This window comes from Apus apus, chromosome 15 (assembly GCF_020740795.1).
Source record: "Apus apus isolate bApuApu2 chromosome 15, bApuApu2.pri.cur, whole genome shotgun sequence".
Taxonomy (NCBI): Eukaryota; Metazoa; Chordata; class Aves; order Apodiformes; family Apodidae; genus Apus; species Apus apus.
This window is the reverse complement of record NC_067296.1, coordinates 6231178-6346487: the sequence shown is the minus strand read 5'-3', so window position 1 is coordinate 6346487 and position 115310 is coordinate 6231178. Positions and strand designations below refer to the sequence as shown.

At 48.6% G+C, this 115310-nt stretch overlaps 5 protein-coding genes across 6 annotated transcripts; 4 read left to right on the top strand and 1 right to left on the bottom strand.

Moving 5' to 3' along the window:
• Nucleotides 1-36354: 36354 nt before the first annotated feature.
• On the bottom strand, nucleotides 36355-41952 carry SLC2A10 (solute carrier family 2 member 10). The gene is made up of 5 exons (XM_051633327.1): nucleotides 41856-41952; nucleotides 38413-39783; nucleotides 37867-37989; nucleotides 37332-37467; nucleotides 36355-36732 (listed from the first exon to the last, which is right to left on the bottom strand). Exons 1-5 carry the CDS (start codon nucleotides 41857-41859, stop codon nucleotides 36636-36638), a joined length of 1731 nt encoding a protein of 576 aa, XP_051489287.1. The 5' UTR covers nucleotides 41860-41952; the 3' UTR covers nucleotides 36355-36635.
• A 5631-nt stretch (nucleotides 41953-47583) lies between these two features.
• Nucleotides 47584-49059, top strand: TP53RK (TP53 regulating kinase). The gene is made up of 2 exons (XM_051632960.1): nucleotides 47584-47957; nucleotides 48462-49059. The coding sequence occupies exons 1-2, from the start codon at nucleotides 47591-47593 to the stop codon at nucleotides 48938-48940; spliced, it is 846 nt and encodes a 281-aa protein (XP_051488920.1). The 5' UTR covers nucleotides 47584-47590; the 3' UTR covers nucleotides 48941-49059.
• Nucleotides 49060-56066: 7007 nt separating this feature from the next.
• On the top strand, nucleotides 56067-82879 carry SLC13A3 (solute carrier family 13 member 3). 2 transcript variants are annotated; one of them, XM_051632905.1, is made up of 13 exons: nucleotides 56067-56204; nucleotides 66279-66544; nucleotides 66905-67068; nucleotides 71234-71300; nucleotides 72014-72199; nucleotides 73043-73168; nucleotides 75571-75666; nucleotides 77122-77226; nucleotides 78243-78340; nucleotides 79570-79682; nucleotides 80044-80205; nucleotides 80513-80650; nucleotides 81262-82879. In XM_051632905.1, the coding sequence occupies exons 1-13, from the start codon at nucleotides 56094-56096 to the stop codon at nucleotides 81445-81447; spliced, it is 1818 nt and encodes a 605-aa protein (XP_051488865.1). In that variant the 5' UTR covers nucleotides 56067-56093; the 3' UTR covers nucleotides 81448-82879. The 2 variants fall into 2 exon arrangements, with proteins under 2 accessions (XP_051488865.1, XP_051488866.1); XM_051632906.1 differs by lacking the exon at nucleotides 73043-73168.
• A 4596-nt stretch (nucleotides 82880-87475) lies between these two features.
• On the top strand, nucleotides 87476-92087 carry OCSTAMP (osteoclast stimulatory transmembrane protein). The gene is made up of 4 exons (XM_051633038.1): nucleotides 87476-87504; nucleotides 87680-87813; nucleotides 88708-89752; nucleotides 90732-92087. The coding sequence occupies exons 2-4, from the start codon at nucleotides 87770-87772 to the stop codon at nucleotides 91068-91070; spliced, it is 1428 nt and encodes a 475-aa protein (XP_051488998.1). The 5' UTR covers nucleotides 87476-87504; nucleotides 87680-87769; the 3' UTR covers nucleotides 91071-92087.
• An 11415-nt stretch (nucleotides 92088-103502) lies between these two features.
• On the top strand, nucleotides 103503-114499 carry LOC127390926 (thyrotropin-releasing hormone receptor-like). Its single transcript, XM_051633083.1, has 2 exons — nucleotides 103503-104288; nucleotides 111140-114499. Exons 1-2 carry the CDS (start codon nucleotides 103503-103505, stop codon nucleotides 111518-111520), a joined length of 1167 nt encoding a protein of 388 aa, XP_051489043.1. The 3' UTR covers nucleotides 111521-114499.
• Nucleotides 114500-115310: the final 811 nt, after the last annotated feature.

Sequence of the window (115310 nt, the reverse complement as noted above, 5' to 3'; positions counted from 1 at the left end):
TGCCCACAGGGAGAGTCCCCAGGTGTGTGTTTCAGTCACCACATCTGTGGGAAATGTTCTTCTTCCCCATGTCTTAATACTTAGGAAATTAAGAGATACAGCAAATGATTTAGAAAACCTGGAAATGTGAGTGGCTTAATACATCTCTCTACTACTTTGCTCCCAGATGTCTGCTAAGCCTTGTAAAATGGTTTCCTGAGTAGCCTGGGTAATAATGATGATGGAATTTAGCATTATCACAACTCTGACAATTGCTAGCTTGAGCTTCATTATTTCTCATTTTCTTTGAGCCTTCTCACCTTCTTTCTTTCCAGGAGGTCTGAGTCTAGACAGTGAGCTGGGAACCCTGGAGAACAGGAGGCAGAGGGAGTACCTTCCTGGTACATCTGCTCCACCTTGCAGACCAAGTTTTGCATGTGTGCTTTATTCTGCTCCAGGTCTCAGATAGGGAAGCTGAGTACTCGAGTCAACACTTCACATTTATTGATGTCTTGCACAAATATTTATGGGGCCATTTCCTCCCCCAGTGGCAGGCAGAGAGCCAGCAAGCTTGCTAATTTATGGCATGCTATTTATTGACAGAAATGTATAGTTGTTTTAGGTTTAAGGAGAAAACCGTGGGTGCTGGGTTGTGGGGAGAGGATATGTGGGTTGAGCTCAGGGTGAGGGAGGGACCCACAGGGGCTTTTGCAGAAAAGTCCTTGTGCAGCAAGTCAGGGGCACTGTGTGCTGTGCCAGTGCTGGGACCCCTGGGAGCAGCCAGGTCCATCAGTGCTGCGCTCTGCTGTCATTCCTCTTTGTTTTCCTTCCTCCAGCAAACTGATGTTGAGAGGAGTGTGAAGGACAGTTTCAGGATCCGGCTGATAACCCTGCAAAACTCCAGCCTGCAAGGCATGGACACATGCAGCATCTCCTGGACTTGCTGTCCAGGTTATTTGACAGAAATAGCAATGCTGAATTTCTCAGGTTTTGTATTCCCAGCCAAGATCTCTCTCTAGACTGAGAAATGATGGCCCTCAGGTTTGGAAATAGAAGTTTAAAAACCAGAGGAAGCTCATACCTGTAGGGTCCCGGCTCTGAAGCAATGCCAGGGAGTTGTCTCCTGTCACAGCCTGTGTGGCTGCAACCAGTCTGAAGCCAGGGCAGCATCACACACAGGCTCAGCACAACTGGAGTCCCACAGCCCTGGTCCTCAGCCTCCCTAGAGGTCCATGAGTGAAAGAGAAAAAAAAAAAATATTGCTAGACCGTTTCAAACTCAGTAAACTAGAGGAAGCAAGAAAGCTTTGCCAGGCAGATGACACAAGCACATGGAGGTTTCCTCCCTTCTTCAACCCTGGGGTGAGAGGATGGGCTTTTTGAACACAACGTGGCTGTGTCTTCTCCTTGGCAAAGCTTCCTCTCTGGCTGGATCACCAGCACAGGCAGGGTAGTGGAGTAGAGCAGTGGGCAAGTGAGGAGCCACGTTACACTCCCAAGCTCCAGCAATGCAAATCCCAGCAAATTTGCACCAGGAAGGTGCCAGCCCATCATTAAGGCATGGATGGAAGGATGCCAAGGGGACTAAAGGCTACCCTTATCCATCCTACCCCACCACCAAGCTCCCTGAAGCCTGGCATGGAGTCTAATCAAAGTGTTGCCCGTTCACGTGGACCCGATCACACAGAGAAGTCACCAAACCTGTATGTCCCATAATTCTATTGTAAAAAAGGCAATAAAGTCAAAGCACCCTTGCAATGCTTTGACACTGTCATGTAAAAAAATAAAGTAAAAGAGCACAAGCATTAATTTAAAACAGAAACGACATTACAGTAACTCTGTGTATAGTGAGAGTTTCAATTTTAATTTTGGTTCATTATCTTTTTTCCTTATTAAGAAAGGTAAATCTGTTTTGTGTTTTCATTATTTCATTAGCTCAGGAAACCTCATCAGTAACCATGAAAGCTGCCAGCATAAATAGCACAGTTTTCATATGTGAGATGGAATAATTTGCTTAACCACCTATTCAGCAGAGGCTGGAGCTAACAATTAGAGAAAGCAGCGTGATTTGAAAATAAGTTACAATTGATTGTGTTTCAGTGGAAATGAAGTTTGGAATCTGCTAATTGGGTTTCACGTACACATCTGAGCCACGGTAAGTTGACATGAGACTTGGGACACCTCGTGAAAGAAGATTCTTCTTAGGAAATGTACAAAAAAATTGTTTAATATAATATTTAAAACACAATTAAAGCAACATGCTAATGACAACTTCACTTCTCAGAGCTGACTAGTGACATCTTCTAGGATTTACTCCCAGAAGGAAAATTTAAGAGACGCTCTGCAGGTTGAGACACCACGTGCTCTGAAAGTGCTTATGAACTTTAGAGTGGATGTTGGATGTTTTAGGAACATTCATTATTTCAGTACTTCTTTGGCCAGAACGTCCCTCTCTAAAAATAGCCCTTTGGGCCTAATTAAATCCAAGAGAGAAAGAGTAACCTCTGATAGTCCACACAGTGAACTGCACACTAGAATCAGTTAATTTTCACCTTTCAAAGAACCATGGAGGCAGGAAAGAAAGTTTCAAGAACCCAGTTGGTCATTTCAACAGCTCCATGAAAGACAACACTTGTTCATGGGAATGCAGAGCAACACTGCTTGGTGTATCTCTGCCCTGTCTTCTCATCACTGGTTATCCATCTTCACATGCAGGAGTGTCCATGCAGTGGAATTGAGGGAGGCTGTGGCCACTTGTTGGCCACGTAGCTGGGAGCATGTGTGGCTTAAAGCCTCCTCTGTCCCTCCCAGCTCTGCCCAGCAGGTGTGAGCCTTCATAGGCAGGTGGCTCCACTTCCTCCAGAAGCCTGTCATCTGCTCGATTTTTCAAGCTTTTGCAAAATATCATTATATTCTCTTTAGTGTGTGATTAAGGTGAGAAAAGTGATATGGCATAGCCAGCTCCTAGATCTGGAGATGATCAGCTCTCTATGGGTTGGCCAGAAACCTGAGCTGGGTCACTGGAAGGGAGCTATCCCAGCACCATCCCTCTGGCCATCTGGTGTGTAGACACTGCCTCTGCCTGCCCTGCACCACCTCAGCTACTCTCTCCTTTCAAACTTGGTTGCTCCCAACTCTTTCCCTGTTGCCCAACATGACTGCCAGAAGGATCAGGAATGTACAGAGAGTAACAAGTTACTGTGCTCCTGGTCACAGTGCCAGTTGTGCATCTGCTCCCTCTGGCCAGGCTGTGTCCATCCTCTCAGCTTTTAATGCCTTCACACCCTTTTTTTCCCCTTTTGAAGGGTGCTGTTTGGTTCTCCTCACTCATGGGACAGGCTTTGGACTCAGGACCCCAAATATTTACTTTTTTCTATCATTACATTTGCTGCTGGTGTGTCTTTCCACTCAGAGCCTGGGACCAAGAGTCACAGTGCCTTCCTGAACACTGACAGTCTCCCGTGGCTGCAGGTCTTTTATTACCCTGACCCTGTCACTTAACAGATCCAAAATGTTTGCTGAGATGTGACATAACCCATCACGTTTTTGCTTCTGCAAAAGTCTGTATTAAACTTAACATATGCATACATCACTCACCCCAACAGCCAGTTGGTATGTGGCTTTAAATTATTGGGCTGCTCCTGATAGTCATAGCACCTGTGAGCAGGCTTGGAGTTAGCACCTTGATGGACAAAGCAGGGAACCCATACTTTAGATTCCCTGCAGGTGTGGGAAGATGTGGGCATATTGCTTACCCCCTGGGTGTGGTTTCACAATGCAATTAATGCAGGTTTAAAGCTGGTTTAAAAGGTTTCCTGACCCTCTTGGCAGCCTTTCTGCTGACTCTGTTCCTCATGCTTCTCTTCACCTTGATGTGCTTTATGCAACTGTTCCTTGGGCCAGACTCCACATCACAAGGGGAATGTTGTTCAGGTTAAACTGAAATAGGGAAGTTTGAGGTGATATTTCATAGCCTTTTTGAAGAAACCTTAGACTGAAGAGGCTCTGCACTGCATCTGTGGTCAAAGCTGGTAAGTCAAGCAGGCAACTTCCAACTGGCTGTAGGGGTGTCTCCATGTATCAAAGGAAAAGATGTTTTAATTACATTTTCTACCCTGTTCTGGTTTGGCTTAATCTGGAGATGTAATGCTATGTCAGAGCAGAGGGTGGGTCAGGGTTTTTTTTTTGTTATTTTACACTGAAAAATTTCTACATGTAGTTCCATTTTGAGTGTAAATCCTACTGGACTTCCCAGACCTGCACAGGTGGGACTGCAGCCTGTGCAGCAGAGATACATGAAGTGCTGCTCTCTAGGCAGTGAATCCTCTTGTGCACTAACTCTTCTTCATAGGCAGAGGCTATGGAGACAAAAAGCCAAGGAGGTGTTTGTTACTCCTAGCTATATATGTACTGTAGAAACCCATCTGCTAACCAGAGGACCACCCACAGATCATTGTTTTGGACACTTAAACTGTAATTTTCTTTTATAGATGTCCTGCAGTACAGACTCCACTAGGATTCTGGTCTCTGGCACATACATATGTATTGAGCACGCTGACAGAAACCTAATGACTTACATGGCTCAGCCATTAATGAAATATTTCAGAGGTTTTTAAGGGAGAAGTCCTGAATTGTTTATGGAAACCTCCTTGGATCTCCTTTTCCAGGAATGCATTATTTATTGTGCTGGTACCACGAAGGGGTAGGGAGGGCATAGACCCTGAGGAGGAGAGGCAAAGCTCCCTGCTGCATGTTGTAACAAAGCACTAGGGCCTGGTTCTGATATTATGCATTTTGGTGTAAATCCTGAACAATGTGGCTGTGGACACGTGTTCTTCTCTTGCTTTAGTGCCACAGAAGGTGGCTGCTTTTTGCTGCTTTCTTGCTACAGGTTCCCACTTTGCCAGTCACAAGGTGCTGTCCTGATGACCTGCTCCTGCCAATAAGATGACCTGGCTGGGTGCTGTGGGCTGCTCTTTCCTTCTGCATTCCCCCAGTGCCCTCTTCCCCCAGAGCTGCACAGAGAAGGAAGCCAGGAGCACCACCTATGAAACACACATTCGTTTTGCCAAGCCAGGCATAGAGGTTCACTTTAAATAGGAGACTTGAAGCTTAAGCCTCAAAACAGCTTTGAAAAAATCTGTCTGTACTCAGAAATATTCATAGTGTGGCAAATTATCTGGTGTGCCCACAAATTGATGATTCTATTCACTATCCCATCTCTGTGTGCAGCCACTCCAGCCAGCTTTCCACCTTGTGTCCTTTTTGCTGCCTTTTTGGCTCCATCTTTGCTTGCAGGCAGTAATTCTTCATCACAAAGGTGCAGGGAGCCCAACCTTTTTACAAGTGTCTGCAGAATGGGCTGGGTGGGTGAGTCACCTCCTGAGAGATGAGCTTGGCATCAGGAGGGGCTGAGGAAGAGAAACTTTCACTGGTAAATAGGAAAGAGAGAAAGGCAGAGCTCAGCCCTTGTTTGTATCTGCCTGAAGAAAAGAGGGTTGTTTCCTAGCAGTGTTACACCAGTAAGACTCTGTGGGCATTTCATCCTTGCTGGCAAGGGGCTCTTTGGGAGAGAGAAGTCATTTCAGTCATAAGCTCATTGGTGTTACTGGTCTATTAAAATGTATTCCAGAGCTTTAAAATTGCACAGAGATGTGGACGGGGATGGAGGGGAATTCCTGTCAAGCTGTGGGACAGGTGTGTCCCCAAACATGCTAGGTCCAGTGATAGGAGAGAGGATGCTGAATGGGACAGATTTCAGCAGCGTGGTGCCCTGCTCCGTGGCAGCTCTCCTGAGAACCTCCCTGCAACTCATGGGTGACCAGCTCTGCTGCTTTCTGTGTCCCAGCAAAGCAGGCAGCAGCAGCAGACCATGAATATGCGCAACGAGTTTGCTCAGGTGGATGAACCAGAAGCCACAGCCAAGGGGAAGAGCGTGAGCCTGGCCAGGCTGCCTGCTGCAGGGGAGGGGGTGCACAGCAGGAATGTGCACAGGTTGGTATTGCTCTCCTAAACCATGCTCTGGGGTCAGAAATTTGCTTTCAGTCTCAGAAGCTCTGTCGAGGCTATAAACTGGCTGCTTGCTTCATTTCACTGCTTTCTGGCTGCCTGGTTTATAAATTGCCATTATTCCTGCATCAGATTTATATTAAGGGAGCTGCAAGGAGCTTCAGCTGAGGAGCCTAGCTCATTTGTTCTGTGTTTCTGATCCAGGGACTGGATTTTAGCAGGACAGACAGAAACATTAGCAATGCTTTACAGTTTATGGGGTGAATTTGAGCTTGTAGGAAATCCCATCATTCTTCCAGCACGTGCATTCATTAGAACTAAGGGCAGTTATACAGATGTTGTGATGGAGGAGGTCACCTCATAATGTCTGTCACAGGGCATCCTTTTGCAGTGGGTGTAGCTCTAACTCAGCAGAAAGCTGAGGTTTTAATCAGACTGTGACACTCTGGAGTCATGGAGATTAAAGGACATTTGGCTTCATTATTTTTTTTTTTTTGCCTGGTATTTTGTACTGAAAATGTCATTGCTAAGTACTTTAGGGCCCTGTTTTGTCACTACATTATTTTTATTCTATGCCAGTGGCACTTCATTGATTTCTGGTTGTAAGGCTGGAGGGTTCAATACACCATGGAAATTCTGAGGTTGGCTTTGAAATGAAATCTGGGATTCAGCTCATTTGTTGTCTTGGGGAGTTTCCAGGCTGTGGTCACACTGTGTGTGTTCGTGTATGCAGAGAATGAAAATTCTGCCAGTTCGAGGTTTCTTCCCAAACTACTGACAAATATCACTGCTGAGCCAAGGGTCCCATGGCTCATCCAACATCAGGTGCCTTCAGGATTAGCCAGGCCAGATGTGGCCTATTAGGAAAAATCACTATTTTCATTATATTACTTAAAAAATTGTTTTGTGGAAAAGAACAGGTTTTGGCGTCTTCAGTAGAAAACACATAAAAATAAGAAAAATTACTTTGAAATTATGGATTTGGTTCTGATTTTGGTTGATTTTCTATCCTTTCTTTCCTGCTGTCTTGTTTCTCTGCTTTCTCATCTTTTTGCACTGAGGAGGTGAGGGAAAGCAGCAGAAAATTTGGAGCACTCGTGCGCAGAGTGAAAAACGATAGGTTTTAATTTTGAAATCTGAGGGGGTTTTAAAGAAAAAATTGAGGTTATCTAAAAAATATTAGGAAAACTGCCTTCTCAGAAGGAAAAGTTTCGGAAGTTGCCAGTCAGATCAGCTTGAAATAAATGCTTGGGAAGTTGACAGTGCATGGCTAGGAAATGCTGGATTCATCTTTCCGAATTATCTTGAAGTATTGTGCAGAGAACTGGATGTCACAGAAAGTGGAGATTCCTCCTGTGGGGAAGCTTGGGCAGGCATGGGTCATCCAGACATCATGAGCACAGCTTGGGGCTCTCTTCCCTTTGGCTGCCTCTGGCCCAAGGGATGGGGCCCATTCCAGATCCTGGGATGCACAGTGCTCTCCAGGCTGGCACAGTCTTGGGCTGCTCCTGGCTGCTCTAGCACTGTGTTGCTTTCCCTCCAGCAGTGCAGCAAGGGGCTGCAGTGTCTTTATTCTTACACACTGCAAAGACCTCCTGCAACTGGTATGGGAGGCAGGAAAGCAAAGACAAACTTTGTAATTATTACTGTCTGCTTTGTGATGTGCACAAGAGCAGACCATGAGGATCTCCAGTTTAAATCTGATGGTGTTAATCGATGGTCCAAATAATTTACAGCTCGGAGTAAGACTCTGCAACTGCTCCTGGGACACGGGAAGTTCCCAGGACCAGCGAAGAGGAAGGGAAAATAAACCTGTTAGTTTCAAATACATACTTTGTGGTAGGAACCACATGGTTACCATATGTCCATGTGCTGTATCCAAGTGCATGTATTGGTGTAACCCATGTGCTTCGCCCCAGCTTCTCTGAGCACACAGGGTGTGCAGGTGCTGGACACATGCTTCTGTCCTGGGGTTATGCAGTTGTTTATGAGGTTATGGCTGTGTGCACTGTCAGTACATGGTGTAAGTACGTGAGTCTCTTTGTGGGTGTGGTGGATAGATGGGAATGTCCAATCTGTATGGTTAGGAGGACATAAATTTTTTCCCCCAAGAATTCTGACAGTTCCTCAGCTCAGCCTTTGTTCCGGCTTCAGCTTCTGAATCTGGTTTGGGAGTTTATTCTTTGTAGCACGTAAGGGAGGAAAAGATGTAGTAGCTAATCCATGTATGCTTGCAGACCTTAAGCAAAGACAATGTCCTTCCTCTTTGGTCCTTTGTGTTCTTGATCGGGCATCATTTTAAAGAAGTAGAAGAGTTGACATTTTTGTATTCTGACCTGTCCTTGTGTTTCCTCTGGAGAGCCACTGAGAGGACCACCCCTACAGGGACAATAGCAATAGGAAGTCTGATTTGTAGCCTCTACATGGCCAGACTGCTCTTCACGTCTTTAAAGCCCAGGAACAGTGTTACATGTGTCTTGTGAGCATTCTTCCTGAAAGAAATGCAAGCTGATGAGCTGCTTCCTCCCCCAGCTAGCGTGGCTGAACCTAGCTAATAAAAAAAGATTAAAGATAAAGGTTCTGAATTCAATTCAAAGTGTCAATACTTAACTTTGTAACAAATGAAACATTTTTCAATTACTGCTAATGTGAAACAAACTAGTGGGAAACAGAAATGGCAATCTTTTTAGGTAACCTGAAGGCCATTTCCAAGAGGCCCTGTGCATTAACCAAGCGGGGAACATTTTTACATCACTATTTTCCCCTGTGCCCATAATAGCATAAAATAAAAAGATTTTAGATAAGATTTCATTCAGTGAATCAATTGCAAAACCACACAGAGCCTTAGTGGGCATTCAGTCCTCAATCTAATGGAAATTTTTACGAGGATGTCAATGCTAAGTTGATTCCTATAGCGGAAAGCACATACAAAGGATCCAATTACCTTTTGCTTTCTAAGAGATTTTATTAACCCCTAAAGCACTGAATATACAAATGGTTAGTGAAAAGTTTGCTGATGAACTGGATGATGGTTTACATCTTACTGCTTCCACTCCCATCAGCTCTTTTTCCTTATTCCTTCTGTGAATAGGAAATAAACTGCACTTGCGTTAATTAACAGTCACACTGAAGCCTGCAGTGAATATATTGGATCCTAGAGGAAAGTCACAAGCTGGTTACATTGACTGTAGGAATTATGCACATAACAGATTTTAACCTTAAAAAGGTATCATGCCATGAAAATGGTCAGCAAAGGAGAAAGTCCTTGTTAACCCTTCTGCCAAGGAGTTCTCAATGCCTGGGGAATTTGTAAGGCAGGAACGGGACCAGCAGCAGCAAAAAGGGGGAAGAAGAGTGACAGCATCACCTCCTGAAACCTGGGCCAAGGTTTCAGGTTTTTCCATCAGGTACTCTGGGCTCCCATGGTCCAGGAGACAGTGCATTGGTCCTCTGAGCTCAGCATTTCACGGTGGTTTTGTGGCAGATTGGGGAGCATCCTCCAGTTCAGATTCTGCCCTCCATGGCATCTGACCTGCAGAAAAGCTTTACAGTAGTTTTCAAAGCTACGTGTTTGGAGCCAGGACGTGCAGGTTTGGAGTTCTACTATTACAAGCCCATAGGCAGCTTTTCTTAATTTATGTTAAAATGTTTAGTATTTCATTGACAGCAGAGAAGCACTTTGCCTGGTGAAATCTCAAATGTGTGACTCCTGCCTGCTCTGAGCAACCAGCAAAGCTCAGGAGCTGAATTTTCAGTGAGGACCTCATGGGTGAGAACATTTGGAGGGGGCTGAGGTAACAGGCACTGGAGTCTGCAGCGTGTGCTTGCTGCACTGCTGCTGGTGATGATCATTTGGCAGGAGAGCTAGATGAATTTTTACATCTACTTCTGAGCACTTGGTGTGCTTCTGCTGGCTGTTTGTCCTGCTTCATTTCACCTCCTCCTGCCAAATGTGCTGCAGTGCTTTCTCCCAGCACTGTGTGCACCTTGTACAGATGTATGAGCCACTGTCCCTAACTGTGTATTTTACCCCAAAATGAAAAAGTGAAAAGGTACAGCTGGTTATTTGAGTAAACTCCACTCTGTTCCCACTTATGGTCAGCTCTAACTTCATTTCATAGCAGTAACTCCTGATTCATGGTGGGGTAAAGCAGAAAAAGGCATTGGCAGAAGTGTTTATGAACTGAACTCCTAACTGAAACCCCAGAGATGAAAGTCCAACCACAAGCTTCAGATCTGGATCCAGATTTCAAATGCCCCAAAGTTTCAGTGGGTTGGGATCCAGGCTTTTGTTCTGGGCCCATAAGAGCCCAGTGAAAAGTCAAGCATGGTGTTTGTTCAACACCCTGACAGTGTTTATTCACTGCTCTGCTGAGACTGCAGATATGAAAACAAGCCCAATGTGCCCTGGGCAGCCTGGCTGTGCTCCAGGGGGCAGTTTCATCCCTGGAAGAGATGGAAAGAAGGCCTGAGCCAGGGTGATGGGTGAGCGTGTGTGCGTGGTGGACTTCTGGCTTCTTTTTTTTTAAAGAAAGGCAAGGGGAATAGAGGGTCAAAGTTCTTTTAATCTCCACTGATTTTGTTTGTGTTTGAGCTGCGGACATTTGAGACATGTGGGAATGTCAAAAATGCCTTGTGCAAGCCAAACTTTCTCATTTATCCCTTGCATATTTTGAAAGACTTATCGTTGTCCCCCAAGTCCAAACCTGGTCTCAGATAATGGGTAGTGAAATCAGTTTGTGTTTATCCTTGCAGGGTGAGCTGTGCAGATAAGTGTTGGTACTGAGGGTTCCCTCCAGTTTTTCCTCAAAGAGAGGGATCCTCTAAGGACAGAAGCTTTATATTTTTGTTACTGTAGCAGGAGAGAAAGGGAGGCCACTGGGAAGGAACGTGTTGCTCAGACCCTGGTTGCCCCAGGCTGTGGGATGCTGGCAAACACCACTGGCTTTTCCCTGAAGGAAAATGGATCAGACTCCAGCTGTTGTGTTGTGACTTCCCAAACCAATAGACATCCTGAGAGTCTTTCATGAATAACATATTAGTGTCTAAAAATAGGCCAAGCCAGAATGCAGCTCTAGGGTTGGCTTTGTCCCTGCCACCCACTGCCCTGGAGGGGAAGGGACACTCATGGGGGGGCTGATTTGGTTCCATGGGGACTGGTCTAGATCTTATTTCTCAGCCCCACATTGCTTTGTCTGGATCTTGCATTTTGGGTCAGCCTTGCTCCTGTGATTGAAATATATGTAAAACAATCTTCAATGTAGCAACTATCTGTGAACTTGATTTCTCTGTTCAAAGTGAATCAATATTTTATGTCAAGCCACTCATCCAGCTTTACTTGGGCCAACTTACATGGCCCAGCTTTGCAGCTTGAAGCTTCAACAGTTCAGGCAGTGCTGTCTTGGGTGCACCAGCAGCATCAAAGTCTCTGTCAGCACTCAATAAGTAAGATAGCACACAGGCTGTAACTTCTAATGAGAAATACTGCCAGGATCCTGTGATTTGCTTTTTTGGGGGAGTGATGAAGCAAATTGCCATTGTATACAAGGAGAGAATATCCTGTAACTAAGAGCAGCTATATTTAGAAGATGGACAACTGCAGCGGGCAATGGGGAGTGCTGAGGTGGCTGTAACTGATACCCCAAAATGGAGGTCAGTAATTTGACCTTTCAGCTTGGCAGCCAAACAGCTGAGCCTTGGTGTTATCACTTTGGATAAATTACAAGAGCAGAGGAGAGCTGCTGCCTGTTCAGAAATGCTCTAAACAAATTGCTATCAATTACCAAAAATAGTATTTACAACAAATTTGGGAAGTTTATCACATGCTAGGCAGATGACAGAGTTTCTGCTGAAGGGGCAGGCACAGCTGTATTTTTTTCCCCACAATGTGAAAATAAGCACAAATGTGAAAAAAACCCACTTTATTGTGGGATAAGACCAAAACTAGACATTCCCAAGCAAATACTGTCTTTCAAATGTTCTTTGAATATTATTTGTAATACCATGAAATACTATTTTAAACAAAATGTGTTTTACAAAGTTTAACTGCTTTGGTTTTTCTGCCCAACTTTAAATTGAGTGATTGGACACAGGTTTTTTAGAATTAGCTTTTCAAGCTAAACAACAGTGGCAGTTCTGATTGTAATAATAATAATAGGAAAGCATCCTTCTAATGTGGCCCAGTCCTAAAAGTTCTCCAAGGGATTTGAAGGGTCCTTGGGCCCACAACAGACAGAGAGAGCAGTAAAATATCCTTAGCAAGTTTCTCACTGAGGATGGTCAGTTGCTGCCCAGCCCAGGGGCTGGTGCCATAGGAGAGAACAGGCACCAGGGCTTGTGCCCTGTACATGCAGTCATCAGCAGGGTGATGTGGTTGTTCATCCCCTGTGCTGGGAGTAGAAAGGCAGGGATAAATCAGAAATAATATTTTTGAGCTTTTGTTTGTGTCTGGACAACTTAATTGCTGCTCTTCTTCGTGATGTTATTTTGAGAGTATTGTAGAAGACCTGTTTTTGGGGACAAGGGGTACTCCACTCTCTACCATTCCCAGTCTTTAACTAACATGATTCAGACACATAGAGATAGTAAATGTTCAAAAAAATCAGGGTGACAGGTGTGCAAGGATCACAGGTATGTTCTCAGAAGAAATATCTTCTCTGCTCCCATCGCACACCTTGTACTTTGGCTTTTCACTTACACGCTGCTGCTGGTTTTATTGGCCTTGTCTCTCCTGTGCTTTAAATGGACTTCAGCTCTGATTTCTTGCCATGCTCCTTGTGCTGCAGCTAATGCCACTTCCCTGTCATTAATTGCCTCGTTTGTGAGCCCTACATGAGTGTCACTTTGTTGAGCTGCCAAGGTATGTAGGATATAACACATCCAGCTTATTTTCTTTTCCTACCCTCCTGGCCCTGAGCCAAAGAAATGCCATCACCTCATCACCTGCAGCTCTCCCTTCTAATATCTCTCATTTTAAATTAAATCTCACATTTTATTTCTCAGGCATGGCAAGAATTTTACAGCACTAGCACTTTAAAGAGGTAGCTTTGGCCATACTATGCAAGGACATGACTTTCCAGATGTCCGTGGTCTCTTTGCTTCCTTTCTGCTGTGTGTGCATGGGTGGACAGGCTGATTCCCTATGGATTTTGCAGGGGGATGTGCTGGCACAGGAGAAGCTGTATAGGGCAGTAGTCTGACCTGGCTAATCTGAGTGGTGTCCAGCTCCAGGGGTGAGAAGCAAGTCATGTTTGCTGTACAATTTCAGCAGGTCTTCAATGTGATCTGACAAACACTTTAAGAGACCTTCAGGGTATTTTTCTCTGATTCATGGACTCCTGTGAACCCAGGGAAGGCAGAGCTGGTGCCACAGCTCAGCATTTCTCTTGCCTGTGCACACTGGCTGCTCTCTGGGCATCTTTACCTTCCTATTTGATAATCCAAGGAAAAAATGTGCAGTGAACAGAAGAGCAGATCACTGCTGGCTGGGTTGTGGTATTAGATATTTTTTTAATGCAGAGATCTGGGACTGGGCTAGATTGAACTTGGGTTTGGAAAGTTTTTCTGTACCATGCTGGGCAGATATATGTTTGGATTCTCTTCTTGTTTATGTATTTTTCTTGGCCCCTGCAACTGCGTCTGCTTTGTGATTAAAAAGTATTTAATTAACATACAAAAATAAAATTAAAAAGTGTAATAGTTATTGTAAAAATAAAACTGTACCAAACCACTCAGGCAAACAGCACCCTGGGGAGTTGGTAAGCTTGGAAAAGCTGGAAAAATACAACTACAACTGTAACAACTTCTCCCAAGAGGGGTACAACAAGCTAGAAAAATAAAACCCACCATCTACTGCAGCCAACAACCACCCTGAGGGCACCAAGGGAAGGAAAATAAAACACACACCCAAAGCTAAAGCAAGAAAAGTGCCTTTCCCCACACTTGCTCCCAAAGCTGGGAGTGTGACCAGCCAGCAAAGCCAACTGGGCTTGTCCTGGGGTTGCAGAGTCAGGAGATGCAGAGGTTGAGTGATGGGCTTCTGAGCCACTGGAGCGCCAGCTGCTCCTGCCAGTGTTGTGTTGTCCCTGGTTCGATGTCTTGGTATCAACCTTTTTTTGTCCTCAGCTCCTCTTGTCTACAGGTTGGGTGCAGCTGTCCCTGAGCTGCGGTGGGACAGCCCCTGCAGGCAGCAGGAATGAGGTGCCCCGGACCCTCCCAGCCTGCCAGCAAATCTTTGTCAGCAAGGAACCGAGCCTGACAGTGTTGTAAGAGGTGTGTGACACCAGGAGGCAGCTCCAACAGTTGTGGTGTCGAACCCAGGCTGCAGAAAGTGGCAGCATCTCCCCCAGGCACCTAAGGGCAACACTGGGAGTCCAGGTCAGGGGCCCTGGGACCCTCTAGAAGCAGAGGTCACAGCTCTTACACACCAATAGCTCTTCCCTCACCATGTTTTATTTCCAAATAGTGACTTCTTACTTTTCTGTCCTGGTAGTAGGTGGGATTAAAATGCTTGAATGAAATTAGCAAGTAAATATGAGAAACAGAGAAGGGCTTAAAAATGGGAACCCCAGGTCAGGGAGATGGGCTTTGCAATTAGTCCTGCATGCTCTGAGGCTGGGGCTTGTCATTATCTCTCAAAGACCCTGTCTTATCTTGAGCCCTTTGAAAGTGCTCTCCCTCCCAGGCCTCCACATCCTGGAGGTTTCGTTGGCCAAAGGCTCCTGGGTCATCCCTGGGGACCACAGCTGTGGGGCAAGGGACCTCCCTGGTGCTGTGAGAGTGGGTGATGCAAGGAGCTGCTCCAGGGAAGCTGTGGGTTGTGAGGGGCCCTGACCAGTGGTGTGTGGGGTGGAAGGGACGTGGTGGGAGTCGGGAGGAGGTTTGAAGGTGGGGTGTGAGGAGCTGCAGTCCACCACACAGTTGGGCTGGGAACCCCTTTTGTGGGCAGAGCTAAATTCAGAGCACTCTGCCCGGAAATGCTGCTGGCATAGAATCTCTTCTGGCTCTTGGCATTGCCAGCAGGCTCACTAATGCACCAATGCATCCTTCTTAACTGAGTGATTTAAACCTCTCCAAGGCCTGAAGGCATAAACTCTTCTAAATTGCTACAGCCACATTTTTACTCCCTTTAGAAAAACAAGTGTAAATTCCTCATGGCCAGCCACTTTTTATGGATCCCTTCAGTGCTTTTGTGAATTGCAAGGTCCTTGGGCCCCAGCCACAAATATCAGGTTTGCAGCAACTGAATTATTTTCATGATTAAAGATAGTAAAGGGGTTACAGGCTTTTTTTTCTTCTTTTTTTCATAGAAATCTCTCTTGGTTGCAGTTGTCCTGAGCTCTGTTGTATTTCACAGAAAATGAGATGGGAATTCATGCCAAAGCAAAAGGTTCGTTTTGAAACCACAGTAGAACAGTGACTATAATGGCATGGGGTTAGGCTTTTTTTCCTCCTGGTACTTCTGGAAGCAGAGTCCCTGTCTTTTGTGCTCAGAAACTCACCCTAACGTGACCAATGAGAAAATACTTCTGCCAGGGGAATGAGTGTCTTTCCCCCACAAAAAGGGCCATCACCTGTCTATGTCCAACCCTCTTCTCTCCACCACGTGCACTGGAAATCATGCTCTGTTTTGTATGTTCTTTCCCCACAGTCTTTGGACAGATCTTGTGCTATTAGTTTACTTTGCAAACTTTTCTGCAGGCTGGGATGGTATTAGGGAAAGGCTGAAGGAGGCACCTGCCTGATGCCTGAGGACACAGTAAGTTTGGATGGGGTAAGAACTATCCTGGTCTACTGACCAAAGCAGATCAGTTGTTTGATGTGACAAAACCTTTTGGTGGTAAATGTCAGTATTTATTCTTGCAGCCTCAGATAGTTCCTGGTGCTGGTCCCAGGATGGAAGCTGATGTCCCATGTGCTGGAGAGTTCATACAGAAACAGCCAAAGCCCTCTTGTCCCCTGGGGCTTGACATCACCCTGCGGGGACTGAGCTGCTTCTGGGAAGCTCTGGAAAAGCATCCTTTGGATGAAGCTGCATCCTTTCCAGACAGGTGCTAAATTTGGCCTTCCTACTATCTGCTACTAGAAAGCAGAGATTTATGAGCCACCTCATGATATACAGCATTTGATCCTGGTTCTGATGGCTTGCAAGGTCTTGGACCTTGAATTGTTTTGGATCCCTTGGCCTAGCAGTGTTCTGCTGGCATGGCTCCAGGGCAGAATTTAGCAAGTCCTGCAGCTCAGGCCAGTAAAACTTTTTGACTACTGACAAATGTGATCTTCCTTTGCTCCTTACCCTTGATTTGCCTCCATTTATCTTCCTGTCACTGAAATCCCTCATTACTCCCAGTTCAAGCTGTTCATGAACCTTGCTGAATTTCTGCAGCCATTTTCAAATATTTTTTTACTTCAGGCTGAAACTTTGGTCTGGCCTTATAATTACAGTATTATTAATGTCTTTTTATCATAGTTAATTATTTTTACATGCTGAAATTGATTCAATATGCTTGGAGCTGCCATGCTGGAACATGCCTTGATTCTCTTCCAAGCTGGAGCCCTTGTGCACCAAATGTGGAGAGTTCCAATGGCTTTAAATCACTATAAACCTCACTGAGTGATTTAAGTTATTGGAGTATATTCAAGTTTTTATAAGCCCTCAAATGTGAACTCTGCTCATATTCTGGGTATGTACAGTGCAGCAGAATCTAAAATGATTGGAGTGCTCGACATAGTTTCTAAGCCCCTGACTGGCTGGGGAATAATCAAGCTTGTTGGGCAGTGCACTGTGCAGGGATCGTGCCATGGGAACCATCACATTGTAAAGATGCTTCTAATTCCTTTAAATTGAAACATTCCTACTTCATTTAAGGGACTTCGGGTAGAACTTTCTGTGTGTCTTGGAGGGTTGGCAGGACGGTGAAATGTGCTTCATCCAGGGGTGGATGGGTTGAGTCCTCTACAAGGTCAGTCTCAAGGCAAGTCATCAGCACCCCAGCTCTGGTGACAGCCCAGCAGAGCTGTCACCTGTGCCAGGGCCCCAGGTGTCAGGTGAGCAGAGGGCTGAACCCTCCTCTGATCTCCAGGTCAGGTCCTAAGTCCAAGTCAGGTGGTGTCCCCCCAGATCCTGGTTCAGCAACGTCTGTGCACCAGACCCTGCAGCCCCTCAGGCATGTTTTCTAACCAGGGGAGTGCAGGGACATCAGAGGCTAACAGCTGGACGTGGTCAAACCTTCAGTTCCTTTTTATTTTAAGAAGTCCCAGGTCAGGAAAAAAGTGGTAAGAGTTTAGGTGAGAGGATGACCATGCAGTGGAAGGAGCAGACCAATGTGGGTAGGGGAGAGAGCGTGGCAGAAAAGCCTGCTCTCCCCAGTACCCACACACCATGTTAAACTTTCTTGGGTAACCTTGTCATTGTGGTGACCAAGTGCAGAGTCCTGAGATACCTGCTGGAGCTTGAATCCTACCTGAAGCTGCAGCCCCAGCTGTGCCCGTGTGGCTGGTGATGCCCCAGTCCCTGCAGGAGCCTGGCCCAGGGAGAGCTGCAGATTTGGGGACACTCATCTGCAGTTCCAGCAGGCACAAAAGTAAGTGAAAATAGAAAAATCTTCTGAAAGCTGAACTTGGAGCTGAGGTGTCACTGCAGAGCAGTGCAGGTCCCAGCAGCTCTGACAGGCTGATTTCAGGCTGGGTGGGTTTGAGACAGCAGAGAATCCACAGTCCTGCAAAACAGTAACTCCTTTTACATTTCAGTTTTTATGAACAACTGCATAACATCTCCCCTGTAATTCCTTGACCTTGCAATCCAACAGCAAACTCCTTTTATATTCACAAGTGCAGCTGCTGAACACATTGCTGTAGTTTGGAGTTTCACCTTGATGAATTGTTTGATATCATGAGGTGTGTATTGTGTGTATGTGAACCTGGGCAGTAAAACATCTAAGGTTTGTACTCATAAGGCTAATTCCTGCTGCTCCTGCTCAGCAAATAATGACAGCCTTGAGACCTGTGAGTGCTGAGGACCTCAAAATTCAGATGCTTTTGGTTATGTGCCTATATGGATTTAATAGTCTCAGTTCATTAAAAAGGTAGGTTTTTAATCCTGATGAACTAAATTCTGCCCTAAATTACTAAAATGCAAACCCAAAGTACCTTTAAATAAAACAGAAAACCTGAGTTTACCCACCTATCAGTGGGGGCAGAATTAGGCCCATCCTACTACTCAAACCAAATGTTAATAGCAAGAGATAGGTTTATTAGTCATCTTAATGACAGTGCAAACCCCAAGCTACCATACATTCAAGGAACAGGTTCTTGTATTTTAAACAACATATAATTCTCCTTAAGACCTCTTTTATTAAAAAGTTTTAAGAATAATATTAAATACATAAACAGCCATGTTAATTAGATTACATAGTTAATGTACATTGGAACTATGACTTATTGCAGAGTTACTGACCATGAAAGCACATTTTGATCATTCCAGGCTGTAATCCCCACTTAATCCATCCCCAGTCTGTCAATCAGTGGAATACAATCAGGATATTTATGATCACATCAGACCAGAGATCTGGAAGAATTTAGCAACTTTGCAGAGCTGAATCCAGAAGAGAAAGGGGAAAAATGTTTCCATTGGCAAAATGAACGGTTGCCAGGAAAAACATTATTGTTGACTTGGCCCATGTAATTGAATTTTCTACTCAGAAGTACCTTACAAACCAGCAACTAGGAGAAATTGTCAATACTGGGGACTCTCAGAATAACAAAGCAGAGGAGTTTTACCTGGCCCAGCATTTTTTAAAACCATGCTTTCCTTTTATTAACACAGTGCTCTGGTTTTTTTCCTTTTCTAGTTTTTGCCACTGTGAAATAATTCAAATCACTAAGAGTAGCAGGAAAAAGCCCCTTTCTTGGGCCCCCTCCCTCCCAGCATCCCCCATGGCCCCTGTTCCAGTGATTCCCAGCAAGAGCTGTGTGTCCGTGGACAGGGGAGACCTGAATGCACCTGATCCCCTGCTCAGGTTAGGGAGCACTTCAGGATCCACATTACTTTTAAACACCCAATTCACCTCTAGGTATTTCTTTAAGGAATGTGCAGTGTGACAGCAAAAATACTTGGCAGTAGTGAAGGTTTTGTATAGGCCAGTGACACCTCTTGCAGCCTAAGAAACATGGGAACATTGCCTTTTGGGGACTGGAATGACTGTCTTGTGGGTTATTGCAATACCCTCCAGACTTGAAAATGTTTTCCATGGGAAAATATGGAGAAACCAAGACCATTAGGAAGAAAGATGCATCAGAAAGTAGGCAAGGGACTCTGGGAAACCAGGTGATGAACCAACACTGTTCAGCTTGGGGTGGGGAAAATAGAACAAAGTGTTACAGATGAGGTGTATGTGGCCACTCTGCTTTCCACCAAGCCCAGGATAACCCTTCTGTATCTGGGCATGAACCTACCTCAGTGACAGGGTGGAGTAAATAACTTCCATTATGCACATGTTGGTCTTTCAAACAGCAAGAGAGCTTGACCTGGCCATTTCTGCCTTAATGTGAAGCAATATCATGAAGCCTTTTGCCTACTACCTGATGTGCAGCCACTGTCATCAAATTCAAGGAGTAAGTGCCTTTTTTCCTCCTGAGCATGAGTGAATGTAAGCATGTGTTTCACACTTTGTCATTTGGTTGTGGTTTGGTCCTTTGCCTGGATGGCAAAGGGCAGGATTCCAAAAAATGTTTCTTCCGTGAGCTTCAGTGATTGGAACTGTGCTGAGCTTGGCTGGGCAATTCTCTGATGAACTTTCCAAGTTCCAGTTGGCTTTTTAACAGCCTCCCCCTCTTTAAGCTCAGAGGGCCATTGGAGATGGTGCTCAAAGAATGGGCTTGCTGGGCTCTTGATGTTGAGCCCTCCAAGGCACATTTTTGTCAGCTACTATTTTATCGCCTGTCTTGGAACAATCTCAATAACATTTTCAGTATGAGAAGAGGACAAATATGTCTTGGGGTTTGTTTTGGTGGTGTATTTTTTTTGTGTTGTTGTTGTTTTTTAAATTATTAGAGAAATTAAATTATTAGAGAAATACAAAATAGAAAACAGGATAATCGATAGTCCCTATGGTTCATTAGGATCAATCTGATGTAGAGATTCAGTCAACACCCTTTCCCTGCTCTGATACCAATAAAGTCCTTGGAATGGAGCATTGTCACGGGATTAGTCTTCTGCTTGTAAAAGAAATGCCTCAGCAGTTAGTTAGCAGCATGATGCCATTATCTTGTTGACAGGGCTCTGTGTCATTGATACTGCCTCTCATGCAGCTTCTGTTCAACCACCATTTGTTTTCATTAAGCTTTCATCCAAGCTCTCCCTTTTATAAGACATTTTCCTTCATTTTCTTGCAGGTGCTAGAGCATCTCTTGGTAACTGTGTGAACTAAAACTGCACAGAGGGTGTTTAATTTTCAGTGGGCATGAAAAAATAACCAGCAGCTCCGGACCCTTTGCCCATAGTGCAACATGGCTGCTTGCTTGAGAACTTGAAATATGTCACTTGTAGTTTGCTTCTATCAGAGTAATGTGGTAGTTGTATTTATGCCACTCTCCCAGGAATGTAAATGCTTCGTTAGTTCTGTCCCTGTCCTGAAAAAAATCTAATATGGCACAAATAAAGTGTGGGAAATGGCTTCATGGAAAGCAGATGTGAGTGGAAGCCTAGAGTCCTACCAAAGCTTTAGGGGACTTCAAAGACTGAAAGAAAGAGCTGAACAAAATATTGAGCTGTGCCAAATTTTCACTGTTCTTGATGAAAGAGCAAAAGTGAAGAAGAAAAAAAAAAAAAAGAAGAAGAAGAAAATCTGGCTCCTTGTTTTAATTTTCTACTAGCCTAGGGCAAGACTTTTAGGAGGAATAAATTACAAGCAAACAGGGAGAGAGACTGAATGGAGCAACTGCTGAACAAAGGGCATTCTTGGAAGGGTCTCTGGTTTTAGAGAACCTAGAAGTTGTCAGCTCAGTTATCAGGAGGCTGCCTCCCTCCCTGCTGGCTTTTGAGCAGCCCCTCAGCTCCCCAGGAGCTGCCTGCATGCAAATGCTGCAGGGCTGGGAGCTGGGGAAGTGTCCTCTGCAGAAGTGTTTTGGTTTGTAGGACAGCCAAAGGGAGAGGGCTTTAAAAATCTGGCAGCAGATGTGACTGCTCCATAAAGGATTGCAACCTCTTCAAGTTCTTTTCCAGAACAAGCCATTTGGGCTGGATTTGGAAATGGTGTGGAATATAGATGATGGTGTTCAAGAGGCTGAAACATGCCAGCTTTAAACACTAGGATAATTCATTCCTTTTGTTTTGGGTATCATGTACTACATAAGGATAAAAAAGAAAACAGACACAGAACTTTTTAAATGATTTTTTTCCTCAGTTGCTGTGTGGCATTAAAGGCTGTGACTTGACAAGAGCCCATCAGAAAATGGAGAAAGCAACTAAGCCATGTTGCTTGAGGCAGTTTTGCAAAACGATGCCTCATAGTGGCCTTCCAGTACCTGAAGGGGCTACAGGAAAGCTGGGGAGGGTCTTTTTGCAGGGCCTTGCACTGAGAGGACAAGGGGCAATGGTTTTGAGCTGAAAGAAGAGAGATTTAGGTTAGAGATCAGGCATAAGTTCTTTGGTGTAAGGGTGGTGAGACCCTGGCCCAGGGTGCCTAGAGGTGTTGTGGGGGCTCCATCCCTGGAGGTGTTGAAGGGCAGGTTGGATGGGGCTCTGAGCAACCTGGTCTGGTGGGAGGTGTCCCTGCCCATGCAGGGGGTTGGAACTAGATGATCTTTAAGGTCCCTTCCAACTTCAAAAATTCCGTGATTCACCTGTTTAAGATAGCTTCCATCTCAAATCCCTTCCAAAGTGCTCCATAGGCTCCACCTCTGGTGAAGATTTGGCTGGCACAGCCTCACTGGTAGGGGCTGTGAAGCTTTGACTGTCTTCTCCACCAGGAAGCATCTTTGTTGTAGGTGCTATTTATGTTGGTCAGCTCTGCTTCCCTCATTCCATGTGGGAGTAAGCTGCTGGAAGGTTTTTATGTGACCAAGAAGGCATGATTTGAGCTATGCTATCTAAGGGAATTACTGTTCTCCCTACTTTTCCTGCTGCCTCTGTACTTCCTTCTCCAGCTCCTGAAAGGGAAATACCTTTTAAGTAGTACCGATCCACTCTTAGTTGCACAATTTAAAGCTTAAATCATACAGATGTTCATTGTGACTACACATGACAATGAGTTAATGGGTTGCAGAAATCATTTAGCAGATGGACACAGCTGTAAATTAGCTGCAGGACCTCAAGGCACATTTACCAAATACAATTGTGCTGCTTGATCTGAAAACAATTACATTTGCTTGAGTTTAGGCCAGGCTGCCTAAGGATTCTCCACGTTGTAATGAGCTGCTGGTGACCTGGCCTGTGGTTTAGGGGTAACTATGGGGCTTTTTAAAATGTTGATGGTATTTTTTTAGTGGTCGTGTAGCACAGGAAAAATATAGCAGCTGAAGTAGATGAGCAGTGATAAAGGAGAAGAAAAACCTGGTGCTTGCTAACTCTTTGGCTGATGTGCCACTCATTTTTCTTGCAGTAGCCCAAATACCAGGCTGCATTTGCTTGCTGCTGCCTGCTGAAGCCTTCGACCTCAGCCTGCCCTTCTCCCCCAGTGCTGACAGTTAAGTGAAGAAATGCTAAATTCATTCATCTGCCCGAGATCCCTTTGAAGTCCACCACTAAAAGCTCTATTGTTTTATTAGCTGTTAATGTGGCACGGGGGAATTTGGCTGCGCACAGCAGAGCTGGGGTGCGGGGGGAGCCCTTCCTGGTAATTTGTCACTCTTTAGAAGTGTGACACACTCTGCTCTGTGGACACTGCTGGCGAGTTGGAGGGCTCAGGGCTGGGGCTGCTCTGTGCAGGGAGTTCCCACCACCATCAGGCTGGAGGGGCTGAGGGGTCAGGACGGGCTGAGGTCGCACACCTTGGCACTCTGCTGGATGCCGTGCAGGCCAAGGTCAGGGCTAAATGAAAGATCATGGTCTTCTGCAAAGAGCCAGCTGTGCTGGCTACAGGCTGGATACTGACTGTTTGCTTGTCAGAGCAGGCAAATTGGGGGCAGGTTGCCAGAGGGGAGATGGCTGTGGATGCCTGGATTGGGGTACGTTGCTTCTTCCATTCCCTGGATGGAGATGGTTTGGTAATGAATGTTTAAGTGCAGCTAATCTAAATGCCTTTCCTGCCCTTCCTGTGACACAGGGCTTGTGAAACTGTGAGGTGGTGCCAGTCCCCTGGAGAATCCATGCTGGCAACACAGGCCTGGGAGACTGGCTGGTGGCTCTTGGAGGTGATCTGATGTCTGAGCACCAACACGGCTTCCCAATTCAGTGCAAACACCTGCTGGGAATGCTGCTAAGCTGCAAGGTTGTCTTCCCTTTGCACCCTGTACAGGCGAACGGTCAGTGATCCACAGGTAACTGATAAAGCAGCCACTGCTTTCTCCTTTTGGCTTTCAGCTCCTTCCATCTCGCCTCCCTCCCGAGACGGAGGGAGCTGCAGGAACTTGCTGGTGTGCACACACCAACACTGAGCAGCTCCAAGCTGGCTCCTGTGCCTGATCTGAGAGCAGGGCACAGTGTTCCTGCGTGTTAAGGAAATGAAGTAGATGCTGCCCCGGGCTGTTTATTGCTCAGCCCTGTTGGCAGGTACAAAAGATCTCGGCAGAAGCCATCCATCACATGAGCTGCTGCTCCCCCAAGCACAATGGCAGGAGCGGTAAACACAAACAGGAAGGCAAGCACAGCTCCTGCCCCCGCTGCCTGCGGGCAGCCCTCGTGTTTGCTTTGCTTTGCTCTGATTGCTTCTCACTGCCTCAGCTTGATCAGTCCATCAGCAGAGCCTTTCTTTCCATCCGTTCTTCCCAGTGCCTTCCGTGGCACTAAACCTAAGTCAACAGAAATGCAAAACTCCTGGCTTGTTTCCTCAGTCGGGTGAACCTTGGGAACCTTGCCGGGGTGGCTGGGTGCTTTGCATGACTGCAGAGCGTGGCCGTGTGAGGCCCCGCGCTCCCCGGGTGCTGCTTCCCTGCGCTGCCAACCCGCCGCTGTTTGCTGCTGCAAGCCGGGGGAGATGAGCCTCCCAACGTTTTCCCATGGCAGACAGGTGAGGGGTGACAAGGGCCTTGTTCACTAACACCCATGCACAGCAGGGTGCAATCGATTGGAGCTGCTGTGCCCTCAGCGCTGGGCTTGGACAGAGGGCAGCAGCAGAGCAGAGGGGACAGGTCTTGTCAGTGGTGGGACCAGGGTTCATTTCTGGTAGGGTCATTTAAAATTCAGTGCCTTACTAAAGCAGTGGTAGAAAATAACTCCCACTTTAAGGACCTGATTCAGCAAATCACCTGTGAGCCTCCTGTGTGTGTCCTGCATCAAGCACATCCCTCCCTGCCCTGGAGCCACCAGGTTTGAAATGTATATCCATGGTGAAGCCTTTTTAAGGTTTATTGCTGCTGATAGCAGCTTTGCTGAGAGGTAACCTTGCAAGGCAGTTATTACAGAATTAAATGCACAGTGCACATTAAGCTGCTCTTAAGTAGCCTGAAACCCAGTGGCCTTTACAGACTTTCTCCTAACATTGCTAGTGGGTTTGACATTCTTATCAAAATCTTTGCAACCAGCTTGGTCCAATGTAAGTCTTTATAAAGGACAAAATATACAATAATAATGAAATTATAGTTATTAGACTATTTATGATGCTGTAGAATTTTAATATTTTTATTTTTAGAAATGGAGGTACCAATTAATCAACAAGATGTGTGTAACTACGTGCAGGCTGGGCAGCTGGAGCAGGCAGGGACAGCACCCAGTGAGCACCTGCAGCTGCTGTGACCCCCTCTGCAAATCCCAGCCCCTTTGGAGCAGGTAACCACACACTGGTGGGGAGGAGACTCATCCCTGTCACTCCTTTAGTAATTAATGTTTTCTGAGATGCTGTGGGGCACCACACGCTGCTCCAGAGCACTTCTGGTTTGTAAAGTCTACACCAGGAGGAAAGTGCACCCTGATCCAAGTCACTGTACTTTCAAACCCCAGTTCTTGGCCTGATGGTGTGATGGGAATTAGGGGTGCAGTGTGCTCCCACGCTCCCTGATTGCCTAATCAGGGGAGCTGTATGATGACAGCTTTCCCCTCAGAGGCAAAAAGTGTCAGTCAGCTTTGAAAAGGCCTTATTCTGGGACAAATCCCTGTGGGCAGTGAACACAGAGTTTTCAGGGATCCACGATGAGTTTTGGGGTTCTTATTGTAGCAAGCGTGGATGCTCTGTTTCCCTGCCAGTGGGTGCTGGCACCCAGCAGTCCCAGCTCGACCACTACAGAGCCCTCAAACCACCAACTGGAGCATCTCTGCTGCAGCACAGTAGGTCACTTCCTCATCACTTGCCTTCCAGAAGTTTGAGAGGGACTTGTACCCTATCCTAAATTTCTCTGCTGTAATACTTGGAAAATGCATTTAAAGGAGGCTTTTACTCAAAATCTTGCTCTACAGAAATGGTTCTTTCATCATGTTCCTATTAATCTTAGAATGCTTTTAAGCACTTTTTCTTCCATGGGAATGAAATGGGAATATTTTCAGTTACTCAGAACTTTTTATTTAAACTCATGGGATTTGGTCAAACCCCAGATATCAAACAGAGTCCAAAGCTGACTGGCCTTTTGTCTTCTGAAAAGTGCTCTCCTCCCCATTGTTGTGTCTGCATTCAGAGCCCTATCTCTGCACATAAAGTAGGGATTTTGGGAAGCTCACCAGCACTTCTAGTGCCAGCACAGTGCATGGTGCCTCACTGCTGCATCACAAGGGTAAGTTTGTGCCCACCACGTTACTTCTAAACGTGGTAAGAAGAACATTTTTAGAAAGCAGTTTGGTACTTCATCCATCTGGCTTCCAGTGGAAAAATGGTGCCGTGTCCCAGGTGAGGTCTGCCTCTGGAGCCAGGTAAATGGTCCTGGCTTTCTGTTGGAAAACAACTGGGATGTGTGCACTGGGGTTTTATTTATTTTGGTTTTTTTCCTCTGTTTTTAACGTTACAGCTACAGTTTAGGGGTTGTGAAATAAATCAAAGGTGAGGCCATGGGGAAGGTTGGGTATTTCCTCTGTGTCTCTCAAGCTGTTATTACACCAGAAGGGTCCCTGGACAGTTTCTCTACAGACCTTGGCATTGGCCTGCATGTTAAAGCAGAAGGTGAAGTCTGGAACAAATTCCTGTGGTTGTAGGGAATGCAAAGAGGCAGATTTTAGAGCGGTGGTAAAAGCCTGATGCCCGGGCTGGTATTTACACATGCATCTCCTGATTTAGTTTTAGACTTTAGAAATAGAGGAAAGGAGCAAAAAAGTTCACATTATCGAACTGTTGGCATCCAGCTGGGCTGCCTGGAGAAAGGTCCATGCTCCCTCTCTTGTGACACAGGAGAGCAGCTCCTTCCAGGGGTGCCTTTCAGCGCTGCTGGGAGCAGCTTGATTCAAAGGGGACTGACCAGGACCCATGAGCAGCCCCTTCAGTGCCAAGTCCCATGGGCTTGTCAGGGGTTTATGCTCACAATTTTTTTTTCTATTTCAGTGGGAGGTTTGACAAGTTCGAGCCAAGCAGAGACTTTTCCGTCCTTAAGCTGTGAAGCTGTGGCAGTTGCAGCCAGCCAGACTTCCAGATGGGTGAAATTCCAGAGAAACGATGATGGATTTGATGCATCTCAAATGGTGACAGCGGAGGTGCTGACTCCCCCTTTAATTCCTTCCCTTTAACAGACAAGGTCCCTGAACCTGGCCCACTTCACCAACATGTGCAGCTCTTGTTTCTCTTTCACTGCATGTCTGGTAGGCTTTGCCTTCCTCCCCCAACTCGTAACTCCCAGCTCCTTTCCTGAGGGAAAGATTAGGAAGGGATAGGAAGTCGTCTGTGCAAAAAGCATCCCTGGCCAAAGTAAATACAGGTCAAAAGATTAGGCTTCATCAGAACTTTAAGCCTGGCCCAAGCTAAACAAATGAGCTGTCATGCTTTGGTAAAAGCTCCAGTGTGAGTGAACTGGCGTGGCTGCAAAAACGGTAAAGCAGCTAATAGGTTTTGCAATATGGAAGCTTTAAGTTTTGTTTTTAATGCTGCATTCCTGACAGTCGAGACTCACCGTTAATTTTGTGTGTTGGCCTCGCTTGCTCCTGTGCAAACAGACTTCCCAAAGCACAGTGATAGCAGCAGAACAGCACTGGGAGGCTGCTCCACCCTGGAAAGCCCCTACAGCACAGAGGGATGGTAAGAAACACCCTGGTGCAGCTTTGAACCCTGGGTCTCTTGGGTCTCGATACTCTGAGACGGAATCTTTGAATCAATTACAGATCTGCTTTGAAAAAGCCTCTAGCTGTTCCAATATCTAACTTTTTGATGTCCAGATATCTCCATAAAAGCACCAACAGAGCCATGGTGATGGACACCATTGTCCAGGCATAGCCCATAGCAATTAAGTAGTCGTTCCCAAAAATGTTAATTGAACCAGTAAGTGGCTGCAATCTCTGAAGTTTCCCTGTAAAGGTTAAGAGGGTAATTTGCACAAAGTGAGGACTGGGAATATTTTTTTTCTTGCAATGAGCAGAGTCCATTGGCGTGGGACTCAGATGTTGTCCCCTGGCTCTGGCACTGCCCTATTGTGTCTCCTTGGAGATGTTAATCCCCCTGAGAACTTTGTTTTCCACACCTGTACAGAGGAGACAGCAGTGGTGAGACAGCTGCTGTGCTGGGAGAAGTATTGATGCTGTAAAACCACACAGAGCTGCAGAGATCTGCAGAGCTCTGGTATGTTCAATAATTACTGGTCATAACCATTATAAGAACAAAAAACCCCAAACAACAAGCATTAAAAGTCTTTATGGAACAAAAGCCAGGCTTTTAATATTGTTTTAATGGACTTTACAAAGCTTTAGAGCTAAGGCCAACCTCTTGTAAGTGTGTAAGAGCTGAGACAATTTAAAAACCAAAATATTTCTCCCAGTAGAGACCTTGCAGCTTATCAGGTAACTGCAGGCTCTATTTCGGCCATTTTTAACTGGGCATTAAAAGTCTTTTTGACACTTGCTTTATTCCCCTACAATAGACCCTAACAGCCCCTCCGAGGCCTTCTACAGCCCGATGTGTAAAATGTAATGGGGATTGGTTTAAAGAGTGGAATTTGACCTGAGAGAGATGTGAGTATTCAGGGACTACTTACTCCTCAGTAGCACTTGGGGGCTCTTTAGTTTGTGGGGCACTTTATTACTCATTAGTGCTTGGGGGGGCTGTGCTGGACTCGTTAACATGCTGTCCAGTGGCTTTCTCTGAGCATTGCTGTGTTGTGGCAGAGCTTATAGACCCTTCCTTCTCTTCTTCTTCCTCTTGTTCATGAAAAGAGCAGCGAGGCTTGGGGCTGCTCCAGGAGATCAAGGTGCCCTGAAGGTGTTTGACAGCAGAAAAGGACTGAGGAGTCCTGTTCCTCTTGGCCACAAACATGACACCCATGGGTGCAGAGGAGCCTCTTGGTGTTCACACAACTGTAAAGATATGAACAAGGGACCAAAGTGTGCTCCCAGGGAAGCTGGTCATGCTGGTGGGGCTCTTCCATAACTCCAAGTCAAAGCTACTTACCAATGCAGGCAAAAGAGATCCTTGTTTCAGCCTCATACTTCTGCTTCTCCTCATCCTTGTGGGAAAGCCAGGAGCAAAGAGCAAATTGGCCACCCAAGCCAAGGCCCTCTGCTCCCTGCCACTGTCTTGTCCCTGCAAGAGCCCAGCCCTGCAGCAGCCACTGCCAGGAGCAGAAGGAGGTGCCGTGTTCCTGGCTGACTGTTATTTTCTGTTCTGGTGAAACTGCCAAAGGTCCCACCCATGCTGCCACTTTCTTGCTTTACAGCATTGCCCAGTTGTTGGGACGTGGCCATTCATCTTGCATGGCCATGGCTGCTCTCCCAGGCAGGGCTGCATGCTGAAGGGAACACGATGGGCTCGAGGATGCTGGTAGTATTTCTCACTTTTACTTTTCCCCTTCTCTTAAATTATTCCCAGACGTGTGAACTCAGCAAACAAGGATCAAGTTTTCTCTGCAAGGCAAGGTTTACCCCAGGCCTGGAATAGTGCCTGAGCTTCCCAGTGGTCAGGAAAAAGCTTGCAGGGAGCAGATGAGCGATTCCTTTTGTATTTTCCACCCATCAGGAAAAGCTGCATCTGAAAAATAGCTGAACTGGAAAATAAAATTAGACAAGTCTGAACAAATATGGAAACCATCCCTGACCTGGTACTGGAAAAGTCTCAAATGCTAGAAAAGAGAGAAGCAGAAAGGGAATTGATGAGTTTTGGCCTCTGCTGGGAATATGGAAGGAATTATTTCATTCCTTTTCCCCATCTATTTGTTCTCTATATGGCACTCTGTGTGGTTAACCCTCTGTCTTTGTCATAAATATATGTGGCAGAGACAAGTATTTTTCAGAGGTCCCAACCAAGCCATCTGTTTTGCATCTGTGGTTTTGCATATGTAAATATTATTATTAATAGTAGCAAAAGCAATCATAATGGCAGCAGGAATAGAAACACTATTAATAGTCGTAGTACTGACATTTCTATTTGTGTTGCTGCAGGAGGTCACAACATGCACCAGGACTGAGCTGTGAGCTGAGTGAGAACAAAAGGATGGTTGTCACCCCAGGAGCACCGATACAGCCATGGGTCTGGTGCCAGGATTGTCACAGTGGGACTGTGGCACCCAAGCACAATTATTTCCCTCAGACCCTCACAGAGGACCTTTCCAAGGGGAAATGGCTCATGACAACTGCCAGCTCCTTACAGCTCCTACTGCTGGGGCAAGGAGAAAACAATTCCCAGTGAGGAGAGCTTGGCTCAGCAGCTCAAAGGAACCTGGAGACAACTGGAAAAACTACACTGTAAAGGTAATTATGTGATTCCTGCTTATCCAGAGACTTAATTTGTCCTGCTAGCTCCAGAGGCAGTGGAGGTTTCTGCATTACCCAGTACTGCACCTGAGGTCTCCCAGCCCAAGGTATCTTGTCACCATATGGACAGCAGGCTTGTCTGGGTGAGTGACCTGTCAGAGCAACTTGTTCTGCAAACCATCAGCATCCTAGTGGTTGGGGGAGACCTTAGCTTTCCATCCCTGCCTTACTTCTATGATTAAAAGTGACAGCAGCTCTCTTACTAATCTGATACACCAAGGGAAGACCTCAGGGCTGGGGGAGCTGAGGCCAGATGCAGAAGCAGCAGCAAGGCCAGGCAGAGCAGGAAAAACAGACACCAAACGTGGGGAGCCTGGAGGTGCTCGTGCTGGAAAGAGCACTTTGGAGAGGATGGGAGGGATGCAGGGAAAGGAGGAAGCCCCTGCTGCATTCTAGGCTTGGGTGTGATCCACACAGTGCCTGGAGACAATCAAGCTGACAAAGCCCATCTCAACACACCCTTCTCTATCCAGGTTCCTCCCAGGTTGGGCCAGTATCTTTGTTCCTATATGAGAAATACTTTTTGTTCAGCTCTGGTTGTTTTGCTGGATCTGTAGTGCATTAAACAGCCCATCCTCTGGTTTGTATTTTTTCCAGTTATCATATTTCATGTATCCTGGCTCCTTTCATCCAACCCTGTATTGCCCCAAGCATAGACTAACTGGAATCCAGTCCTTGAGCTTGATGCCTTCATGTGCACAAGAGGGTCATGGACATCCCCATCCCACACTTCTCTGCCGAGTTGTGGGAGGATTTGCAGCAGGGATTGACACCTTCCTCTGTTTTCACTCTGTCACCTAGGTCACATTACCATGGCTGTAAGAAGACTTGGTGATGGTACCTGCTGCCCCTCAAACTTTGTGTCACCTGTGTACAAGCTGGGTTCTGAAGTCAGTCTGGACCAGCGATAACAAGCCAAGGTTTGTACTTATTTCTTACATCCCTCAGGTATTGACTATGGCACACTAAGGAAGCACATGTAAGAGGGTGGCTGCAGGGGGCGGGGGGGAACTCTCAGTGCTTTTTAAAAGTCCACCCTGACAGTTCACCCTAACTTCACTTAAAACCTCCTGCAATTCAGTGCTGAGTGCTCCTCACCCTGTCACCTCCCAGCTTGTCCCTGTGTAGGTCTGCAGACCCTGGGATAGATAAAATGTTTCTCTATCTCTCTTGGAAATCTTTGCAGACAGGTATTTAAACACAAGGAAATAATATAATACGTTTAAAAGGGGTAAAAATTGAGTTCGCTTCCCTCTCTGGCTCTGACATGGTATTGACTCCGTAGTGCAGCCCCCAGGGCAGTGGCTCTTGCAGCTATTTCCTTTGCAGTGGGGAGGAGATGGGGATCTGTGGGACCAGGAGGAGTGCAGGGCTGCCAGGACAGGCACCCTGTGAGGAAAGGGCAACAGAGGTCCCCAGACTGGGCATCCAGCCTCCTCTGAGGAGCAATCTGTGAGCTGGCTGGTAATTGGGGTTAGCCACTCACTGTCCTCCTTATCCTCTGACCAAAAGAAGAGCTCAAAACCAGAGATAGCAGGATAAGGATAATCTATGAACTTGAGAAGTGTGTTGCCTCATTTGCTATAACCCAGTTTTCCTGCCAACAACAAAGTCTTCCCCAGACACAGGCACAGCTTAGAGGAAATTCAAGCTTTGAGCCTCTCCTGGATTAGCTTCTTGTGGTGTCCCAGAAGCATCCAGATCTGGTAGCTGCTAGAAAGTGTCATTCTCCTTTTGTTGGCAAGGTCTGGGAGCAGGTTTCCATTTGAGCAGGTTGATTGATGCCATCCTCAGGGCCAAGCCCTGTTTCTCTATTTCATGCAAGTGATGGAGAGCAATGGTCTTCACACCCACCACCCGGCTCTCGCTGTGCCTGCTGGACACTTCTGTTCCACACTGGGCTGTGCTAGTCTTACCCACAGTCACCTCCCCTGGGACACCAGGCTTTGAAGTGTCCTTGTCCCCAGCCCAGATCCTCCTGAAGATCTCTCCCTTTCCATGTTTTGTGGTTTTTTTTCCCCAAGAGATGCTCAGCTAATCTTTCCCTGCCCACTTAGAGGAGCAAGTGGTGCCTGTGGGTGGGCTGCCGGGGCTCTCCCGACCGGCAGCGATTATCCAGCAGCTCCAGGGGAGGAAGGGGGAGACAGGGGGCAGGGAAGCCACTGCTTAATCCGTCCCCGAGCTGGATGGGTGCCTGGATCGTTTCAGCGCCCGGACGATGCGCACATTCTGCAGCACAACCCGCCTCCTCGGACAGCTCATGGCACAGGCATCTGTCACCGAAACCTGGCTGCATGAAAGGCTGTCTGCACAACCCGGGGCGGGGGGAAAGAAAGGCATGACAGCACAATTAGTGAGAGCAAATGAAAGGCTGTTTGAAGAGGAGGAGGAGGGAGGAAAGGGGAGAGCTGCATAAATCCCTGGTGGGGTTTTGGGCTTGACATCAAAACCCCTTAACAGTGTATTACTTCAGCCCCCAATGTGGACAGATGTTGAGCTGTGGCTCAAAGGAAGTCAGAAATCTTTCCTTAGAAAAAATTTGGCTAGGAAACTAAAGAAAATATTGTGAAAGAAAAGGAAATAAAAGCCCACTAAAGAAGATTTATCACTGCCTCAAGCATTTGTGTATCCTCTAGTCTTATGAGGTCTCAGCCTCAGGGGAGAGAAAAAGAGAAACATCCAGTTGCTGCACTAATGGGTCACACCATTAGAGTGGGACACGTTTGTCCAGCTAGATGATGATGATGGAGGGAGGGAGGGAGTTAGCTTACCTGGCCAAGGATTCCTCAAATCCACACTAACCCCAGATGGCTTCTCTGGCACCAGCCTGCAGCTTTCCCTGGCACATCCATCTCAGCTGCTCTTTTTGCCCTACTAACTTTTGCAAGGTTCTCCTAGAGCCCTTTGTCACTGGCAAAACATTTTATTTCCAGAAAGAGCTGAGCATCATCCACAAACCTGGAGATTTTGCTGTCCATTCCCTTCCCAGTGCCACAAACGAGGATGTTGAATTAAACCAGACACAGCAGATTCTTGGGTAGCCCCATTGCTGAATCTCATTTGTTCTCAAAAACTGCCTCTAAACCCCTGCACTTAGCTACCTGAGCTGCCTTGTCATGCCTTATCCTTCTCAGTACCCTATTGCACCTCTGTACTGAGCAATAGCTCCCTAGCTGACTTCTTTCTCTGATGTATTTAAAGAAACTTTTTTTAAAAGAGTTCTTTGCAAGGAGATCTTTGTGCTCTTTTTTAGCTCTTTTAATTTTCTGTCTACACTTTACTTGCTATGTTTTATGGGTTTTCCTTTTCTCCTCATGTGGGAAACCTTTCTGCTTCTAAAATGCTGACCTTCTCCCTGTGATACCTCCTTAACCTTAGCAGTGAGTCAGGCAGGGTGTTTTTTAGGACCTCTTAGTTCTTTTTTTTGAATCGTGGCACATGTTTCACTCGGGCTTTAATAGAGCATTTTTTTAATCACCTCCAGACTGCTTGCAGGCTCCTTGCTTTCTGCCTGTTCCTTCTCGTTTTGTTGTTATTGACTAATCACCTATTTTTTCATAGTTCCCTTTCTTGAAATTGTAGAGCCACACGCTGGATTTATTTGGTGTGCTCTCTCCCACTACAGCATTAAATGGGTTGTTTTGTGGTCACTAGCAGAGAACAGCTCTCCCACAAACACCTTGTGAAGCAGGTCCTATGTGTGGCTCCCCACCAAACCCAGAGCAGCAGCCCCTCCTTGCTGCTTTCAGGAGCCTCATTATTGTATCCAAACCCACTTTTTTTTCTTCCTGATGGATCACTGAGCTGACTAGTTTCTCTAGCCTTGTTTTATGTTTACTGATCATCACCTTTATCCTGATTAGGGGTCAGTAACACAGTCCTGGCTCTACATTTTTCCTATTGGAATCTGGGATCTCACATTTTGAGGAATCTGTAATAGTATTGGGGTTGTCATTCAGGTGAATGGAAAGCCTGGCATTGTCTCTTTTTTTTTTTTTTTTTTTTAAGCTTCTGGTATAGGGACAGAAGTACCTCTAAGTTTTGCCCTTTCTTGGTTGCTTAATAATGTTCCTGTGGGTCTGCCAGTACAATGCATGGTCAAACTTGCCTTATTGCAGCTGCATCATTTATTTTCCTGCTGTTCTTCCCTGGATTCTGGCCACATCCTCCTGACAAGGGGTGCAGGTCTGGATTTCTACACACACTGACTTTCCTTCAGCCTCTCACTGAAACAATCCTTTATGGCTTTTCCATTTTTCAGTGCCACCAGCCCTGCTCTGCTGCAGGGCTGCGATGGGGCTGCAGGACCCTGTGACACCAGCTGGCATGTCCAGAGCTGTCTCTTCAGCAGGAAGCTCTTTCCAGGTGCCTACACCCCTCACTGGGTGAGCCACAAGAACGGAGGTTGGACTTGGCTCTGTAGCATCCCCAGGGCTCTCCCAGCACCTTCTCCCTTATTGCCTTGTCCTCTGGGCAAGCACAGACCCCCAACATGGTGCACTCAGGCAGTCCCCTGCAGGTTCCTTCTGCTTCTTGGGCTGAAGCTGCTGGGTTTGGAAAGATGCCTCATGTTTTTCTGAAGAAAGCAGGAAAGACAGTCCCCTCACTCTGGGATTATTAACCACTTTTACCAGAAGCTCATTTACAGCCTTCTGCACCATCACCCTCAGTGCCTGGCAACGTCACCAGCCCTGTTGGCTGTACCCTGAGCTGACCTGTGCCCAGCCAGCCCCCTGCCCTGACCCACTGCATCCCTTCATGAGACCCGAGGGTCTCCATCTTCTCCCCCTCCCCAGGGGAAGAGGCTGGGGGAGAAGGGGGGGGTCCCAGGCTCAAACGCTGTGTCCGAGGGCTGAGACGGGCGGACGTTTGGGTGGTGGGGGTCGGTCGGTTGGTCTAGTCTGTGTCCTCAGGGTGTCACGCCGGTGCCGGGACGGACTCGCGGTCTATGGCGGGGTCGGGGTGTCCCCTCGCGGCGGGCCCGGAGCGCTGCATCCGCGGCGGGACAGGGGCGGCAGCACCGGCACCGACCCCTCCGACCCCGGGGGGACCGGGACTGGGGACCGGGGACAGGGTCCTTCCCGGCTCTGCCGGGGCGGATGGTAAATGCTCACAGCCAGGGAGAAAACCGGCTCTGGAGCTCTGCTGCCCCTTCGCGGTGTCCCCCCCAACCAAACGTCTATCTAGGGGTGTGTGCCAGCACAGCCCCCCGCCCCTGCTTTGGCCTCCATCCCTCTGGGCCAGGGACCCCCTGCCATGACCTGGGGGCTCGCTTTAACTCCTAGGGCTGCACTGATGGTGTTTTTCTCCAGAAAATCTGTTACCCCTGATCCAGCTCAGTATTCCTGGGCGTTTGTGGGGGTTTTTGTTGTGTGTGTTTTTTTTTTTTTTAGGAAGAGAGCTTTCGTTTTCTGTTCTACAGGTGGTGGCAGCATCTACAATGCACGAGGGAGTAAAGGGACACCCGTTTCCAGCTGCAGCAGAGGTGTGGTGGGGAGGCTGAGGTGAGTGAGGAAGGTCATGGATGACACCTATGGCTCAGTGGGAAGAGAAAAGCATTTCCATGGCAGACACCTGACAGCCAGGGGCTGAATCACAGCCAAGGAGAGATCATTTTCCAGTGTTTTTGTGGCTTCTCCGTAAGACAGGGGTTTGAATGACACAGCCACATCCTTTGTGTTTGTCCCTGCACTGCCAACCAGGTGGCTCAGTGTGGCAGTCACTGGTCTCCATGGAGTTGCATTTTCAGTGGAAAACCCCAAGCTTTGGGATTTAGTTCCTTCAGGGGTTCAAAAGAGGCAAGGCTTGGCTGTTCAGCAGGATATTGACTCCTCTAGAAAGGTTTGGGGAGTGAGTGGAATGTTAGTAGGATGGTTATAATTTATGGGGGTCAAGAGGAGAGGTGAATTAATCAAAGAACATATAATAGTAAGAGGTAGAAAAACTGTAGAAGGTACCAGAAGACCACATGCATTTTTGTATGTGCAAACCCTGCCCGTGAAAGCAACACAGCCCCTGTGTTCAAAAGCAAGGAACCAAACATGCAAGTGAGATGTACTTCTGGGCTTGTTTACCACAAGTCTTGGGTCATGAGGCAAGTGGGCTGCTGGGCCTGGACACCGTGGGAAATAGCAGCCCATGAGCTAGCACCCATCCTGCCTGTGTTTATGTGCATTAGCTCTCATCTCAGACTCCAGGCTCTTACAAAGGGTGTCAGTATTAACGTGTGCCGAGTGCTTGACACATTCCTCCTGCACTGCTGTGCCCTTTGTAAAGCATCAAGTATTTCAAAGAACTAGAAAATGGTATGCTCTGCTCACAAATGAACTGCCTGGATGGAAAGCATTGGCAGCAAAGGTTGTGCTTTAATTTCTGCATATAAAGCCATTAATTTCTTAAATGACAGGAGATACGAACCATAAAAGTAACGGATATCAAAGGAAGGACATGCTTCCTGCCTGGCTCCTCTGATCCTCTGAGGATCCAAAGGACAGGCTATCAGCAAGTCCCAAGATCTAAGGCACTGCGGTGAGAACAGTCTCCACGCAGAGGTCACCAGTTAAAGGCCATGGAAAAGGAGGGCACAGCCTGTTCCTCAGGGCGATGCTGCAGGCATGTCACTGGTTTCACGTGCTGCTGGTGTGCTCCATTCTCTGGTACTGGGCGTGTGTGCAGCTCGCTCCTCTTCCATGTCTCTGCTTAAATGCTTTTCCTTCCCACACCCTGCCAGGCAACAGTGAGATCAGCTGCAGCAGCTGCTGCTGGCAGGGACCAGGAGCTAGGCAGGGGTTTACAGCAGTTACCCTTCCCCAGCCACCCCCCACCGGGTGTGGGCTCCCTCCCCTCAGCACTGTGGTCTTGTGGCTGCACAACCTCCCTCTGCTCCAGTGCTGCTCACTCTGCCACCTCCTTCACAACCAGAACTACACACACACCCCTGCCCTAGAGGAGAAGAGTCAATCCAGGATTATTTTGAGGGCCTCATTGTCCTGACCTGCCTGTGCCATGCTCTGGTCCTGCTCTCCTCCCCTCACCCTCCGGACTTATTATTATTTTATTTATTTATTTACTAGCCCTTTTACCCCCTGGTGTCACTGGTGCCCTCCAGCAGCATGGCTTCAAGACCCAGGGCAGTGACCAGCTGATGGACCACGCTGCAGCTCTCACACCCTGTCCCATAGCCCTGCACCAACCTGAGGTAATCGTAGCAGTACTGACCAGACTTGGCAACAGCCCTGAGCTGCCAAGTGCCAAAGACCTGAGGACCTGCTGGTGAGAAGCACCCAAAGCCACCACTCAGGCTGGTACAACAGCACACGTACCGTTTCCTGGAGAACTGCTGGTCTATCTCCTCTAAGGATTGTCCTTTCGTTTCCGGTACAAAGAGGTAAATGAATACAACAGCCATTGCTCCCACCAGTCCATAGAAAAGAAACACCCAAGAGAAACCAATGGCATCTGCAGAGAGATTCAAGTGCATGAAGGGTCCATTGGAGGTAGGTCACATTGTGGGATACAAAGGAGAAGGCAGCCAAGCTCCAGGGCCCAGCAGTGCCCATTGAGTGTCTCAACGAGAGCTCTGCTAGCAAGAAATGCTGGAAAGCCACAAACTCCATGTTTCCCTGATAATGCAGCACTGTAGCACAGCCCAGTGGGCAATGGATTTTTAAGAAACAGGCAGTGCAGGGGCTCAGACTTCTGGTGCCTGTTTTTTCTGCTCTCAGCAGCATCAGGGTCCCACCTCTCCCAGTGTCAAGTCCCCAGAGTTCAAAACGTGACTTAATCTCCAAATGCCTTGTGGTGACCACCTTCCCTAACCACCTGAGGGAGTTGAAGAGATGGGGGATGGCCACTTACCAATAAGGTCCAGGAATGTAAGGCTGATCAGTAAATAAGCAGCCCAGTTAAAGCTGCTGCAGAATGCAAAGGCTCTTCCTCTTATCCCAGCAGGGTAGATCTCACTGAGGACCAGCCAGGTCACTGCACAGATTACAGAGAGCAGAAAGAGTTGTAGGGGTTAAGGCTTCCTTCATCACAGAGCAGAAGGCTCTCAGTCCCTCTGTTCTCAGCCCTCTCTTTCCTTCTCACAGGGTGTGAGGAAAATCAGGAAGTGCTTCTGGGATGCTCTGATTTTGCAATGAGCATGACAGAAAAAAAAACCCCAAAACATTACAAGGGTAGTGATGGGATGGAAAGGAAAGTTATTCTAGTGCTGTACCACCCTATAGCTGCCAGCTGCAGTGCTAGGAGCTGATTCAGTGGGCAGAAGGGGACATATTTCCAGTTCCCAGACACTGAGCTGCTTGGAAAGCAGATGCATAATGAACATTCCAAGCAGACTGCAAAATCAGCCCTAGCTTTATTCTCTGGGTTAGTGCAAGGATGTATAAACACCATACTTACTTGGCCCAAATCCAATTGAGAAGGCACTCATGAAAGCCATCATGCTCAGCAGTGTCATCCAATTTAAAACCAGGTGTTCTGTCCAGGGAGCACCACTTAAAGAAAGGCCTGTGCTTTCCACTATCTCTTCTTTGGACTGAACTACCAAGCTTCTTTTCTGAGCGAGGGAAGCATCAGGAACAACCTCTTTGCTTTGAGTATCAGCAAAAAAATTTGCAAGGCTCCTCATGGCAGCGAAATCAGGGCCTGCCTGACTTCTGCCCACCCCTGATGGGATGGATGGCACAGCAGGCTGGGAGAATAAGGGCATTGGGGGGCGCTGGGTGAGGCTCTGGGATGCACTGGGGTCTGCAGCTGCCTTGCAGTCCCTGTCCAGGGCCAGGGGAGCAACACGGCTGGTGAGGCCGATGATGGTGACCGAGATGGCCATCACCACGCAGCCAACCATGAGCAGCACCCTCCTGCCAGCCCTGTCTGCAAAAGCCATCGCGATGAGTGTGGCCACCACCTTTATTGCCCCCAGCCCAACAGAGGCCAGGATGGCCGAGGAGTTGCTCTGGAACCCCACTGAGTGGAAGATTTTGGAGGCATAGCCCAGCACATTGGGCTGCCCAGTGAACTGCTGGAAGAGCACCAGTCCCAGGCCCACCAGAGTCCGCCTTCTCATGTTGTCTCTGCTCCTAAAAAGATCAAGAAATGAGTAATTTTTCTCCTTATAGGGCTCTTGCTTTGCCATCTCTCTGTCCTCAGTGCTCTGCAACTGAATGAGGCCCTTCTGGCAGTCTGCGTCCCATGAGCTTAATTTGACAGGGTTGACTGGGAGAAAGAGGATGGTGAGGAACTGCATGGCTGCTGGGACAATGGCCAGCCCAAACATGTACCTCCACCCCTCTTCCAGGTCTGCAAAGATGTAATTCATTGCATAGGACACCAGGATGCCAACAGTGATGCCTGCTTCATAGAGAGACACCAGCAGCCCTCGCTGATGAGCAGCCACCATTTCTGAGACATAGATGCAGCAGGCCATGGATGAGACAGAGATAGCAAAGCCTGCTGTCATGCGCCCAATGATCAGCACAGTAAATGACTTTGCCAATGTGAGAATTAGGCTGCCAACCAGCAGGACCAAGTTGCTGACCAGGATTGCTTTCCTCCGTCCATGGCGGTCAATGAGGATCCCCCCAATCAGGGAGGCAAGCAGAGCTCCAATAAGGAGAGCACTCACAAGGATTTCTTGCTTGAAGCAGCTGAGGTGAAAGTCTATCTGCAACTGCAGCAGTGCACCAGAGATAATCCCCAGTTCATATCCAAATATCAGCCCACCCAGGAGAGAGACTGTTGCAGACAAGAGGAGGACCAGCAGTGCACGACCTGCAAAACGAGCAAGCAACACTAGGTTCAGTTTCCTGGTGCTGGCAGGCAAACTATCAGCATGCAAAAACTGAGAAAAGCTCCCTCAGGACGCTCAGAGTTTTCCATCTACAAAGCCATGATGCTGAATTTCCCCCAGAAGGCACTAGGTCATATGTAGAGGCACTTGCAGATATTCACACAACCTACCAGGCCTGCAGACACTTTCACTAACTGCAGGAGCACTCATTTGGGCTGCAGAACTGTGAAAACAGACTTTGTAACAAAGTTCAGACTTGTATTGAAGAGGAGGACTAGTTAATCTTGCATGATAACTCTAAGCATGACTTTGTGGGGGTGCTCCTGATTTCTTTGTCTCTCCTTCCACAGCACTCAGAAGCCAAGACCCCCAGCCAGACACAACCTTCTCAGGCTGGTCCGGGACTACAGGACAAGCACCATCAAGAGCTGAAGAGCTCACTGTTGCCTGCCCCAAATACAAGAAGTGATTCTCTGACCTTGTCCTTCCCACACAGCTATGTATGCAAGTTTAGCAAGCAGGTAAGTTTAGCTAAAATAAGAAAAATAACCAACAGCAAAAGCAAACCAAACCCAAACCGACCACCTCACCCTAAGCAATCCAAAAAATCCAAGGTGCTTGGCTGCACGGGCTCCTCACCTTGGGGAGAGGATGAAAGGGTGACCATGTGTGAACCATTAGTCATGGTACAGCAGGGGGGACTGTACATGGTGTGAGAGCCAGTGCTGAGGTAGGGACCTCTGGGAACAGCAGTGACAGTGACCTCCCCCCTGTCACAGCTTTGAAGGCAGAGATGCAGTGTGTTAGCTTAGAAGTCTGTGCCAGTTTCCAGCATATAACACTACCTCAATTCTCACACTGGCTTTGATTAGAAATACAGTTTTGGTAGACTATACAGAAAAAATGTGAACACAATCACAAGACCATGGAAACCTTTCTTCATCCTGCCTAGGGGCTTTTTTTCCCCCCTCACATGCTGTGCTTATCAGGAAGTGTCTGTATTTGGCCTTTTAACTGCAGCCAGCAATAAAGGTTATTTCTCACTGAAGGCTATACTTACTTCTGTATTTCCTCTGTGTTTCATTTGTGTTACTTATGCCATCCCAGCTACATGCCAGTCCCTCCCACCGTGCTCTGGGTGACTACCTGTGCTGCTTTTACCACTCCTTGTGCATATGTTATGCAGATAATTAGGAAAACCAATATTTGTTCACTGGGAACAAAAGGCTTTGCATGAAGTGGCCATGCCATTAGATTCAAGCCACACACTCAATTAGACACAAGCTGCCCCACTGTAAGTACCACAGCCGATCCCATCAGATTTTGCCCTATTTCTTGTTAACTTCACGAGCAGAAATAGTTTGTGAACTTTGACGGAAATCCAGCTTTGTATGTAAGCTATTCTGACGTGTCTGGGGAACTAGGGGACTCTCCAGAAGAGGACAGGAGGTTTGGTGGCTTTCAGAAGGAGCTGTGCCAGGCGGTTCCCGGCCTGGGGCAAAGCCTGGGCTGTGCTCCCCCGGGCAGCAACCCCTGCTGCTGAGCTGGCTGAGCCGGAGCTGACTTTGGAACCGCTCAAGCACCCTCTTTGCCCCCACCAACGCCCACGGAGGGTGGGCCGCTGCCTCCAGCACCCCTGTGAGCTCCCCCCGGCTGAGCCCCTCCCGGGAAACCCCCCCCCTCTCTGCAGCTTTGCTGTGTTCGCGGCTGGAAGTGTTAAAAAAGAAAACGCCTAGAAAGAGGGTTGCGGGGGGAGCAGGAGGCAAGGGGAGGGAGATGCAGTCGTGGCTTTTAAGAAAAGTTGAAAACTCTTTTTTTTTTTTTTTTTGTTGGGGGGGGGGGGGTTTGTTGTTTGATAGTTTGGTTTCGGTTTTGTTGTTGTTGTTGGTTTTTTTTGGCAAAAGTTCTTTTTCCTGGGGCAGGACGCGCCCCAGCCCCGCCGCCCCTTCCCGCTCCGGGCTCCCTCTTCCCTCCCGCCGGCCCTGGAAGAGGGTGGGGAAGGAACCCACCCCGCACCCCCGGCCCCGCCACCCCCGGCCCAGCTTCTACTCACCCATGGCGCGGATGGGCAGCCCCCCGGAGCTGCTCGCTGGCGGGACGGGACAGGAGGGAAGGGCAGGCGCGGGGTCCGGCGGCCGGAGCGGGGCCGCGCAGCGTCACGGAGCTCCAGCCCTGCCTCCCGGCCGGGCAGCCTGGGGCTTGTAGTCGCCCTGCCCTCCTCTGGGGGAGCCGCATAGGGGGGGGGGCCCAGGCGGGATGTGGTGTTTGTGGGGGGCGGGCACCGCCCTGGGGAGCGGAGGCACAAAGGGCCGGGGTGAAGGAGCGTGAGTGATGGGTGAGTCCGAACCCCGCTCTCCCCACCGCACCCCGGGCTGGGCGGGTTGAGCGGTCCGGGCAGCCCGGGTTGGCTTCTCCGGAGGGAATTGGTCTGGGAATGAGGATGGGGAAGGGTACGGCTGTGTCCCCAGTCTGTCTCGCTTGAACCGGGAAAGGAATCTCCCCTGCTGGCTGACAGCGGACCCTCTTCAGTGCAGGGCTGCACTCCTCTCCACCAGAAATCCTCTCTCAAGCTCACACGAGATGGACAGTTTATTAGCAGTTTTAAGTAGCTCGGTTGAAAAGCCAAGGAAAGGCTGCTAGGAAAGGAGTGACCATCTCAGAGCTTAAAAAAAAAAAAAGAAAAAAAAAAGAAAGGAAGAAGAAGAAAAAAAAAGAGCAGTGTGACTGGGTTTGCATTCTTACCTTTCTCTTTTGTGGGAAAGAAAGGATCAGCTTATCTCCTTCCCCCTGCACAGTGCTCCACTAGGCAAAGCATTTCAGTACTCAGCTTTCCTTGCAATTAACATTCTTCTGCCGAGTGGAGTGGAAACCTTCCTGCTGGCTACTGCATCAAACACTGGCTGGGGCTTGCACTTGGGTGCAAGATGTTTTTCTGAGTGTAAGTTCATGTATCCCACGCAAAGCCCAGTTTGTAAAAGAAAGATTTTACGAAACCTGGTAGACCTACAAGTGCTTTCAAAACTCTTGAACACAATGCAGATGTTCTTCCTCGGTGCTGTTCATGCAAACTGCAGTTGCTGGGAGGGTTTCCCTGTGTTGAAATACATGAGATGTTCTGAATGTTGCTGTCAGGCAGCTGGTGGGGACCAGCAAAGGGAAGATGTGCTGTCACAGGCTTGGGGTGGGCTTGCACAGCCTTCCCAGGGCCATGCAACAAGGGACTGCTGCTGAAAGGTGAGTGGAAGTGACCATAAACCTGGATTGCAAGCTGGAATGTGACTGCAGGTAGTATTGTATTTAATCACAGGGTTATAACAACATAAGCTCCAGCCCAGCTCGCTGTGGAGCCTGTGCTGGTAAAGGGTTTTGCTGCAGTGCAGGGTTGAGTTGGGGAAGGTCTGCATCAGTGCCCATCATGCTTGTGGTGCAGGCACATCCCTCTGACGTGGGCAAAAGTAGACAGATTGGGTGAAGAATGAAGAACAAGAGGTATTTTTTTCCAAAAGAGCTTTTTCAGTCATTCCACATACTTAATTACTTAATAGGGCATTTAACAGGATAGATATCACATCTCTCCTCTTCAGACCGGTGGTGGCAATTCTTTTTTTGGTCCAACTCATAACTTGGGATGCTTAAGAGAGGCAATGCTGGATCATGCATGTCATTTTAGCTTTAATCTGGTGGATATCTGGCCTGCAACATGGGCAGCAGCTGATCAAAGGTTTTGGTTGTTTTGTCTCAAAGTCACTGTGAATATTAAGTGTTTCAAATAATCTACCTGGTTTATAGATTAAATAAAGGCTTCTCATTAATATGCTCTGGTTTCAATGGAAATATGGAATGTAAAAATACCTCTTCTAAAACCTTGTATCTGATACAAACTGGCAGCTGCACAGGGATCACACACTCAGGGAGGAATGGCTTCAAACATGAACTCCAGACAACTTCCATGAACACCACTGTTTCTGTTGTCTGGAGTTCATGGAAGGAGCTTTTCAATTTGATTTGTAATTCATATTAAAGTAGTCTAAATAGCTCTGAAATCACAACCCCTCATGTGTGGGAAGTTCACAGTGGGCAGCAGGCACTACAGCTCTGTGTCTGGGCTCATATTCCAAGTTTTGGGAGCACAGGGGGATGCTGGAGATGCAGTGTGATCTTGCTTGTGATCTCTGCCTCCTGCAGCTTCTCCCTGGAGCTCAAGCCTATACATTTCATGTGTGTTGTGTTATGAACTGGGGGATATATCACCCACATATGATTCCCCACCACACCAGGCAGAGCCAGAGGGGACCTGCAATCCTCAGCAGCCACTGAGCAAACCCACTCTTGGCTACATGACCTGCAACTCATCTAAGCAACTCCTTCCTTCTCAAATTATTTCGGTGTGAGAAGGAAGAAATGGTATTTTTCTCCACAGCCGCTCAGCATTCATTTATCTGTCCCCCACCTTTCCCACCATTTTCTGGAATCTTCCAGTTGTCTGGCAGGGCAATAAACATTATTAGCACAGTCAGCAAGGAAGCAAGGTCCTGGGGAGTCCAGGCAGAGCTTTATGGTATGTTTACAAAAGGCGGCCAAAAAGATGAGTATGTACATACTCAGTATGTACAGAAACGCAGCCACCACATCAACACTGTGGGTGGCTGGGGGTTATGATCCTTTGAAAAAAAACACTTAAAAAAGGTGAAAACCTGCTATGATGTACAGCAGGTATAGTTTGGGAAAAAAATATCTTCCTTTGTGGTTTTTAAAGTGCATCTTTCTTATCACACTTTTGTAGCTAAGTCAGTGGCTTTGTCCCTAAGCTCTGCATGAGAAGGCCTGGGCAGGGTTGGATCCATCAGGACTGGCTCATGCTTCATGTCTGCTGGCAAGTTTCTATCCTTGTTCCCTCCTGCAATGCTCTGCTCCTCTTCTCAGACCCTGTGTCTTGGCGGTGCCATTTCCCATCTGATCCTTATCCTGCCCTTGGCTGCTGGGGGGGCTGGAGGGGGTGTTCCTGCTGAATGTTCCCGCTGAACGACACATCTCTAGGGCTGAGCTGCAGCAATGTGCTTCCTGAAGAGTTCTGCGTTTGAAATGGCAGCCTGTGTTTGGTAACACAACCTGGCTGTGATTGCTGAAAGTGTGTATCCCTACCTGTGGGCTGGAGCAGCTAAAAGAGGCTTTCAAACCACGAATTAAAATACAGATACCAGAGAAGAAGCCATCCATCCTGCAGTGAGGAAGACACGTTGCTCAGTGATGCTCATCACACACTAGAGCACATTTTCTCTGTTTATGATTGGCCCTTACAAAGGTTTTCAGGGGACCAAACTGACCAAACTCAATTCAGTCATTGATGAAAATTATAATCCATGAGCAGGCACCAGTGTCACAGCTGGCTGGGATGGAGCCAGCTCGCCAGGCACCTGCATTTACTGCATCCTCCTTTCCAGCCCACGGAGTTTTCTCCTTACAACACCAGGCTGCACTCGTTTTCTTTTCTGTTATCCTAACCCTGGGGGGTTTGCTGGCAATGCCAGTCAGTACTGATGGTCGCCCCATGGGTCCTGTTTCCTGCACATTTTAGGGATGCCTCCAGTACGGCAGCAACCCAGGGTGCTGCCCAGCATCCCAGTGCCCCTCTGTTGGCAGCCAGTCCCTACCAGCTGCCCTGCCTGAAGCATCCTCTCTCTGAGGAGTTGGCCAAGAGCAGCAATTCTGAGCTATGATGGGAGCCAGAGCTGTAAATTCACACACAGGAGGGTTTATCACCCTGCTCACACTTTGCCAGTTGAGGACATGACATCAGAGCCAACAAGCACCTTAGCTGGGCATGAGGAGCCACCTGAGCCCTGATGTAGCCCAAACTCAGCCCTTTCCCAGGCTGTCCAGCTTTGTGGGTGGCAGCCTCCATCCTTAAATGATCCAAGGAGTGAGGGGAGAGCTGCCTGCAGAGCTGGAGCCCAGGGATTGGCAGGGCAGCAGCAAGGAGCCTGTGAGACCTGCCTTGGTTTCCATTAGGTTGCTGCACTGCAGCTTCTAACTCGATTACATTGTTTGTAAAAGGAGACTTTATAAATGCTTGTCACCAGGAGAACAAAGTTACATAATTAAGCCATTTAACAGAGAGTCTGTGGCTTCAGTGCAATTCTCTGGGGTGATTCAATATTCCAACACAAATACTGGGTGATAACCATAAATATTGTAAGTGGCTCTAGATGGTTTCCAAGGGCTATGTCAACTGATTATTGCATTTGAAGGGAAAAGAATAAGTGAAATCAGAGGGAAGATAACATTTAAATAAATAAAATAATGGGGAAAACACAGCAAAAATATTTTCTTTTGTATTTTGAAAGCTCTGGAGGGTGTTTTTGGCCAGCATGAGAGAAGACCATTACATTTGCCAGAATAATGAACTGAGGGCACCTGTGTGCACTTGTTCTTAGGTTATATATGTGTGTCTGTGGGGACTGTGCACCCGTGCTTAGGTAACAATCTGCTCACAACAGGGGAAAACATCTTTGTTTCTATTATTGCTTTTGGGATTTCATAGATTCCAGCCATGGTGCCCATGTCTACATATTCTTCCCTGGCCAAATTAGTGGGGTCCTGTATCCCTGCTGTGGATGCCAGGGGTGGGTAGAATTGTGGGATGGGTTGTTCGTATCATTGAAAAGTTGGGAAGGTTGTTAAAAGTTGTTGCTGAAGCAAGATAAATATTTTCCAGGCAGGATCCCACCATGCAATGACAAGTAAGCTGTATGGAATGTGTTAATAAAATATAAATGTTCTGAAAAGGAAGCAAATGTTGTGAATAAGAAAACAAGGACAAATTGGACTTGTGGCACTTCCAAAGGCAACAATTGAAAACATATTTACAGGGATTGGGCCAAAGTCTCTTTTATCTACTGAGGAACATAAATTGCAGTGTGTGCAGCTCACCCAGTAGAGTACTGGGTTTTCAGTGTGCCATACACATCCTAATACTGGGAAATGCGGGGCTTGGCCTCTGAAGGAAGGGGGAGTCACCCCATTCACCACCTGAGCGGCTTCTTGCCAGCACTGGGGGCAGAAGCTTCTGTGCTGGTGCCCAGGGTGGGGACCTGAGGTCACGCCGTGCCCTGCTGCAGGCTGGAGATCCCCTGCAGCCGGTGGGCAGCCCCCTCCCCAGCCACCAGCTGGGCAGCTTCGGTGGGTCTGCACAGCCTCCAGAGAAGGGTTTTGGCAGGGGAAGAGCTAAGAGGCAGTGGCGGATCTCGTGGTGGTGGGGGTGGATCTCCCGTGGGGGTGGATCTCCCGTGGGGGTGTCCCGGTGCTGCATCCCGCCAGTGACATCCCAGAGGTGGGAATCCCAGGGCGCTGCTCTGGCAGGCGGCTCCCGAAATGTTGCTGGGAGCACACGGCGGGGCTCACAAGCTGCCACCCGCCACCTCGGGAAGGGGCACAGCCCGCAGCCGGCTCGGCAGCCCCGGGCAGCCCCGGGTCGGACTTTCGCCCTGTCCCCCTGACACGGGAGAAGCCCCCCGGCTGGGGGAGGCTCGGGCACCGATCCTGCGGCCACTCGGGAGCTCCCGGCGCCGCACAGGTAGGCAGAGGGCAGAAGGGGAAAGTACAAGGGGGGGGGGTTGGGAGAGGCAGCACCGGGATACGGAGGAGCGAGGAGATGGGGAGCGGAGCGGGCTTCGGGGGGCGGGGCTCGGTTGCCGGCAACGGCCGCCGAAGATGGCCGAAGATGGCCGAAGATTGCCGAACGACGCCGAGAGGGGAGGCGCATGCGCAGTGTGGCGGCGGGGCCCGGCGATGGCGGCGGCCGAGGCGCGGGCGGGCGGCGTGTGCTCCGGGGCCGGCCCGGCGGGCCCTGCCGTGCCCGAGGCGCGGCCGGCGGGCCCTGCCACGGCTGGAGACGGCCCGGCGGGCCCTGCCACGGCCGAGCCGGGGCCTGCGGGCCCAGCCCCGAGGCAGGCCGAGGCGCTGCCGGCGCTGCCGGGGCTGCAGCTGGTGCAGCAGGGCGCCGAGGCGCACGTCTACCGGGGGCTCTTCCTCGGGCGGCCGGCGGTGGCCAAGCTCCGCGTCCCCAAGCTGTACCGCCACCCGGCGCTGGAGGAGCGGCTGAGCCGGCGGCGGACGGCGCAGGAGGCGCGGTCGCTGCTGCGGTGCCGGCGGGCAGGTGGGCGCGGGGGCTGCGGGGCCTGGGCGGGTGGGGACGGGGCTGCCCGGAGAGAACGGGCACCCCCGGGCAGCGGGTGTTTCCGTGCTTGCAGCCACCCCGACCCTCCGCGGCCCTCCCAGCAAGTAAGAGACCCTCGTCGGCCTTGCCTGCCGCATTCTGAAGGATGCAGGTGGTTTCTTCTCATCCTCGGGTGGCCCGCTTAACTTTTTCAGGGTGTCCCCCTCAGTCGCGGGCTGTTCCCCAGCAGAAAGTGCCGTTTTCTGGGAAGTCTCGCCCCAGGAGGGGCCGATGATGCTCCAGCAGGCCTCGAGCTGCCTATAAATTTAAGGCTGGAGGCTGGTGCAGAGTGGGTTGGAGACTGGAGGGAATTCCTAGATGTGAGTCACCAGGGGTGCTCTTGGCTGATGTTTCTGGTTAAGGCTTGTATGATTGTCTTTTGTTAAAGTTCGAAGGTCCTGTAAATTAACAGCTAGCATTTAATTTGTTCTTTTTTTCACATAGGGATTTCAGCTCCAGTTGTCTACTTTGTGGATAGTGTCACCAACTGCATATATCTTGAAGATATTGTTGGCTCAATTACTGTCCAAGATCATATTAATTCTGTACAACAGAGTGGAAATGACACCAGTAGCCTCCTTCTCCTGGCAGAGAAGATGGGTGAGCTGTTAGCAAGAATGCATGATGAAGATCTTATACATGGGGATCTTACAACTTCCAACATACTTATGCGACCACCCCTGGAGAAGCTGGACTTGGTACTAATAGACTTTGGACTCAGTTTTGTTTCAGGTCTTCCAGAGGATAAAGGAGTTGATTTGTATGTTCTGGAAAAAGCTTTCCTTAGTACTCATCCAGATACTGAAATGATGTTTCAAGCCTTGCTGAAGAGCTATGCAGCTGCATCTAAAAAATCTGGTCCTGTGATGAAAAGGCTGGATGAAGTAAGGCTGAGGGGAAGGAAGAGATCCATGATTGGGTAGAAGGGAGTAGCCTTAGGCATGGAGAAATATTACTACAAATATTTATACTTCCAGTTGGTTTTATTTCACAGATGGCTATTTTGATAACTCTGTCTTTCAAATAAACTAATTTGAATGAGTTTGTGTCATAAAGTAACCAAAGTAATAATGAGATGGGAGCACAGACAAGAGAGAAACAACTAAAAGTTGCTTCTTTCCTAAATGTTAACTATTTCTTCTAGAAAGTGGTTTACAGTGGCATTCCACTCACCCTCTTCCTGTGGTTAGAATCATGCTGGGTAATCTTAGCCAACCTGTGGACCAAGGATTTGAGGCAGGTAAGAGGGACCTTGGGACACCAGAGCATCTACAAATGGTAATTAAGAAAAACAAATGTGTTCTATTTTTCAGAAGACTTTAAAACAAAGCATTTAAAGCCTTTTTAGGTGGCTCTACACATCCTGAAAATATTTAGGACTGAATTCCAGGCAATGGTGAGAGTGCTAAACCTAAAGAGAGGTTGATTTTCTTCCAGTAGTAGTGCTGGGTTTTTAAACTCTTAAGCTAATAGTATTTCATTAAGCAAATAAACATTGTTAGAGCAGTTTTCTGCTGAGAAATTTCTGCAAGCAAGGAGTCTGTGGTAAATTTCCAGTTTTTAGATCTTTATGAGAAGGGCTGCTTGTGATTGCTTGCCTGGGATGGCAGTTGGCAGAGGTGGGCAGTAATGGTGGGGGTTTAGCAGCTTTTTCTCTGTATTACTTGGTTTTCTGGATTTACTGTGTTTAATAGTGTCAATGTAAGATGGCCCAGAGGAAAAGTTTGCAAGCCCTGCAGTAGAGGGGTTAGAAGATAATAACTCCTCTGCGTTCCAGGCAGAATGGGTTGAGAGTTGTGAGCTGTCATTGACCTCAGAGCATGGCTTTAGAGAAGCAGTGAGCTTGTCTCCGGGGGTTCGCTGTGCTGAGCAGCCTGTTGTCTGCCCAGGAGGGACCTCTGCCCCCTGAGGCTGGTGTTCTGATGGTGCAAAAGAGGGAGCAAACCCCTGCAGGACCCCCCTTCCCACGGCCGTGTTCCTCACCTCGTCACAGCCGCGGACACATCCCTTCCACCCGGAGGGGAAAAGCAGTGTGGGTGCTGCAGAATCACAGGATCTTTGGAGTTGGAAGGGACCTTAAAGATCATCAAGTTCCAACTCCCCTGCATGGGCAGGGACACCTCTCACTAGACGAGGTTGCTCAGAGCCCCATCCAACCTGCCCTTCAACACTGCCAGGGATGGGGCAGCCACAGCTTCTCTGGGCAGCCCCTTCCAGTGTCTCACCCCCCTCACACCGAGGAATTTCCGCCTGGAAAGCGTCCGCACGACTCTCTCGGGCCGCGGGGCAGGCGATGGGGGCTTCTCCCCCCTCCCTTATCACAGCAACTTGAGCAACCCCCTTGCCTGAGGACCTGCCAGGAGGGGACGGGGCGAACGGGACCCCTGTGGCAGGGCAGCGGGGCTCGGGGCTGGGGAGGGGGGCGAGCAGCCTCCCGGGGCTGCGGGGCGGGTGCCGCGGTGCCGGGAAGCAGCAGGGGCTGCGGGGCGGGTGCTGCGGTGCCGGGAAGCAGCAGGGGCTGCGGGGCGGGTGCCGCGGTGCCGGGAAGCAGCAGGGGCTGCGGGGCGGGTGCCGCGGTGCCGGGAAGCAGCAGGCGCTGCCGCCGCTGGCCGCTCCCGCGTGCGGTGGCGCCGCCGCAGCGCTGCCGCGCTCCCCGCCGCCGCGGTGCGTTCGCGGCCCCGCAAGTGTCCTAGCGCGGCGGGCTGCCCGTGCCCTGCGCGCATTCACCTCTTGCCAGACGAGCCGCCTGGGCGAGTGCCCGGCCCCGCCGTGGGGACCCGGGTTCCACCGCTCAGCCACAGCTTTGGCTGCCGGACCCGAGGGGCTGCGATGTGCTGGGGGTGTTGCTTTTATGGGCTCGGGTGCTCCAGCCGTGCTTGCCCGGCAAGGAACCTGCCGCAAACCGGGCTGAGGGCACGGAGAAGGAGCTCTCTGTGTGTATCCATGCCGGGAGCAGTGGGATTTGATGAGCTGCTGCTGCTGCTGCTTCACCTGGTTTGGATCCTCCTGGGGAGCAAAGGCAACAGCCCAAGCAGCACACGGTCACTTAAAGCAGTGCTCCCCAGGTGGCCCGTGGGCTGCTGGAGTGGGGCCTCGTGGCATGGTGGGAGCAGGTGGATGTGAGCTAATGAGTCCCCTAACGAGGCCTGATCTGGGCCCCACAACCCAGACCCACTGGGGGGAGGCAGCAAGCCTCACCTCCCTGCCTGCCACCCCCCATCTGTACAAACACTGCCTTTACTGCCTCCCTGTGATGCCGGGATCCAATTATGTTTGTAAAGCCCTTTGAAGAAGTCTGTTTCTAACTATCGTTATGTTTATTAAAATGCAGCTCTGCCTGCAGGAGCGTGGAGTTGAAACAAAGCTGATCAAGGTTTTATGGCCGGCGTGGAGCTCTGAGATGAAGCCCCTCAGGGGAGGCAGGGCCAGCAGCCTGCAGTGAGGCCAGGTCCCTTGGGGTGCTGGTGCGTGGGACTGGCCTCCTGGCAGGGACTCCTGAACTGGCCTCTGCTGAAATCTGCTCGGTGATGGAGCTTCAAAAGAAAACAGAACGTTACTGGTGATGAAAAACAAAACGTTTTGCTTTTTCACTGCATGATAAAACTCCTTTCCGTTATGCAAGTGTTACTTTCTGCACCTCTGTCTTACAGCTTGTTGATGTTTCCTCTTGATCAGCCTGGTGTGTCTATGTGGAGTGTGGTAGTGAAGGCTGAGCTATTGCTGTTGGAGGGTGGAAAAATCACAGCAGGTGCATGTCCAGCAAAGAGGACATGCTGGACCTGCAAAGTGTCACCTCACATCATCTTGTGGCCTCAGCTGCATCACTGGTTGTGCCTGTGGCCGCAGCTCCTTGGGTGAAACTGCTGATTCCTTGGGTGAAAGCTGCTCATTCTCTGCCTGGATCACAGGGCAGATGGAGTTTCCAGTCTTGGTTTGACTGGGAGTAGCTTGGCTTGCTGCTCTGTTTGCTGTCACTGCATCTGCATGTCATAAGCAACACTGATATTTTATTGTTATTGATAGAATTTGCTTTTTAATTATTAATACTCAGGCCTTATGTCCAGTGTGCTTCCATTCTTAACGTGGAAAATAGTTTATCTGCTGCAAATACAGATTCAAGCCACGGATATTCTTTCAGAGTTTGGTTGGCCCTGTGACCACTGCCACCCTCTTCAGAGGACAGGTTTGCACCCTGAGGACAGTCACAGTGTGACACTGGGACATGCAGTGATGTCCTGCCCTGGCTTACCCAGAGGGGCAGTTCTCACTGGCCCCAAAGGCTTTGTTGGCCTTCATCCCCACAAAACCCTCCTGACTGCCTCCTGGGGGGCACAACAGGTGGTGGGGATGTGAGGGGTGATGGCCTATATGGCACACAGCCACTGGGGGTCTCTCTGCCCCCATTGCTAGCACCAGAAAAACTGTTACAGCTGGGAAAGAAGTTATTTCAACAGAAAATATTTATACCTGTGTGCTGGATGGACAGTTGTTCACTCTGGGTCTTTCTACCGGTTTAATCTTCCTGCTGTTAAGACCAAATTGTTGTCTCAGGGGACCAGCTCCAAGCCTGCCAGGAGCAGCTTCATTTCCAGAGGCTTCCTGGCACCTGCCCCATCTTGCTCCACACTTGGGTATCACCCCTACTGTCACAAACACAAGGAGTGTTTTCACAGCAAATAAGCTGTGAAAAGAGGACTAAAAGGAAGGGGGGAAAGACAAATGAAGCTGAAATAGAGGTGTTTCATGAGCAGAATGTGCAATGTTGGATTTTCCAAGGGAATTGCTGGTTAGTGACAGAGTTGTCTTTTTTGTTTGTTTTGGTGTCTGACCAGCATCAGTGATTTCTCTCAGGGAGTGGGGAGCCAGCTTGCAAGCTTGGGGTTACCAGCCTGGCTTTAGTTTGCAGGAATAATCACAAGTTCTGTTTTGTCCACTGATGCCATAAGTGCAGAACTGAAATAAGGGGATTTTGGGAGACAGATGTGAGTTCTAGACCTAAAGGAGCACTAAGAAAAAGCAGACATGAAAGAAAACACATATAAGTATGGCAAGAAACAGGAATGAAAATACAGTTTCATAAACTGGGTGTGCTGTTACTGTGACTTTTGGACAGTGGCTGCTCTGTGCTGGCAGTTCCTGTGTGTATATGTAAAAACTGTGCATACAACCTATACGGTGCAGTTTTCTGAAGTGAACTTTTTTTAGGCTAGGCCTTGATATCTGCAGGAAATTGATATTTTCCAGTGTTGCAAGATGCAAAACACTGATAACCTTTTGCAGCCCTCTTCTCCCATCAGTGCTGATAGGAAACCAAGTTAGTGCAATAAAAGCATAAAAGCTCATTTGTAACCCAGGGTTCACTCTGTGAGGGTCACTACAGATAAATAAAGCCTCTCCCTGGCCCAGGCACAAGCTTTGTCCCACAGTGGTCCCTTTGGGCATGACACAGCACCTCTTTCCTTTGCAATAAGCTAAACTTACTCTGTAAGTGACGGGGAGTAACAGCCCATGAGTGGAGAGGGGTCTGATCCCAGTGGTGGCCCTGGAGTACAGGGAGGGCACGACAGCGAGGGCAGCTGCGGCTGCTGCTGGCACTGGGGTGGTAGAGACAGAGTTTACAAGGAAACTAATTAAATGTTAATTCCCAGCTGAGGGCCTGGAAGGCCAAGTGAACCAGCATGTAGCCCCCACTCAATGTGCTCAACTGGAAAGCTGAGCAGAGGGGGCCAGGAGGGGTTGGGGAAGGGGCTGTCAGAGCAGGGACGTGACTCATGTCTCGGAGGGGGAATGTGCTCCTGTTGTCCTTGCCCTCCACACTGGAAGAAGCCTGTATCTTTGCAAGAGAAAGAACAGACTGTGACATTGATGGCTTATTACTCTTTTGAAGCTTTTTTTAACTTACAAGGTTCATTTTGAGAGAAAAAGCTTTGTACAGCTCCTTTGGTCCAGCATGCCACACACTGTCATACACATGTACCCAGTCTCTGGCTGATGGGTCTATTGGGTGAGCTGAGCCTGTTTTAAGCAGTTTTGCATTGTTTTGATGGCCTGAATTTTGCTTTCAGCTCTTCAGCCATCCATCTGCCCATCCTTTCCATCATCCACTGCTACTCAAGTGCCACAAAAGCTTATGCTACCACAACCCACTGTAGGGGCACTGAGGCCACACAGGAATTGCCTACTCATTTTTATTTTTCAATCACGATAACTTTTTATTCATCTTGTTGAGTACCTTAAGAAAGGCAGGGCAAAAATCCCCAAGAGAAGGGGCACTGGCCAGCCTCACACCAGGCAGATGCTGGATCCTGGCTTTGCCAGCAGCCCCTGACAGTGCCCAGCAAAAGCTTTTGTGTCTGTCTCACTGGTTGAGAGAAGCTGTGATGGTGATGCTGTCACCCTGTAGCCCCTGCCTGGGATGGCTGTGGGTATTAACTGATTTGTTACTCTTTGTGCAAAATTATGGATGAGCTGTAAAGGAGAGGGAGGGGAACAGGGGAGGTGGATCCACACCAGGAACAGAGTCTGTTCAGACAGAGGTAGAGCCCTGTCTCTGATGCTGATTGTGTCACCACACTCTTCCTCTCTAATTTCTTATTCCCTCTGTGCCAGCAGTTCATGGTTTTCATAAGCTGGAGAGAGCTTTCCTCAGTGGGGTCTGTTTTTTAATCTGATGCATTTGGCTCCAATTTCTTTGATGCTCTAAGGGTGACCTGCCTAGAGGTAGTGATTCTCCAGAAAGCTGATTAATTGTGAAAAGGGAAAGGTTTCTCCACTGAACATGATTTTTATGTATTTTTCATATATATGGGGTCAAGTCACCCAAGCTTTAAATGTATTGTAGAGCACTTAAAGGATGCTGGTGAAGTACTAAGGGGGTTATCTTGCTTTCCCTTTTTTCTCCTCACTACTCAGTTTCATTCAACCTCCAATTGCAAGGATCCAGGCGATGCAAAAAGCAGAGAGAAAATACAGCTCCCTTGACTTTGATCTCTTGCTCAACTTGACAGGGCATCAGCTCTGTCTCCTATGAGAGATCATCTCTGTCTCCTGCCTCTTGCATGGGCTGACAGGGACCAGCAACATCTACGACACTCGCTTGGTCCAGGGGAGGGGATCCTGTCCAGCCCCATGTGCTCCCATTTTCTTTCTGATGTCCCTAACACAGGGCAGAGCTGGCAGGAAAATCTGCCCTTAGAACTGGGCAGCTTTTGTGTTTTCTTTTTGACTCATGACTGTAGCATCCTTACCAGCATGGGTCTGGCCTGGTTATGCTAAGGGCAGCCAGGGTCTAGTCATATGCTACTCACTTGCTGGGGCTCACACTAGTGTGAGCCAAGACTTTGCCTCCTGCTTTTCTGGTATTTCCCATGGCTCTATCCTGCTCTGCACCACTGGCCTTTTGTTTTTTTTTTTGTGTTCACTTATTTTTAATGAAAAAAAGAAAAAAAGAGAAAAAAGAAAAAAAGAAAAAAGAAAAAATAAGTGTTTCACATGGTTTGCCAATAACTTGTCCAACCTCTGAGTCACTGGTTAAATAGAATCATCAAAAGCAACTGTAGCTCCCAGGTTCTCTCCTGCTTTTGAGTGTTTATTGATGTGTATTTGTGTCCTGTTTCTCTCCATGGAGGGCAAACAGTTGAGAAAGAATCCAGGTATTTAAACTGCTGGATTTGTTGTGGGTTTTGTTTGTTTGTTTGTTTTCCCCCCTCTAGGAATCACCTGTACTCACTGTTTCTTTACAGTCAGATGCCTTGAGCCTGAGTTACCAGCACAACCAGCCGCAGTTTTAGGGCCTGCAAGAGTCGCTCAAACCGAACGAGCCCTCGTCCTGCCCGAGGTTCGGAACCCGTTTGGTAACGTCTCCCCCGCCGAGCCCCTCCGGCTGCGACGGGGCGGGGACGGGGGGAAGGGGGCGGCCCAGCGGGTGCCGGGGCGGGATGGGGAGGCGGGATGAGGGCGGTATATCGGGGCGGGGCGGCATGTCAAGCCCCTCCCGGCGGGCGGGCCCCCCCGGTCCGTCCCGCGGGATAAAGCGGGGCGGCGGGGCCGGGCGGGGGTCCGGCGGGGCGGGGGGCGATGGCGGCGCTGGGGGCGTTAGTGAAGAAGGCCTGGAGCGTCCGGCGGTTCGTGGTGCTGCTGTGCGCGCCGCTGGCGCTGGTGCCCGTGCTGCTCAGCCTGCCCCCCAAGGTACTCGGGGGAGGGGGGGGGGCGTGGATGGAGACCCCCGGCCGTGGAGCCTGGATGGGTGCCCCAGCTGGGGCTGGTCCCCGGGGGGCGGGCTGGGGACCCTCCGCACGGAGCAAGGGGCAGTGACTGGGGTGCACTGAGCCAGGGACACGGGCGCGTGGGGAGGGGTACAACACAGACTTGCGGGGGGGAGGCACCCACTTAGGGTGCACCAGCTGTGGGGGGCATCAACTGGGGCCGTGGACTAAGGAGCGCACACAGGGAACACTGACTTGGGCAGGGACTAAGTACATGGGTCAGCATGGCAGGCTGGTGGCACGAACTGTGGGGCATGGCCCTGGGGACAGAGCCTCGGTGCCCTGTCCCAACTCGCTGCTCACCTCGTTCCTCAGCCCCGGCAGTACTTGGCCCTCGCGAGGGTCACCCCGCTACCTGCCAGGGTTTCGCCATGGAGGGAGGGCTCCCCAAAAACCTGCAGTCTGCCCCAGCTCCTCACCCATCTGCAGCCACCTTAGAGAGGAAATGGAGGGGACACCCTGGGGTTATTTTTTAAAGGGAAGAAGGGATGGATATAATGAACTGTATTTTTATTGCTCATGTAGACACAGGGAGGTGTAAAGAACCTGTGGGTCACAATCGGCTTGAGCTGAGTGGCCCTAACTGGTACTTCTTGCTTATACTTACCTGCCTTATTGTAATTTCTATCCTCTCACAGAGGAGCTGGGGAAACTGAGGCAAAGCAGGGCCCTGGTCAGCATCACGCAGCAAGGTGTTTGCAGAGCTGGGGTGGGAGGCAAGCACCCTGGGCTCGGCTGGGCTCTCAGGCTGCCCAGCATTTCTTTTCTGTTCCCTTTTCTGGAGGAATGGCACTGTGCAGTGGTATGGGCAGGGAGAGAGGGATGCTGGAGCGGGGTATGCAGCAGGGTTTGTGGTGCAGGGCTGGGAAATGCAGGGGAGCCACCAGTGCCACCTGCACTGCTGTGGGCAATCCTCAGGGGACCTTTGGTGCTGTGTCTGAAAAGGCTTTGTGAGCAAGATACTGGTGGTGGTCTGTAATCGTGGACAGACGGGTCTCCTGGTAAGGTTTATGCTTTGCCACGTGTATTAGGCTGCACATTAAGTAGTCTGTGACAAAATTTTGGAGACTGGAGGATTTTTGCAGCTGTCCCGTGCACGCAGCTCTCATGCAGCAGGAGGTCTGAGCCTTGAGTGGGAATGCACAGGGCAGTGAAGTCACTGGGGAATTTTGTTACCTTGAGTTTGCTATGGGAAGAATTTCACTCTTACAATCTGACTCAGATGCATTTGAGAATGATTTTGTTTAGATCACAAAATAGGTGATGTTTATACTTAGTCATTATAGAATGATTCAGATGCTGTAACGACATGAAGGTGCCATTTGTCTTGTCAGGTGAAACTTCTATGTTCAAGATAGCCAAATAAATCTCTCAAATAATAATAAAATAGTATGGTCACTGTTTTATTTAATGATGCCATATGTTAAAAGAGAAAATGCTTTGGATTTAATTTCCCTTTTTTCTGTTTTTAATTATTGAGTGATTTTCTTAGGAGTGATACCTAGTGTTTGCCTGGAAGAGCAGAAACTACATTGCACAACAGATACTTCATTATCTTGCAGATTCTGAAGTAGGTAATCTTATTTGTATATTCATTTATGGTAGCCGAACAAGTGACTTCAGTTATATTTAACAAGTTTGGCACTTGTAAAATCATGAGCTACATTTAGAGGGTGAGGAGATGCACTGTCTGCTCAACACAAGCCTGAGCTGTGCCATGGTTAATAGTGAGGATAAATCACAGATGAATCTGGGGCTTTGCCTTGGATCCAGATGCAAAATGTGCTGGCAGAAGTGCACACTGTCACACAGGCTGTGTTGTAATCTGGATGTTCAGGAAAGTGACTTCTCCAGAAGTATGGAAGAAAAAGAAGTCCCTGCTGCACTCTGGCAGTGTGCTGCTGTGTGTTCCTGGGTGGAAACCCCTCGAGGAGCTCACACACGGTCCACTCTGAGTAATGCTGTTCTGTTGAGGAAAAACTGTTGATGGGGAAGTGGTAGCACTTGTGGCTGAGAGGGTGCAGAAGCCACAGGGCAGCTGTGTGGAGGGAAGGAGAGGCCCTGGCAGAGCTGACTGGCCCCCCTGCCTTACGGAGCTGCTCTTCAGTCTCCGTGGGTACTAAATGCATTACTGTCGGTAGCAGTGAGAGCGCTGGTACCTGCGCTGGTCGCTGTCACGGCTCTGATGCTCTCACGGCCGTGACCACGCAGCGTTCCAAGCGAGCCCGGCTGCAGCTTCACCACCTGAGTCTGGCAGGGGTGAACCTGCCGCTGCGAGCTGCCGTGGGAAGCCCTGTCTGTTCGTGTTCAGGAGTCAGTGATTAATCTACAGTTTCAACACGAAGTTGTCTCTCCTTCAGCAAGAAAGGAAACTTGTTGCATCAACAGGGGATTAAGTGCTGACGTCTGGAGCTTGCTTGAGCCGCCCTGAGCAGCCGGAGCAGCGGGTGGGAGCAGGGTACGCACTCACCTGCGGGGGGAGAGGGGAGGGCTCAGCAGGTGTGAGGGGTCGGCAGGCGTTGGAGCTTGGAAGGGATCCTGCCGCACGATGGCAAGTGAGTGCGCTCAGCTGCACCGGGTGCTTCGTCCTAACACGGGGCTCCAGCCCAGGCGGGCGCTGTCCTGGGCAGCCCGGTCGCAAGAGCTGCCTCCGTCTGGAGAAGAGTCGGACTGACTGGGCTGCTGCTGGTGTTACTGGGAGGATGTCCCAGGCATGGCACCCACGGAGAGCAGGATGGGGCAGGAGGAGCTCCCGGGTGTGGTGCAGTTATTGAGGCAACTTTGATGTGCCGGCAGATCTGGAGCGTGGGAGAGTCGGGTGTGCTGGAAAGCATCCTGTGCCTGCTGGGATGGTTGGTGTGGCTGCCTGGCAGGGGGGTACAGGACCTGGTAGGAGGTGAGAAGCCATGAGGTTCAGCCCTTGCTAGTGTCAGGAGGAGATTTCCCTCGTGAGAAGGTGTCTTACAGGAATGTCTGTGGCTCTTCCCTGCTCTGGGGATGCTAAAGTCTGTTCCCACATCATGTCACCATTTACCCTCTCCCCACTGGGATGCTCAACAATTTTAATCTCTCAAAGGACCTGAAGCCATAAACAGCCACCTGAGCTTTGGCTTCAAGGGCAGCATTTCACTTGGATGTGCAGACCAAGAGATCATAACCTAAAGTTGATACAGCAGAGGACCCCAAGTAGGATGTGGCTTCTTGGATTAGTGTGTGCTGCAGAGTGACACACTGTGGTCTGGGTGTAGTGAAACCTGCACCTGGGTGACATCTCCTTGGAGACAAAATCACACAGAACCACAGAATTCCTTTGAGAATAATAATCCATCAAGTCTGTCCCTGCTTATTGCTAATAAACTCCAGCATCAATACCTGCAAGCTGCTATTAAAGCTTTCATCAGCTGTCACCCTGGGGTGGTGGTTCTCCAGATCTCTGTGTGTGTCTCTTCAGAGGGACAATGATGGGGCTGGCACTGGAGCTGCCATTACGTTGATACCCTTTCTTCTTACTTGATGCTCTTTGTAGATTGCAGTCATGGAGAGGGAGACTTGCATAAGTGATGTTGTCTGCAATCTCCTTTCTCTTAAATAGAGAAATGAAATTTCTGCTTTGTGGGTGGGTCTGCTGAGACCTCAGGCTGTGTCCCCCAAACTGTGGCTGGAACAGTGGCTTGAGTCTGTCACAGAAAACAGGACAAGGAAATGCTCCATGTGGAGCCTCTCCCCAGGAACCAGTTCTCCACACAGGATCTGTGTGTCAGCCCCTGCTCTGGTTGCTGCTGAAAGGGCTGAATATTTGCCCCGTGAGTGGAAGTGTGTGTGTGCCCCCTGCTTGGGGGCTGTGAATGATTGCAAAGAGCTCGGGCAGGGCAGGAGGGGCTGGAGGAACTGTCCTGCTGGAAGGGGCATGGGGGGCACTTTTAATGAGCTGTGCAAAGAGCTTGTTCCAACAGCTTCTAATGAACTCAATGTCTACAGCCTCTTGGCTTGGTAACAGCTGAGGCAGCCAAATCTGCTAAAAGGAGCTCTGAGCAGGCAAACAGGGCCCAATGCCTCCAGAAAACAGACTTGACTTCCTCAGTGGCCATAGAGCAATTTAAAATTAACTTGGATGTAATGAGTCCTCCTTATTAGAACAAGGAGACTTTAAGAACTTCCAGAAGAAAAATGACATTGCTTGCACTCAAAAGCAAAGAACAGGAACAAAGGAGTTGTGGGGAAAGGGGGTGATGCCAGTGTAGGTGAGTGGGGTGGTGAGCTGGGAGCTGGGGTGTCCTGGGGCATGAAGGGGAGCTGAATCCTGGGCTGGAGAGCGTGGCAAGAGCAAAGAAGTAGCAGCCTGGCAGGTAAAATAAGTGTTTGTAGCCTGTTTATACATTTCATGCACAGAGTCTGACTCTGCTATGTATGTGCTTGGTGGTTTAGACAGGCCAGTTTCATGAAACTGAAAAAAATGGCCAGTTAAATGAGCTGAGAGGAAGAACTCCAATGGGGAAAGAGGGGTGATAACTGGAAGAAGCATGACTACATTTTGCCACGTGCACTGGGAGCTTCAGCCTGGAGAGAGAGAGCAAGCCTGGCAAAGAGCAGATGCAAAGTCAGCGATACTTGGGGGAACAGGGAAGTCAACAGGAGTCAATATTAATTGAAATCTCAGAATCATAGAAAACATGAAAAGGGATGTTGAAGTATTGAGGAAGGAATCCCTAGGCAGGGTGTTGAGGGTGGTGACTGGTGGTTCAAGTGTGTGGCACAAAAAGGAATCTGACTCATGGCATTCTGTTGCCACATGGACAACATGGGGAAAAAAAGGAACGAAGCAGTTTTGTTCTGTGCTCAGGAAAGTGTTGTATAACAGAATAGTACAGTCTCATGTCATCAGAAGTTGTATGATCATGAAATATTTTTGTTGTGACGATAACCGAAGAGAAATTAAAATACTTGCATCCAGCCCTGGCTGCTGTAAACTCTACAGATTTAGGCAACTTCCATAATCCAAAAAACAATAATTTATAAGAGATGCCTGAGGAGTTTTATGAACCAATAAACTAGGTGCATTTCTACATGCCCCAAGGTGGATGGAGATCAGCAGGAATTCTGGCTGGAGTCCCTCTTGAGAAGCAAATTCCAAAAAAGAGCTTGAGGTGTAGATATGTAATTAGCTGAGTATGGCTACCAGGCTGGCTACCCACAGCCAGGAGGGTTCATGTGATATTGTCTCTATGGACATGTAAGAGTTGAGGAAGAGCAATGAGGATCTGCCAGGCTGCTTTTTGCTGAGGTTGAAGCTTTCACCCACATGTCCATCCAGCCTGGCATCCACAGAAATGGAGTTAACAAATTGGAGAAGTCTCAGAATGAGTGAAGGACTGGAAAACAGGCTATGTGATGAGAGGCTTGGGAGCCAAATTTGTTTCTTTCAAAGAATAAAAAGGCAAGGATAACTTGATGGCTGCCTGGATGGTGCCTCCATCTCAAGCAGAGTCTGGATAAAGACAGCCAAGGCTAAGGCATAAAGGAGGAGCATGTCAGGAGATGCAGAGGGTTGAAGCTGGCAGGTTGAGATTTTGCCAACCTTACTTTAACAGTGAGGTTCATGAATCATAGGAGTAGCTTAGTACACTTGCCACCACTGAAAATGTTTCTTTTTTTCTAATCAAATGTGGTGGATCTATCTTAAAACCACAATCAAACCCTGATACTGAAATGGAGATGCAGCAGGGAGCCCTGTGAGCCTCACACAAGGTGTCAGAACATCACACTGAGGTATTTCAGCTTCAGTCTGTGAGTATTTGAAGATATAGGATCTACTGCTGCCTCCAAGAGAAGGTGAGGACCCCTGAGACAGAGAAGATTTTCTCTAAGATGCCCATTTTATTTTTGTCATTAGTTTCCTTACATTATCTTGGTCAGTTTGCCTTGTTGCTCTGAGCCTCAGCTGTCCCTTCTGTAAAATAGCAAAGTCCAAAATACTTCAAGAAGTTTAAATAGAAGTGGTTAAGCTTTATGTCTTTTTAACATAACTCCAGAGCAAACTATCTTCCCTGAAGCTCTTAACAGCTTCTGCCCTGGTGTTACTGGCTCCTTTCTAGCCACTCTGCAAATAGCCGGTGGGAGGAAAACAGCTCTGCTGGCAGGAAGGCTGGTAAACAGGGCTTGGTTTATGGTCAGATTGCATGGTGTTTGCAAGAGCTGAGTTTAGTAGGAGTCAAATTCACATCTCCATCCCATTGGAGAACAGGCAGTGTGAGGGAGGTGGCCAGGAGCACCATCACAGCCACAAAGTGAGAACAGTTTGTGAACAAGACGCTAAAAGTCACTTTTGTACCAAGTAGTTGAGTGCCACAGATGGGATGTGCCTTTGAGAAGGTGGTGGGGGGGAAAGGGCTTTAAAAGCTCCAGTTTCAGCCAAAATATCTCTTGCTGTTGGGATTGAAGTCCTGGAGAGGCCCTGTTGCCTGTCTGGCACTCGTTTGCCTGGTCGTAGGGCAGAGGGAGAGCCTGTCTGGGGTTGATGGGGCTGTGGTGGCCATTTAACATGCAAAGGTTGATGGAGAAAAAACAAAGCTTGGCAGTGCCAAGGCAGGGCTTCTTTGAACACTGCTCTGTCTGCTGAAGAGGCTGTGACAGTGGGCTTCCTGGGGCTGGTGGAGGGCAAGGTGCAGCTGAAGGTCCTGATGTTCCCCTTCAGCTGGGCAGTGGGGACTGGTGGCTCGTGCTTGCCTGTGCCTCAGAGCTAGGCCTGGACAAGCCAGTTTACCTTCTGTGACCCACCTCCCCTATCAGCACCATCTTTCCCTGTGGCACTGCCCTTCCAGGAGACCTTCTGCTCTCCTTAGCTCTCCTGCCCATGGAAGACTACCCTGCAGCTTGGCTTCCTCTGCTGTAGCTCAGCAGGTCCCTCAGCGTGGAAAATTCCTGGTGCTTTCAGTGCAGTGCAGACAGGATCTGTGTCTGGAGGGGCAGAGGTCATTCCCAAGACTCTTGAGCAACAGGAAGGAGAGCTGCTGTAGTCCAGAGCCACTGAGCACCTCCCTGGAAATGATTAAATGGTTATAAAATTAACCCAATCACAAGACCTGTTTTAAAGTTCGTATGTGGTACCATTTCCCCCCCTGAACTTTGATAGACTTATTTTGAAGAAAATAAATAAAAAAACAACAACCCAAAAAAACAAACCAGCAGGGAGATGAGAGAAGTCCAGGGCATCTGCCAGTGGCAGAGCAGGGGGGGTGAAGGATAAAGAAGGGGGGTGATGGTGCTGCACACAGCAGCATGGGCAGCGTGGCTGTCTCCCTAAAAGACCATCCTTCTGACATTTGTTAGCATTTATTTTTTTCATACTGGTCAAACCTTCTGGGCATTGTGAGCATTAATTCATTAACATTGACAAGATATTTTGAAACTAAAACTTCTCCATTTTATTTAGAGTTTGGTTCAATTTAATTAATGGTTTTAATTTATTTTTGGGAGTTCTTACTCCAAACCTGTTATTCTGAAGTGTCTTGTTCCTTTTTTATTCAATGATTGTCCTATCTTAAGTGAAAAACTTGCTCAACATGGGTCCAGTTTTTCTTCATTTGAGGTAGAATAATGTAGATAAACAAAACTAGAGCTTTCTTTTTAAAGTGGTTTGCTATTGATCCATATAGGCTTCACAGTTTTGGGAAAACCCTCCACACAGCAGTAGTTTTCTGCCCTGTTTTGGTTTTACCCTTTGGCTTTTGATCTTGCAATGAAGCTTAGTTATTAGATTGATGCTGTGTTTCATTGCAATGTTTTCCAGAACATTTTCCATACACCAGAGAATAAATATCCCTTACTTATAATTAGTTTTCTAAATCGTGCTTCATCTGTTTCATCAAGCCAATTAAAGCCTTCACTAATATGCTCTTATATCAAAGCACTGTTAAATATTTTCAGTTGCTCTACCCTGTAAGATGCAAAGTGTCTTTATTTTGAAGTTGACCTTAGTGCAACTCTCCTTGCAGAAAACTGAGTATTTTGTCAGTGGGATAAAAAATTACTTATATGGCCTTTAGAGATCAACTGGAAAGGGCTTAATGAGAACAGAGCTAATTGTTTGTATAAAAAGAGCCGGAATGAAGAGAAATTATCAGTAGCCATGAGAATGAAACCACTGGTGTGCAAACTTTTTAAAATATAATTTCTTATTTATGCCAAATTTAGCACTGCCAGGTTTGTTGCTCTAGTCCTGCTGGTCAGGGGGAAGTGAAGCCATGGAGAGCTGGTGGGACCTGCCAGGTGCCAGGGCTGAGCCCTGGGAATGTAGAGGATTTACTGCACTGAATCCTGTGTGCCATTTTACTGGAATCTAAAATTAGGACTGGAAATGGTCTTTACATCCAGGTCTTGGGAACTTCACGTGAAGTGGTGGCTTCTCTGTGATCAATGTACTAAAAAACTGAAGCAAATTGCCTAGTTCTGTGATATTCATGGGTCCACGTGCCCTGAAGCACTGGAGCTTTACTAGCAGAACTGCTTGTGAAATGCAAAGCTCAGGTGCCAAAAGCAAACCTGGAGTTCTGTCATTCTTGCCACTTTTCAAACACTCACCACGGAGGTATGGAACTAGAAATCCCTGTTGGTTTCAATTCACTCATGTTATGCACCCAGCAAGGGTATCAGGGTAGATTCTGCTCTTTGGATTTCCCAATAACTGTGGTTACTTTTTATCCTCAGTTTGTGGGTGTGTTCCTGGGCTGCTGTCTGCTCTGGGGCCTTAGGGATGACCATGTGCAGCTAAGGGCTGGAGTGGGTTTTTGGCAGGTGACCAGGGAAGTTGTGGCTCCTCCGTCCCCTGCTCTGGTGTCTTGCTGCATGCTCAGCCTCTGCAGCTGCGACCAGGGTATGCCCAGAATGCAGCTCCACACAGTTCCCAGCCCACGCTCTTCCTGGCCCATCTGTGGCAGGCAACAGAGCTGACATCTTCCTTGCAAAAGCCCCAGCAAGCCCAGCCCTGGGAGCAGGGGAGGAAGGTCCAAGCAGAGGGACAGAGGTGCCTTTCAGTAACAATTCGGCCTGTTCCACAAGCTGGAAAAGAGTGGTAAAATAAATACTCTGTGGCTTCCAAATGACTCTCAGCTGTTATTTATAGCACTGTGGACACTTTGCCCCGCAGCCACTGACAATATCCCTGTTCAGCCCCTCCTGACCAAGCCCAGCTCTGTGCTGGGCTCCCCCCCTGCTCCCCGGGGGTCTCCCAGCATGGGCTTGGAGAGGTTCTCTTGACTTCTTTTGGTCGCTCGTTATTTCAGCCATGGCTGTGGTGACAAATGGCTTTGGTCTCCTTTGTGCCTCTTGGGTGGATGGATGATTTCAGGCTGCGGTGCCAGGGCACTGGGTTCCTGCCAGCCTTGGCCAAGGCTGGGGTGATGCTGGGCATGGGTGAGCTCCCTGCCCTCAGGAAGCAGCCTGACACCAGGGCACTTGATTTACGGATTCCCACAGGGACTGGGATGGGTTGCCATGGAATGGTTTCTCTTGGGAGACCTTTCTCTGTGCCTCCTATTGCAAGTGTGGGGACTGGAGACATCCATCTCTCAGAGCTGTTTTCCATAGCCATGCAAGGCAGAGTCTGTGGGATTTGGAGAGAAAGCACAAACGTTTAAGTGCAGCAGGGTCAGGTACTGGGACACCTAAGGATGTTGGCAGCAGCACCTGCTGAGGTTTGGCACCCTAAATCCAACATGCTGGGACAGTTCCTACTCTCCCTTGGTGCAGTGTCACCCTGCAGCACATCAGCAGCTCAGGCAGTTGAGGAGGACTTGGGTTTTGCTGTGGTCTCAGAGGATTGGTGTGAGCCCCGCACCCCTGCGCAGTGTTGTGGGGCAGATGTTGGAAATTATCTGGGAGAAATGCTGTATCATTGAAGGAGTAAATGGTGCGTTTTGCTTGTCTAAGGGTGAAACTCATCTCCAAGTGAACGATTTATCTGTAATGCTGTGTGTCTTACTATTCCTCTCTCCCTTTGCAGGAAGGAAGATGTCTCTACGTGATCCTGCTGATGGCCCTGTACTGGTGCACGGAGGCGCTGCCCTTGGCTGTGACAGCTCTGCTGCCCATTGTCCTCTTTCCCTTCCTGGGGATCCTCCCATCTAACAAAGTTTGCCCACAGTATTTTTTAGACACCAATTTCCTCTTCCTCAGTGGCTTAATCATGGCCTCGGCCATTGAGGAGTGGAATTTACACCGCAGGATTGCCCTCCGGGTCCTGATGTTGGTGGGAGTTCAGCCAGCCAGGTGACTATGGGAGCAGGGGGATCTCCGAGGGGAACGTGAGATACAGGTGCTCAGCAAGTAGCTCTGCTGTGGTGGGCTGTGCTGAGTGTCTCCCATGCCAGGGGGCTGCCCACATCCCACTTTTTTTCCAGCTTAGTGAGTTTATTCAGCTGTTTGCTCAGAGGCCAACGGAGCACAAGGAGAACTATTTGGTTCAGCCCCATACTTGTGCTCCCTCCCCTTACAGGAGAGTCACAGAAGTCTTTTTTTGCTGTTAGTTTTGTTATCCTTGCATGTGAGCTTTTCTTCATGTAGCTATAATATATCAGAGAACTTGCCCAACTGAAGAAATTGAACTTTTCCTTTTTTTCTCTCTTCCAGACTAATTTTAGGGATGATGTTGACAACGTCTTTCCTGTCTATGTGGTTAAGTAATACTGCCTCCACTGCTATGATGCTTCCAATTGCAAATGCAATTTTAAAAAGCCTCTTTGGGGAGAAAAACACATCTAAGGATATGAACAGGGAAAATGAAGAAAACCAAGGTAATTGAGACAGGGCAGTAGCACAAGCCAGCTGAGGTCTGCCCTGCTGCCATCAAATATGCCCCATAAGCTGAATAATTCAAGTGACCTTAGCAGTTCCTCATAAGTCATCCCTTCCAGACCCTTCACCATCCTCGTGGCTCTCCTTTGGATGATCTCCAATAGCTTGATGTCCTTTTTGTACTGTGGTGCCCAAAACTGCAGGCAGTACTCAAGGTGAGGCCATACCAGTGCAGAGCAGTGGTAATTTTAAAGGTCTTTTCCAACCAGAATGATTCTGTGATTCCATAATGGTCCCTTCAGGACAGCACATAGGGGTGCTGAGGGCTTGTGGACAGGGGGGTTCTCATCTAATTTTCCTGATTTTTCCCCTCATGAAACTGGACCATGAGCTGGAGATAAAAGGAAGAATAAAAGAGAAGGCTGGCAGGTTAAATACACATTTATAAAGTGCTTTGTGATTTCCTGGCTTGATGCTTGGTGTTGTTCCTGAGCAGGTTATGGACAGGCTGGGTCAGGAGTGTGCAGTCAGATGAGGTCTTCCTCCAGCACTCTCTTCACAAGTCATTTAGCAGGAGTTTTGGCTTCTGGCAGACAGTGATGAAGAACAAAAATGAAGTCCTGAAGTCCCCTTTGCAGCTATTACTGGTAGTTGGAGCAGTAGGCACAGCTTCCCTTTCTTGCACTAACACTAGTAATCCTTCTGCCCCTGTGATTTAAGAGCAATGGCTTTTGGGTTCCTGCTGAGTCCTAAGGCAGAAAACTGAGTCCCCAGAAGAAGACTTAAACATATGTGTACTCTAAAAAAGGTATAATTAATAATTCATCATTAATGTCTAGCAATCATAAGGTAGTTGCACTCCAGGTTGCTTTATCACTTGCTTTATGAATTTTTAACTGTTTGCATCCATTAAGATCCACTCCACTGGGCTTCTTGCTATGATTTCTTACTCTGTAGAAGCATTGTGTTCTGTCAGTTTGCTTTTAACTTTTTCCTCTGAAATGATTTGACCATGTAGTTGTGACTGTAAATACAGTAGAGTCTGGGAACACAAAATCAAGACCCTTGTTGTCCTAGACACTGGCAATCACAAAATTAACATCCTTGGCTCACAAAGCTTACAGTGGTGAGAGATTTGAAAAGGCAGAGGGAGAGCCATGCAAGTAGAAGGGTGAATAAAGTGATGCTTTACAAATACCATGTGATGGTGGGATGATGCATTTTTCTTTTGAGGTAGAGATTATAAAAGTAAAAATACAACTGAAGGAGGAGTCATCTGTCAAATGTACAACATCCAACTGCAGGTTTTCTTGTAGACTTTTTATTTGAGCTTTAGTGTCCCAGGGTAGAATCCTCCTGTTCTGTGATCTTACTGAATGGATGAGGAAAGCTGAGTTCCCTGGAGGAAGCCCTAAACCTAAAGTCAGTGACAAGTCTGATGTTATAGGTAGGAGCAGAGAGGGGAGGAGGAGTTTCCTGCAGGGGTCCCTGTCTGTTGGGTGTCAGCTGTGGTCAGGGCTGGTTGCACTGGGGCTGGTGCAGTTAATTTTTTCACAGGCCTGATGAAATCTGGCTGAATGTAAGGAATGTGCATTTGAGGGAAAAAAAAATGTACTCATTTTGTAGTTTACTTTTTTTTTTTTAATAATCTAGCTGGATTGTAATCTGTGCCCCCAAAAGACAGGCAGATTTATTTGCAAGGGGAACTGTATGTGGAAGCAAACTTTTAAAATGCCATATGATCAGGTCAGTTTGCAAATTGCAGATCTGCTTGGATATATTTTAATAACACTGTAGTAGGATCCAGGAGGCTAAAAAAATACTTTGGTGGCTAAATATATATATATATATATATATATAAATACATATATAATATGTATTTGTGGAGGGTTTTGCTTAGTGAGACAGTGCAGAATTAAAGTGGAGACTCTGATCAGTTGGTCACACTTTTTTCTGGTGAGAGAACCTCAAGGTTCTTCTTCAAATTCAAGATAAGCTGCAGTCAGTGCTTGAGGAGTTTTGTTGTGTCACAAAACTGCAAATGATGTCTTAAAAAGGGACAGGTGGGAAGTGTGCATTTCTGGACACCACTGCCTGGTTTGGCTGCCTGGTCCCAGCACTGCTGCCTGCACCCAGTGGGTGGAAATACTCCTCCTTGGGCCTTTTCAACTTTTTAGAAGCCATAAAAAATGTCATTAAAGCCAGAGTTCTATACGACAAGGCTTTCTGCTCTAAGGTATAGGAGGTATTTGGGTGAAATGGCCACTGAATCCCTCTGATACTGCTCTGTGAGAGCAGTACAGCTGTGTCCTGCCTCAGTGGCCTTTGGCCTCTTCTTACTTGTGGACCTGTAACAATTTTCAACTCCTTTTTGCAAGTTTAATTGGAAAAGTTCACTCTGCAGCAGCTCTGGCTTTCCTTTGCATTGTTGCCTTTTGCAGACCTGCCTTGAGAGGTAACTCACAGCTGGTCCTGGCAAGATGGGAGGGCAGCTTGGGCCCAGCAGGGGAGAAAATTTGAAAAATGTTAAGAGGTGGAATGAAATGTGTTTGTTTGCAGAACCAGCACTAGGCTTGAGTGGGACTGCAGTGGTAAGGGGCCTTGGGCTAAATGTGTTGGGGGATCAAGAGTTGGCCATGGGTTAATGCTTGTCCTTCTAATTACATCCCTCCCTGGCGTCATCACTGGGATGAGAGCTCAGCATGTGTGTCCAAGCCAATTAACTCCAATTCAGTAAATTAGCCATGTGTAAAACATGACTTTGCAAAACTCCTTGGTTCACTGAGCTGGAAAAAGCTCCATGTCTTCAGTGCACATGTGAGTGAGTCCAAGGACTTTGACCACTGGCCTCTCTCCATGCACTGCTTTTGGTCTCCAGTGCATGTAGAGGTTGGAGAGGATCATGGTTTGGACTGGGGAGGAGTGCAAGGACATTTGGGGACCGATGGGGTGGCAGTGGCAGGAAGTGTGCCCTGTGGTCTGCAGAGTCCAGAGAGGTGCAGGGACACAAGTCTCTGGACCTCAAAAGGTACAAATAGCCCTAAGAAAGGCAGCTGAGCCAGTGGTGACTGGGAAGGGCCACCTGGGCTGAAGGTGGGTGAAGCTCATTGTGCTCCAGTCCTGAGGAGGGCTGTGGAAAATGGGGTTTAACAGCACACCTCTACTCCCAAACTCAGGAGGTCAAGTCATGAGCCAAAACTGCAAATGCCACAAACCTGGTTAAAAATAGTGATTGTGCTGTATTTGTCTTTTGATTTCTGACTTCTCCCTTATGTACATGGGTGGCAGCATGGTGAGCACCTCCCAGTTTACTGTCCAAGACAATGTTGGTCATTCTGGTTAAAATATATCCTCTCCCCAAGTGCTCCTTCTCATCTTCCCTGCATGGTGATAAGGAGGGCAGAAAGGCAGAGTCTCTGAAATATGCAGGAGGGGTCCTGGAAATTGGGTATGCAACAGTGTGTGTCCCCCCTGCCCCCTGGGGTGGCCCTAAATGTGTGTGTGGGCCTGGTCTTTCAGCCTGCAGGTTCTGTCATTTATGGAGGGGGTGATGGGCTTGGGAATGGGCCAAATCCTGTGGGGGTGGATTTCAGAGGACCTGGTACAATGCCTAATCCCCAAAGATGCCCCAGTCCCATCTTTAAAAAACAAATTACTGCTATAGGATGCCTTTGCACTAGGTGCCTGCAGGAGGTAAAATTCTCATCCCTTGGGAAGGCAGTTCCATGGCAAGGAGTGCTCCTGCTGTTCCCTGGGGAACGTGCCTTACAGATACATCAGGCCCAACAGTTTTTATTCCCAAGAATGAGCTATGGTTACCCCCAAAAAACCAAGCCCATCCCAAAACCCTGCCTTGATAAGGGGCAACCTGAAACTCCCGGTCATGTTAGTGGATCCCAGAGTCCAACCAGTGACAGTAGTAAAAGGACCAAGCACCTCTGGGCTTTGGAGAAGAAGCTGGGTGCTGTGGTGGGCCTGGAGTGGTTGCAGAAGGAGAGGGGCTTGGTCATCCCTGCCAGGTGCTCCTGACCCCATCCCCATGGCATGAGCTCACCCTTGCACCAGCCCTCCTCTGGCAGTTGTCTCCTCTGTTCCTCTCTTTGCTTCAAGGAGGATTTTCTAGATGCTTTGAACTGTTTTAAAGTCCTAATCTTTCTTTTTCAGCATCTTTACAGCAGAATAAACTTTACACTGTACCAACTGAGATGCAGTTTCTGGCAAGTACTGAGGAGTAAGTTAACTATAAAGTTTATATTAGAGAGCTGAGAGAGAGAATTACCCCCTGAGCTAGACCAAGTTTTAGGAATTTGAAATTCAATCATTGAAATGTTTGATTATACCAAACATCCCAATCAATAGCAGCCTGATGATAGACACCTTCTTCTCTGTGTCCAGCTTCCCTCTGCATGTCCAAATCATTGCAGAGATTTTTCCAGCCACTCTGAACTGGCAGCCAGAGGTGTCTCCTGCTGGGAAATGGTGCCTTGGGTTTCTCAGGAACATCGAACGAGTGAAGCCAGTGATGGTACAACCCACCAGGATTTACACACTGGTGATGGTCCTGCTTCCCAACGATGGGAAGGAAGCACCTTTTCAGGAAGAGATGTTTCTTTCTTCTTGGTGCTATCAGGTTTTATTTTGTTTTCCTTTTAGCAGTCCTGTGGACTTCATGCTAGGTGGTAGAAGTTGCTGAGGGGCTGGGCAAGGCAGGTGCACCCTACAGATGGGTGCTGAGGGTGCTCTGCCCTCTGCAAGGCTGCTGGTCCCAGGGGGTGGCTCACCGAGCAGACCCCTCAGCTGCACTGAGCTGCTTAGGTGTCCTTGAGGACTGTGTTAGCTTGGATTTCTAAAAACTGGGAATTTTCCACCTGTCAAGGCTCTGAAGTGGCTGCGCTGTATTTAAACCAGGGCTTTCACCGGATTCTCTTTTGGACTGTTTTAAAGCAAAGATCTGACGGAGGAGAAGGAGGTTTCCAGTGATGCTCTCTCAGACTTAAAGAAGGAGGAGGAATACAAAACAAACATCTGGAAAGGTTTCCTCATCTCAATCCCATATGCAGCCAGCATTGGGGGTACAGCAACGCTGACGGGAACTGCACCAAACCTCATCCTTCTGGGACAGCTGAAGAGGTATGGGAGGCCATCCTGGAGAGCCCTGTACATCCTGGGAAGCAGACATGTTCTCCATCCCTGTAGGAAATTCCCTATTGTACCAGGAAGTAGTTTGGAAAATTTATGCCCTTCCAGAATATTTTGGGAAACTTTGTGAGCAGGTGAAAGCAGAGAGTGGCTGCATCAGCCTTAGCTGTGATAAGCAGGTTTCCAGTGTACCCAGCCAGGCTGGAGCAGGTGGGCTTCACCTTGTCCATGCTCTTAATCCTACTGAATCTAATGGGATGTGGCTACCTGCTTATAATCCATCTGGTACTGTTGGGATGAAATGGGCTGTGGAGTGTTTTGTGAGCAATTATATCTACTGCTGTATGGTGGAAAGCAAAAAAAGGAGCCCACTCCTTCTGGCCTGTTTTCTCATTCATAAAAGATGCCTCCCATGCACATAGGAACAAAGGTTTGTGCCATCCTAGGTGCCCACAGGTATTTCTTTGCTGGCCTCTACAACTAGTATGTTTAAGTTCCCCCAGGCATGTACAGCATCCCCATGAGATTCCTGTACAGACACTCCAGCAGTTATTGCAGCAGGGTTTAATCCTGGGTGTTCAGGAGTGTCACTATGAAAGCATCAGAGTTTTTCACTGGGCTGGGTGAGCTGTGGTTGGCAGGGTGGCCTGGGGGGTTGTCCCAACACAGTGCTCCTCAGATCCCCTAGTGCCCACCTAACTGATAATGCACACACAGGAGCAGTTTTTCAATGCACTCTGGCGAGTTTGTGGGGTATTTCAGATGTTTGTTTACCCTTAAATCAAATGGTTGTTTTCCCTTCTTGCATTGATTTGATTTTTCCCATTTGCTTAGTTATTTTCCAGAATGTGATGTGGTGAACTTTGGTTCTTGGTTTATGTTTGCATTTCCTTTAATGCTGATTTTTCTTCTCCTGGGATGGCTATGGATCTCCATCCTGTATGGAGGAATTAATGTGAGGTATGTTTATAGTCACTATACATAAATGTTGTCTGGTTCTACCAACATGGTGAAATACATTAATCCCAATTCTCATACTAAATCTGCTCATATCACCCAGGATCCTGTCATGGACAGTGGGAGGTTTCATAATTAATCAGGATGGTTGTGCTATAACAATCTATTATTAAGAAGCTGATCTGCAACAGGAGGGTTTTAAAGATGCCTCATGACTACAGACACTATCTAACTGAACTGCATCATCTGTACACAACATGTATTACATATTCCTTCAGTTCAGCACACAATTTTTAAAGGTTGTTTTACTGGGCCGGTGGAGATCAGTGGCAGATTTTCATGGAGGGAAGAGAAAGAAGGATCAAACTTTGAAGACCAGGATGAAATCTTGGGTCCCTTAGAACTAGCAGCAAAAATCTCCCAGAACATAGAAGAGCCAGGATTTGTTCCTGGGACAGAAACATGGGTTTGAAACAAATAACTTCGCCACAGGGCTCAATTTTACAACAATGTGTTAATCTGTAACTGAGAGTAACATGTTTTTCCAAGAAATTTGTGCTGGATGCATGTTACCCCTGGGGTGCAGTATTTAAAATGATTGCAGCATTGCTGTTCTGGTTCCTTTGGAACCCTTTTGATTCCCCACATGCTATCATGTGATAGCAACAAACTCCCAGTCTTGCTTCCTCCAGGGACCATACAGAATTTCTGATATTTAGAGAAGTCTTTAATTGTTATTTTGAGTTTAAAATACAAATAGAGGAGAGGAGGGAGGAAGAGAGCAGGTGTCCAAATATTTACATTGTCTCAGAGAGAGGGGGGGAAATCAATGGGAAAGTTTGAATCCAGAAAATGCCAAATGCAGGTCCTTAAATGGCTGGTGGGGCTTCAGGGAGGCTCTGTGTGCTGCTGAGGGATGCTCTGCTGCCTCTCACTGCTCAGACCTGCCCAGGGCTTGGGAGATGAGGAGCCTGAATCCCTGAGTCCTATGGGACACGGCCCCGGCATCCTGCCAGCACGGCCCTGGACGAGCAGGTGAGGGAAGAGGTAGCTGTGCTGGCCAAAGCCTCTGGTGACATGCAAAATTGCTGTTGTGCTTGGAGAACGTGATGCTTGGTGTTTTGTTTGGCTGGTCTCCACCCGCTCCAGGCCCAGCTTTATTGGGATAGCTGGGCCAGCACGGATGCTGGTGTTCCCCAGGGATGAGGTGCCTTGGAGGAGACACTGCAAAGCCTCTCATGTACAAGCCAGTGTCTGCAGGAGGGTGTGGGGCTGCTGTGGCTCTAGCAATTCAGGGAGAGCAGCTGGGCTTTCTGTGTGGGCAAGTCCTTGGGGTCTGCAGCACAGGACAGGCAGGTGGACGTGGCTGCAGCAGCAGGTTGGATGTGCTTGAATCCAAATGACATGAAAAGGCTGAGGTGCAGGCTGGCTGGGCTGATGCTGCTGCTGCCAACACCCCCTCTCAACAATAAGAAATTGAAGGGCCAAGTCTATCTATTTGAGGTTCAGGAATTTCTGGATGGTCAATCATTCATCCACACAGATCAGCCAGCATTCCCCTTGCAGTGCTGAAGGAAGGAAGCAAGCAAGCACAGGCATGGTTGGACTTGGTGATCTTGGAAGTGTTTTCCAACCATGATGATTCTGTGTGCAATGTGGGGCTGGGTGGGTGCATGTGAAACAGAAAGTTGGGGTTTTGGGTCGAATCAAGGTCACAGGCAGGGTTGGAAACCAGGTTCAGCAGCATGGGGTGTGATGGGAGGTGAGGTGCCAGGTATGAATGTATCACTTGTCTGCACATACTGCAAAGGATCAAGCAGCACGTACAGTCAGCATGGCCAGGCTAAGAGGCTTAGCCAGGGGCACATTAACATTCCCAGCCAGTTGGAAATTCCTCACATTTTTCTTGATCCTCAGCAGCATCCTGGGATCACCCAGGAAATTGCAAGTGACTCAAGAAGTGAAGAGACAGATTGATTTTCCATGTCACCTGCTTCCTAGTTATTCTGCCCAAGTAGGTATTGGCTAGAGATGAGGAAATCCTGCAGTGTTGGGACTTTCTTTTGGCCATCACAGCCCATGCTGGAGGAAGCAGCTCAGAATATAAATGAGGAAACTTCCTAACCTCTGCAGAGACTCCTTTGTATGAATGCAGAGAGGGAGGATGTATAAAATAGGGCCTTATTGCCTGTGTCTGCACCAGAGATCTTCATCACCAGTCTTTGTGATCTGGAGAGGATGCAAAGTGAGCCACCAGGGGCGTGAAGCTCTTTCAGCCTCGCAGAGCAGGCACTGAGGAGGGCACTGTGTGTGTGTGTGTGTGTGTGCACTGCAGCAGTCAGTGCAGCACTTGCTGTGTCACCTGTGTTAGAGGCACATAAAGATATAACTGTGTTTCTTCACAGGGGCTGGAGAAAAAAGAAATCAAATATAAGGGCAGATGCAGAAGCCCGAGCCAGAGAAGTGATAAAAGAGGACTATCAGAAACTGGGGCCAATAAAGTGAGTCATCAAATTGGGACTGAAATGAAAAAGAAATCAAGTGGGTTGGAAGTGTCTGAAGAGTGGAGAACTGGGGGAAATGGAGGGGTTTTTAGAAGAAAATTAAATAGGTATTGCCACTCGAGTGTTTGCAGCCTGCTGAGGTTTGCTTTTTGCAGGTTCCAGCCCCTCCACCTTCACTAAGAGGAACAATTGCAAATAGTAGCTTGTACTTATGTCTTAAGAGCAAAGTTTATGTTATAGAGTGAATTCATGCTGGGTTATTTAATCACTGTTTGTAATTTTTCTGCTTCAAGGACAAAACTAATCCTGTGTGTGTTATGTACTAACCAGCACAGGCTGAATTTTGAAGGTTTTGTGCACATGTGTTGTGCAAAGCAGGAGCATTTGCTGAGAAGGCTGATGGATCTTATGAGAGATAGGAATCATATGGATTGTGGATATACTTTAAGAAAGCTTAATAGCTGCTGAAGGAAAAGATATGGAAAGAAGTCAGATCCATGCCATGGAGACCATGAATTTCCTCTTATTAACTCCTTCAACTGTATTAGTTGGGTGAAGATAGAACAAGACTCTCTCAGTTTCTTATTGTAATTTCTCAAAGGTCTTGTCTTCTGGAAAAGGGTTGCAATGATGGGGATCATATTCTAGAGCAAGGAACTAGCAGAAAGATCAGTTTTAGACTTAATGAGAAATGCAAAGAAAAGGGAGAAGCAGGAAAAGTTGATTGTCTCCAAGAATCAAACCCTAGGTGTGTGCCCACTCATATTTTGGGCAACTAGGACTAGTGAAGGTTTCTGAAACTGTAGCTTTTAACCTCAGAATGTTTTTGTTTCTCCATCTGTGAAATAATGTTTTCCTACCCAGGGCAGCACTGTGAAGATTCAGTGATGTTTGTGTCATGCTATTGACACTGTCATTATTGCTGTTGTGTGGAAAATGGAGTGGTTCTTCAAAGACAATTGTCTGTGCCTGTGCTGTAAATGAAAGAAATTGGTTTATTTGTTCCATCCAGTGCATTATCGAGCAGCCTGCAAAATGTCTCTGAAAGAATCAAAGTCCCACTTTGAGCTCTAGGAGTGAGGAAGTCCATTAAGCCTTGCTTTACCAATTTGATTAGCAACCCCATAACTTAAAATCGATGCAAGTGGCCCCTTCCCAACGGTTTAAATGTCCTTCCTTGTGCTTGGAGAGGTTCTAAGCAGTGTTTTGAGGCATTGTCTTGGTTAAGTCTTGACTCCACTAGAGTCAAGCCCGATGCTCAGTGGATGAAACTGCCATTTACTCTGCTGTTTGTTGTGTGCCTGAGGGATGCTCTTCAGGATTTGACCTTGAAGTTTGTTCCTGCTGTCTCATCTATGATTTGAATCTCAGCCATCCTTTTAGATTGCTTGAGCAAGGTGCAGCCACCTCTTTAGCACATCAGCATTTTAACTCCATTTCTTTTCATTTTAGGTTTGCAGAACAGGCCATTTTCTTCTTATTCTGCATGTTTGCCATCATGCTTTTCTCCAGGGATCCCAAATTCATTCCAGGCTGGGCAAGCTTGTTTGCACCAGGGTAAGATTTTATTTTCATTCCACTGTCACATTTTTCAAAAGCATTTCCAAGTCGTTGAGATTCCTGGGTTTCTGATTGCTCAGGTTTCCTGGAGTAAATTAAACTGAGCTTCAAGCAGCAGAGCCAGCTTTATTGTTCCTGTCTCCCAGAGGAGGTACATGAAGCCTGGTGGGAAGTTGATGTGTGTCTATCTGATGCCATCCCTAGAGTTTTAATGTTGGGAAAGCTGTTTATAGGTACACTGACAGTGAAATACTGAATTCTTTCCACAATCCACTGATTTCACTGGGGGTCTGGAGACTGAAGAGAGTTGGCAGGAGCTGACCATGAGTACAGTTCTGCCTGTTTAGCAAGTTTGTCTCCCCTGTGACATTCGTACCTTGGGAAGATGAATGGATATAGCAGCTGGAGAATGCTAATTCTCAGAGAGGGTGTTGTTATTCCTTAACAGAAAAGACCTTCGTAGTTGTGTGTGTTTGTTTGTTTTTTGTAAATAAAGCCCTAGCTTAATAAATGATTCCTTAATGCAACAAAGTAGTTACGGGCTTTTTTCCTCATCAGTTAATAGCTCTTTACAATCAAACAGAAGCTTAAGCTCTTTACTGGATGGAGGTTGCTTTTCACCTTAGAGTCTGAGAGTTTTCATTCTGCAAAGAGCCCATATTCATAAGATGGTTCGGGCTCTTCTCTCTTCCTCCCTGAAACGACCTGGGGGAATTTGTCCTCACAGCCCCTCATGGACTGACCATGACTCTGCAATCAGAACAGCCAGAGCATCAGTGGGTGGGGATTAGATCTTGGTTTTTACCTTTGTTAGGGCAGCTTTTCCAGGGGGTTCACAGCCCATGGTAGAAATGTAGCTCGACAGGGAATTAAAAAGAAAAGAACTGTGAACAAAGAGCCTTGTTCAAACCTGATGGAAACTTGTAATCTTCTTTGGTAAATCCCTGTTCTCATAAACTTTGTAACTCTACAGGCTTGTGTTTCTTACCAGTGTTTCTGCTGCTTTGGGACAGGTTTATCTCAGATGCAGTGACAGGGATCACCATCGTGATTATACTGTTCTTCTTCCCTTCACAAAAACCTTCCTTCAGGTGGTGGTTTGACTTGAAAGGTGAGTAGGAGACCCCTCTGGGCAGGGACTCTGCCCTTGCCTGTGTTCTGGCAGGGCGGGCATAGAGCAAGAGCCAAGACCATCTCCCCTTGGACCAGCACCAGCCCTCAGCACAGCTGAGCTGGCATCTGGAGCAGTGTGGGTTGAAGGTGCCACTTGATCCTACAGAGGCTTTTTTTCTGAAGTGCCAGAGAGGTTTAGCAGTCATTGCCCTGCTGCAGATTGCAGGAATGACTCAGTTGCTCATGTAGCTGTCAGAGATGATGCCACGGTGGTTGAAGTGAACTGAAATTGGTGTTGATTTACCATAGCAGACCTGATTGTGAAACAGAGGTTTGGTTGTTACTCCCAAATGGCTCCTGTCCCTCAGGGGGAGCATCACGCTCTGAGAGGGCAGAGCTGGGTGAGTTGTTCATACTCAAAACTAAGGGCCCTTCCTCAGTTCCTGGAATGATTTAGAATTTAAGCTCCTAAAACCCAAACTCTCCAGCAACTTTTGGTATCAGGAGTCTTTTGAGATCTTGGGTCTATTCTCGTGAGTAACAGTGAGGTCCAAATTTTAATCCATGAGCCACTTACAGTAAGAGAGATGCAGCTGATGAAGGCCCTTTGTGCAGCACCACCTGGGTCTGTGGAACAAAAAAAACCTGGCTGCTCTGCATCGTGCACATTGGTTGTGTTGGCCATATGCAGGAAGATGTTTTGTCAGGCCTCCTCCTCTGTCCTTGTTCAACAGAAAACTACAGACCCATTAGCATGTCCTTCCCTATGACAGAGCTCACTTCATCATGTATTAAGAGATGGCCTTTAGGGCAGATGAGCTCTTGGCTATAAAACTCACCAGCTGTTGAACAGCAAGTGGAAAATTAATAACATCTTCATCATTCAAATGGTGGAAAATTTCATCCTTCCACAGACTCCTGTATGTTGAAAACAATTTTTGTCTGTTACAAAGAGAAAATTAACCTGATGTTAAATGTTCCCTTGAGAAGACCTCAAAGTTTGAGGTTTTTTAAGTGCTAGAATTATTATTTTTTTTTAAAGATCTGATAATAATTTAAATTCTCTTTTAATTGTCTAGCTGCAGAGACTCCATATGTGTCTATTATCAGGAACCTGTGGTTAGTGAGCTTCAGCATTGATGTCAGGCTTATTTTATCATTCTGTCAGATGATGACTGATATGTTCCTCTCTGGGTGTTTGACACGGGGGGGTTTCTCTTCATCTAGCACCAAACACTGAGACACAGCCCTTGCTGACTTGGAAGAAGGCCCAAGAGACAGTTCCCTGGAACATCATCTTGCTGCTTGGAGGAGGCTTTGCCATGGCCAAGGGCTGTGAGGTGAGACCTGCTGCAGGTACCACGTTGCAGTCATCCCATCTAACAGAGCTGGGTTTTGTCAGGGTGTCACTTGGGGTTCCCTTTGGGCTCTGGGAAATTTGCACTTGTGGAGTCACAGTACTTGAAGGACATGTTTCTCAACTCCAGGTGACAACAGTGTGGAGCAAATAGCTAAGGAGGGCAAGAGAGCTTGCAGCTCCATTCAGACTGCTGGTTGCTAAATGCCCTGAGGACACTGCACATGGGTGCTCGTGTGGGTCAGTGCAGGTGGTTTGTAATTTGCAGTTCTAGGAGAGGATCAGTTCACGTGCAGGGACATGGGAACTCTCCTCTCCAGCTCCTTTGCTCTCCCCTTCTGCAGGAGTCTGGTCTGTCTGCCTGGATAGGAGGCCGTCTGCATCCCCTGGAGGGCGTCCCACCACCCGTGGCTGTCATCCTGGTCACCATTGTCATCGCCTTGTTCACAGAGTTTGCCAGCAACACAGCCACCATTATCATCTTTCTGCCTGTCTTGGCAGAGCTGGTAAGGTAGTCCCATGGCAAGACCAGCTGCTCCTGTGTCCTCCTCCTGCCCCTCAGATGGGCAGGTTTGTGTTGGAATATGTACCATGTGGTTCTCCTGCTCCTGGGTTTCCAGCACTGAAATCCTTGGGAGCAGCAAAATAAGTGCCTGTAGCATAACGTGGACACTGAAGGACAATAATCCTTCAGATGTTATTTAGGAGAGTGTGGGGTAGGGCTGTGCACAGCACTTCTTTGCATTCTTTAATATAACTGCCTGTGACTCCAGATCCCCAAGGTACAATTTCTGTTCCTTTCTGTTTTTCAAGGCCATTCGTCTGAAAGTAAATCCCCTCTATTTAATGATACCAGGAACTATAGGGTGCTCCTATGCTTTCATGCTGCCAGTCTCAACACCTCCTAACTCAATTGCATTTTCTTCTGGACACTTGATGGTGAAGGATATGGTAAGTTTTTTTTTTAGATACAGAAAATGCTGAAATCAATCAGCCTGAGTGAACTGTTTAAAAAAGGAATTTTATGGGCTGTTACTAGTTTGATGTGTACTAAAATGAAAAGACAGAAGTCTGATACTGTTCTCAGCAACGTTTGAAGGCACAGGGATATGGAAGGAGCCTGTGTGACATCTGGTCCTGTGAAATTTGGAGTGACTGTGGCTCCAAATGGAGACAAATCTGGTCTTGAATGTGTTGAGCATCTCCCAGACCCTCCTTCTGTTCTGTGCCAGTGTCAGTGGCTCAGATTTCATAGGTTTCTGGGTGCAGGATAAGTTCCCAAGGGCAGAGAAATAAAACTTACAAGCAAAATTAGGCTCAATCCCAGTTCCTGCTCACATTCCTGAGGCTAAACAGATGTTAATGTTTTTGATGGATCAAAGCTTGGTGAGCATCTGCAGAATGGCCTTTGTGGCTTAAGAAGGCCCACTTAAGATGTTGCTAATATTAAACAGCAATTAAGCCTTCCATTTTTATAATGTTTATATTCAAGTAGCTTCATGCTTCACATGCTGTAGATGTCCAGTCTAAACTCAACAGTTGTCTTTGTATTTCTTTTGTAGGCAAGAACTGGGTTGCTCATGAATCTTATGGGAGTTCTGCTTCTTAGCTTGGCCATGAACACATGGGCCAAGAGCATCTTCCAGCTGGGGACCTTCCCTGCATGGGCCAACATCCATGCGGAAAATACCACCTCACTCTTAAAAGCTGTAGAAAATGTCACTTTAAGTGCACTAAATAAAATATGAACAAAGCCACCCCCAGGGAAGGACTCACTCACTTAGGACTTGGGCACTGGAATCATCAGAGTATGCACAGGAGGAAAGCTGTGTGGCTGCTCACACTGTATGGGACCCTCTGATTTAATTTTGGTTTTAGAAATGCTGGTCAGTGTTACAACATCCATTTGTTATTTTCTCAGAAGATCTTTCTCCACCTTCCACAGGTTCCAGTCAGGCTCTCCCAGAGTCCATCTGTCTTAGGTGATCGTTAACTGGACAACCCTGTAAGCATCAAGCATCTTTGGGCAGATACCTTTTCCCCCATGAAAGCTAAGGAGCTTTGCTGCTCTGGCTTCTGATACCCTACCTCGTTTTGGAGAGCAGCCCTGGGAACAGGGTGGAGGCAACTGGATTATTTATGTGCAACCCAATGTTGAGTGAGTGTATCAGAATCTGGCCGAGGGGAGGAAGGCAGCATGGCCAGGTGCTTCTAGCAGGGTGTGAAGGATGGGGTCTCATTGCCATCCCATGAGTAATTCTCTTGTGGAGGATGAAGACTGTTTCTTCAGGTTTGTGCATGAAGGGATGATTCAGGAGATGTGTTGGTGGGACTCAGTGCATTGCTCCATGCTTTGGAAACAGGAAGGCAACAGTTTGTTTCCAAACACGTTTGATGTTTTGAAAACCTGGGACAGTAACTGCTGCCTGGTTCTGTGCACTGAGGACACAGATGGGGGGTTGGGACCAAATTAATTTCTTACATAACTTGGGACATCAGTGATGTTTCACCGTTGGTGAATGTGGCCAGTCTTAGGTTAGTGAGATTGACTCACTCATGAGTGATCTGCTGAGTCACAGGTCAGTGGACAAGTTGCATTGGAATATTATTGACATTTCTGAAAAATAGGCTTTGATTCTTAACTTCTTTTTAAATCAGATTGCTTGGGTACTTTCAATGAAAGCATTGCAAATTGACTGTGATTTTAATCACTATTTTATCCTTTTTTAAAAAATTTCAGTAAGAATCTAAAATATTTAATTTAAAAGCTAAGTCGTTGACATAGATGGATTGAATGACTGAAGGATCTGATTCTTGGTTTAGGGAAGGTGAGTGACTAGATCCCTGTACTGGGACAGGTTTATCTGATGATACAACCTGGTGGAGCTGGCAAGGTGGAGTGGTCTAGGGTAGGGATGCAGCACATCCCTCCTGCTCTGCTGATAAACCCCAGAGCCAGGTGGGAGCTGGCAGGGTGTTGCTCACCAGCCACAGCTTCTGCTGTGGGTTTGCCCTGGGGTCTCCTGCTCAGTGGGGACTCGTGTTGGGGGGTCCAACCAAAACCATCAAAACCAATTGAATGTGGAACTTTGATCAGTCAAGTTAAAAAAAAAAATCCTTAATGTTCAACAAAATCCTTAATGATTGTGGAAAATGTACAATAAATTATGTTTGTTAGCATGTCACATCGTCCTGTTTGCTCTGTAGATTGAGAGGAGAAAAGCAAAGCCCATGCCCCCCCCTCTCCAGGCTTTATCCCCTGATCCCCAGGGGTTCCCCAGGAGGAGCAGGAGGACAGGGAGGCTTTCATCCCAGGGTGACCTGTGAAGCAGGGGAGGAACAGGACTGGGAAGGTTCCAGCCCAGCATCTCAGGGCAGCTGAGCTGAAGAGGGGCAGCCCCAGCACCCACCTTTGCCTGGGACATCCTGCCCCACTGGGGCAGCTCCAGGCTGGGTTTGGGCACCTCCTTCTGCGTGGATGTTCCTCACCATGCCTTGGTGAGGATGGGCTGAATGGCAAAGGGAAAACTGTTCCTTTTCCCAGCAGGCTGTCCCGTGGCCAAGGAACAGGCTGTGCCTTCGTGGCTGGGAGCCTCAGGAAGGAGTCCTGCTGTCCTACCATGGCTAGAGCTGCTGCTGCAGGCAGAGTCAGTCACTGGAACAGAGCAGCCTCTGTCCCTGCAGCCTGGGGGACAGGCAACGAGGGCCTTTGGATCATCTAATCTCAGAGCTCAAAGGGTAACATCCAGTCCAGCTCTGCTGCAGGTGGTTGCAGATTTACTTAGGGTCTCAGCTCTGGCTCAGTGCATTCTGCTTGAAGACAGGAGGGTCTCACTTGGGCATGAAAGTAGAAGTGAGACCACAAAGTTTGTGTCGAAGTCTCTAAAAATCACTTGCAGCATCCTGGCCTGTCTGTGGCACAGTCTGTCAAGGTTCAGAAGGCATTTCACAAGTGCAGCCAGGGAAGGTTTGTTATCTCTGTGTGGACATGGGAAACTGAGGCAGAGAGAGGACCAGTGGTTTGCCAAAAGTCACACAAGGTCACAGGCCTTGGCAGACCTGGGAAAGGTAGGAGGAGCACCTGCACCCTAAACCTCTGCTTTAGGCAAAGACCTGGCTTCTGCCAGCTCTGTCAGCAGCCTCTGTGCTTCCTGGGCTCCCTGAGGATCTGGCTAAAGGTGTGTGGATAATCACATTACCTAATTCTGCTTTTTCATATCCAGGCTCAGTGACAGCAGGACTAGTCTGGCCAGCTTGATTTTAAATTTTTTTTTTTTTTAAAACAGATTTTAAGATTTAGGATTTCTGAGGTTCAAGGGCAAACTGGCTTGTGTAAATAATTTCCCTTTAGTTTCTGCTAGTACTAAAATTTACCAAAATCAGCTTTTTATGTAAGTCAACCCTGTTACTCTTGAAAGGGTCTGTGATGTGAGCAGAGATATGAAAATTCCCAGGAAAGGGTATTGCAAGTGCTGTACTAACCTTCTCTAAGTTGGACTGTGCTATTTTAGAGGCACTTTGCCTGCCTATGCCCCGGTTCTCTGGGAATGCAAAACTCCAGCAACAGTCACAAAAGCCATTCACATTTGCAGCTTGCTTGTGAATTTTAATGAACAGGAAATGCCACTCATGCATTGAAATTCAACATCCAGAATATCTCTTGCTTTATTCCTTTGATGTTCCCTGTCCAATCCTGGACCAACATCCACATGTTCTCCTGAGACGCTTGGAGGAAAATCATTCTGGTTTATTTACAGTAGGGAAGCATTTTGTAGTATCTTTTATGCCAGAAGCATTTGAGTTGCTTTACAAGCTGTTCACACAGAGGTGCTGCTACATGGGTCTTGACAGAGGTGAGTGATTCTGGGACTGTGCTCAGTCTGTTTGCAACCAGCAGTGATGCTGGGAGTTCAAGAGAGAAGAGGAAAGGTTCCTGAAACAAATGAAAGCTCAGCATGGTAGGGGAAGTTCAGCTATTTCAACTTGGGTAGCCCTAGTTCCCGTATCACATTGCTGGATATTGCTGGGACTTTTCTGTATTTCTCTAGTAGAAACCTAAGAAGACAAGACCTGGCTCTGTATCACCAAAAGTTTTTTGCATGGGATTTTAACAAGCAAAGATCACCACTAATGGGCTCATCTTTCCCACACCCTCAGTTTCTTGATTGGCAGAATAACAACATCAAGAGGTGCTGATGAGATTGCCCTGGAGAAGTATCTTCAGCCTTAAATCATCCTATTTTTAGCTCTCTGTTCATTTTCTTCACTCAGTTATTTTCTTAACTTGCGTAGTTCCTGTAACCCCTGCTCTCCCTGTGATGTTACAGCTGCTCCTTTCCCCTGCACCCCCAGCTGTAATTGCCACCACCACAGGCTCACCCTGCCACTGCAGGCTGACCTCTCAGGTCTCTTGGTGAGAGGCTCCTGTTGGGACTGCCCTGAGACCCCCTCTGGGAGTGTGGCAGCCTGCAAAACTGGAAAGGATTTAAAATTTCTGTCCTGGTGAAGCTCAGTCCCTACCCCTAATGGCAGCAAATCCAGGCTGTGCTCCCTGGCAATGCTGCAAACAAGCCCCTCTCTTGTCTTAAAGTTCCAGCAGGCAAGTTGCAGGCATGTGGGTCTCTTTTGTTTCCTACTGTGGTGTTAAATAGTCTGAATCAGGTACGATAGAGAAGGAAGATTTTAGAGCTTGAGCTCTGTAAAGACAGGAGCCCCTTTATACCACCTGGGCACCTCGGAGCATCCAGGGGGCCCCGGTGTGCACATCCCAGCCGGCCACCCTCCGTGTCTCCTGCACTGTCTCAGTGTTCCTTAAAACTCTCCCACCCGCAGGCATCTTAAGTTCCTGAGCTGAAACGAGCCTGGACCTCGGGGGCCGTTAGCTGAATGTCACCACAAGATGTCACAGTCTCCTCGCTGAGCTGCTCTGTCCTGCCCGTGCCCTGCTCCTCATCTCTCGCCAGTGTCCGTAACACACACGCTGCTCCGTGGTTTCTGTTCTTGGCTTGTTCACTGTGTCCTGGGGAAAGTAAGGCGTTGATGGTTCTCCCTCGGTGAGAGGTTATCAGTTCGGGGTATAAAATAGAAGATATCCTAGATTTAGGATAGTCCAGCCTGCAGAGATCAGTTTTGAGTTGAGCCAGAGGAAAAATCTGGCTTTGACTTGGCATCCAAATGCATCTTGGTGCTGGCTGGAGTTACTGGGCAAGCACAGCTCCCCTGCAGACTTCAGATCCTCTCTGCCAGATGATGTAGGAGGCTCAGAAAACATCACTTTGATGTGGACTTGAGGGTTTTTTTTTTTTTTGTTCTTTGTTACTAACATTTTTTGTGTGGAGCAGAAAGCTTAGCCTGGAGGGAGTGCCAGGGGCTGATGAAACCAGTTAGCTCAGAAGTACAGGGAGAAAGAAGTTCAATCTCAGAATAGCAACTAAGGAGAACCTGGTGAGTTCTGCAGAGTACAGCTATGGGCCTTCTGGGGTGCTCCTTTATAGTCTGAAAATTGAATTAAAGACCTCATTCATGGCCTGTGTGAGCAATTACTGTGGATGCTCCAAAAAATGCCCTTTCTCTCAGGCCTGCCTGGCTGGAGCCGCTTCCCGCCTGGAGCCAGAGCTTCCCATTCCGTGTCTGTGCTCCGGGGCACCAGGAGGACACCTTTGCTCTACCAGCCGTGTGGGGGAAAGGGAACCTGCAGCAGAGCTGTCGAGTGGAGCAGCGAGGGTGGAAGGGCCCTTGCCTGGTGCCTGCAGAGATTTGTTTGCTCAGCCTGTGCTCGGGATTGCTGCTGCTGCTGCTGCTGCAGGGACAGGCACTGCCGGGGCAGGGGCTGCTCCCCCAGCTCGCTGCAAGCCCCGTGTGCTCTGTCCCCAGGGTGGGGACCGGACTGAGCTCCAGCCCTTCGCCCTCTCCAGCCCCGGGGAGCATGAGAACATCCCGGAGCCCGGCGGTTCCCAGCAGCAGGGCTGGGGCAGGGCAGCAGGTCCTGGCAGGGGCTGGGGGAGCTGGGTCACCTTGGCCTGCAAGTGGGGCTTCGTGTGAGAGTGTCTGGCGAAGGGGCAGGTTTGGGGGTGCCAGGGAAGGCTCCTGTTACCCATGAGCTCAGTGCAAGAGGGAGGACAGTGGTCCTGCACCTTTCCCGTGTGCCAGCTGAGCAGAGGGGGGCACATCCTCCTTTGGAAACACGATGGAGGAGCAAACACCACGGGCTGGTCCTTGCCTGCCAGGTTTGGTGGCTGGGAGCTCTGTGCCCTGCTCATCCCAGGGGACAGGCAAGTTGGTCCCATTGGGACCACACATCCTGGCTTGTTCACCTTGGAATTTCTCAGCAGTTTGGGAATCCTGCCTGTGTGGTAGGGTCTTCTTTACAGGTGATTTGCTTGCTATAGGAAATTGGCAATGGTTCAACTTTGAAGTTTCATCTTCCTCCGCCAGGACAACAAGATGAGCCTTGAAGCAGTTTGTGTACCCTGCACATCAGCTCACAGTTTCAGCAGGGAGAAGCAGCCTGCCAGAAGAGATGAACCTGCCCGTGGTTTGCTGGATCCTACCATGTCCTTTGTTCCATGACTAATGTCTGGAAGAGGAAAAGCTCCCCTTCTCTCTGAGAGAAATCCCAACCTTGCTGCTTGCTGGTGGGCAGTGGGAGAAGAAGTCAGCTGGGGTGGGTCAGCTGATTTCCTAACAAGGGATGGTGACACCCCATGCTCCACGTGATGCTTATTCCATCTTTGTCAGTCCATATGTCATTGACTCATTTTTTTTTCAGCTGTGTGTCAGGAAAACAAGCCTTCCCTGCCACAACGGTAAGATCAGAAGCGCAAAGCCCAGGCAGTGCTGTGTGTCCTGGCTCTGTCCTGTAGTGGGGATATTCCCTGGCCTTCACACACCAGGTTTGCCCACTCACTTCAGGAATTGCCAGCATTTCTGATCTGAATTGCCTTAAAACTTTTTTTTTTTTTTTTTTTTTTTTTTTTTGAGGCCTGGCCCCCTGGTGCCAGCTGCCTTGGTTTCCTATCCTGTGGCTCCCAGCAGCTGCATCCAGGATCCTCTCTCTCAGAGCAATAAAGCATGGAGAATTTTCAAGCAAGACTGGGGCACCACTTTGCCACTGGGTATGTAGATGCTTTAATCCGTCTCCTTCCCTCTGTCTTGACAGCTGTTGTATGGCCTTTTTCCACTGAAAAACCTCCTTTGCTTATCAAAATTCTCCCTCAAAGGATAGCTGAGACTGCTGTCAGGCAGGGGGGGCAGGGCTTGCCTGGCTGGGTTTAATCCTGGGAAGAGATTTCTTCTCCCCACCAGGTTTTCTGGTCTCTGGAGAGTCACTCCATATGTGAGGCCTGAGAAATTATATTCCTTCCCAAAAGTTTGTTTCCATTAGACATTGAAATAGCTTTATGGGACATTTTATCCTGCCTGCAGTGGCCAAATTCTTATCCCTGGAGATTTCCCCTGGCACTGGAGCTTCAGTGTGAAACTCTTTTCTGTGATCAGTTCTGTATTTGTCAACCTTAAACCTGAAGATTTTTGTTTGGTCTCCTCTTAAGAGGCAGAGAGAGCAGAAACTCCCACTCAACTGCCTCTTATCCATTGAACATCTTGTAATTACAGAGCTGGTCTAACCGTTTCCACAGCAGCCTCCTCCAGCATCCTCTAAATAACCACTAAAGCAAGTCTTAGCCACTGCTAAGGCGTTGACCCCTCGGAATGACTTTATTGGGATTTTTATAGGATAATACAGTCCTTCCCTGTGCTTGCATTAGAGGGGGAGCAGCCACACGATACTTGACATTTGATCTTTCAAGAAATGCTGTGAACTTCCCTATCCTGCGTACTTCCAGGGAAGATCTCAGTCCCAGCTACTCTAGTTAGCAGAGAAGTGGAGACCAGGGGCACTCAGAGAAGAACATTATAAAGACCCATGAGTGATCATCTCGAGAAAGCCCCCATAATTAGTGCCTTTCCGAACTTCCTCTGCTAACACCCAGGTACTTGTTCTTGCACAGGATGAGAGCCCGTGACTACTGTGACGACTTTCTGCTCCCAAAGGTGCACAGGACCATGTCAGACCTGTGGTTGGTTTACTCCAAGCCTGTCCCAGCAAATGGCAGAGAACGGGGGACCTTGTTTCTGCAGTGCTCCTGCGTTACAGCCGTGATGGGAGGCCTCTTCTACAACTGGATGTTTGCATCCCTGGAGTATTCCTGGCATTTCTCTGTTGCAATGGCCACCTCTTTCAGTCTGCTTCTTCTCCTGACCCTTTTCTTGGTGCATCCTGCCCGCTGTGTCTTCAGTATGATCATGCCTACGTTAGGTACCAAGCAAGGCCGGAAGCTCCTCTTGTCGACCTGCATCATGATAGCAGTGGTGAACTTGACACCCAACATCTTAAGCAACATTAAAACCATCCTGCAGCTTATCAGTTGCATCTGCAAGAATTCCTCTGAGAGTCTTTTGAACTCAACTGCTCTGCTAGGGACAGCTTCCTGGGAGTTTGGGAGTGTAATCCAAGAAAACATTGATTCCATTAATATTCACAGGCCTATGAATGGTCATTTTCAGTTCTCACTGCTTACGAACAGCTCCTTGATTTACCAGCAACTGCACCTTGCTGGTGAGAAAATTGGGAGGGACTTTTTGGCTGTTGAGGTACTGGTGAAAGACTCTGTACGAGTAGGCAACAAGCTGGTTGCTGGCTTCTCTATGCTCTACCTCTGCTTTGAGTCCAGCTGGTATTTGAAAAACTACCTCACCAACCTCCGCTTTGACAATTTTTACGTCACCAAGAAGCTGGAGCGTTTAGCTGCGGACAGAAAAGCATCTCATCTGCTGGTGGGCTCATCCAAAAACCTCCTTCGACCGACAGGCTTGAAGTTGTCCCGGGAAGAAGCGTTGCTGTGCCTTGTGCAGTCCATGCTCCTCACCGTGGCCCTGCTGCTGCTGCTGCTGCTGGTGGCCATGGACCACCTGGCGTTCCGTGTGGCCGACACGGCGGTGAGGAAGGCTGCTCAGTTCTCTGCAGTGCCCGTTGCTCTCAGCATCAAGTACAGAGTAAGTGCTGGGGGTCCCTCTGCTCCCCTGCCCGCTGCGTGTCACGGTGGGTGGTGGGGATTGCTTCAGCCTTAGTCACACCAGCCTCACTCCCCTCCCCAGCAGCAGAGCTGGCCAAGCCATGGGACAGGCTCTGGGGAGAAGGAGGAGAGGTACAAGCTCTGTTGCTCCTTCCAGTGCATCCTATAGCAGCACATACCTGCTGCAAACTGCAGCCCCTTGGGAGCAAGGAGGGGAGCACAGTACGTGGCAGTCAGACATCCCTGTATCTCCGGGTCCCTTCCCTAGGCAGGGTGGAGGAATGAGTGTCCCTCTGGCACTGTCCTCCCACCACAGAGCGGGTGTGAGCTCAAAAGGATGGAAAGGGGGCAAGTGAGCATGTCTTGGGTGTCAGGATGTATTGTCTTACTGCTTTGGCAGCTCTTTAAAGAGGAAGCCCCCTGCTCACTGGATTTGTCATCACCCTGTGCAATCTCTTTCACAAACCTTCCCAGTTTCTATCTGTATGATATCCTTTATCTGCACTAGTTCTGGTTTAGTTTTTTAGCTTTTCTCTTCTGCCACAGAGCCTGCTTCCCTCCCCAGCCCTGGGGCTCCTTAGCACAGACACCTGCTTTACAGTAAAATCATCAGGGCTCAGAAAAAAACCCTGATAATGAGACAAGCAGCCACTAGTGCCACTGCCTGGATTCTGCCTTGCATTGTAAATCCCACACAGCCAATACCTGTCATGATCTCTGTAACAGCAGAGAAAGAGGACAGCCAGGACTGAGTCTCAGCCTGCCAAGTGCTTGGTGCCTACACATCCTGCTGTTATTCTCTCTCAGCCTGAAGTGTGTAGGCACCTGGATGTCCTTCTCTTAGTGCACCCAAACAGGCTGTGACAGTGGTTACACACCCCCAGGCTGATGCTTTTATAGTAACCAGTTGGTTTTGGGTCATTTATACCTCACTGAACTTTTCACTCTCTCTATTTCAGGCTGAAATAAGTATCCTGCCCTCTACTTTGAAGCTTTTCGGGCTTTCTTCTCATTTATCACCTTGGGACTTTGAAAGAAGTTACCACCATTATCTGAACTTCAGCTCTGCCCACTGCAGGATCAGCCCCCCAGCACCTCCCAACCCTTCTGTGCTGCTTGTCCTGGGGCTGCTCTTCTGCATCCTCTATGCCACCACATTCCTGGGAACCTATGCCCGCCGCCTATGCAGAAAGATTGCAAGCTCCTTCTTTGAGGGGTGGGAGGAGAAGCGAGCACTTTACCTCTACAAGAAGCTGTCCAAGAAGCACAAGAAGGAGCAAAACTGTGTGAGAAAATAAGGGTACTTTTGGAAATGCAGGGGATGCCTTGAGAGCTGTGGTCAGTGGCTGGGCACTCTTCAAGGTCTTTTCCAACCTAAATGACTCTATCAGTCCAATTTAGGCCAAGTCCCTGGAGCACCTCAGAAGTGGTGGACAGAAACCTGACATTTGAGTCAGTGATCTGCAGGGAACAGGGATGCAGCAAGATCTGGGGGGCTGGGCTTGTCTGAACCAGGCTGGTTTTACATGTTGGGTTGTTTCAAACTCAGAAAATATGGTATTATATCCAAGGTGCAAAAATCCATCACTGGGGCAGCATCTGGGGTTGCTTTTGGAAGAGAGACCAATCAGACACCTCTGTGAGGTCAAGGGCCAGAGGAAGGGGTTGGGGGGGGGATGTAAATCAGGAGCAGGTTAAAAACAAAGCAACTTCACAGCTTCATTTCTTCAAAACATCTCTATTATTTTCCTTCTTTCTCTCATTAGAGTCTTCATTAAGGCAATTATTTGACATAATGCACCTCAATAAGATTAAATTACAGAAGTGAAGTGGCAGCTGCAGCCAGATGCACCAAATTCTCTCAGCTTCTGAGGTGCTTAAAACAAAGTAGGCCTGGATTTATTTTGTTTTGAAGCATCCATCTAACAAAGACCTGGTGCATTCATCTCCCCAGGTTTCTTAATTCCCTGCTGTTCTATTGATTAATCCAAACACCTTTCTACCTCTACAGCAAGTAGGGGGCTTTGTTATGTATTTCTGTAAAAAATACCCTGTGCTCCATTGTCTGGGGAAAGCAAAGAGATTTCCAGTGCCCATTGAGTACCCAAAATTATTTGGAGCCAGAGGTTAAAGTAGCTGGGAGAACAGGGGAGCCCCTTCAGCCAGCAGAGCATCCCAGCAGCACGTTGCCTTCCACCAAGCACATCTTTAAAAAAAGCTTTTCCTTGGGGAGACTTTTTTTATTCTTAATTTTGCAAGAGATGCACATTAATCTGTAAGAAACGATGATACTTTTTTTTTTAATTGCCAGCAGCATGAGGTCTTTAGAGGAGATGGGGTGGGGGGGGGGGGCACAGGGAGAGGAGGCTCAAACAGTGAAGTGCTGGGACTGGCTTTGTTTTAGAGATGGGCCCTCCAGGCTCAGAATGGGGTTTGGAGCAAATGAGACCACAGAAATGGACTAAGTGTCCTCTGAGTGTCCCATTGCATCCTCCAGACATGTGCTGCCCAGCTCCCAGGCAGGGTAGATGAGCAGCCTGTGAGGCAGCTCTTGAAATACCCATTTTCAGCCTCAGAAATCATATTTATTAGGAGAAAAACTGACTCCAGTCCAGGGCAGTTATTTCCATCTTCTCTAGAGCCCTCTTCAGCTCCCACTAAATTTTAACCACTCAAGACTAATTCTGGGAACTTTGCACTTCTCAATTGTAAAATTCATCATCAGACAAGCCTTGATTAGTGTAATTAAAGCTGCTTGGAAGGATAATAACCAGTGCAAGGTACTGCCACTCTGCCCTGGCCCTGAGTCACAGCCTGCATAAACCCTTTGTGAGGCAGAGATGTGCTCCCACTTCCACTTTGCAGAAGAGACTAAAGATGGTGTTTTATGAAGTTCTTTGGTGGGTATCACACCAGTTTCAGCAGGTTCAGTGACAGAGAACCATGGGCAGCAGAGGCCTGTTTTCTTCCTGCATTCAGGGGTCAATTTTCCTGCTCTGGACATCTGCCCTAGGAGGCAATGGGTTGTGCCCCAGGTGCCACCCCTCTCCTCAGCCCTGTGATCCTCATGTAGGGCTTTTGGCTTCAATAGTTAAATCAGCAAGGGAAGCCTTTGAGTTTGGAAGGCAAACACCTTGCAAAGTGCTAGTGAGGAGGGGAGGGTTGTGGGGTTGCAAAAAAATATGGCTTTTGTCCTGGTGATGGTGTTTGTTACTTAGAAAGGAAGGAAATAAGCATCATGAAGTGTTACCCTGTGCTGTGAATTGTCATCTCATTAGTGTCAGAAGGTTGTGGGTTTTTTTAAAAATGTAGAAAGGAAAAGGTCACTTTGACCACCCATTATTGTTATTTTAGAGGTGAAGTTGTACTGATGTGGAAACATAGTATGTTGAATATGAATGCTGAATATCCCTAAGTCAATGCCCATGGAAAAGTGTTTATACAGAGTGCTTGAGTTGGTGTCATCAAATACAGACATGCTTCATTCATAGTGAAGTGATGAATCTGTTTTCAGAAGAAAAGAGATGATGAAAGCTGGCTCTTTGCCATTGTACCACTTAACCCAGAGCCCAGGTTTTTATCTGAGAAACTAAACCCAGGGAACTGTGGCAAATGGGACATTTGAGTGGGAGAGTTGGAGAAGAGCTCTGAAATGTTTCCAGCCTGTGGAACCAGTGAGGAGAATCATGGAGAAACCACAGGTATGGAATTAAACTTGAAGTAGCATGTGGCAGAGGTGAGACCTGGGCAGCCTGCATGGGGTGAGCAGAGGGAAGCTGCCAGCATGGCTGGAAGGGGCTTAATCCCTGCATTAATTTGTTTTTTTCACCTCCCTTGAGGTTGTCAGCAGGACCCCAGGAAGAGAAATAGGAAAGGAGGCCCTGAGGAGCAGAGGATGTTCAGCAGGAACAGCTTGTGCAGCACATCAGCTGCATTTTCCCTGGTGCCAAATTGGGCTGGGATGCTTTCCCTGGGCAGGGGGGCTGGAAGGAGGCAGAGCTGCTGGAAGTTGCTGTGCTCTCCTGCAAGGTGTGGTTCCTCAGCAAGATAAAGGCATGACAAGATAGAAAATGTTCCCCATTACGGGGTGGTATCAAGTGCTCAAGAGGTAAGCTGACTTGCAAGAGTTTGCTTAATGGTGCAACAGAGAAATACTGAACAGATTTAACCAGCAGGCAGAGTTAATTTATTTACATATTTTTATTCAGTAGGACTAATTTACCAGCCTCATTATTTGCTAAGGGATTTTCATCCCGCAAAGCCCCTCCACGTTCCCACTCTCACTTCTGCTCCTCGTGGCTCTTGTTGCCTTTTGGAGCACCCTCCCCTCTTGCAGGCAGGAGGACGTGGGGGATGAAGCTCTGCTGCCCCTCCTGAGCCCCCAGCACTGGGGCTGGAGCCCACCAGGCAGGTCCTGCACATCCAGCTTCTGCATGGGGAGATACCTGCCGGGCAGTGCTGCTCCTACACCAGTGCAGGGGCTTGTTTACTGTCCCTGGCTGCTTTCTGCAGGGAAGGATTTCATCACATCTAGGTCCTAGGTTTGGAAATTCATGAAGTTGAAAGTTCAGGGTCAGACGTTTATGTGCAATGAGGCAGAGGCAGGGCTGGGAGCTTGGGGAGCATTTGGGGATGGGTTCCAAACCTCCTCGGTGCTGCTCATTAGTGCCAACTCACATCTTTGCTGGTCCAGCCTTGATCCTGCTGTCATGGCTGCTCATTGTAATTCAAATCTGCTTCAGCTGCCACCAGGGGAAATGTTGCCATTGGTTTTTGGGAAGCTGGAGCAGCCCCTTCTATCCACTGTTGCCCTTCCCTGTTGTCTGCCTTTACAGAGCTGGATGCTGCAGTAACCCAGCCAGGACATGGGAACTGGGGGGGTCCAGAGGGCTGAGCAAGAAAGGGGACTCACAACTGTGACTGGCAGCTTTCCCTGCAGCTTCCATCAGAGCAGGACTTGAGTCCCTTGTTCTGGCCCTGGCACTGGGGTGACCCATCCAAACCTCTCTCCCTGAGGCCACTTTTCCAGGAGCTCCCACCACACGCTGCCTGCAGAGCTGCCTGTTTGGCAGCACATGCAGAAGTGCATCAGACCGGTTCTTGTTCTTTTGATCAAATTCTCTTAGAGATCAACATTTCTTTTCCAAGGAGGAACCAAAATATGTCAGAATGAGCTGGAGATGTGAGGCAGCTGTGGAGAGAAGAGGAGAGACTGGCAAGTCCTGGTTCTTTTGAATGCAGATTGTGTCAAGGTTTCACTTTGAACTGAGTGCCCCACATTTTGCAACAGAAAATTTCTAAATTAGTTGTAACGAGCCCTCAGCCTTCAAGAAAGGGAGTGGAAATGAGGAAGGAGCAAGGCTGGTTGTCTCAGAAGGCTGCTAGAAGTGGGGATGTCAATACAGGAACCCATACTCCAGGCACCTTTCTCAGGCCCGACTTCCAGGACCCTGTGACCATCACTGATTTCTGAAGGTCATGGGAAATGTGGTCACCAGGTCACTCTTCAGGCACTCAGAGAAGCCCTGAGATGCCAGATTTCAGCCAGCAGCTCCGGGGGTTGGTAGGAGACAGGAGATTTTGTGGCACATTGAGGAGATGCTGAGGAAACTGAGTTAGCCAGAGCTTTGCTTCCATCACTTTGCAGCCCTTCCCAAGGACTGGGGCAGGAGCAGTCCTGGCTTTCTCTGCAGATAAGCAACTGAGGAAACAAAATCACCAGAAGAGATGTTCTCACTATGAAAACATCAGATGGAAAAAAGTACCATGTTTCCACAAATTTCTTATTTATATGCTGTTCCAATTGAACCTTCTGCAATCCCTCATCCTACCTGTAAATGGCTGGCAAGATGCTTTCATATCTGAGAAGGGAGAGAAGTCAATTCTGTGAAGTTATTTCCCAGGAGATTTGAAGAAAACACAGTGGTGTGACCAGTCAGGGGTGATCCATAGCTTGGATGGGAAATTTGCCTTTGAATTAGGCTGAGAAACTGAAGTGGCCAAGTTGAAAGGCTGAAAACTTCCTCTTGCATTGGTTGAAATGATGCCGTGGCTGGTCAGACAACTAAGCAGGAACTCAGGAAATTACAGGAAGGAGCAGGTTGCAGCTGAGGGCTCAGCTGGACTGAGCTGAGTCACATTTTCCTTTTACCAGGGGAGAGAAAAAATTGCTCCATATGCCTGATGCTTCGTGCTCTGCGCTGTCAGGGCATTGGCAGTGTCAGGGTCACAACCTCAGTTAGGTGAATGTGTGGGGTGGGAGGAGCTTTGGTTCCATCTAGATCTTTCTTTAAAAAACCCAATAGGAGTGCCTAAAACCAGCGTGGGTTTTGCTCTCTCGGGAGCAGTTGATGTGGCATGTGTGGTCCTGGGCTCTGTGAAAGATGAGCATGATGGGGCTGATGGGAGGAAGGATCTTTGTGTGGCATTAAAACAAATTCACCTCAGAGCAAGGAGAGCTCTTTATTCTGGCTGGACATGGCAGTGAGCAGTGTCCACAGGAAAGACTGAAAAATGATCAAACCCCACAATCAACTGAAACTCTGAAACCACTGATTGGGTGGAGGAAACTGCCCAGCAGTAGGAGCTGCTGTAATTTCACCCACTGTGCTTTGGGACTAACCATATTGGTAGAACTAGTGGGTAAGCCATGATCCATGCAGCACCACGGAGTGAGGGTGGATGGATTAGTGATTAGGGAGCATCTGTGCCAGCAGGACCAGAGGGGTGAGCTTCAGCCAGGCATGTTTCTGCACTTCCATGCTCTGGAGTGTTATGCAAGGCTCAGCAATGGAGAAGAGAGGTGGAGAACAAGTGATGGAGAACTTAACAGAATTTCATTTGTTCCAAGAACAAGTGAGTCCCAGGATATCTGCACGGGCACTGACCAAGGACTTGGAGCATTTTGCCACCCCTGAGGTGGAGGCTCTGCCATTGCCCGGGCGTTCCTGCTGGGAGAGAGAGGCGCAGGGGACACTGCTCAGTTGTGGCCCCTCAGTCACGGTGTGACCACCCCCAGACCTGGACACCAAGGGTGGGCTTGTGTCTCCTGATGCTCGGGGTGGCTCCAGGTGCCAGGTGGAAGGGGAGCTGGGCAGAGCTGAGGCTGCTGCCCCCCTCAGGGGCTGGGCTCCTCGGGCAGGCAGCGCGGGGCTGCACCCACTGCTTGTTGTTACAGCCTCACGGGGTTGACATTTAGATGTCACAGAATATGAAATAACCTGTAATTACAGCCGAATCATTCTGCTAGAGTTTTCTTCTGTTGTAATATTGCATGCAGAGCTTTTGTCTCCCTTGGCGTTATTGCTGTTATTATCCCCCCAGGCTGCCCCTTCAGCACCTCATCCACTCTCATTACTATTGTTGGGAGCTGCCTGTTTCTGTCTCTACCCCAGGCATTTCCCACCCCTTGAGTTGTCCTCAGGATGAGCACTGGGATGGACAATTCAGGTTGGATGTGGAGCAGCCAGTGACCAAAAGGCAGAAGGGAAGATATGGATTAAAAGCCAACTGCACAGTGCTTGCCAAGAGAAGGGAACATGGTCACTGCTCCAAGGGGTAACAGGTTACTTCCTTCCTTTGAGCTCCAGGGGCATCTGGTTTTACAATGACTGTGGTGATATTTCTGGGGAATGAAAGTCCGTGTGTATTTATTCTTCAGCAGGTAAAGCCTCATGCTGTTGACAGGACATCTCCTGAAGCCTGCTCCCCATCACCTGGGCCACCAGTGGGACAACGTCCTCGGACAGCAGCTCCCTGCTTCAGAAATTCAGGTTTTTAGACCAAAGCTGGGGGGGGGAAACAGACCCAAAACTTTCCCAGCTGCAGATCTGTGGGGAGCTTTGCCACGGAGCTGAACCACTGCAAATACCTGGTGTGAACCATTTCAGGTACTGGCCACCAGCAGGTGGCCGGGAAATGGCTGGCCCTGGCCAAGCTCCTCACTTGCCATATTTGTGTTCATCTGTTTGCTAATCTCTGAACAGTGAGAGGCTTTTTCTTTGAGCACTCAGGCTCTAAACACAGCAGGGAAGCAGGGGAGGGGAGAAGGGACTATTTTCCCTCCCTCAATTTAAGAAAGTGGCTTCGCTTTGCTTTCTTTAAAAGCTCAGATTATACTTATTATCTGAAGAAAAATCACCAGGTTCCTCTATGCCCCAAAGGCATTTCCAACACCCTTTATCATAGATTTCACAAAATATCTTTAGAAAAGATTATACAAACTAGAGAGAAAAGTAGCCAACAGCAAGGAGGCAACTTCCCAGGCAGGGCAGAGAGGAACCTGAGGCATCTTGCAGAGCTGCCCAGGCTCACTGAGCCTGGAAATAACAAACCATCCCAGCCCTTAGCTGGGGCTGGGGAAACATCATTTCCCCATGACAGTGCTGTCCCAGGTTCAGTGCTATAGTAAGTGGTGGGAGCTCCTGAAGCCTGGCACCACCAGGCAGGTTTTCCCATCCATCAGGTGCCTGCTGCCCCCACAGGAGATGCTGCCTGTCCCACTCCCAGATCTAAGAACCTCAAGATATTCTTTGTTGTATTTGAGCCCAGATTGGGTTTCATCCACAGAAAATGGTATCACTGCCTTTCTCTTAATCTTTTTTCCATTCCTTCACCCTTCTCTTTATCCACAACATTTTCCATATGCTGTTCCCTTCCACATCATTGGCACAGATGTCATGCAGCCTAGGTCCATGAGCTGGTCCCTGTGGGGCTTTCCAGAAGCTGAATCCCTCCAGAGATTCTTTCCTGCTCACAGGAACCATCAGAAGACCACCAGCTAGTTAATTTTTATATAGCACATACCCTGGTCTATTTTGCATCTTTCAAATTCCTTGACAGCTGCCTCTCTGCTTGGTTTTGATCTCTAAGGGCATTAACACATGAAGCCCCAAAGCAATTTCCTTCCAGGCTGTGACTCCAGAACAGGTGAAGGCAATTTTAACAGAACTTCTCCCTCTCTTGTCTTTCTGAGTGAGCAGTAATGCTGCTTTTAACAGCCTGACTCATCCGTGTGTCTCTAATCACACTTATCAGCCCTCAGGCTGCTCTGCAGAGCCACCAGCACTTTCCTGTAGGGGTACAGAGCTGGGAAGTATGTCCCCATGATCACTCACAATTCAAAATTGGGGCCAAAATCCTGTAACCCAGTGTGTGTTCCCCTCCCCAGCCCACTTGTTGCCTCTTTGTGATGCAGCTTCTCCGTGCTGACCAGCACCGTGTGGATGCAGCCTCTGTGCCCCAGCTCCAGCAGCAGAAGTTTTATGGGTTTAATATTTGTTGGTTATGAAGCACCAGAGGATGGAGAGGTGTTTATCACACATTTGGGTAAGAGGCTTGCTTTCTCCCAGCTCTGTTTATTAAATATGTGAAGCCTCAGAGGTCTTTTCTGTCCATAGGACTAAATGAGCTGCCCAGCAAGGCCGAGTGAGAGGGATGAGCTGCAGGAGGAGTGTGGGGAGATGCTGAAGCTGGTGCTGAACTTGCCAAGCTCCCAGTCCAGGTGCAGTGCTGCTAACCCAGCCCCTGGGCTGCACAGGCACCTGTTCCCAGAAACAGCCACACCTCCCAGGGACACAGTCATTCCCATCTGGGAACTCCCAGAGAAACTAAGACCTCTCCATGCTGACATTTCAGCCAATGGGTGAAGGCAGGTGTTCACAGGACAGCACCTAGAGGTGATGCCAGCAGAGAAAGATGAAAGAATGTGTTAAAAGAAAAAAAAACAACCACAAAACTGGACATGGAATGTTAGTTAAAAGAATCAATATCTTTGGCCATAAAAATATTTGCATTTAAGTCAAACTGGAAGAAAATAATTCTTAATAAGTGTCAAGCTGGTTGGCCTCACCTTAAATACAAACCTCAGTCACATCCTGAACATTATAGCTCCTGTAGGAGTCTGTAATGGAAAATGAAAATCAGCCTTCTCAGCCAACCTGGCTATTTTGACAACATGTAGGCAATGTCCCCCAGATATGTGTGACAGAAACAGACAGGTCCCCTTCACCCCAGCCATGCAATGGACACAGGGGCTGGCTCAGGGGCTCAGGCAGGAGGAGCTGCTCCAGCAGGTGCTTTAATGCCACTGTTATCACTGTGCTAATAACTGCTGAATTGTCAGTGCCCCAAAGCAAAGCATCGAGGGAAATAATGATCCACAACGATCCTACACAATGTTCCAGGTTTGAACAAAAACTTCTCTGGTCTCTGTGGGACTCGTTTTGTTTTGTTTTTTTGTTTCCTGATCCCACAAAACCAATTCCTGGCATGGGTTTGAGGAAGCAGAAGAACCCCAAGTTCCCCCTCAGGACGTTTAGCAGGGTTCATGCCTTCTCCCCTCCCACGTACAGTGCCACTGGCAGCTCCCCTGCCCGTGCTTTGCCATCAGGGGTGTGTCAGGAATAAACTTTTTGACCATCTGGTACCACTGCCCCACCAGCTGGGCAAACAACTCAGGGCTTGCAGGATTGTTAACAGACAGGCACCAGTTTTGGGGCCGCGTGGCCACGTGCAGCTGCTGAACGCCACGTCTAGTGCGTCGATGCATCAAATAGAGGTGAGGGGAGGGGAAACATCAGCGTGTGTTTTAAGCAGATGACTATGTTGCAAGCTGGGCCTCATTTTCAGCTCTACTCTTGCTCAGCTGAGACATCTCAAGGGTTTGAAAGGTCTCAAATCCCAGTGAAAAGCAGAGAGCACCAAGGATGTGACTGTCCCACAAGTGGCCAACCCCGCCCTCCCAGGGGTGAATTTATGAAGATGCAAGGACTCATTTTGTGGTGCCTGGGAGGCATTTCTCTGTACCTCTTTTGATCTCTCTCTAAAAGCCTGTGGGAGTTCCTGCCACAGTGATGTACTTGGAAGCAGCCCTGTTGAGCCTCCCGCTCCCAAGCAGGAGCATGGCACCGTGCTCCTGCAGAGCAGGGCAGCTTCAGCCAAGCTATGGCCATAACCTGGGCACAGGGGGGTCTTTTCCCTTGGGAAGATGCTGTGAGCAATTCCAGCTCCCAGCCAGTCTGTCTGGTTGTTAGAGGACAGGATTCACAGGACAGATAATCCCAAATCTTCTCTGAGGAGGAGGGTGGAAGGGGAGTAGGCAAGGAAGGGTGAGTATTTGGAGACAGATACCTCCTTTCCTCCCATTTGGAATAAATACTGTCTTCCATTAACTCCTGGACAGCAGGCACTGATTATTGTATTTTTGAGGCCTTAGCTGTCTCTGCCCTGGTCTGCATCCAGAGGACCCTCAGCACTGCTGGGTACAGCAGCCGCCTGACAAACAGCTGGAAGCCCGTGTGAGAGTCACCCCAGAGCAGCCCAGTACGTAAACCTTGGAATTATGTGAGTAAAGGCACATGCCCACACTCCCCCTCCTTCCCACAAACACATGCAATAAGATTCAGTCTTACCATTACTCATTTATCTCCTGATTTGTGCTGCTTCACAAGTAACTCCAAGTGCCATGTTGTAGTGGAGGATGGTTTCTGACCAGGATCCTCAGGCCTGGGTGTTTCCTGGTAGTATCCATCACGGGGAGCTGCGGGTGACAGGTTCCCATCTGGTGAAATCACTCTGTGCCAGCCACAGTGAGCAATATGCACAAAGAGGGTATTTATTCAGCTTAGAGAAGGGCCAAGGCAGATGGGAGTCTTAGTGGGACTGGGGGGCAACTTCAGAGAGGGACAATCTATTGCAGCTCTGCTGATGGCCCACGATAAAGCAACCAGGACACTGCACCGGTAATAACCAGGCTGTGTTCTTGCCAGGGGCAGCCATGCTGCTTACTGCAGATAATTGTAGTGGTGCCTTTTGCCTGACAGCTCCCTGAGCCTGGCAGAATGGTGTGGATGCCCTCAGACTGGTCCTCACATGGAGGTGGGTGATGGGTGTTTCTGTAACATGTGCTGAAACAGCCAGGAGTGCCAGGGCTCAGGTGGCAGGCTGGGGTGAGAGGCTGCAGAGGGAGAAGGAGGGGAATTTGGGCTCCTGGAGAGGGAACTGCCAACTCTGTAGGTGAGTGCAGCCTGAATAGTGTGATTAAACAGATGTAATTTCTAGGGGTGGGAGGTTAAAGTGAATCTATTTTTTAAAAAAAGGAGGAAAAGTGAGAGCAAAGTGCAGCCTGGGGAGGTCTCCAAGGGCAGGGGGACCTGCAGTGCCTCCCCAGCCTGGGGCCATAGGGCAGAGGTGTGAGGATGGCAGGGACACAGGCCCTGATGCTCTAAGGAAAGCAAATGGAAAGAGAAGAACAGAATACTTGTCCTTTATAACTGACCCAAAGGTGAATTAAATGTCATGGGAGGCAGCAAAAAACGACAGGGATTGTCTTCTTAGAGCCAAATGGGGGGGATGAGGTTTCCAAGAGAAAAATGGGAAAATTTTATTTGCCACAGCAAGCCAGAGCTGGGGGCAGATTCCTGCTCTCTGAGTTGAGGCAAAAGACATTTTATCCACCCAGGTCTTTGCAGCCCAGGCTTAGCAATTTGCCTGTGAAACACTGGACTTGGTTCACCCAGCATCAGGATCATCCTTCACATTTTGGATACGTGCCTCAGTATCTGGGATAAATGGGACACCTCTGCCTGTAATTGAAACCTCATCTGATAAACAGTGAGTTTTCCCCTTGTCCTTTTCTTCACTCCACGGGTTAGGAAACTCCCAGCATTTTATCTCTGTGAACACAATTGCTCCTTCAATCTTTCAATCTGAAAATGCATTTTCTGGCAGACTGTGGAGACACCAGGAGCGAGTAAGGAGCTGACAACAAATTCTGGCCACAGCAGAATACCAGGGAGATACTGGTTCTCCCAGTCTGACCATGAGGAAGATACCAGATTCCTCAACCCAATCGTTGAGAAGATGCAGGATGTCTCAGCCCAGGGCTGGGTAAGTCATTCCCCAAAGAAGTGACATTGATGTGCTTGTTTGGGACAGGGGTGGCTGCAGGAAGGACAGCACGAGGAGGTCACTGTCTCATGTTTAAGGCCATGGTTCTCTCTGGTATCATGGTCCCATCCTCCTGAAGTTGGGGAGGGAAGGACCCCCAGCCCTCCTTGCCCTGGGGGAACAGTGCAGCCTGTGTCTGGCTGGGGACACAAGGCACCCACAGACCCAGGTCCCTGCGTGGACCCACTCCCTGCTCGGGTTGTCTCGACCCCTGAGCCTTTGCACCTGAGGGATCTCCAACCTGATACCCCCATGCCCTGCCTGGGCTCCTTCCCCTCCTCCTGCTCCTCCTCCTCCTCCTCCTGCTCTGCTCAGCGGGGCACTAGGACCCGGCGGGCACAGGCGGAGACGGGCGGGGGTCCCGAGGCTGGGGTAGCCCTGGGTGGTCGTGGGAAGTCCTGGTGGTTCCCGGGGGGTCCCGGCGGCTGAGGGGTGCTTGAGGATCCCGCGAGCTGGGGATCCTAAGCGGTCCCGGGTGGTTTACCTGGGCTGCGGGGTCCTGGGTGCCCGGGAGCTGGTCCCGGGGACAAGGGGGGGTCCCGGCCGCTCCCCGTCCCTGCCGGCAGAGGCTCCGCGGGGAGTCTGCAGGGGAGGTGGGTGCAAGGAGCCGAGTGGCTGCAAGTCTTGGGGTGATTCGTGGGGAAAAAAGGAGAGGGAGGAGCCGGGGCGGGCGGGAGGGCGGGGAGGGGGCGCGGGGGGCAGCGGGGCTCCTCGGCGCGGCTCCGGCTGCCGGTTCCCCCCTCTGCAGGGTGCGCGGAGCTCCCGGACGGCTGTGGGTGCCGATGGAGAACGGCTCGGCCAGCCCGGGAGCCGCGCTGGGCTGGAGCGGCAACCAGACCCTGGGCAGGATGCCCCGGCAGCCCCTGGAGCTGCAGGTGGTCACCATCCTGCTGGTGCTGGTCATCTGCGGGGTGGGCATCGCAGGCAACGTGATGGTGGTGCTGGTGGTGCTGCGCACCAAGCACATGGTGACCCCCACCAACTGCTACCTGGTGAGCCTGGCGGTGGCCGATCTGATCGTGCTGCTGGCGGCCGGGCTGCCTAACATCTCGGAGGTGGTGGCTTCCTGGGTGTACGGCTACGCCGGCTGCCTCTGCATCACCTACTTGCAGTACTTGGGCATCAACATCTCCGCCTGGTCCATCGCTGCCTTCACGGTGGAGCGGTACATTGCCATCTGCCACGCCATCAAAGCACAGCTCCTCTGCACCGTGTCCCGCGCCAAGCGCATCATCTCCTCGCTGTGGCTCTTCACCTCCCTCTATTGCCTCATGTGGTTCTTCCTGGTGGACACCACCCAAGTCACCTTCTCAGATGGGGCACAGGTCAGCTGCGGCTACCGGGTCTCCAGAAGCCTTTACATGCCCATTTACTTCTTGGATTTTGCCATCTTCTACGTCATCCCGTTGGGGCTGGCAGCTGTCCTCTACAGCCTCATTGCCCGCATCCTCTTCATGAGCCCCCTGCCTGCCACCCCGCAGCACTCCTGCCTGGGCTCCATGCACCAGGGTGGCTCCCTCAAGTTCTCCTGCCGGGGCAACAAGGGGGCCCTGAGCTCCCGGAAGCAGGTAGGGGCTCCCTGCTGGGCTGGGACATGTTGGGGCTCAGGGCTTGGAGGGGCATTCTGGCAGGAGGTAGCAGGGTGTCACAATATTTTGCTTCCCTTTGTGGAGGGAGTGGAGAGGGTTGTTTCGCTGCACAGAAGCCCCCTGCAAGCCCAGCTGGGGTCTGGCAGCACAGATGGGCTCCCCTTGCTTTGGCTGAGTTCAGCAGAGCAGGACAGGGCTCCAGCAGGGCCTGCAGAGGTGGTTGCTGGATAATTAATTATTGATTACCTCCCCGAGGAGGGGAGTGCTGGGACACATTATGCCAGCGGGACTCATCTCCTAGGGAGTCCTGGGCAGGTGACCTCAGATTTAGAAGAGCGAAGGGAGGGGACACCCTCGGTGTCAAGGTGGTGTGTTTGCCTCTTAGTGACTGTCACTCAGCTGCCTGCTTGCTGCCCCTCTCTTTCTCCTCCCACCTTCTGCCTCTGCCCTCATCCCTTCTCTCTCTGTCCACATAGACAATTACTGTCTCTTGCCCCATCTCCTTGGATCTGGGCATGGGACACTCATGTCTGCCCACTGGTCATTTGTAGGAGACCATCCCAATTCAGTTTCAAACTCTGCAGAGACAGAGACATGGGCTGTTTTAAAGGGAAGGGCTGAATCTGGGAGTCTGGCTCAAGTTCCTAAAGTCACCAGTTCTGTTGTGGTTTTGAATGAGCAGGACCTGATATCTAAACACCCTGAAATAGGCTTCAGCCTGTCTTTAAGTCCTTGTTTTTCCAACTTAGTTTCTCACTGCTTGACTTGCACAGGAACTTCTGTTCCCCAGGAGAGACGATTTCAGTTGCAGAGGGGAAGCAAACAGCCCTGAGGACACATATTTCTTTATGAACTTCTAAGTCTTTCTAGTTCAGCTTTTTCTCCCTTTTTGCTCCAGCACAGCAAGGTTGAAAGCAAGTCCTGACTCCTGCAAAAGCCCTTTGCTTGCTCTCCCAGGGTCTCTGGCTGCTGCTGGAGCCTCGGGCAGGGTGTTGGGCAGTGAGGTCTCTAGATACCACAAGGCAGTACCCGAAGGTGCAGGTGGGTCCTTCCAGAGCTGTGCTGCTCCCCCTGCGGTGCTGTGGAGTGGCCCTGCCACACACACTGTACTCCAGCATCATTAGGATGAGTGGCTGAGGCCATTAGTCCTGATGGAGCTGGATGACATGCTCTCCAGCTCCTGGAAACAACTTGTTCTCTCTTTTCTGTTACACTGCAAGTTTTTTCGAGCTTGTCGTTACCTCCTGAAATCTCTGAGCATCGTTAAGGAGAGCAGCATCTTTAGGAACAAAGGTGGCACTGAGTTTCTAAACTGTAAAGCAGTTTCCAGGTATGGTTTGTTGAATGTTTCCCTCTGATTTCACACCAGCAGCTCTTCGAAGTGAGCTGTGTAAGAGACAGATGGAGGAAGAAGCCCCAGCCGTGCCCCTAGTGGCCTGTGGGCTGAGCAGATGACAGACGGGCCACCCAGAGGTGGCTGCAATCCAGGGTTTTCCATCAACAGCTTTCACAGGTTGGACATGACATAGGACATGATTGCTTCATTTTGTATATAATCATAGGGAAATGTATATGAATGTCCATAAAAACAGAGGGAGCAAAACCAGGATCCAGCTTAAACCGTTTGATTAATGGCTGAGGGGGATTTGCTGGATGCTTGGTGCAGAAATAAGTTATCTGTGCACTGAAGCCAAGTAAAAATCACACAGCTCTTCTGACAAGAATTTGGGCAGCATGAACAGGAGTGCTTGGAGCACAGCAAATCCTGCATCACCTGAGCTCTGCCTGAAATCCAGCCAGAGGATTTTGCTAGCAGTGCAATGGACTGTGGAGCTGAAGCCGCAGCAAGTCACGATTTTGCATCTAGTTATGTGGGAAAAACCACCAACCCAACCATCCAAGGAGGAAAGAGGCCTCTGGAGACCCCAAGGGGTCAGCACTGGAGTCTGCCTGGAATTTGCAGGGGCAGCCAGGGCCACAGGAAGGATATTTTCAGGGAGATGCTGCAGCATGCAGGACTCCAGAGGGATGGTGGGGGCAGAGCAGAGGGGAAACCTGGGCTGAGTGCTGGGGAATGGGCAGATCATTAAGGAAGGGATTTTAATGTGAGAAAGAAGGTGGTTTGTTCCATGTGTGCCAGCAGAGCTACCAGATGGAGATGCTGGAGAGGAGAAGGGGTTTAAAAGCGAGTGGAGTGGAGAACATTCCCGTGGCCACTGGGGCCCCACAGCGGGACACGTGGGTGATGGATGCATAGACAGAGGTGTCCGTGTGAACAGGCAGGGCAGTGTGGGGGCTATGGCTTCCACAGCACCCCCAGGACCCTGATCCACAGGACACCTCATCAGCTCGGATTTAGCAAAGGTGGGACTTGAGTGATCTTCTCCAGGTGATGCTCACCTCTAAGGTAATCAATGGCAAAAAGCCCCTGTGCAAGGGGCAGGTACAAGCTCTAACAGGGAGCAGCCTGGACACTGGTGTCCTGTGCTGTGTTCACCAGAAGAAAAGTTTCCTGTCTGATTTTCTGTTAGCCATGGCATCACTGCCCTGGAAGCCAGAGGAATCTTGCAGAAAGGCGAAACACAGATGGATCTCAACTTGGACCACTGGACACTGCTTTGCAACTGCTGATGCTGGCTGAGGAGCTCCTAAGGAGGTTTCCTTGCCCGTTAATCACCCGTGGCCAGGGTGGAAAGGAGAGGGCAGCCTGACAGGTAATGCCATTCACCTCTTATGCTCTCCTGAGAAGTGATGACAGCTCTTGAAAAATCACAGAATCATTTTAGTTGGAAATGTTACCAGGAATTTCCATGGGGACTCTCAGTAAAAGGTCTTGTCCTGGGCATCAGAAGTGAGGACACAGAATGGGAAATGCTCTAGTAACAAATGCTGGTGATCTCCTACCTGCCAGGGGGATGAGGAGGCTGTGAAAGTGATGCATCTGCTTCCTTTGGGGAAAATCGAAGTGAGGGGGCAGGTGCTTTAAAATTCAGTAGCCATGTAGACTAAGGACACCATTAGAAATCACACTTGCAAGTTTGGTCCAAAACAGCAATGGTGTTGCCATCTGACAGGCTTCACAAGTGCAGCAAGAGCTTCACAAGCCAGTTTCCAGTCACAGGGCAGTGGTATGAGGGTGGTTTTGGCTTTGGTGTGTTGGTTAGCCAGGAGAACAGAGCAGAGCAGGGTGGGATGGTGGGCACTGGGTGTATGTGGCTCAGGTGGTCCCTCTGACCCTCAGGTCCCCTCTGCCACACATTAGTGCTCTTCCTCTGGCCTCTCTTTACAGTCAGAGGGGAACTGACTCTTCCAGGCCCTGTGCCCAGAGTCCCCTGGGAGATGCCTAAGGGGGCTACCCCAGAGGTGCCCGTTTTTCTCCCTTGACTGTAAGGACCCTGGATGGCTGAGGGTGTTCTGTTGTACAGATTCAGAGCTTGGAAATGAAATTCTCCCTGTGTGCTCCTACGCAGCCCCAGCGTTACACTTCTTGCTTGTCAGAGCATGAAGAGGCTGCTGTTCCCTCTTTGCTGCCTCTAAAACACTTACATCCAGAGCAGGACAACACAAGGCGTGAGGTTTTGCTGTATTTATGACCTATAAAGAGAACACCACAGGTAGAAACACGAGCCACCTCCGAGCAAATATTTCACCTGCCGGAGAGGGACCGCTAGAGGGAGTGGGATTCACAGGAAAGGGTGCTGCAGCTCGGGATGGTGAGGTCTTAAAAAAATGTCCCTGAGCTGGGGCTTCCCTGAGAGATGCTTTGAGGCTACAGCAAAGCTCTGGCTTTTTTGAGCCCAGTTTTTTTTGGGGGGACCATAAATCAGGACTACTCTAGTGAGAGATAAATATCCCAATCTCTCCCCAGTGCTGATTAGGTTAATTTTTCACAGGAGCACCAGAAGTAAGTTCAGAGCACCTCACAAGTGCTATAGGCACTTGCCTCAACAAGGTAGAGTGAGGAAGGCACAGAGACAGGTTGCAGCCCTGCATGCAGGTGATGCTAGAGATTTCTTTGCCCAGGATGTGTATATGGGAGTAAGTTTGGGATAGACTGTTAAGTTTTATCCAGAGGAGACATCCTGTATTGACACAACTTTCCTAGCCTCACCCTGGAGAACACAGTCTGTGTGGATGGTTGGCTTCAAAAGGCAAATTTCAATCTTGCAGCAAGCTCATGGCAGGGCTACCCAGCCCAGCTTGTGGTTGGGATGCAGTGTCCTCAGGGAGCACAGCAGGCACTTAGTGAGGTGGAGGTAATAAATCCTCATGGTGCTGTTTCCAGCCCATTTCCCCTCCCAGGACAAAGACAGCTTCTTCACAGAGCTGTAGGATGTGTAGCCCTTTGGATGCCAGCACTATGTGGTCTTCTGTGGTCCAGAGGGAGGTGTTGGAAGCTTGCTTGGGCAGGAGGTGGACAAGTATTCACTGGCACTGCTGGCATTTCCATAACAACCAACCAAAAAGCAGGGGCAGTTATGGCTAAAACGCAGATGAATCACTGGTTCTTTTCCAGACTACATTTCTTTTGGTCTCAGAAAGGACCAGAATGAGCTTACTTTTCAGCCTTATTAGGTTATGCTTCCCCTGGTGTTGTTGCTTGGGTGCAGAGTTCAGATCACTGTTCATAACCATTGTAGGTTCCTGAACAGTAAAACAAGGCAGAGAGTTACAACAGTTGAAAAGCCAAAGATGCTTCAGTCTCAGGAGACAGCACATAGGCAGTATTAATGTGAGAGCTTTCAAGGGGAAATTTTGGCCATAAAGAAGCCTCCCAGCCAGAAGTATCACCTGCCAGAGAGCAGAGCTGAGTGTTTTTAAGTTCAGGGATTTATTATCCCCAGCCCTGTGGTGGGTAACTTTGTGTCTCAGGAGCTGAGACAATCTCTGAGTGAGCAGTGCCTGGGCCTCAAAGAGGACTTGCAGAGGTCTGGTATTGCACTTTCCCAGGACATATTTTGCAGCAATCCTGCTGCCTAAGACTGTTGCAGTTGATGGAAAGGCTGCCACCAGCCTTACCCCAGAGACAGCCCTTTAACAAGGGCCCTCTTCCAGGCAGGACCTGTTATGTCTCCGCATAGGATGGACACAGCTCAGAGTCTGTCCTCATCTCCCAAAAGCATCAGTCTAAATAAACTGGTTGTTACAGGATAATTAATTTCTGGCTGAAATTGTACTTAGGATCACTTATGCTGTGGAGCTGGTGGCATTTTTCTGCAGGGTTCAGCTGTTAGCACAGTTTTGTTCAGAACAACTTCCTTCAGGTTGTTGGGAAATAAATCTCATGTGTGTTAAAAATATGGTAAAAGCAATTCTCCCTCTCCAACCTGAGAGGTGGGTCCACGGAAGGCAGCAGGCTGGCTGGATGCTGCCAGTGTCTATTTGATATAAAGATGTCTAGAGATATAGGAAATGCAATTCCTCAGGATATTTCTTCAGGATATTTCTATAAACTAGATTATCCACCTCACAGGGGCATGCTAGACAGGGTGGCTGGAAACCAAAAGCTTGTGAGATGGCTCTTGCTTTTCTGGATCCAGCCTCATACAAAGCATTGAAAAGCTCTGAAGCCACTTTTTACTGACACAACTACAATCCTTGGTATCTTTCCCAAAAGGCAACAAACATGCTGCAGTCTTAGCAACGGGCTCAGCACTCACTCTATCACTGCACGATCTTATTCTGGGAAGTGTCCTCACATTCCCATTAAACCACACACAGCAAGCCACTTCTATTTTGGCCTCAGCTTGATAATAGTCCCTTTCTTGTAGGGAAAGTTTTGTTGCCACTACCAACCACCCCTGATATCTACTCAAAGCATAACAGGAAGGCATAGTTGCTTGTGAATAAGTAAAAAAACACAAACAAACAACCCAAACCCACACTCCAAGGAAAGCTGAGAGACCATGAATGTGATCTAAGGGCTTATTTCCATATTGAGAACTGGAGTCATTGCACAACTCCATTTCTGACATCTGAAATGCCTTAATAAGTGTGAGGCATCAGTGTTTACTCATATTTTCCTCCTTGGGGATGCATGTATTCTGTAAGTACTTGCTGGAGAGTGATTGCCACCCAGCAGAAGTAGCTGTCGAAATGATTAGGATCACTGGAGTTTCAGTTCAATCCTCCTTTTCTTAAATAAGCTTGAGTCGAGCTGAGGGCAATTACTGCTCACTTCTGAATTCTCAGTAACTTCTGGTTCTTAATATTTAAATGTAGAACTTCCCTAGTGTGCTGCAAATTAAAATAACCCCTAGTAACTAGCTAAGTAACGCTCTTATCAGCACAAGGAAAAATTTATGTAAGACTCCAGACAGTCTCCTCTGCTCCCAGTGCTGCTCTGTACCAGGAGCCCATTATCTGGAATGCTGTATGAAACCAGGAGATCCTAGGCAGGCAGTTGAGATATACCCCATGGCACCCCCAAAACGTAGGTCCCCACTTTTTCACAAGTCATTTTCCCCATTGATTTATTGTTACGTACAATTCTCAAATTTTCATTCTGGTACAGAAATTCCTATTATTATCCCTCCCCCTTTCCAGGCTGGTGGATTCTCATCCTAAAGAGTTTTAAAGGCACTTCAATGGTAAATGAAAATCTGTAATTGAAGGGGCTTATTTATGCAAGATTTTTTTATGAGCAAAATGGATTCAAAGAGGAATAGCCCCATGGTATGGATGCCTATTTTTTAATGCTCAAAAAGAGATATAAGCAACCTGTAGCCTGAATCAGCTGCCTGCACCATTTTTCTAGGTGGGAAAGCTCTGCAGGAGATTTGGCATAATCTGATTATCTCTTTTTTTTTTTGCATATTCCCACTGACAAGGTGACCAAAATGCTGGCTGTCGTGGTGGTCCTCTTTGCCCTTCTGTGGATGCCTTATCGCACACTGGTGGTGGTGAACTCCTTCATGGACCCTCCATACCTGAACATCTGGTTCCTTCTCTTCTGCCGCCTCTGCATCTACCTGAACAGTGCCATCAACCCCATCATCTACAACCTCATGTCACAGAAGTTCAGGGCTGCCTTTAGGAAGTTATGCAAGTGTGAAGACAAGAGCTCTGGGAACCCCGCACCGTACACCGCCCCGGTGTACTACAGCATCATGAAGGACTATTCTCATGACAGCTCCGATCACAACGTGACTGAACAAGAGGATCTCAACAGTCTCCCTGCACCTGCAAAGAAGAACAAGCCTGCCAAATAAATCCTGGGATCCCACAGCAATGGGAGCTGTGTGGCTGCATGCACCGTGTTGGGAAAGTGCCAACAGAAATGGCTTTGGCATTGCCGCAAGCTGAATTTAATACCACTCCAGGGCATTGAACAAAACAGATTCTTAGAGGCAAGTTAATTTGCTTTTTCTTAAGGCTAATTTATTCCTGTTTGGTGAAGTGTTAGGCACGGGTCAATGTTTAGCATCTTTAAATAATCTGTAAATATAGCAGTGCAATGTGCAATATAGCAAGTGCAACTGTTTGTTGAGTGGGGGCAGAGATTGAAAGGGAATCCAGGGGGAGAAGGGCATTCAAAGAAAAAAAAGACCCTTCTTACTGGACCAATTTTCTTACAGGATGAGATTCACCTACCTGAATTTACACACCTCTAAAAGACACCCTAAGGGAGGTGCTCCTTTAGTGTCCTTTTGGAGTTAAGGCAACAATCAGGCATTTGCAGGAAGCTGCTCCTCTCATTTCAGCGTAGTTGTCTGAGGAAGACACACACCTCAGGAGGAGATGGATGCCTCCTGAGATGTGATTGATTCTGTGCACTGACTGTAAAGGGACTCTCAGGTGGAGACACCTATGTTAGGAATGGCTGAAGTTGAGTGGCATGAATCTCACCCCGTGCTGCTGTACTGGTAGCAGACAAACCCAAGGTCCAGACCAGTTGGGTTTGTGACAGAAAAACGAACAAACCAGTAATGAGTGCTCCTTAAGGTAACAGTGATACTTCCATCATTGTGGTCTAAGCTTCTTTTGGATAATTTTATCTTTGCTGTCCAAACTCCTCTAGCTGCTTCAGCTGGATGCCATAGCCTTGTCCTGCAAGCCCTGGTGTGGGGTCCCTGAGTTTTGCCAAGCTGCATCCCACCTATAGCTGCATTTCAGTGGCAGGTGAAGCAATGCTCTTATTTCTTGAGGATAATTTGTGAAAGTCCATCAAGTGTTTTGTGACAAGTGACACACTGACTATAGGACATTAACAATATGCATGGCTGCTATCATCTCATGAGCAAAGTGGCTATTCATGACCTGAGGTGTCCAAGAACCCAGGCCAAGGACACTTGCCCCAGACTTGTAAGAGACTATCAGGACTAGGAGTAAAATGTAAAAGATTATACATGAGCCAAACACTGAGGCTCTTGCCAAATGATATAAGGGTCAGCCACCAGTAACCCTGCAGCAGCTGGAAAATATTCTTTGAACAGCTAATTCAGCCTCACTCTTCAACATCATTTTTAGCCTAACCAGAGTGTTAAATGAGCTTAGAATTTTGCATCCCCTTTAGAGAAAATCAGTGTGATATTTTTGAGATCACAAGATGTTAAGTAACTGCTCAAGACCACAAGATATTAAGAAACTGTTCTGTGTCTATGGGAAATCACTTCCCTGGATGAGTCAGAACAGATCTCACTTCCCAATGCTGTGTTGGAAACTGTCTGGGATCAATTTCATTTTGGTGTAGGGTGGCTCTTCATATATGATTATTATATTGTGAGTTATTAAACTATTTTTTCCCCAAAATAACTGAAGGATGCAGAAAGAGAATATTGTTTTTTGCAATTATTTGAAACAGTGAGTGTTTGGAATTTAAGGATTTGTGCCATATTTGCGCTGTTGCTCGTATACTGGGAATTTAGGAACAAAGTTCCTCTTTATTGTTGTTAAGGAAATTCTGCATGGAGGTTTAGGATTTGCTTGTCAAAGAATATGGAAGTGTTTTTGTTTCAATGCAAGAAAATTGTTCAACTTAGCAAAAGAAACTAGGAAATGAAACAGTTTGTTTGTAACAATCCTTTCTCTAGTACAGAACATTTCCCCCTTAGCAGCTCAGAACACACTGTTGGTAAAAGCATCTGCAGACAAGCCAGAGCAGTGAGGACCAGGATGTCCTGAAGTAACACACAGGTAAGGTGTAGGGGAAGGTAGGGGGGGCCCTGAGCCAGTTGATGGTCTCCTAGACATGGTGAAACCCAGGGCTGAGGTTTGGGCGTGTCAGCTCTTACATGGGCTGGGTTGAAGCTAACAGGAACTAAGAGCTCACATGAGTAGCTCAATTCTGAAGCATCTCCAGCAGGATCTTTTCCACCTTCCCATCATATTTCCAGTCTTCACTGCTCCACTTTATGCTTCTTTCCTCCAGAGACAGAAATACCCTAAAAGCACTATTCTCTTAATTAAATTTCAGCCCCAGGCCAACAGCTAATTGATGGTTCTGAATTTTTTTGCTCAACATACTTTGGATTCAATTAAAACCCAGCTCTCTTCACCTTCTACCCTTATTTGCCAAGTACTGCATGACCCTTCGTTATTTCTTGAGCAGTAATTGGCAGATAAATCCCCCCAGTACCACGAGATCTCCAGCAAACGCACCAGAGCATTAAACTGTGTAGATGAGGAATGAGTCCCTGCTCCTTCTCCAGGCATGTGTTCTGACACATTAGGAGGATTTGAGAGCGTTATAGGTGGAAGTGGAGGCAGGAGGTCAGCACTCAGCTTGCTAAGGAGATGCTGGTTAAGAGGACAGGCAGCTGCATGCTGTCAGGAAAAAAAAAAAACCCAGCAGAGAGGAATTAAAAGAAATAACTCATCCCTGTAACTTCCTCTGGATATCCAGTGTCTGAATAAAACCATTAATTGCTCACAAGAAATCAAAGAGCCCCCTTCAAGCTTGAGCCTGAATTACCTTGTACCCTGCAACAGCTGCCCACTCAAAGTCTGAAGCTGTATTTTACCTTTGAAATTTATTTAGTCTCAACAGCATGAGTGTAGGCTGCAAGTTTATAAATACGATACCAAATAGAGAATCTATTACTCCTAAATAATTTTACTACATTGAAGCATTTCCTCAATTTCATCTAACCTGTTAGTTTCTTAATTAAAGCCCTTCCAGTGCTTGTTGACCTGGTAAAATGCCATCTGCTTTCTTCGATTACACAGCAAACGTTCCCTGGCAGGAGAGGGGAGACCTGGCACTGCCACACATCCCTGGGAGGGGAACGAGATTGTGAGCAGTGCAGAGAGGGGGACAGAGAAGGCAGCAGCTTGGGGAAGGGCTGGTGGGGGAAAATTGAGTGAGACCCCAATGGGAGGGCACCTCTGGCATTGCCTGTGCCCCAACTCAGCCCCTGCCCCAGGCAGGAAGGGAAAGCCAGTGCTTTCAGAGCTGAGGCTGGGGGCTAAGCCAGGGCCAGGGCATGGGAAAATGTTTCACTGGAGTTGAAAACAGTGGCTATTCCCTCATGCATCCCAAGAATTGTTTTGGCTTCCTCCAGGAAGAGTCCAGGAGTGCTGGAGGTGGTGTGGAGCCAGCCTTGTGCCTCTGTCCTGGGCCACAAAGGAGCACAGTAACCCCTCTGTGCTTCCCAGTCCTCGGGAACCCAAGGAAACCAAAGTAGCCAAAATCTTCAATCCCGTTTTTATTTCTGGAGTGTTTCAAAGGAGCACAGCAACCTCTCTGTGCTTCCCAGCGCCTAATCACTGCCAGGGCTACCTTCACCCCAGCTCTGGCCCTTCCTCTCTCACTGACACAAAGGCCAAGATAGGGGGTTGCTCCCACGACCCTCGATGCCCCACAAGGATGGTGAAAGGCAGCACAACCATCCCTGGGACGCCTGTGCAGGTCACTCTCAAAGGACACCAGGGCTCAGGTTGCACCTTCCCTCCCACCAGTGGAAGCTGAGGCTGCTGCTCTTCAGTCACAGGATCAGGCCAGTGCGTTTATCCTGCTTCTCACCCCTCTGTCTGCACTCAGGACACTCAGCCAGGGCACTG

Coding starts and splice junctions, on each gene's coding strand:
- SLC2A10 (XM_051633327.1), bottom strand. Junction 37,990..38,412: donor CTCAATTGGATTTGGGCCAA/GTAAGTATGGTG, acceptor TAATCTGTGCAG/TGACCTGGCTGGTCCTCAGT. Junction 36,733..37,331: donor CAGCAGTTCTCCAGGAAACG/GTACGTGTGCTG, acceptor GTTGCCTGGCAG/GGTGTGGGAAGGAAAAGCAT.
- TP53RK (XM_051632960.1), top strand. CDS start 47,591: ATGGCGGCGGCCGAGGCGCGGGCGGGCGGCGTGTGCTCCGGGGCCGGC. Junction 47,958..48,461: donor GCTGCGGTGCCGGCGGGCAG/GTGGGCGCGGGG, acceptor TTTTTCACATAG/GGATTTCAGCTCCAGTTGTC.
- SLC13A3 (XM_051632905.1), top strand. CDS start 56,094: ATGGCGGCGCTGGGGGCGTTAGTGAAGAAGGCCTGGAGCGTCCGGCGG. Junction 71,301..72,013: donor TTTCTGGCAAGTACTGAGGA/GTAAGTTAACTA, acceptor ACTGTTTTAAAG/CAAAGATCTGACGGAGGAGA. Junction 77,227..78,242: donor GCAAGCTTGTTTGCACCAGG/GTAAGATTTTAT, acceptor GCTTTGGGACAG/GTTTATCTCAGATGCAGTGA.
- OCSTAMP (XM_051633038.1), top strand. CDS start 87,770: ATGGAGAATTTTCAAGCAAGACTGGGGCACCACTTTGCCACTGG. Junction 87,814..88,707: donor GGGCACCACTTTGCCACTGG/GTATGTAGATGC, acceptor GTTCTTGCACAG/GATGAGAGCCCGTGACTACT. Junction 89,753..90,731: donor CTCTCAGCATCAAGTACAGA/GTAAGTGCTGGG, acceptor TCTCTATTTCAG/GCTGAAATAAGTATCCTGCC.
- LOC127390926 (XM_051633083.1), top strand. CDS start 103,503: ATGGAGAACGGCTCGGCCAGCCCGGGAGCCGCGCTGGGCTGGAGCGGC. Junction 104,289..111,139: donor CCCTGAGCTCCCGGAAGCAG/GTAGGGGCTCCC, acceptor CCCACTGACAAG/GTGACCAAAATGCTGGCTGT.